The 125,981-nt window shown below is 38.3% G+C and overlaps 3 protein-coding genes across 5 annotated transcripts; 1 reads left to right on the top strand and 2 right to left on the bottom strand.

Moving 5' to 3' along the window:
- Positions 1–32,975: 32,975 nt before the first annotated feature.
- POLL (DNA polymerase lambda) lies at positions 32,976–47,385 on the bottom strand. Of its 3 annotated transcripts, none has more exons than XM_039331184.1 (10): positions 47,335–47,385; positions 43,463–43,614; positions 42,883–43,177; positions 40,942–41,083; positions 39,058–39,366; positions 38,406–38,579; positions 37,637–37,765; positions 36,419–36,475; positions 34,126–34,294; positions 32,976–33,774 (listed from the first exon to the last, which is right to left on the bottom strand). In XM_039331184.1, the coding sequence occupies exons 2-10, from the start codon at positions 43,569–43,571 to the stop codon at positions 33,410–33,412; spliced, it is 1,749 nt and encodes a 582-aa protein (XP_039187118.1). In that variant the 5' UTR covers positions 43,572–43,614; positions 47,335–47,385; the 3' UTR covers positions 32,976–33,409. The 3 variants fall into 3 exon arrangements, with proteins under 3 accessions (XP_039187118.1, XP_039187119.1, XP_039187120.1); XM_039331185.1 differs by lacking the exon at positions 47,335–47,385 and adding an exon at positions 47,241–47,330; XM_039331186.1 differs by lacking the exon at positions 36,419–36,475.
- On the top strand, positions 47,366–62,965 carry DPCD (deleted in primary ciliary dyskinesia homolog (mouse)). The gene is made up of 6 exons (XM_039331187.1): positions 47,366–47,516; positions 48,028–48,108; positions 48,789–48,913; positions 55,613–55,746; positions 61,834–61,936; positions 62,803–62,965. The coding sequence occupies exons 1-6, from the start codon at positions 47,453–47,455 to the stop codon at positions 62,905–62,907; spliced, it is 612 nt and encodes a 203-aa protein (XP_039187121.1). The 5' UTR covers positions 47,366–47,452; the 3' UTR covers positions 62,908–62,965.
- A 3,194-nt stretch (positions 62,966–66,159) lies between these two features.
- On the bottom strand, positions 66,160–91,805 carry LOC120302586 (F-box/WD repeat-containing protein 4-like). The gene is made up of 8 exons (XM_039331217.1): positions 91,745–91,805; positions 91,593–91,651; positions 91,347–91,430; positions 90,537–90,595; positions 87,276–87,341; positions 68,646–68,786; positions 68,124–68,265; positions 66,160–66,915 (listed from the first exon to the last, which is right to left on the bottom strand). The coding sequence occupies exons 1-8, from the start codon at positions 91,803–91,805 to the stop codon at positions 66,799–66,801; spliced, it is 729 nt and encodes a 242-aa protein (XP_039187151.1). The 3' UTR covers positions 66,160–66,798.
- Positions 91,806–125,981: the final 34,176 nt, after the last annotated feature.

Genomic DNA, 125,981 nt, shown 5'->3' with positions numbered 1-125,981 from the left:
AGAATCCACATAATATAAGTGAATTAACTCAGTCAAGTACTTTCAAGTGTTTTAAATTTGGGTTCAAACAGTTTCAGTTACTCACAGGATTACAATTTTTTCCACATTTGTAGGAACATCTAAATCAAGTCAGCGGGCATGTCTGCATACCAGGGAAAACAACAGCTGAAAAAGAAACATCTACATTACAGAACTCTCTGCCAAGGCCTGGCAGCACAGAATACACATTCTAAATACCAACTGGCTAGAGTTGCCAAGCCATGCCTATTTCAGCTTGCCTAGCGAAAGGGAAAGAGGCTAGTGATAAATGAAGGCTTGCCAAAGGTACAAGGGTCACCTGATGCAAGGGTTCATGAAATAATAGGCATTACCTGGAGAAAGCAGATAGTGACTCTATTCAGGCTACTGTATAAGCTGGGCACAAAAATCCAGGTGCTCACTAGATATTAAAAAATATAGGCAACTCTCTTTGCTTCTATCTGGTGATGGTGGTAATGAAGCAATTATGCATTAAACAGATTCTTTGTCTATATACATGTATTGGTCTTTTGGACTGTTATAAAGATTAGTAGGTGTTTTGCCAACCAGAAGGTGACATAAGATGGAAGAAATGGCAGCTGCCAGTGGCTGCTCTGAAATTGTCACTGCTGCCCTGCATTAAATCTGTAAGGACAGCATCACTTGCTGACTTTATTGCTGAGGCTCAGTAAAAACTGTTCAGGAAAACATCACCGTTTATGTTGACATACTTTCCTCCTGAGTCAAGGACAAGGGGAATGCAGACTAATGTGACTATAAGAAAGTGCCCACAGTGATGCAGGAGAATATTAATAATATAAAGTGGTCTCAAGTCTTTGAAGTAGTCATAGACTTGCCATGTAGTTTAAAATATGACTAGGTTTAAACGTGGGTGGAATTATTTGCACCTCTAGAGATTTAAGTCATCAGTCAGGGTTGGATATTTCTAAGCATTTGTTGCTGGTTTTTGCCTTCTTGCAACAAATAGCCATAGGCAGATTAAAAGAGGAATCCTGAACATAAGATTCAGTGGCCAAGATAGTGTAATAGGAAGAGCAACAGGAAGCTCCCTGTACTTGGGAACACAAAACACAAAGATTTTTTATTGTTGTATTCAATGGAATAATTAAAATAAATTCACACATGCAAAGGTCTTGGACAGAAGTCAGTCCATGCTTTATTACTGGTCTGAATGACAAACCCAGAAGGATGAAGTAGAAAATGACAAGACGCCTCCTTGCTACTGGAAGTCTCTTCAATGACAAATGATCCTTTCTCAAAACTAGGCAGTTTGGCCATTGCCGCTGAGCACCTCTGGCTCCATTCTTCTAGTCAGAGCTTTACACACCTCTCACGTAGCCTGGCTTTTGAGGGATACTGCTGATCTAAGCTTGTAAAGTCCAGTCTGTCCTTGGTTTCACCCTGAATTCATCTGAAATTGCCTCCAGCTCTAATAAGTATGAAATGATGTCGGCTAACAGAAAGTGGCTCTATTTTTAGCTACTTCATACAATTGGATCTAACAGTTAGGGGCACCAAGGGTAAAAACAGAGAAAAGAGAAAAGAAAAGCCATTGACCTGGGCAACAGAAACCCAAATTCTTTGCAACCATTTCTCTTCCCCAGTACACACTCACCTTTGGACTACGTTTTTATCAGAATTGTCTTAATATTATCCTATTTAGATTGGTCAGTGAAACGATGCCCTTAGTGAAGCATGAGAAGGGGTCTAGAGTTGCAAGAGAGACTATTGACTGAGATTAATGGGAGAACTATGATTTACCATCAGAAAATAGAATGGTGTTGTTGAAAATATTGTGGGACACTTCTTTGCCACTCACCTCCGCCAAGAAAACTCTGCCCTGTTCCACTCCACTCTTCGGAATGAAATTGCCAGTAGCACTAATTTTAATTTGTGATTTGCAATTCAAATTTGCTCCCAGTTTTGCTGAGAGGCTGCCCTGGTCCTGACCTTTTGGTTCAAAGGTTCTTTTGATTTGTAATGTCCCCAAACTTCCTTTGAACACTTCACTTGGCTTCGCAGAATTGCATAGAGTCTAATCATTGACACCAGGATGTCCATGAATGACCAACAGTAATGTGATAGAGTGGCAAATGCACTCCAAGGGAAGAATGGGTAGCCTCACATGCTCTTGCTTGCTTTCCCTCATCCCTCTCTCCCTTTCTTGCTTATTAACAATGACCTTTTTACTCACCACTCTCTGGATTCCCTAGCCCCAAATAGCTTTTAAATGCACTTCATGATCCAAGCTAGTACCTGTTAATAGGAACTGTGACCATACACTAATACACACTCCCTCAGACTGCATCACACTCACTGGCACACTCAATCTGCACACATCTGCACATCCACCCTAACATTTTAATTAATGACAATGGTGCTTTTTCTCTCCTGTCTTCTCTCAATGCTTTAATGTGTGTCCATGACTTGCCCGGTCCCCACAGCCATGGAAATATTAGCTTGACGGATGTGCTGTGTCGCTGGTGCTCCCTCGACGGGCCTGGCTGTCAGCTCGCCGATGATGACATTAACACAGGCAGAAAGTGATGACAAATGCCTGTTATCAGCGAACGAGGCCTGTGACAAATCGAACGCCGCCTCCCGAGCAGCCCCATTACGCTGTAATAAAAAAAGATGGATGGCTTTGTGTGCTGGGGCTTGGTGCTAATGCGATTTTGCCTGGTCTCGGAGGGTTCCAATTAAAGCAGAAAAGAAAGAGCGAAGAGGAGACCCAAGAAACTCCCAGGCATGCGTGCCCAGCCTTCCTTGCCAACATTGTTCTAATCAAGTCAGATCACCTTGAAGGGGCAGGACCAAGCACTTCCTCATACAAAGGCATCAGCTGGACAGATTCCCAGCTCCAGGTGGGGTTCTCAACCACAGGTGCCCTGGGAGCTGGAGGCAGCGCTTGGACAGGCAAATGGCACAGATGGGCCTGGGACATGTGTTTGTATTCTATCCCCCTGTCTCAGCCTCTTCTGGCAGCTCCCACTGCATCTGGCTGGCTTAGTCTCCATCAGATGAAGGGCTTAATCCAATCATTCTCTGTGCTGTCTCTTGCAGGGGCAGGGAAAGTGGGGGCTGGTATCATGCAGAGGGCGATGCAGTTTCTTCCAGATAAATATCAGTGCCAGGAGGTGCTTTTAGAACACCAAACAAAAAGGTTCCTGTGATGGATCAGTCATGGGGACGTCCATAGGAGATGGACACCAGGGTAAGAAAAGAAGCCATTTAACCCCAGCTGATCCCTGGGAGATTTGACACTTACTGTACTGAAATTAAATGTCTCTAATTCTACCAAAAGAGCAGCAGTGGAAGAATGTACTAGTTATCTCCTTTAAGATCATATCATTCAAGCAGAAAAAAGCACCTCACACTGCACCCATACATTAAGATTTTGAATCCCCCCCCCAAGGAATTAATAATAAATCATTAGTGTTCAAACACATCTGGTAATTTGTTTGAAGTGATGGCAATGGATGATGTTGGTTACTAGCTGTCTGTAGCGTTATTATTGAGTGAGATGTTTTCATTAAGATTGTTGTTGCTGATTTGACTTATTTAATCCTGGGAAAATCTTAGTATTGTGATTTCTTTATGGGGCCAGTGAGGAAATTCTAATGCCTGCAAATAAATGAATACATAAATAAAAACATCACAACTGTGTTTTTCTTTTACTATGTGAAAAGTAAGTTAAATGTGATGAGTGTGGAGTTTGTTGTTTGAATCTGGAGTGCTGTTATCATTGTTGTTTTTTTAAAAAAGGAAAGGAAAAAAAGCCCTGGAGAGCCTGGAGCAGAGAGGAGAGAGGTTTGATGGCAGTATGATGTACGTGTGAGAAATGGTTACCTCTCCTCTCCCCACCATTCTCCTGATTCAAAACATATATCCTCAAAGCTCTTGTTTGCTGTTTTTTTTAAAAAAAAATTCCAAGAATTTCCATGATACAGAACAAGGGTAAAACAAGAAAGAAGACTTGATCCAAGTTGACTTATCAACACTCTGAGGGGTAAGATGGTGGGAAATGTTCATGTGTCTTAGAACAGCTTTTCCCAACCTCCTCCTCTTCCAGATGTATGAACTATCACACCCAGAACTCTCAGCAAGGGCTATACTAGCTAAGAAATTCTAGGAGTTGAAGCCCACATATCTAGAAGATGATGGAGTTATAGAGGAGTTCAATATATCTGAAATTGGAAATGCTGAGCTGGTGAAGAATTAAATCCTCATTCCCACCAATCTTGATTTAGTTCAGTTGCAGATGAGAGGACCTGAAGAACTCCAGCCTAAGTAGGGAAATGGCAGACCTGCTTCTCAATATCAGATTTGAAGCATCCACATGAAACTCTCATCCACAGATGACCACCTAGATCAGTGGTTCTCAACCTTTTTAATGCCGTGACCCCCAACCGGTCGTAAGTCGAGGACTACCCAACCGGTCGTAAGTCGAGGACTACCCAACCAGTTGTAAGTCGAGGACTTTCCCTGCCCAGGAGCGCCACGCATATGTGGTGCCGCCCCCTGCGCTAGCCGAGGTGTAGCTGGCAAGCGGCAGAGACGGCACAGGCCGACCACCGGCTGGGCTACCAGCTGGCCCAGCCCAAGGGAGGTAAGGCACCCGCTGGGCCCCATGTGCGCCAGAAACCCTCCCTGCGCCCGCCGGCCTCCCACCTCCCACCCCTGGCTCTCTTTTACTTACATTTTTAGTAGTTGCTCAGCAGGGAGGGGTGGAAACTTTCAGACAGTTCGCCTTCACCGCAGACAACTTGCAGTACCGTTTGCAGAATGGGACTTTTGATGGGCTTAGCAGGGCAGAGACAGCCTGGACAATTCCTGTTGGCTTTTGAAAGCCAATAGAATTAGACTCTATTCAAAAGAGTCTATTCTATTGGCTTTCAAAAGCCAATAGAATAAAAGAGAGTAGCACAACTAAAGGGGAAAAAATGGCGGACTGGGTTGTTTGGTGACCCCCGTGAAATGGTCGTTCGACCCCAAATGGGGTCCCGACCCGCAGGTTGAGAACCGCTGACCTAGATTATGAGGAAAAGGCCCAAGAAGTGCGGTATATTAAATCCTACCTCCCTGTTCTAAGCACAGAAACTGGAGGTGGAAAAGGAATCCCAGGTCAGGGCTAATGGGGAAAGAGGAGGAGACACCGCTCAGGTTGAGGGAGTGTTTACACAGAGCATTGGCCAAAAGCATTTTTCCATGTGAAGCAGAACACTAGTTCCTCTCTCCCCAAATTTCTTTTGCTCCCCACATATACATTTGTGTTTCTGTGCATATATACACACACATCTTACACATACATGACACACAAAGTTTAAATTTTTATAGCATAATCACTCACTCCTCAGTATCACAAACCCTTTGGGTTTAAGAGGTTATAGTTATAAGGTTCTTAGAAAAGATGGCATTTATAAGAAGGAACAGGTAAAGAAGGCAAATATCTAGGTGACATCTTTGACTTTGCAACAATGCTGTCAAGGCTAAATATACTCCTTCAAAATCTCATGAGACATAATTTCTAGCCTCCTAACCACCTTCGTTAATCTTCTCTCAACTTTTTTCAATTTCTCTGAATCCTTGAAACTGGACAGGATTTCAAGCATGGTCTGATCAATTAGAATACAGTCCATGCCAACTCTTTCAGCACTCTAACAATCTTTCTTTATTCTGAATTATCAACATTCATCTACAACTTTTGTAAAATGCATTTTCCTGGATGGAAGCATGATAATTTAATTAAATAGTATCAAGCCTGCTGTACACACTTGGGTCAAGAGCAGGATGCATTTGTCTCAAAACATGTTGGCCTCCATAATACCTATTAGGCATTTTTGTTTGTTTTCCATTGTCCTGACTAGTGAAAAATAGTGTTATCTCCTATGAACGCTTGAATTTAAATACAAAGAGGCTTCTGGCAAGGATTAGCTTTCCCTCACCTCATGAATGCTGGATATGATCCTTATTCTGGGTCTGTTGATGATTCTAATCATTTAAAGTCAGGAATTTCTAATAATGACTACTGGGATTTTGCCAAGACGGAGGGGGACTGACCACTAATTAGAATGCATAACCAGAGTTTTACCATAGTGGAATTCTCCTATTGTTAGTCTGTATTTGTTTCATTTGTTTTCATTCCACTTTAACTGCTGTTAATTAGCTTACTATTCATAATGAGTGTCTGTAAATATTTACTGCAAGTTGCTTTTATGGGTAATAAACATAAAAATATAATTTCATTCAGAATGCAGCATGTTTTACATGCTTTTATCTTGTGGATGATACATCTTTCATTAAGCAAGCATTCAATTAAAACATATTCTCCGTGCTAAGGATAGTATCTGATCATTTTACATTCTATTCTTCGTATGAATGATATGATGTGGAATAATACATTACTGAAGCTTTTTCCATGTTAACTTTTACACTGAAAATTCCAGCAGAGACTTTAGATGCCAACTGTATTAGGACTGGAACTATTTTGCAGAATTGAAAAATGTCTGAGGAGATATTTTGTCAGGTTTTATTTGTCTCATAAGCCTCTAGTTGGCAGACTATAATAGCTAAGAAATATTGTTCTTGATGTAAGAATTCTGGGATCTTTTTCAAGGAAATTGAGAGAAAGTATGTTTCACTATTTCTGGTTCTTGAAAACTTCAAAATAGCCATCAGCATACTTAACATAGAAAATTAACCCATTTTCAAAATTCACACAATGTATTAAACCACAAATCAAGCACAAGGGCTAATTGACGTAATTTACAAACATCCAAGCTAAATAATATTACAGGATGTATGAATATATCATACAAACATCCAAGCTAAATAATATTACAGGATGTATGAATATACCTACTAGCAATTTATATAAATTGGTTATAAGTATTGTAGACATAAACACAAGTCCTTTGCTCTGCCCCATGCCAGGAAAGAAGGAAGGAAGGAAGGAAGGAAGGAAGGAAGGAAGGAAGGAAGGAAGGAAGGAAGGAAGGAAGGAAGGAAGGAAGGAAGGAAGGAAGGAAGGAGCCACAGAAATCAAATTGGGGATTCCAGTTCTTCTAAGGTGTGACTGTGATTTTGCTTAAGAAGAGATAAGTCTGCTTCCAACTCATCCAAATAAGCATCATCAGCACCTCACTGGCTCAAGAGCTCGGCTTGGAAAGAGAAGCAATTAATGGGTAAAATGTAAAAAGTCAGGAAAGAAATGTAATTACACTTGGAATGGGCTGAGGAAATCAAATTTCTGTCTCACCATTATCTTGTCTTGGTCCAAACTCTAAGGGATCTTTATGAGGAGTGGCACTAAAATCAAAGAAGGTATAGTGGACTCTCTTAATTAGTAACCCAATGTCTAATCTATAATGTTGTTAAGATGTTGACATATGGCTACCTTCAGGAACAAAAGACAAAGAGACCATGGTGGAGTGGGGGGAGAGAAAAAAAAAGAATGAATCAAAAGAATGAAGTGCTTTTTCCTATATTCTACTGCCAGGTCAGTAATACATTAGGGGGATGGTGAGGTTGTGTTATCAGATGGCTTCAGAGATGGCCATGGCCTGAGATTAGGCAACTCTTTACCTGAAAGTAAATTCACTTCCAGGAAGCTCTCTGCTATTCCAGTGAGATTTTTATGGGGCCACAAGGCGTTCCTACAAATAAATATGATGTTAGAACTTTCAGTTTCTTTTTACATTTTAGTTATTAAAAAAATCTTGTTTTTTAAAAAAAATCAAAGATGATAGAGATTGATGGTCACCAGGGAATTATCTGATGTCACATTGGTGTGCACTTTCCTGCTTACTTTTGCCCTAAATAAAGCTAGTATGCAGCTAGTATAAGTAGGTAAAACAATGAAATGAAGATCTGCAACACTGCATGAACATATTTTGATTCTGATAAGAATATATGCTGTGGATGGTGGTGAACTCCAGTTCTCATCAACAGCAGGATAATGGTTTGGGATGAACAAGGTGGGGAATCTACAAGCTACACCACTCAATTATTCCATGTAAGACTAAGAGTTGTGACTTCACTTCTAAAGAATATATCTCCAATGTATTTTGTGTATTAATACAAATTTGTTCTCAGATGATACTGCAAAATAATAATTTGAGTAAGGATCAAGAATATGAGAAATTGGCTTCCAGTTTGCGATCGCAGCTCTGGCGGATGTGTTAAGGGAGTGCTCTCTCTGTTGTCCAGTTTTCCTTCATGAGGAAATCCTTTGGATTGATGGAGAAAAGATTTTATTTATTTATTTATTTATTTTTAAAATTTATAAACCGCCCCACTCCCGAAGGACTCTGGGCGGCTAACAATACAAAACACATAAAATATAATAAAACAACAATACAAAAACAATCATCCAGGGGTAAGGTTTTATAAACCCCAGGCCTGCCGGAAAAGCCAGGTCTTAAGTAGCTTACGGAAGACCAACAGGGTGGGAGCAGTCCTAATCTCCGGGGGGGAGCTGATTCCAAAGCGTGGGCGCCATCACAGAGAAGGCCGTCCTCTGCGGCCCTGCCAAATGGCACTGCTTGGCCGACGGGGCCTGAAGGAGGCCCAGCCTATGGGATCTAACCGGATGTAGGGAACTATGAGGTAGTAGGCGGTCTCGCAAATAGCCTGGCCCTGAGCCATATAGGGCTTTAAAGGTAATGACCAACACCTTGAATTGGACCCGGAGACCAATAGGCAACCAGTGCAGCTCACGGAGGATAGGTGTAACGTGGGTGTATCGAGGAACACCCACTATCACTCGTGCGGCTGCATTCTGGACCAACTGTAGTCTCCGAATACTTTTCAAGGGTAGCCCCATGTAGAGCGCGTTGCAGTAGTCCAAACGTGAGGTGACAAGGGCGTGAGTGACTGTAAGGAGAGCCTCCCGGTCCAGGTAGGGTCGCAACTGGTGCAACAGGCGAACTTGTACAAAGGTCCTCCCAGCCACAGCCGTCAATTGATGTTCCAAATTCAGCTGTGGATCAAGGAGGACACTCAAGTTGCGAACCCGCTCCGAAGGGGTATATTTTCCCCCGCAAGAGTTAACATGGCCGATCACTAAGCCATACCAGCCGAAAGCCAAAATGCCCACCAAGCACAATGAAAGCACTGCGGAGGAATTGGATAAGACCTTACCTTACCTTTTTTGTATCCCAACTACCTTCCTGTAAAAGCCTCTTGAAATTTCATCCCCCCTTTAACATGGTGGTGCCTGCCTACTTGGGAAATTAAAGCTTTGAAAAAAAGAGAGAAAAGAACAACTAAACCAAACAACTAAAAAAACTGGACTTGCACTTTCTGGATATGTGGGGTCCCAAAAAGTTCCCATTTCTATGGGGAGCTTTTCCCTTATCTATTTGTTAAGTTGGGAAAAAATTAAACTGGATAAAAGCCTATCTTGAGTTTGGAATAAGACTTTACATGCTGTGGGGGACATCTTGTGGCAAAGCCTGGTATAGCAAGTGAATGTCTTTGCCTGTGAGACCTGCTAACTGCCTAGATTTGTCCTTGGCACTATCTAAAAAAGATAAGAACTTGAAACAGCTGGGTGGTGAAAACAACTTCTAGGAATAGTGGAGGCGGATATTTACTGACTTTTATCAAAAATAGTCTCCACTAAAGGACTATCTGTAAACACCATAGAAATGGAGGAATACTACCCACAACGTAACTATAAACTTATACTGGAAAAAATCTGTGAAGCTACTGAGCTAATAAATTTCAGATTGAAAGACAAAGGTACCACCCTAAATTTACAAAATGAAGCCCAGATTTCAACTGATGAACTTACAATCCAAAAAGCAACAGAAAAGGAAGAAATTAATATCAAAGTGGACTTTAAAGAGCACCAAGTACAATCCACTAAGAACTTTGATAGTCAAACCGTGATTTCAACTAAAAAAACTGCAATTCAAAAAACAACAGAAACTGAAGAAAGCAACACTAAGATGGAGGGAGCTGAAGATCAACAAACACAGCATATTGAGAACCTAGACAACCTAGACAATCAAACAACAATCACAACATTGGACATGACTTCTTACTTAAGCCAGATGAAACCGGAAGAAAAAGAAGACCAGACCGAGCTGACGACAAATATACTAAACCAAACATGGAGATTTGAACTATTAGGCCAACAACACAATGATTACAAAGGGGCCAGTTCCTTTGAAAAATTGATAACTGGATGGTCTCCCTTGATTCAAATAACATGTGTGGGAATGAAGGGAGATCCACCTGAGGATTTAAAGACACTGATATGGAAGCCTGTTTGGCACAAAAAGAAAGCTAGAATCAGATTTTAAAAATGGGATTTTTTGACTTATAATGGAAGAGTTCAAAATCTTACTTAATGGGCTAAAGAGATTTTAAAAGATATTAATGGAGTTAACATTTAGGACTTAGATTTACAAGGGAAATAAAAAATAGCCATAAGAATAATAATTTTGAATTATAATATGGAACTTGGATTGAAACAATAAAGGATACTTTATTAGTAAGCCAAGTCTCACCCAATCTGTACTTGTACCTTTGATTTTTCCTACCTAAATGTAAAACTTTGCTTTTCTCCACATTAAAACTCATTCTATTGGACAGGGCCCATTGTTCAAGTTTGTCAAGATCTTTTTGGATCCTGAGTTTGTCTTCTGGGGTGTTGGCTACTCCTGCCAGTTGCCATGTTCAAGGAAATAGCAGGGTGGCTGTTTTCTGGTAGCACCCAGCACTAGACAGAAAAATAGGCAAAATGTGCCCACTTAGGTAGAAATTAGAGCCACATAAAACTATTTTTCAGAAGAAGCATGGATAACATGCAGTGCACTTATTTGGGATAGAATCAGCAATGAGCGACTGGCAGAAACTGGCTTACCTGGTTTAAACTTACCTTGTGAACAGTCATTTTCTCCAGGGAGTATTAATTCTTTAACACAAATCTGAAGTCCAACACACAATTGTGTTAAATGTTAACACAAATTTAGTATCCTTCCAAAGAATACTAAAACTTCGTTCAACAAAAATGCTATATCTAGCACACTTTCAAAAGAGGCATTATATCCACATATGTCAAGAGCCCACGTGAGACCAGGCAAATGCTTCAGAAGGTGTCTATCGGGCATTATGCAGATGTGAAACATCTTGCTCTTCCTGCAGCCCAAGCCAGAGTGGCCGCAGAGGGCTGTGCCCACTGATCAGGCAGAGGGAGGGGACGGAATAGAAGAATCTACTGCTCTCTTATTTGTGTGTTTTGCATGGGATGCCAACATAGCACCTGTCTGCAATGTCTTAAGCAAGCTTCTTTTTCTGGGACTGTGCAGCAAAGGAAGGATATGTGTGCATGTATCAGTGTGCCATATTAAGTATGAGGCACATTGAAATAACCTCATCCCTATTTCTGATTCCAAAGAGCCAGCAGATATGTGCCAATTACATAAACACATGTATGTGTACGTTGGGCAGGAGGGTCCTTGTCCTGTTCAGGTACATATAAATAGAAATCAGATTTTCCCTAATTGATGCTTGTATTGCATGCACCAAAATACAGTTCTTGTGTGTACAATTGTATGATATCACTGAATAGATCATTTGACACCTTTCCCTCCCCGTTTCCCCCCCCCCAGCACCTCCTTCCCTGATCCTGTAGAGTACTCTGTTATAGTAAGGTCAAAGCCATTGAGATCAGTGGAATGTAAAGCTTTTCCTGAAGGACACCCTTTTGTACCCTTGTGCCCTCTAGATGTTTTTTTAGCCCCCATCATTTCCAGCTAGCTTAGATACCACCTGGGAGGGTTGCAGTTCTCATAGCTGAAGAGCAACAGCTGGAGCAAACTGGTATAGTATGTACCTATCTTAGTGATTTTCATCCATTGCCTGTTCACTAACCCTAATGCATTTGACCAACAATTTGTGGTTTTTTTTATTACACAACAGCCAAGTTTGCTGCAGATTGGCACCTCCCATAAATCAATGATATGTTCGCAGAGAAAAGGATTTGGGGGTCAGGGAAGGAAGGTCACTTGCAAAGCAGCCCAAAATGTGGGCTCCCTGAAGATGCACCTTCACTGTCAGTGCAAAAGGTGTGCAAGTTGATCGTGATTCATTGCTCAGAACTGTCCTGCGGAAAGAGAAAAGCTTCAAAAGAAGGTTTTTGTGGCTCAATTTTAAAATGTGAAAAAAATGAAAGGTGACAGAATGTTCCTAACAAAATACAAATGCCTCCTCGTTATTTGTTTCTGAAGTCACTCCTCTCCACAAAGAGCTGCTATAATTCTAAGATGGAGCACAAGAAACAAGAAATACCAAATGTATCTAAAAGTCAGTAATAAACTGCCTTAACAATAAATTTCTTCTTCCCAAGAGAAGAACTGTGAGTGAAACCTCCATTCCCCAATGAATAATTTGCAGCTTTCTTGTAAGGTCCACAATTCTTTGTAGCAAGTTACAAAATGTTCACATATGTTTGTAACATAGATATTTCTTTAGCTGAGTGAGGGGATGGAGCAGAATACATTGGCAAGTAATGTCCTTGGATTATCTGCCTTCTGCTTAGTTGGGCGGATAGAAAGAAACCTGGATAGGGTTTATTATACCAATATATTATTTCAATGATCATTTGCTATTTTTGTTATTTTTCTTACAACGCTTGTCCTTCATATTCAACCAGTTTGTTTAGTGGTTAAGGCACCAGGCTAAAAACCAGGAGATGGTGAGTTCTAGTGCCGCTTGAGGCATGAAAACTGGCTGAGTGACTTTGGGCCAGCCATTTTCTCTCAGACCAGCCCACTGCACAGGATTGTTGCTGTGGGGCCAGCAGGAGGAGGGAATATTAGGTACAGTATGTTCACCACCTTGAGTTATTTATAAAAATAATAAAGGCAAGATATAAATAAACAGACATTTACCGGTTCATTTGTTCTTTTGTATTATGCTCACCGGGTTCTTACAGCAAAGCTATCAACCATGATGAGAGTTTTATTTATCAGCCAGCTTGTCACAGAGCCTGATGTAAGTGACCCCTGCAAGCTGAACAATTTACCCAGCCAGTTAAATCTTGGACCACACTAGCTAATTAATTGAAGTAATAATAATAATAATAATAATAATAATAATAATAATAATAATAATAATAATAATAATAATGTTGGAAGGGACCTTGGAGGTCATCAAGTCCAACCCCCTCCTCAGGCAGGTAACCCTATACCATTTCGGACAAATGGCTGTCCTGTCTCTTCTTAAAAACTTCCAGTGTTGGAGCATTCACCGCTTCTGGAGGCAGGTTGTTCCACTGGTTAATTGTTCTCACTGTCAGAAAGTTTCTCCTTAATTCTAGGTTGCTTTTCTCCTTGATTAGTTTCCATCCGTTGCTTCTTGTCCTGCCTTCAGGCGCCTTGGAAAGTAGACATCAAGATCTAGGGAGAGGGGAATGGAGAGGGGAATAAGGAAATAGGTATGAGGAGATCATCATACAAATACCATGACTTATATACTTGTATCAGGTGGGGGAGAAAAGCATATTGTTCTGGCATTGACATGATGTCACTGTGTGTGATTGTTTTGCCATAATTCGGTTCACTGTAGATGCTCCTGGTAGAAGATCTGCAAAACTGAATTCTGCTACCATCTGCAAATAATGACCATATATCAATTCTCTGCATTAAGTTCAAACCATGCAGGAATAGACAATGCAGGAAGAGACATGGTTTGTTTTTTTTCTTTGAATAAAGACAAGAGCGGGGCCTCCCTTTCCTTGTTTGCATCACTCACTGTGCTACCTATATGAGCAAGATACTTTTGTTCTCCTTGAAGCAGGTTGGTAAGAGTCAAAGTCACACTTATATTTCCCAAATTGGCCCAAGAGCAATGGAAGACGCCCATAAACTAGTATGAAAACAGGCTGAGGAAAACAAAACCTAGTTCTTCTTGCAGCACCAATTTTAGAGCATTGATTCTTGAGCTTGCTAAATTATTCGTGTTTTCTTATCTTATATTCCTCAGCTGGAACATGGAGCATTCAGAACAACGTTGCTGATGATAATATAAATCTGCATGTGACTGTTGCAGCCTGATTTTCATCAAAAGGGCTCTAGTGCTTCTATAATAAGCAACATGATACATTGAGAGAAGCCAGTTGTTGATATAGTGCTGACTAGGCACTGCCTTGTCCTCTATTTCCCCCTGGTGGACACCCAAATTGCAAGAAATTTCTCTTTGGCATCACCTTCAACCTTTGGATTTGGTTTTAATCCCCAAGAAAGGTTACAGAGCATACTAAGATTCATTTTTGGATAAAGGTGAAGGAGCAGAAATCTCCTTTTAGCTGAGTGATAGATCTTATCCTTTTACAGACTAGTCAGCAGTCTACAGGTTGATAAAGTAAAGTTGGCTGTGCTTTGAAGACTCTCTACATTAATAATACTCTAAAAACCTCAGTGTGGTTTGCTCCTTTTTTCATTCTGCCAATATGTCTACAATTCATCTAGACATTGGATGAAAGAGAGACTGTTGGATACTTTCCAACACCGAAACCAGTTGGGTCAGTTTTGCAAACAACAAAAACACGATTGCAGTGATTAATGCAAAAGATGTTCACATCAGGACACAACCAGATAGTAAACACTCCAAGTTAGTTTAGGGCTGGAGTTGGATCATAAGGTATCTAAAATAGCCTGATTCCATAATATTATATCATTGCATTTTAAATTTAATCTCTTCCCTTTAATGATATATTCCAATTCTGTAATATGTATATTCCAATTCTCAATTTCCAACCAACATTATGTCAGCTACACACATATAGTAGTTGAGCTGTCTTGAAGGCAGCCCTACACAGAGAGAGCATTAATATATTTTAGTCTGGATGTAACAAGGACAGAAATGACAGAAATGAAGTCCAACAATTCTGGGAATGGCTCCTACTGGAAAACAAGACAAAACTAATAAAACTGTTTTTCCATCTTTGTCTAAAAACACAGGAGATGTGGGGCTATTATCAAACTGCAGATGAGACATGCAGCCTTCAATGTTATCTTTATGAGCACTGATGTGCTTTTATAGAGGGCACCCCCTTCCTCACCCCAGTTTTCTTGTCTCATCGGGCTTTGGATTCTTTTCATTTGAAAAGCTGATACAGGAAACTAGTATTGTGGTGGGGGAAAACATCTTTATTCCCAGGATAAGCAATACTAGTGTTATTTGAAAAGTAAAATTGGTGAGCTGCTATAGCTCAGGACTGAATTTGGATATACCCCCCCCCCAAAAAAAAGTACAGTGGGCCTGACTGCAAGCCTCCTAGAAAGCTAAAGAGCATGTCATCCAGTAATGTTTGTCAGTGGCTAGGCTGCAATGGCAGACTTCTTTTAAAATGAAGGGCAGCCTGTATCATGTTCTCAAGATTCCAGATGCCCCCAAGGACTGGGGATTTCTGGTCTAGCCCATTCAGAACATTGAGCTTATTGACACTCAGCCAGAGTGATATTTCAGATGAAACCTTTAGATAACAAACAACCAATTTCACATCTGTCCTAAATAGCACAAAGGACAGGATGGGTTCTTGGTGTATTATTGAGGTTGAAGACCATATGATGCAACAACAATTGCCCAACACCACTTCATGGGATTGATCCTCCAAAAACAACCAGCACTTTGAAAAATGAGTCCCTCATTCCATGGAGACCCAGAAGAATCACATTGCCAAGATGCCGAAGGTGGCTTAGAGGTTCTCAGAAATCCAGAGAAGCCTGGTTGGTTCCAATACAGGCTATCCAAAACAATAACCAAACTCATTTCAACCCCAAAATTAATAAGTAAGTCAAATGAGAATAAATTCAAATGATTAGTTTTCATGCAGGAGTATAAACATAGAGTACAAATATATATATATAGTAATATAGTATCAACTGTCTATCTGCTCAAATATTTGAGTAAACTTCTTGCAGAAGTCTCTCACTTTATCATGACTTTCTATACCTTTTTGCTTGTTTTTTAAGTTTTTTAAATGCCACTGAAATTTTAAGCCGTAAGAATTTTAGCTATTTTTAAAATACCGTTTTACTAAAAAAAAAAGGCCCCAACAACCTCCCCAATAATTCTGCTCCCATTCTCTCCATTTAAATAATTTTGTTAATACCCTATCTTCTATAATACAGAATTGAAAAAAAATACCAAAAAGGACCACTTTTTTGACAACTTCACTTAAAGAAATCTCTAGCCATAAAAAGACTACCAACATCTACACTACATACTCTTTTAATGTTCCAGGAATTATACTTTTGTTTCATAGAAATTAATCTCCTCTTTAATATTCTTAAATTAAATTTATTTTTTTCAGGAAGAAATGAAATTAAGGTGCCCTACATCAACCGATAGCAGCTATGTTTGATTCAGTTCATGATTTCTTTCAAGGAATCAAATAACTGGGTTTCATTCAATAATCACTCAATCACTTTGATTTGATGTTACTTTTATAAGCAGCCATAAATATGGTGGAATAATGGGACAGAGCTGATATCCATGAACTTTGAATGAATTAATAAAATGAATATTGTTTTATTAAGACCAGTGCTTTTTTTCTAAAAAAAAAAAAAAAAAAGGTGCCGGAACTCACACACGTCATACAGTCCACTTTGCCTACCCTACAAGGTTCCATCCAAAAAAGGTGCCAGAACTCTGTTCTGGGTGTTCTATGAGAAAAAATGCTCTGATTAAGACCATATATTTCTAGCAGCCTATGCTTCTATATACAAACATGACTGTATACACACTCACACACATGAACATGTACAGACCTGCATAATCATACAAAAGTCAGCAAATGCATTAAGCTGCTGAGCTTTATTATTGTGCCATGGCCTAAATAGAAGAATGATACCTGATAGCACATTTGCTTTGAGACGGGGGACCCATCAGAAATATTGCGGCAGCCTTCATCAGCCCCATTTCCTGTGATGACAAAATGCTGAGTTATTGTCTTGCTTGACTAGCAAGGCAACGAGTCTGTAAACTCTGTTATTGTGCCACTTTCCCAACAAATGAAAAATCATTGATCATAAAATAGGCATGCTGTCAGAGCAGGAATGGAAAACAGATAGACAAGAAAGAGAGGGGGAAATTATTGGGCACTGCTGGCCAGGTCAAGTCAGGTTAAGTGGCTAAAAAGGTGCAGGGGTAAAATCTTAAATCCCCTTAATTGTTAAGACAACAAACCTCTAGCCACAGCTCCCAAGTTACTGCTTCTTAGACAATGTGAACGACTTTGCAAGGTTCTTCATAAATTCTTCTGCTGACTGTTGGACCAAGCAAGCTGTGTAAGATTTGACTGGCTTACATGCATCCCACAATTAAGACAAAAGGACTTGAACATCATCACATAGTTGGTTTCTTTTTTTGTTTTTTATCTCTTCAAGTTACTGTTGACTCCTGGCACTACAAGTCCCTTCAGTTTTCTTGGCGAGTTTTTTCAGAAGTGATTTGCTATTGCCTCTTTCTTAGGGCTGAAAGAGAATGACTGGCCTAAAGTCACTCAGCTAGCTTGGTGTCTAAGGAGAGAACTGGCCTGGTGTCTTAACTGGCTCTCTAGTTCCCATCTACTTTACCAGAAACAAAGAAAGGTTTGTGGAATAGGTAGATGGAGAAGGGAACATAAGATATGAATGGCCAACTGGCAACTATAATCTTAACCCATTTCTATAAGCCTATAGCCCCCAGTGATTGATGGGTAATGACCATAGAGTGCCATTTATAAGCAGTCCTATCAGGAAATAGAATAGAGTTCAGCCTGGGGTTCAGACAGTTCATCCTGGTGCCAGACAGAATAGGTTATATTAGGTGAAACATGGTTTTCCAAAATGAAGATTGCACTCTCTTGCAGCAGCATAACAACTTTCGCACTGTCCTGTAAAGACGTCTTTCATGCACATAATAGAGTTTTTAAAGTACATGCATAGTGTACTGCAGTGATATGATAATATCACATGGGATGCAGCCTTTAATTACCCCACTTTCAAGGACTCAGGCTTTGCTCCTGGCTATGTGAAGCTTTGAGAATATCTGTGGCATGGTGAGAACTGTGTTATTCCCAGAGGGCTGGTCCTAGTTACCCTCGGTTTGTTGTATCAAAGGCCCCCATACTGGCTCAGTTTTTAATTACAAATGCTCCGATACAGAGAAGGTATAGTATCCACTGGTTTTGCATGTTAATGAGGGTGCTTAATATTCATGAGTCAATATTTTAAGGTAGCGAATCGCTGTGCAGTAGGTGCACATATGAATGGGAGTTTATCATGATTAGGCAAATCAGGAGGGAGAAGAAGCGGCAGGGGAAGGGAAGATGGATTTCTCCAATAAAATTAACTAAGGCCGCTACGGCATGCTGCTCCCCCTTCTCCTACCCGTGTGCTTTGCTGAGCTCTCTCTTTCCTCAAATTTATGAGGCCAATTACAGAGATGAGCTTGGAAGTTTCTGGGAACTTCACTAAGTGCAAACGGCGCTCCCTGCTGTTCCCATCAAATTAATTAACCAAGCACTATTGATGGCTGTCCAGCTCTGGCGAGAGGATTTAGCTACAGGGAAGCTCTGGCTTTGGATACACAGTGAATGGTGCTGTTTGAAAACAGAAAGATCTGGGCTTCTACTGCTGATGAAAATCTGATTGCAATCACACGCAGAAGCAGAGCTACAGAACCACCAACACTTCTTGGCATTGTGAAGAACATGGGCTGGCCCTCTAGGGCCTGCAGCTGGTTTGAAGGAGAACTGCAGTTTTCCCCACACAGGAAGAAAGCTTGGGTTATGATCCCCACTCTCCTTTTCCATTCAAAGGGCATAGTTGCTGAAGAGGATGGGAACTGTAGCCCACTGTATGTGAAAGAGCAGTGCAAGATGGACTTATTGGATGAATAAAGGAGTCGGATTGCGGCCACAATACCATGTCCACACGACAGCAAAGACATGGAAGAGTTGTAAGAAGAGATGCCTATGTGAGAGAGCCAGTTTGGTGCAGTGATGAAGGTGCTGGCCTAGAAACTAAGAGGTTGTGGGTTCTAGGCCTCCCTTTGGCAGGAAAGCTGGCTGGATGACTTTAGAATAGTCATGTGCACTCTCAGCCCAACCCATTTCACAGGGCTGTTGGTGTGGGAAATAGGATGATTAGATGTATGTATGTATGCATGTATGTATGTATGTATAGAAAATAATAATAATAACAACAACAACACAAACACAACAAAACAAGATTGCCTGCACTGAAGCTTGTTCCAAAGAAACAGCTAGCACAAAATGCCAATACTGTATTATCAAATATAAACACCAGTTCTCTGCAAGAACCAAACCAATTAATGTGCAGCATAGTTGCAATTATAGTTGAATATCATGGATGCAAAGAAGAAAAAGGAAGGGAAGGGAAGGGAAGGGAAGGGAAGGGAAGGGAAGGAAGGAAGGAAGGAAGGAAGGAAGGAAAGAAAGAAAGAAAGAAAGAAAGAAAGAAAGAAAGAAAGAAAGAAAGAAAGAAAGAAAGAAAGAAAGAAAGAAAGAAAGAAAGAAGCCAAATAGTGCACCACCACATGCAAAATTGGAAAATAAGATCAGGATGTTAAGATCAGGTTCAAGCAAGCTAGAACAGATAAAAGGAAAGAAGCTAAAGAACAAGAAGACTAAAGAATACCTGATCTAGAAATATCACCTAGAAACAAGGAAGATTAAGGAAGCCCTGCAAATTATAAGGCAGCAAGTAATAGCCATAGCCAAAAAGGTATTTGCCCCTATCGCAAAAAGATTGCTATAGTCAAATTCTGCAATTTCAGTCAAATCAGAAATGTATTCTACCAATTCATCAATGGAGACAATGCAGTGAACCAGTCAATATCTACACCTAATAAACAAGAAACAGTGCAGTTCTTGGCACAGTTTTGGCACAACCCAAAGAAATACAACAAGAATGCAGCTTTAATAAAGGAGACAGATAAGAATAAAAAAACAAGTTGAAATGATACAATTTGTAATAACAGCCAAAATAATGAAGAAAGAGGCAAGGAAAATCAAGGAATAGTCAGCACCAGGTGAAGATGAACTGCATGGTTTTTGACTGAAGCATCTGACTGATGTACACCCATTCATTGCCAAGTATCTTAACAATATATGCAAGGACGTGAGGTTGAAGATTGCTTAGCACCTGGTAAAATCTACCTGATAATGAAAGATTCAGCAAAAGAGATGGCACCAGACAACTTCAAGTCTTTACCTACTTATCAACAATTGCAAGAGAAGAAAGATCAATCTGAATGCAACTTAGATTGATTACAAGAAGACATTTGATTCCCTGACACATGACTGGATAATCAAGTATCTATAAATAACAGGGCTCAATAGAACATTGGTATCACACTACTACTAGCCATCACTCTTACCATCAACATGGTTAAAAATAGGTCATTGGAAGGATATCTGAAGGACAGTGAAGAAGACACACTGAAGTTAGTATACCAGGAAGGCTTACTGAGTACTAAAAGGATCACACTAGCCTAGAAGAAAGACCAAATAAAGAACAGAAAAAAGAGATAGGAAGACAAAGTATTACATGACCTTAAAAAAATATAAGCAATGTATATAATAACAAGACCTGCCAATGGCTAAGAGCAGGAGCGTTGAAGAAAGAGGCAGAGGACTAATTCTGGCTGCACAAGACAAAGCCTTAAGAACAAATGCATATAAAGCCAGAATTAAGACAGTAACAGATAGCAAATGCCACCACTGCCAAGAAGCTGAAGAAACACTGAACTACCTAGTAGCTACTGCAAGATGATCATACAAGCTGACTACAAACAATGGCATGATAAAGTAGCAACAATGGTCATTTGAATATCTGCAAGAAATACTATTTGCCTGCAAGCAAGAAGTGGTGGGACCACAAAATAGACAAAGTAATAGAAAATGAAAAAGGTAAACTGCTCTGGGACTGTAGAAACCAAACAGACAAGCATCTGCCACATAACACCTCAGACTTAACAATTGTTGACAAGAAAGACAAAAAAAGTCTGGATAATAAAATTTGCAGTACCTGGAGAAAGCAGAATAAAAGAGAAGAAATTGAAGAAAATCACCAACTACAAAGACCTACAAATCGAAATAGAACAACTGTAGTAAAAGAAAGCAAAAATAGTATCTATAGTAAGAGGCACCTTGGGAGCAATACCAAAACATCTGGAGCACCACTTGAACACCATTGGTAAAGGTAAAATTACCATTAGTCAACTGAAAAAAGCAGCTTTACCTGCAATAGCTTACATCCTTTTATGATAACTTTAACACCATTAAACAACATCTGCCTATCCGAGAGCCTTGGAAAGACTCAATAGATGGATGAAAATATCAGATATAATATAAACATCTATCTGACGGTGTAACCAAAAATAATAATAAATAACAGATTCTGCCTATCCCAAGTTCTTGGAAAGGACTTTATAGGAGGACAAAAATGCCAAATCCAAAATAATTTGGGCTATAATATAGGATTAGAAAAATGGCAAATGTTATGGGAGAGAAACTACAAATTAACAAAGTCAACTTCATACAAAGAAAATCTGTATAAAATGTTTTATAGATGGCAACTGCCGCCAGCAAGATTAGCAAAAATGTTTAAAAATATGTCAGATAGATGTTGGAAATGTAAACATAACATAGGCACGTATTATCACATTTGGTGGACATGTGGCAAAGGCCTATTGGAGAAAGATACATATGTGGTTATAAAAAATATTGGGTGAACAAGTGGATTTTAAACCTGAACTTTTTTTACTAGGTATTACGCCTGAAAAGACTAATAAGCAGAAATTATATTTAATCTTACACATCACTACAGCAGCGAGAATAATTTTTGCACAATACTGGAAGAATGAAGGATTGCCATCAGAAGAAGAAATAATCAGGAAAATATTGGAATGTGCAGAGATGGACAGATTAACTATGAGGTTGAAAAATAAAGAAGATACAGACTACTATCAAATTTGGAACCTATTTTATTCTTGGCTAGAGGAAAGAATGAAGGATTAGGAATTGAACATGTATTAGCATAGCAAACTCCAGACAACTTGTTGATTGGAAAAATTAACATATGTTGATGGAAAAAAACCCCAATAAAATCTTTATTTAAAAAAAATGCCAAATCCAATCTAATCATATGGTGACTATATGTTGTTGTTGTTGTTAATTGCGAAGTCATGTCCGACCCATCGCGACCCCATGGACAATGTTCCTCCAGGTCTTCCTGTCCTCTACTATTTTGTGGAGTCCATTTAAGGTGACTATATAATCAACCATAATAATATAAGTGGTAACTGCTGTGCATAAGAGCAAGATCCCAAAGAAGATTAGCATCCACTGAACTTTTGGGTTTTAAAGAAGTAACCTAGCAAAAAGGGGGGAGGGGGAGAGAGGAAATATTTCATTAATAATGTAGTAGATATAACCTTGTAGGTTGAATTTAAATGGACTCCAGAAGATGGTAGAGGACAGGAAGACCTGGAGGAATGTTGTCCATGGGGTCGCGATGGGTCGGACACGACTTCGCAATTAACAACAACAACAACAACAGATATAACCTTATGATCAGTGGTGGGATTCAAATATGTGAACAACCAGTTCTCTGTGTGGATGCTGCTTCCGGAAGTCCATTCTGGGCCTGGGCAACAAAAAATTAGCTACCGGTTCTGCTGAAGTGGAGCGAACTGGCTGAATCCCACCACTGCTTATGATATGTATTGTGTACATAGATACATATACTATAGATATACAGTTAATGTAAAAGTAATAGAGAGTAAGTAACTGATGGATACATAAAGAAAAAAGAGCATCAGTGTTCTTTAGGGCTAGAGCCCTGAAAATTGTTAATCCACCCCAGGAAGCCCCAAATCACATTTCATTTGGCTTCCTCTCCCATTAATCTGCTGCAACATTTAGCTGAATTTTAATTTTCAGGATCATCAGACTCACAGTCTATAAGCAGGAGTAGGAGCTTCCCAGAAAAAGAACAGCCCAGTATCACAGTCTTTCTAATGAGCTCCTTAGCACTCTCTCTCCCCCCCCCTCTCCCTCCCTCACAAATAATACCTTGAGTCTGTTGTTAACTCCAAAGATCTGTGAGCCATGGGCAGAGCTTCCACCAAATTTTCTACCTATTTTTCCGCAGTGGATATTTTTTTAACAATGAAAAGCTTTTAATAATGGTATCCAGATATGCATGGTATGATTCAGAGCCACTCCTAGGTGGAAACTAGACACTGGGGAGACTTCTTGGGCTGCTATAAGCCAAACCTATCCACAACTCCTGGATTTACCATTGGCCCATGCCTGCCACATTAACCAGCCTCCCTCCTCCATATGTACATGTCCATACAGGGGCAGAGGCAGAGCCCAACCTCTTAAACCCTACGATTCTTGCCTACTACAGTGGTTCTCAACCTGCGGGTTGGGGCCCCATTTGGGGTCGAACGACCATTTCACGGGGGTCGCCAAACACCGCAGTCCGCCATTTTTTCCCCTTTTCCTTAGCTGTGCTACTCCCTTTTATTCTATTGGCTTTTGAAAGCCAATAGAATAGACTGTCTTGTATAGAGTCTAATTCTATTGGCTTTCAAAAGCCAATAGGAATTGTCAAGGCTGTCTCTGCCCTGCTGAGCCCGCCAAAAGTCCCATTCTGCAAATGGTGCTGCACCAGTTGAGTAGTCCTCGACGTACGACCGGTTGGGGGTCGCGGCATTAAAAAGGTTGAGAACCACTAGCCTACTATCTTTATCCTTTTCAAATGTCGACCCTCAAGAACAATTTACCTAATCCAAGAGTTTTTTGCTCAAAATCTCAGCTTCTACAGTGCCACCTACTTTGCAGTAATATTCACAATCTGTTTTTAGGTGGATAGCCTCTATTTCTAATTAAGTAGCAATGTATCCCCTCTAAAAATTCGTGAGTATATCAGGACAACTGTATAACTAGAGCCTACACTGGAAGTATTTATTACATGCTTCTCCAGTAAGGAACATGGCTTTTGCCACCAACAAAAGGGGAAAAAATGAAGCATTGAGCTTCGATAGTTATGTTGTGAATAGATATTGACATTTTAGAAATAATTCAGAGGTAAAAGCAATGGAATGCAAGACAAGGAAAAAAACTGAAAGGTCTATTTATTATGAACAAAGATAGATTAAAGTACTTCCAAGCAGTATCCATGGAGAATAAGGGTAAACATAGGTAGAGTGGCAAAGGAAAAGACAGGCTAATGATATATGCAGCAGCAATACAATTTAGGAAACCTCAAATATTAAAGCATTACTGAGTACATCTTAGAGATGTTGTAGAATTTCTTTTTCTCTGGAAAGAAAGTGCTCTCAAGAACGGACTGCTAAAACTCTTACGTATTCCATAAGAACTTCACTAGAATTCTTTGGAAATCTAAACCAGTGGTTCTCAACCTGTGGGTTGGGACCCCATTTGGGGTCGAACGACCATTTCACGGGGGTCGCCAAACAAGGCTGTCCGCCATTTTTTCCCCCTTTTCGTTGGCCACGCCCCTGGTACCCGGTGATGTATAAGTGGTTGGGGGTCACCACAACATGGGGAACTGTATTATGGGGTCACGGCATTAGAAAGGTTGAGAACCACTGATCTAAACAAATGCTTGTGCCTTATGGAGAATCTCAAGTGATTTAAATCTGTTTAGCTGTGAAGATAAGCTTGAGAAGTCATCAGTAATATCCGATTAAATGCCAAATGAAATGCAGGGGTTGAATAAATTGTCCGGTGATGAAGAGCAGTACATCAGAACTTAAGGGACTTCTTTTATATCTTTTCTTGTCTATAAAAGTCAGAACTAATTGTGCAAAAACATTTTTAAAAATTGAAATTTTGCAAAACCAAACAAAACTAAACAAAACACCCTACCAACAATGATAAGTTTTGATCACATATTTTAATGTAGGTTACAGAACACAGCTTTCACTGGCATAGAATTTTTTATAGTTGTAGATCCTTTCATATCCAAGAGGATTTGGGGATATTTCCATATCATGTATATGTAAGAGAATATTTGATTTAATAGCATATTTGCCTATAACTAAATCTTTCACTATAGTTTTAGTATTGGATTTGTCTAATTAAACATTTATATATTCTGAAAACTGTGCAACTTATTAATCATAGTGCCATTTAATTTCCGAAGATGAAACCATAGAGGATGAAAGGATTCATTAAAAGGATATTGAAAAATATACATCCTGAAACCTCTTGAAGATGCTTAAAGATTGGCTATTAAGAAATAACTGACACAAATTTTTAAAAAGCTAAAGTCAGACCTAGATAGAACTTAGTTGAAGACCACAGGAAATCCCAGACTTGTAGAATAGATGAGGACCTTGAAAAATAAATTCCCAGAGAAATGCAACATCAAAACACCTCCATACTGTTGCCAAGAAAACATGTAACTACTGGTATGTACAGGATGGGCCAATTCGCCAAAGGATAGCTTGCCGCAGGACAATTAAACAAATACAAAAATTAAATTAATTTTGATGGAACTGTAACTAATAACAATACAATAAAGTAAATCCAGAAATACAAGTTACAATAATTTTGACAAAAATGTGGTCACCAATAAAAAAAGTACCTGAATGAAATGATTATGTTGAATTGTCCCACAGCGAGCAGGCCACAGTGAGTTGTTCTGCAGCAAGTTGTTCAATGTGAGTTGGCCACAGTGAATTGTTGTGACAAGTTGGCTGCAGCAAATTGTCCTAGACCCATCCATCTATGTAACCACCAAATTAAGTTCAACTTAAGAGGAACTCAACATGATTGAAGTCCACGAGTCATAAAAGAGCCAAGGTTGCCTACCCCTGATGGCCATAATTGCCCCAGCCATGGTTGTCCCAAAGGTGCTTTACAAAAGGCAACTAGACTTTCTCGATTTCTAAGAAAGAAAGTTCAGTTGCCTTTTGAAAATCATCCTTGGGACATAATAAGGAGATAAATCCAATAAAGGCAACAGTACAAAAAATAGAATATAAAGTTAGAATATAAAGCTATCCAGAGATTGCCCAAGATGCTTTAACAGCCAGAGCAAGAGCTCTCTAATTAGACCATCCTATCTTGTGTCAATCCAAAGACAGTACATCTCCATTCATTCCCAACTTGGACAAAATGGAACCATTACTTCTGGAAAGATATTGTTTAAAAATTTCTATTCCTTTTGGGGGTGATTTTTGTGTTGTTGTTTTGGTCCTTTAATTGAGATTCAGGCCCCCCAGCATTTCACCTCCTTAATCTTTTCCCTTCAAGGCAACAGTTCAGTATTTCTCTAGAGCACTGTTTCTCAAGTTTGGCAACTTGAAGATACGTAGACTTCAACTCCCAGAATTCTCCAGCCAGTGCTGGCTTGGGGATTCTGAGAATTGAAATACACACATTTTTAAGTTGCCAAGGTTGCCCCTCTAGAGGAACTCTAAGATGATCAGGAAGCTCAAACACCTTCCATTTGTTTAGCTTAGAGTAAAGCTGCTTATAAGGAAATAGGATTGAGGTTTATGAAATTATGCATAGCAAAAAAGGGACCATCAGAAAAAAATTTCTCCATTTCCCAAAGTGCTAGAACTAAAGATCACTCAGGGAAACTGAACTGTTTAAACGTTTAAAACTGATAAGTGGAAATATTTCTATTTTTTAATAGTAGTTTTATTAAAACTTACATTGATATAAAAATTACTTACAATGACCAAAAGCTAATACAAATTTTAAAAAACTGCAGATGCAGAAAAAAATAGAAAATAGAAAAAATAGGAATGTAGTAACAAAAAAGAAAAATGTATAAACTACTTCCTTCTCCAAACATAAGCAATTATAGCAATATATCATCTTCTGTTAAATTACAACAAATGATCCCTTCTTCCCATATCCAATCTATTATTTATAAACAAATCCTTAACACCTTGTCATTTCAGTCCTGATGTCAGCAAAAGTCTATTAAGAATTACCAGATATAACAATATATCTATTTTTAACCTTGATCAAATAAACCAACTTTATATTCCTTCCTTTTACTTATAGTAATTTTGATCTTTAGTCTGTTTACAAAATTCCACATTATCCAATACAGGAAATTTATCCAGATCATTTGCTTGGTTTATTATTTGCACATCCTTTTCAATTATTGAGACATCAGCCAGTTTGCTTTGTGTATCCAGACTAGCTTCTTTTCCCTTCTCATTCTTGCAGCCTGTCATTTTTTGATTGGGAGAAGGGAGGCTATGTACATGTTTTAAATGAACAAACAAACTTTGAAATCTACTTTCAGATCAGTCTCAGTCTTGCGCAGTAATACTTATTCTTTTTCCACTGCATCTTTTAAAGAGGCAGACACTCTTAATAGTAACTTCTGGATCCATTATTCAAAATTATCCTTCGTATGTTCAATGTTGAAATATTTTATATTTTGCTGCATTCCGTTTTAATAAGTTAAATTTAAGAGTTCTTCGCCATCAATTGTAATCTTTAGTTATTTTAGTTCCCTCTAGTGCCCAACCTTTAAAATCCCATCCTGTCATGCAGTTTTAAAGGAATTCAGAGACCTTAAGCTAGGGTGGATGGCGCTCTTGTCAGATGTGTTTTGTGTATAGTTGCTGGATTGCTATCTTTTGTATTTGCATTACTGTTACACTGTCAGCTGCCGAAAGTTGTCTGGAATCTAGTAGTTTCTGAGGCATTATCCTACTGATAGCCAACCAACTCCCTTTACATACAGTAGTTTCTTTCCAAAATTCCAATGAGTTAGAAACAATAAGATATTCTGACAGTCTTTTATTGTTTTGTATTCTTTTATTATAGATGCTTTATTCTATTTCCATTATTGCATTGAAACTGTCAAATCTTTTTGATTGTATTAGAGCACAAATGCAATGCAATCCATAAGGTAGAAAAGATATGCAAATTCTTTCCAACCCCTTAGTGGGACTTCCATTCTGGGTCATGTGACCAGGAAGAAGAGCTTAAAACAGAGCAATTGGCTATATTCTGAGCCACTGGCCAATTGCTTTTCCCAAAAGGATGCATTCGAGGAAATTTTCAGGATTTTTTCCCCCCTCTGCAATCTCTGGCCCAGATTCAGGACATTTTTATATTAATCTTCTACTTCGCTTCTGTCTCTACCCCAAAGTTGGTCCTGTTCCATTCTGTTTTCAAACAATTATTCTTATGAAAGTCAGACAGGGAGTCCTAAGCCCCCTTATTTAATTTCTTTCCAACTTTCAATTGTGTTAGAAAGAAGAAAAATGACTTACATGACGATTAGATTTGTAGCTTAAATGAATCTATAAGAGTTGTCAGGCTTCTAGGAGAAGCTTTAACTGTATAACAACTTTGATTTAAATACAAAATTTTAGACATGTTATTAGGTTCCATTTGTAATTTCCTTTCTTTTGTATTGTGTCTTTTATCATTCAAAAATCATAATTACTGAGAAAAAGAAAAAAAATCCTTACACAGTGCTGCTTAGAATGATGTGTCTGAACACTCTTTGAATCGGAAAGATTCAGATTCAATTTATTACCACTTGTAATAAATGCAGAAAAATATTTCTGGCTTTGACCATAAGACTACTTTTACATTTATTTAAAATATTTTATACTGATTTGCAATATATTTGAATAAAAATATGAAATATAATTAAAACGGCAGCATGAAATATGTTAGATAATGCCACAATAAAAATATCTAAAAGAGAAGCTGAATATCCATTCATTTAAAAGCACAAGGTTACAAAAATTGTAAAACAACTCTAAAGTCAAAAACCCCAAATGTAATTGGAAACTCTTTTATACTGTAATTCCCTTTCTTTCTCTTCAGATCTCAAAATACTCACTGGCTCATCATCACATTTACCTTCTAAAATTTCTTATTATCTCTCACAAGTCATGAAGACTGCAGGAGAGAGGAAGATCAAAAGATGGTCATAGCACCATCACTCCAGTTGACATGCCTTGTTTGAAATCTCCACAGACTCCATTGGCAGCTTCACACAAGTAAAGGCACTGAGAAAAAAATGTCACATGACAAAAGTAAATTGATGAACAATATTATTTATTTCCTACAAGAATTATTATCTCACAAAATTTTCTAGGTACACAAGAGTGGAACTTTACAATGGCATTAATGAGAATAACCACTGGAACTCACTTGGAGAACAGTTTATGATTAGTGGACTACATTTTTTCGTTGGTCAAAATGGTATACAGTACTGTTAAGAGACCACAAGAGGACGCCTTCACTTTAGAGAACATTCATGATTGGAACTGGATAAGAATGCATAGCATTCCTCCAATTTAATTGTTGCATTTTTTCTTATTTTTCTTTGTGTTAATAAAGCTTTTAAAAGAATACACTTTCAGTTTTCTAGTTAGAAAGCTGGAGTGCTGAACTTCAATTGTCCAAGTTTAAACTGAAGCTCATGGGTGAGCATACTGAGTATTTTTGGATCCTGTACTCTTTCCTCAATCAATCCCAAATAGATACTATTCTAACAATATTGTTTCTACGTTTTTATCTTTTTATTGTTAATATTTAATATTTAGAAATATTTAAATCACAACTTATCTAATGTCAGTGTATTAAATAAGTGTAAGGAAGGGGAGCAGTGAGCGAGCAATTTTTCTTTTGGGAAGTTTTTATAAAATGTCTATTCCACTTTATCATTAAAAGCAATCTCAAAATTGATGGAAGATTTCCCATTTTAAAGGATTAATTAATTAATCTAATTGGAAAACCAACTGAAATTTAATATCCCAATTTTCTTTTTACCCCATTGAAAATTCATGAGAAAGGATCCTGCTTTTGCCTGAACTTTGCTACAGAATTTCAGCAGCATGATCTTGGGAGCCAGAAAGTTTGCAAAAACGGTTTCAGTGACTGGTTTCAGAACTGACTTCCAGTTCTAAAGTAGCTTACACCAAACTTGTTTTACTTGACTCTGTGTGTGTGTGGGTTTGTGCGTGTATGCCTGCCTCCAGATTGTGTTGACTCTTGGCAACTGCAGACAACTCCCTGCAGTTTTCCTGTCAGGATTTCGGAAGTGGTTTGCCATTGCCTGGTTCCTAGAGCTGCAAGAGAGTGACGGGCTAAGGGCACCCAACTGGCTTCATGACTAAAGTCAGACTAGAACTCAAAATATCCTGGTTTCTAGCCTAATGCTTAACCACTACACCAAATTCATAAGGCTCTCCTTATAAATTTAGTGGGCCATAATTCCAAAGACTGAAGTACAAGTTGCACCAACAAAATGCTTAGGGAAATTAAGTGTCAAAGGATTTAGTCTTTCTAAAGATTATGGGTGAAAATAATGGCAGAACAGCCTGCTGGTAAAACAACTTCCAGCTTAAGGAGAAAAAGTTGATGGTACAGTGAAAATGCAACTAGCGGCTAATTACTTGACAACTATCTGTGATCCAGCACTGTGAATTTTCTCACAGAATCCAGGTCAAATCTTTTGCAAACAAGAATCCATTATAAAAGAGGATTACAGCCATCAGAGTTGAATTGAGACCCGCTCATAAAATTGAGGGCTGAGGCTTCACTGAAGTCTACAAAAGCTACAAGCAGGGCCACTGGCCCCAACCCTTCATTTGACTTACCACCTGGTTGCCCAACTGCTGATTCCAGTTATTTGTAAAAATCATTCGCTGTGGGAGTTTTTAAAAGCTTTGATGATTTAGAGCTATTGTTAGTACCTGGGTGTGAATTGTGGCTCCCTGTCATCAGCACAAAAGGTAGGACAAGAGCTATTCCTTCTGAACTCAGATCAAGAAAGAAGGGGTGGCAAAGAGAGAGAAAAAAATCATTACCTTCAATAAGATCATCTAGTCTTATCTTTGGGTGGGTCAAGGATTGTCTTTCAATTCATACAATAACCAACACATTCAACTGAGGTTATCTTCTAAAAAGTATAACTACAATTCAGAGAACAAACCCTTCAAAAGCAGCTACATTTCCAATTATCATCGGTACCATCAGTCCTCAACTGGCTCATGTACAGTATCCAGTTGGAAAGAAATAGTAATTGGAATTAGTGCAACAGTGGCATAAAAGCTATGTTTTTCATCTTCCAAGAGTCTATTGGTTAACCTTGAGATGCATTTTACAAGTAACTCAAACTACCTATCAGTCTTTTTGCCAAACCAAGCAGCATGCACCTGTCAAGTCTCTAAGTCATATGTATCCAATCCACAGCCTGCAGGCCACAGGTGGCCCTAGGCAGCTAGTAAATGTGGCCCCACAAGATTGTAAACTTTTAACATTGTAATATATACACACACACACACACACACACACACACTTACTATATTATATATTTTATACATGGCCCAAGGCACTCAATGCAACCCAGGCAAGCCAAAACGTTGCATACTCATTCTCTAAGCTTTCCCTTCTTTGCACCTGCTTTTTTCAAAATCCTTTCAATGGCAGCAACAATATACAAGGTACTCAGATGTTTATCACTCATAGTCAATATGCAGTTTTTAGTTGATAATCTCCCACTCCTTCTGCATTGATCATTAAATTATCATAAGCTATCACAAAACATTACATTAAACACAAAGAAGAAATTATCTAGCAGTCTCTAAAGTCAAAAGGCTGGACATTATAAAAACAGGATGGCAAGATACTGGAAAATTTAGATTTAGGAAACCAAATCTAAAGCATTTTCAGATAGTTGTTCTACCCCCATTTAACAATCAGAGAAAAATACCTTTAGTGACTGCCTTACACAGTGAATGTTTGAAGTTACGACAGGGATGAAAAAGCAACTTTGCAACCAATCCTTTGCTGAAGTAAGATCATTTCACTTAGTGACTACTTAACATCTGAGTTGTTAGTCCCAACTATGACTGCTAAAAGAAGATTAGTTGTAAATTTCTTCCATTTTTCTTGATGCTAAAAATTTACCTAAGCAGAAAAATAAAAACAAATCTTGCTGCAATGTTTTCACTTCATTTATCTCCTATCTTTGACCTCAGGGAAATTTTGACCAAAGTTCCAACATCTGGTGTCTTTATGGTTAATATGTACTTGCAAATACAGAAATCTATTTCTATGATGCTATTATTATTTGAAGAATATTAAAAATATATTCCTTAAAATGGAACTTTAGCTAATTAATAAGAAATTAATGAAGTGCAAATAATGAATTGCCTTTTCTTTCCATAGATCAAATGCAGCTCCAGAACCATGTATGATTCTTGGCTTAATTTCATTCAATCCTCTGCCTAATTTCAAGCGTCTTCTGCAAATTATCAGATTTCTAGCAGCCTGCAAGAAAGCAAACTTGGTGACAAAAAGAGGAAGCCCTGTCCTTCAGCCCCAGCAATTTTTAAATTAATTATTAGACTTACATCCCATCTTTATTTTGTACAATTCAAGATGTTGTACATTAAGCTCCTGCCTATTTTTCTTATAACAACCCAATGAGATGGATTAGGTTGAGAGTGTAATTAGCTGTCCTCCAGGCAGCTCTGCAATGTACATATAGTCTTCTGAAGTGGTCTTTCCCGTAGGAGATCTCCAAAATATTGTAAGGAGAGTAACTCTGCAATTCATGTTTTTAAAATTAGTTAAATTTTGTAAATTTTCCATTTGTCCTTAGTAAACATTACAGGTAGTCCTCAACTTACAACCACAACTGAGCCCAAAATTTATGTTGCTAGGAGAGAAATTTGTTAAGTGGGCTTTGTCCCATTTTATGACTTTTCTTGCCACATTTGTTAAGTGAATCACTGCAGTTCTTAGTCACATAGCTGTTAAGTGAATCTGGTTTCTCCATTGACTTTGCTTGTCAAAAGGTCGCAAAAGATGATTACATGATCCTGGGACACTGCAACCATCACAAATACGCATCAGTTGCTCCAGCGTCTGAATTTTGATCAGGTGACCATGGGGATGCTGCAATGGTCATAAGTGTGAAAAACGATCATAAGTCACTTTTTTCAATGCCATTGTAACTTTGAACAGTCACTAAAAGAACTGTTGTAAGTCAAGGTCTCCCTGTAATTGCTTTTTTAATGTGCAAAAAAGATTTACAATAGCAGTCTCTCATTCTTGGAATTGCTAACTGAATGAGCTGATTTGTCCATAGTTTTTTCCTCTCACTGAAATCTTTCAAAGCTAATAAAAGACTTTAAAGATCTTGGAATTTTCACAATGAGGAAAAATTATAAGCTGCTCACCAAGTCCTTTGGTTTGCAAATATACCTCAAGGAAAACAAGCAAAGGACATATGGTATGTTTGAAAATCTTATGCAAGTCCCCATATCTCCCTGAAGCTAACTGGGACTACTTCTTTTCTTGTCTTTACCAGTCCCTCTCATGTGGCTCCCGGTAAGGCAACCCCAGATGTGCAAACACATCCTTTTCAGTAGGCGTGGACAGGACAATCCCAGATCCGGTTTTGAGGCCCTCTGGTCCTCGCACTACACCACTGCAGAGGGCGTGCTCTGACAGGCTCATGCCTTTAGTCCTGGCCAGGGCTCGCATGGAGCGGTTGAAGTGGGCTGAGCCTGTGAAATACAACAAAGCACAGGCAAACTCTCTGTAGGGGACCACAATGATGTCAAGGCGTCTGTGGTGCCTGTCTGGGCCTGGCAAACGGCAGACTCCGAGGTACTTCTGCTGGATGCCATTGTCTTCCTGTTTCACCAAGTCATCCGTGAGAAAGCCTGAGCGGAAAGCACAATATGTGAGACAAATACTGTCATATTATTGGAAAAAATCGAGAAGTAAATTGACACCAAGAGCTACCTTCTTACTTATATCTGTCTCAGGTCTTGCCTGAGGACTCAGATCAGTGTCCAAGAAAGAAAGAGAAAAGCTTTTCCCAGTATAGCAGCAATTACAGGTCTACAGTAGTCAGCTTTAGAAAAAAGGGCCAAGATCAACTCAAGCTAACAAAACTAGGCCTCTTCTGTATTCCTACTTATGTTTCTTTAAATAGTTCTCAAGGTGGATACATTCAGGAATATGATTCTGAACACCCACCCCCACCACAGAACCAGCTGATATTCTCATACCACTTTTATGAAGAACGTTGAGCAGTTTGCTGAATACTCCTTGGTGGGAGTGTCCATCAGGATGAGTCACCAGTACATCCACATCTCCACAAGTAGATTTTCCACGCCGGAAAGAGCCACATGCTATACACACTAGTTCAGATATAATAGACTGAGCTGCTTTTCTAACCTTAAAGAGACAGATCAGAGAAATTAACTGCTCTCAAATACCACTTACTGAAATACCAACAATTCTCAACTTATAAAGGAGAGTATTTGAAGCTCAGAGTTGAAATGAGGGGCCCTTAGTGCTTTCTGGGCTTGATTGTTTTCTTGCAGATGTTTCATTTCCTGAACTAGGTAAAATCATCAGTGCTAGTGATGCTAGCTAGCATCACATGCTATCACTAGAAAACAACCAAGCTCAGAAACCACCAAGGATCCCTCAGTCCTCAACTTACAACCACAATTGAGACCAAAGCTTCACTAAGGGAAATAAAGGAGTCACTGACAATTTTATGAATTTTTTGCTGCAGTCATTAAGCAGGTCACATGGTTGTTAAAGGAATCTGGATTCTCCCAATGACTTTGCTTGTTGGAAACTACCTGGGAAAGTCACAAATTGTGATCATGTGACCCCAGGATACATTAACCATTGTAAATACATGCCAGTTGCCAAGTGCCGAAATTTTAATCACACAACCGTGGGGACATGTGATGATAAGTGCAAGGACCAGTAATAAGTCACTTTTTTTAGCACCCTCATAACTTCAAACAGTTGTTAAAGAAATGGTTGTAAGTCAAGGAATACCTGTAATTCAATTGCCTAGCATCTCATTTGCTTGCGATGCATAAGAAATAAAACAAACTGAAAAGTAAGTCTAACCATAATCCAAATATTTTCTAATGAACATTAAAGTAACATCATGGAAATAAAGGGAAATTCCATTAGATTTATTCTGTTTCTCTTAGAATACAGGGAGAGGTAAAGAGTATAGACAGGGCACTGGAGCCCTGCCTCTTAATCATGGAAAATTCTACAGGGGCTCATTCATTCATTATAAATTTTCTATGTGCACAAAATTCAGAAATGACATATAAGTTATGGAATAACAAAACATATACATCTATTACAAAATGTTGCTGTTCTTTAGGTAAACTCACGACAGTCCTTCCATTCCTTAAGAGTTATGCTATATAACTGGGAAAATAAAATTCTATGAAATGCCTATGATGCAAATGAGAATAAAGTTGGAATGGAGGTAGGCATTTTTAAAAGTTATTCTTTGATAGAAGAGCTAGTATGCAAGACATACAGAGAAGGCTCCACACTGAAAAGGATTCAATTTGGCCTTGCCTGAGATGGGCTGATTCTCCTGCTATAGGTCTGCATCTCTTACTTCGATATCATGTATGGGACCTTAATCACAAGAAACTGACTGTTCTTTCAGAACTGCAGTTAAATATCAAGAAGTGGAACTACCAGTCCAATAAGTGTATGCCCAGTGATAAGTTCCCTGTCAGCCACTTTCCTTCACTGTCTTTATTAAAGCATCATTTGAAGGTAATTTCGGTATGCAGGATTATCAGTATTATGATGCCAATCATCCATTTTACCAAACAAAGACATAGCTACGGGTTCAGAACATTGGGAGTGTGTGTGTGGGGGGGGGGGAAATCAGTTTAGAGGATGAGTGCCCCTTGTCAGTCTCTGGGATCATCCTTCATTAGTGAGGAATAAACCCATTAACCTTTGCCCTGCAACATTTGGAATCACCTTCATGGCTTTTCTAATGCAGATCTGCCCCCTCTGCATCCCCAATTAAGTTTTCTTGAAAGCAGCAAACCCCATACTGCACCTTGGATCTTCGACAGACAGCAGCTAATCCCCTCTTTCTCTTGTCTCTTCCCTGAGGTAGGCAAGAGAAGGGTAATCCCATCAATCCACAATAGGCCCATTCCCAAGGGCGGAGGCTCCCCAAAGAACTTTAATCCTATGTAAGGGGTGATGCCCTACCTGGCAACTATGCATTCTTTAGGGGCAGGCACTGTGACTGAGTGACAGCGTCATGCTGCCCAGTGCTGCCATGGCAATTCCACTGTACAAGAGGAACAATGAAAAGGGTTTTTATGTGGCTTAGATCTCTGAATTTAAAGAGCTGCATTAATATATAAACCTGAGGTGTGGTCCAGCCCAAACATATAAAGACAAGGGGGAAAGCATTGGGACTAGAAGAGTGCAAAGCACTGTTTCCTTGCCAAGAGAGCAAAGAGAGAAAGTCACGGATGTTTTTGTCATCATCCTACCACTTACCTGAGAATTATTTAGAGAAGGATTGGCATAACATATTGGGAATCTATTAAAGACTTCCTAAGTGGAAAAATTAAAGCAGAAATGATGTTGGTAAACTAAATTGATTTTAGGCCAGGTACAAAGATTTGCAGAGCATAGAAATAAAAATATATTAACACGGATGGAGGTTTTAATTTTTTACTTAGTCAGTTGTAAGGAACTCCAACTTTCTAAAAAGGAAATCTTCAATTTCTGCAGTAAATGTGCCTAAAAAGGGAAATTGATTTCTGATAGACAGAAGTATGGATGTGATTAGAGCCATGTTTCTTTGCTTTTGTGCAAATATGAAGAGAGAGAGAGAGAGAGAGAGAGAGAGAGAGAGAGAGAGAGAGAGAGAGAGAGAGAGCGCATGGCTTCAAATAAGACGTTTCATTAAGAGTCATGGCTTGGGTGGCTGGTATATAAAAGGAAGTTAAGTTAAGCCAGTCTTCCTCAGCTTGTGCTATTTGAAAGTAGAAAAAAAATGTGCTCTCCAGTTGTGAAAGAACATGAGGTCATAAAGACTTAGGTGGTGCTTTTTTCTATGACAGTCACATTAAATAAGACAAGAGTGAGAAATCAACTCCAAAGGAAGGCTAAAACTACTTTTACTGAGATTAGCTATAATAACTGAGCCTTGAAAGTCTGGGTTGTACATCCTCCCCCTTTGTACACTCCTATGAATCAATGAGGTGCCTGCCTGAGTCACTTCCAAATGTTATCTTACTTTGGATTTAAAAAAAAAAATCACTCCATTTTGCCTTGGTAACAGTTCCTGATATTTTCATCAAAGTCATCTGCCTTATTATCTACACTCTAATAAAGAAGTGTCCATTTTGATAAGCTGCTCTAAGGCAGGTATACTTGGGGTGGCACCTTGCCTCTTTGCAGGGCAAGGTGACTCCCATTTTAGCATCTGAAATAGTAAACTAAAGAGGGGAATGCCCCAAAAATATCTACGCGAAAGATGGGTGGGATCAACATAGAAAATATGTTAGTGTTTAAGTAAATGGTACCTCTAATATGGTATTCTTTTGGAAAATATTTTGGGGGGGGGTTTATTTGGCAAGCTGCCAAATGGAAAAAAAAATATGAGTCATCAACAAAACCAAGACCAAATAGCCTTATGATTAAAATCTGGTGAAAAATAGCATATGATTTTCTGTCAACATCTTGCTATAGTTTAAACAAGGTACCCACAGTCTGTTCAATTTCAGCAGCTTCCTGCCTTGGCATGCGCTCCAAGAAGTCCTCATAATACTTAAGGCCGATAGCTTGCTGGCTGGTGAGAGAGGCCCTAGTGCGGATGTCATGCAGAGTGCGAAAACCCTGGGTAGAACACATAACAGAAATATAGGAATTTTGTTTTCAGTAATCCTTAATAGGTGATATCATAGAAACTAGAACTGATGTGGTGTAATTGGAATGACAACACACAATGTGCTGTTTGCGATATTTCCTAATTTCCCCCTGCAGATCACATACAATGCTGAGAAGGTATCATATTTTTTTCATGAACCGAAACTCAAAATGTGTGAGCATTCATTTACACGGACACACACACACACACCACACACACACACACACACACACACCACACACACACACACACCACACACACACACACACACATACAAAGGTCATGGTGTTGCTACTGGAAAACACCATAGTGATTTCGAATGAATCTGATGCTTTTGCATAAACTGTTGCAACTGGTAATAAAGGAAAAAGATTGATACAAATAAAGTTAACGTATCTTTATATACACTATAAAGTAGGAAGAGAGGACACTAGCATTATGTGTCCAATATAGATAATATAAAATCTCCAGAGGAAGTCCCCTGAATAAATCATAACTAAAAAGTAGCAATACAAATATAAACTCATATGCCTTGCAGCAAAGATTAAACATGAACAAATAGAAGGCAATGACCACAGAATAATTGCTACATAGAGGATAGAGAATTACCTGCTGGTACCACATCTGGCTAGTCTTTACTCCTGCTCCCCATATATTGGAAAATAATTCTAGCACGGAGACACTGTCACTGATGTGGTCAAGTTTTCGAAGGTGCCCACTCTCCAGGATTTCTACAATCTTTTCTGCCATCTGTTTTCCAATTCCAGGAATCTTACAGGCTTCCTGAAAGAACAATGAAACTAGTTCAAAGCAAAGCTCAAACATTGATTTACTCTGAGTATTTTAGGTATGCTGTGTTTCATTATCCCTAGTGCATACCTAACTTGCTAATATGGACCCCATCCTAAAAAACTATGATTAGTATTTAGAAAACTATGCAAGCTTTATAAACACACCCTTGTATCTTTTACTTTTGGCCTACCGATCTGCAGCATAATCATGTTAAAAGTTTACATTGTAGAATTAGTAAAATACTTTCCAAAAAGCAGGATGGAATAATAGAGATATGTAAGTAGGATGCAGGCCTCAGCTGTTTGAAATTACTCGTCTATATAGCATTAAAGAGAACACAAATTGGAACTTTTCCTGCAAAAAACAAACAAATAAACAAAAATACTAAGGCAGAAAGGTACAGATACCTTGGAGAAAGTAGGTATGTGACAGAAAAACAGGCATGCTTAGTAAGCTTTGTCTTATTTACCTGAAATGATGTAACAGGTTTATGATAACTCTTGAGCGCATTAATAGCTTTCGAGTAGCTTAGACCCCTCCACTTGTCTCCTTGGACAGAGTAGGCTTTAGCCAGCACTTCCAGCTTCTCTGTAATGTACTGATTATGATTAGTTTTCTTGCTTTCAGAAGACTGAGCGCAAACCCACTTGCCAGGGAAAATGCCCGCTGATGAGCCTTCTGACGAAGTGTTCAGGTCCTGACCTGACCTCAGTGCCTTCAGTTCTTGCAGAGTGACAACAGCTTTGTCCTCTTCAATTTCTTCATCACCTAACATGCTCTTTGAGATACACAGAACAAGCAGAAGAGGGAGCAATGAAATTGAGTGATCATTTATCCAATCACAGAATATGAGCTCATTCTGCCACAATATATAGACATTGTAAAGTATGGGACACAATTCTTCATTTTCTTTGTTTCTTTTGTAATATTTGTATTGCTTTTATCTTGTTAAAATTTCTTCAATAAAAATTATATTAAAGAAATAAAAATAAAATACAGAGCAGAATTAAGGCCCATGAGAAATAATCACAGAAACCCAGAGTCAAAGCAAATATCAATTGAACTAACAGTTTCATATCTACAATTTATGTTCCTAGTAATGGTGATCAAGAACTAGGAAGTACAGATGGCAAAATATCTGGGATGACCAAAATACAATTGATTGTCACGGTAAATGTGTTCTATATTTAAAGCATGGTAAAAAGTAATAATGAATATTTTGTTCCACGTTTTACAGTTAGTAGGTATTTGCCACCTCCACATTCTATAGCCGTAAGAAGGAACCAAAGTTCCATATACGATACCTAGGAAGCTCAGAACAGAAAAATATTGAACAGTTTTTACTTTTTATTCAGTGAAGTTCAGATACCGTATCAAAGTCTTTAGGAAATTTACAAAATGCAACCAGAATATTCTGAAATTATGTTGTAAGCCACCCAGAGTCATTGGATATGAGATAGGTGACAAATAAATTTCATTCATAAATAAATAAGGCAAAAAAAGGCAAAATGTAAACCAATATACTTTGAATGGAGAACTGCATGATAACAGAATTTACTACATATTATTTTTTCTATTTTCTTATAATTCTCTGAAAAACAAACATAAATAAAAGACACATGCTTTATAAGCCTAGGTTTACTAAGGATGCTTTGATTTTTATTCAGTTTGTTTATTTAAATATTTAAATTTTAAAATGTATAAATAAAAAAAAACACCTTTGGATTTTTTTTTTTAAAGTATAAACTGGGCAATTTGTTTTCACAATTTCAAACAGTAAGGTGTTTCCAAATCTTAGATAAGAGTTTGGCATTGGCTAACTTTAACAGAAAATCTCTGACTTAGCCTAAAAATGTGTAATTAGGCTCACCTGTGTAGCTTCCTGTTGATCCTAGAAATTTACAAGTAGCCCTCATTTAATGACCAAAATTGGGACCAGAATCTCAGCCACTAAGTAAAGTGGTTGTTACGTGAGATGCCTACACAACCACTTCACTCAGTGACCACAATCCTGGCACTCGCAGTGCAATCATTAAGCAATTGCATAGTAGTTACACAAAGGGATTCCCAGGAAACAAGAGGCAGGAAGAGAAGGATTTTAGCACAGAGGAGCTCTTCAGGCACAGAGAGCCCCATGCCTGTGGAGCTCATAGATTGCAAATGGTAATCACAAAATTGCACTGCACTTGATTACTGATCGTAAGTGTAAATAGGTTGCCCAGCACCCAGTTTAGGAGGCACATAACGTTTTATAAGGGCCAGAAGTGCCCTTCTAAAATATTTAAAGCACCCTTTCCAAAACTGTCATAACTTCAAACAATTATTACGCAACTGTTCATAAGTCAAAGACTACCTGTACAGTATCACAGAAAGAGCTGATCTCGGTGTTTGATTCTTCTTTTAGTTCCATAACTGTGTTCTCTGCTTTGGGGTGAACCTTATCCTCATCTTGTAATGGTGACTGTTCCATTGAAAAGCCTGTCTCATCCAGATATCTGCCAAGAATTAACAAACAACAAATAATTGGATTTGGGGCATTTCTCTTATCAGCTAAAGGCAGATGAAGAATAATATAAAACAGGGCTAGGAAATTCATTTGATATATACTCTTCTGAAAGATGTGGGGGGGGGTCAGAGTTTGCTTTAGTGAAGAGTCTATTCTGGTTTCCAAATGTTTGCTGTTTATATTAAACAGGCACATACTGGAACAAAAAGATTATCACATGTACTTACATTCTATTAGTCACACACTGGTTTTACAGAACCAATTCTAAGATTTCTGCTGTATTTTTTGGTCTCCTAAACATACCATTGGCTTCTCTTGCAATGCCACACTGTGTTCATCACTGCAGTCATATATTAGTATGATTCAGTGAAAAGGTTTAGGCATTCTTGTCAAATTATAAAATTCCAATGAATTCAGAAAGTAACAGAAGTGAAACATATTTTCTGAAAATGTGAATATTTACTTATTATTTATGTGCAGTTATTTATAGATTCAAAATAAGAAAACAGTGAATTTGGCCAAAGAAAAAAATAGGTGTCCTTTCTTTTAATATTTTATATCATATCCTTTGGCTAGAATTATAGCTTACAAATATTTTCCTGTAGCTAAGCTGTTTTATTCTCGTTTGGGAATTTTCTTCCCATTCTTTCCTGTAGTTCTAGTTTCTTCTAGTTCAGAAATATTCTTAATCTCTTGCACATGGTGTACATTTGAGATTTCTCACACATATTCAATAATATTCACCTTCGTGGAATATGGAGCCCATTTCCAACAAATCAATAGAGAAATCAAATATGTACTTAATAAGAAAGACATATTTGATTCAGAGCATGTTTTGGACTGCTGTTTTGTTAAAATATCAAATTACACTTCAGCTTAATTTTTTTTTTAAACTCCTGACTGCTTTCAGGTAGATGTTAAACAGCAGAGGAGAAGACAGAATCCCATGGAACACCGCATGTGAATGATCTACATTTGAGCAGCAATGTCCCCACATCATCGTCTGGGTCATTCTAAGAGGAAGAATTGGAATCACTGCAAAACAGTGCTCCCAAGGCTCAGCCTTGCCATATAACCCATTGATATGAAGGATACTATGATCAATGCTATAGAAGCTACTGAGAGGTCCAAGAGAAATAGCAGTTACATTCCATTCCATATGGAGGTAGTTCTCGACTTATGACCACAACTGAGCCCAAAATTTCTGTTGCTGAGCAAGACCTTTGTTAAGTGAGTTTTTCCCCATTTTACAAACTTTCTTGCCAGAGTTATTAAATGAACCACTGCAGTTGTTAAGTTGCTAAGTGAATCTGGCTTCCCCATTGACTTTGCTTCTCCTGGAATACTACAACCATCATAAATATGAGACAGTTGCCAGGTGTCAGAATTTTGATCCTCATGACCATGGGGATGCTACAACGGTTATAAGTGTGAAAAATGGTCATAACTTATTTTTTCAATGCCATTATAACTTCTAATGGTCACTAAACGAACTGTTGTAAGTCGAGAGCTACCTATAGTTTCTTCTTAGCTCATCTACTACAGTAACCAAAATAGGTCCAGTGTTATTTCCCGGATGAAATATCCAGTAAAGTCAGCATCCAAATCATCAAGGCCACCACTTTCACAGACGGTTTATCAAGAAATAGGATATTTGAGACTGTCTGATGGTTTTATTAAAAATATTGAATAAAGTTCTTTTTTCTATTGCATTTTGAAGATGAATTATCAGTTTTGCATAAACCTTCCTCATTCAAATTGGATAAAGAATTTAAAAGAGAGACCTACTTCTCTGGGATGATGAGTCTATAGTCAGTAGTGTTCAAGATCTTCTGTACTGTAATACAAGAACTCAGCCATGATGCCTTAACCAGTTGCAAATCCTGAGGTAACTTTTTGAGTTTAAGGAGCCGAAAAGCCCTATCAAAATCCATGTCTTCATCCACTATTACATGTGTCACATCTGAGGAAAGCTGGCTGCAGATATGTCCTCCGTTGTGAATAATCTGCTTACAGAAGATCTCAGCTCTGGCCTGGCCAATTCCTGCTTGCAACACATAAGCTGTGATTGGCTCCAACCACCCTGGTAAAAATACCATAGAGAAAGATGACCAGCAAAATAAGGTTAGGTAACAAATCTTTTCAGAATGAAGAAAATCTGATCGTTTGGTGAAATATAATGAAAGTTAGTGTTTTATAACATATAGTCATGTTATTATATTACTGCATTGTAGAGACTGAACTTTTTAAGGATTAAGTCATTTCTCTGAAAGGAACCATAAAATTAAACCACAGAAATTAATAGCAGTAAAAGCCACACCATGAGAACTTCACATGACTAAAGTCAGAAAGAAAGAAAAAAAATCACCTTGCTGATTCTTGGTTTCTTCTTTCCAAATCTTTAAAGGCACAGTGTGTACATTTTCTCTCAACTTCTTTCGTTTGCGGAAAGCTTTGACAATTCCTTGAGGCTCCATGGGCCATAGATGTCTCCTTCTCTAACAGGAGGATGCAGATTTGCTGAAGATGTAGGAAGGAAAAGTAAAAATAATACATTCTAATGATAGGTAACTCATAGATATCCTTTTGTCAATGTTCCATCATTCTAGAACAGATTAATAGTTCTAATACATATCCCATTCAGTCACTCACATAAATGACCCTCTTCATCATGCTTAATCTACTACATTTGAAGATTGGTAATATTAGTGTTTCATAATTTATTTATGGTAACTATATATAACTATTTCCTTATATCTCTTTGGCACTGTCCACTTATATTTTTTAGCACTACTGGGAATGTTATTTTGCTGAGGTTTAGAGAAGATAAGGAGATACATTTGGGGAGACAATTGGAAACACAGAGGGAATAGGTCTGGGATGGAAAATTAGAGTTGAATGTCATCTGCATAAGGGTGTACAGAAAATCATGGGATTTTACAAGATCTCCTTAGGATAGCATGTATACTTTTTTTTACTTGAGAGCAAAACTTTAATACATTTAAATATATTATAATATATATTGTAATGTATATCATATACACATTACAAGTAGTAAACTGTATATTGTTTTCCTGTTTAGGAACAGTATCATATATGAAACAGTTCTTATTGTAACTTTCCCTGAAATGTCTAGCTGGCCTTACTTTAGAACAGTGGTTCTCAACCTTCCTAATGCCGCGACCCTTTAATACAGTTCCTCATGTTGTGGTGACCCCCAATCATAAAATTATTTTTGTTGCTACTTCATAACTGTAATTTTGCTACTGTTATGAATCGTAATGTAAACATCTGATATGCAGGATGTATTTTCATTGTTACAAATTAAACATAATTCTATTCTATTCTATTCTATTCTATTCTATTCTTCTATTCTATTCTATTCTATTCTATTCTATTCTATTCTATTCTATTCTATTCTATTCTACTCTACTCTACTCTACTCTACTCTACCCTACCCTACCCTACCCTACCCTACCCTACTCTACTCTATATTCTATTCTATTCTACTCTACTCTATTCTGGTCTATGTTCTGTTCTATTCTATTCTATTCTATTCTACTCTACTCTACTCTACTCTACTCTACTCTACTCCATATTGTCTATTCTATTCTCTCTTCCATATTGTCTACTCTACTCTACTCTACTCTGGTCTATATTCTATTCTATTCTATTCTATTCTATTCTATTCTATTCTATTCTATTCTATTCTATTCATGATTAGACAATTTAGGATCGTCTTCTTCCTGGTTATTCGAAAAAGATTCAGTTATAGAAATGACAACCTTCTGATCATTCTCTACATCTCCCAGAGATTTGGAGTGAAATGAATCCCAAATTGCCCTTAGTACATTTTATTATTTTATTTCAAAACGGTCAGAGAGGAGGGTAATTTCCCTAAGAAGTGCCTGTCGTGGCGCTCGAGGAGCTCCTGTCTCTTAGCCCTGCCCCTTTCGAGGAGGAGAGTTCAGGTGGGGGGGAGCAGAGGGAAAGCGTTCTTTTCTCACAGAGGAAATTGGCCTCGGTGGCTCGCCGTATGCGAAGCCTTAAGCAACGTGAGAGTTGGAAGAGCGCGGGGTACCCCTTTCCATCCCTGCTGCGGCGCTTGCAGCTTTGTGGGTTGGAACTTTCACACTCGCGGGATTCGAAATGTCACAATGGCTCAGAACATTCAGAGTGTTACATTGTCTCTCATGCTGCCCATCACTTGCCACATTTGCCTGGGGGATCGCGCGGAGTGGAACGTGTCCAGCACCGACGCCCCACTCCCTTGCAAAATGTGCATGGGATGCAGGAAAAAGCCCCCTCAGTGGCGGAGAGGAGAAGCGCTTTTCATTCCACGCGTTCTTTCTTCTTTTTCTCTCCCCCCCCTCCACCTATTTCTTGCGCGGCTTTGAATGAACGATTATTTCTGAATTCTAGCTTTGTCCCTAGCTTTGGAAACAGCTCGCTGAAAACTTTCTAAGTGGTGTGTCAAGCCCCTGGGCTTGACATGAACCAGTGGGGGACAGGGAAGGAGCAGCCAGCGGGCAGCCGACGTCCGTATGCCGCCCCGGGGTGCCACCTGACTTCTGAGGACCAGCTGGGAATCGGGGAGGCCACCATGCACCACGGCCGCTTCCCTCCATTGACACGGACGCCAGGGAAGTCCCTACAGCCAGCTGGGCCTCAGAGGCATGCCAGCCGGACACCGGAGGGACTGTCTTTTGCTTCAGCCACTCCTCGCTCTCACTGGATGCAGGGGGAGTCCCGAAAATCAGCTGGGCATTGGCGGCAAGACAGCCAGATGCCGGAGGAACTGCCTCCTGCCGCGGCCGCCTCTCCCTCTTGGGAGAATCCCCAGAAGCCAGCTGGGTGGCAGAGAAGACTGGTTGGATATCGGAGGGTCGTCTCTTGTCACCGCCGCCCCTCCTTTGTTGCCGGTCAGGGGAGGCTGCCGGTTTCCGGGGGGGGGAGCTATGGCCTCGTAGAAGAGCGTGGAGTCTCAGTTCCTAAGACCATCAGAAATAGGTGTTTTCCAATGGTCTTAGGCGACCCCTATGAAAAGGTCATTCGACCCCCAAAGGGGTTGCGACCCACAGGTTGAGAACCACTGCTTTAGAAGAACAGAGTCCTAAAATTAGGAGGAGCAAGGACACTATGATACTTATGATCTATAAATATGGGAATTAAGCTGGGAAGTATTTTATGAATTCAGAACCCACATGAATCAGATCACTAGTCCAGTAATGTCAATACTGTTGGGTTAAAGTTTCCTAGTAAAAGTAAAGGCCACAGAGCCTGAACCAAAGATTTTCTGAACATAAAACATGTGCTCAAACACTATAAGCTATGGTTCTTCTATCCCAGATTCAATGTTCAACCTCTTTCGTTAAAAGAATAATAATGCTATTAGAGACCAGTGTTAAGAGTTGGAATCTGAATTTGTAGGACTTTTGCCCTCTGCAATCTCTATCCTGGAAACTGTGATCAAAGTCTCTGACAAAACCACCAATGAAAAATATAGCAACTAAAAATAATAATAACGTGAATATTGTTACTTTTAAGTATCATGCTATTGTTACATTTTAAATCAAATGGCGTAGTTTTTTATTAAAATTAATGGACAATTTGATCAGGAGCTGAAGCAAAAGGTATCAGCACTACATTAATTTGATTTAAAATAAAAGTGCCTACAAGTAATCTTTCATGGGTTTTTCCCAGGAGCGCCTTCCCCAATTCAGCGTTACTCAGATGCACTTCCCACAAACTCCGGTTTACACGACATGCCAGCCAAAGATTATAGCATTGACTCCGCTCTAGAAGGAGTGGGGAAAAACCAACAGAGTAAAGCCCGAACTGGTTTGCATCTCTTCGGAGCCTGCGCTAATCCGGCTCATCGCGGTCCAGAGACTGCCCATTTAAGAGCGTCTGAATTGGGAGGCGGGATGAGAGCCAGTCGAAGGTTCCTGACAGCCAGGGCCAAATCGCCGCGGCGCTCCTCTAACCCTCAGCTTTCCTGGCTGAGGTATTCTGGGAGTTGAAGTCCACAAGACTTAAAGTTGCCAAGATTGAGGACCCCTGTTCTAGCCAATTGCCACCCGCTGCTGCTTTTCCAGTGACGATTGAGGGGCGCCGCGCCGTTCTGCGACGCTGCCTGAACCCACCTATCCACCTACGTTGCCCCTCTGGCTGGAGTGGGGGGGGGGTTGCTCCAGAGAAAGGCCGAGAAGAACGATATCGATGGTAACGTTCACTTACCGACGGTATTGCTGTGACGCCAGAACGACCTGCGCGCGGCGTCTTCTTCCGTGTCAAGGGACGAAGAGCCGGAAGACCAGGAGGGTTGCCTTGGTAACGTGCCTAGCCGAGCCGCAACATGGCTGGGACCAGCTGGCTGGAGCAGTTGCGGGCGGCTCGCAAGACCGCCCTGCTCGCGGATGGTAACCGGGTGGCGGGAACTGGGATTGTGGTGATTTGGGGAAATGACCCGCCGGTCACGGGCAAGTGGGCAGCGGCTGAAGTTGGGGAGCTTTCTAAGGTGGGAGAATCCAGGCAGTTCCAGTCTCCAGGTGGCGAGGAGGCTGAAGCCTCGTGTTGCCTTCGCTTTTGGGTGCGGCGACCTAGTCGGAATAGACTGAAAATCAAATGTTAAAATCTCCTCTAAGTTGTTTTTTTTTAAAGGAGTAATGGAAAACATTCCCGAGTCTGTTTGTTTCTAATTGAATTGTATTCACCACTGTGGGGAGCATGAGGAAATCAACCCGTTAACATTGGTTCTTACTTCCACCAAAACTTGTCTTTAGAAGAGGAGTAATTTGAATGGAGGGCTGTGAGGCATTTGGAGTCTGTAAACGTCACTCTGGCCAAGTGGGGGAAAGTATGTTGAGTCTGTGGGATGGGATTTCCTCCTATTTCTTCCTTTTAGGTCCACCCATCCTGTGCTCTCTTTAGGTAAACGAAAAATCCACTACTTGTTTGAGGATGGGAAGGAGTTGGCAGAAGAATATGACCTGAAAACACACCAGCTACTCTGTAAGCCAGCCAACTTTTCTTACTTATAGTTAAACATTGGAAATGTGAATGGTATAGGTAGATTTGAAAGACAGGTTTTGCCTTTAATAATCTTGCATATTCTGCAAGTCAGTAAAGCAAATTTTGCAATGAAAGATCCATATTAGGAAAGGGAAGTGAAATCAGTGTTGGCTTGCCACTGAGATTACAGAGCTAAGCTACATGTCTTTATCTGTTTCCTTATCCACAGCATTAACCTTAAGCATTGATGTCTCAGTTATATTACAGTATCTGATGAAACTAAAAATTAATCCACTCATTGTATTGGTATTGCTCCTGAGATTGCATGGCTTTATCATGCTTCTCTTGAGATGCAAGCAGGGATTCAAGGGCACAATGCTGTGATAGGTTTTTTTGTTGTGTGTGTGTGTGTGTTTTTAGAGAATTTGACCACCTACTATCGATCAAATGCAGGCTTTATTTTTAGTGAAATCAGACTTTATATTCTTGCACTTTAAATGAGTGATCATAACCCAGGAACCCACATGTATTCTGTTTCTGCAAAAGGAAAGAGGCATAATTAAAAATAATTTGAAATCAAAAATTGACTTTATTTGCTGTAGTTTCTTAATATCTCACTTGGGAATATTTTCCTGAAAAAATATATCGATTTCTTCTATATCCTTGTCCTTTCTGTGCAGTAAGAAAATGGAGAGAGAAGAATGCTCTGGGCGCATATGGCAATTGGGAGGTTGAAGTGGGAGAACCCACATTGCTTGCAGCAGGAACACTGGACCGTGAGTTCATAAAGGAGAGCAATACCAATGTAAATACAATATTTGTAACTCAGCATTTGATATTAGGGGAAAATATACTTTACCCAATTTCTCTATCTTGATTTTTATTCATTTAGGAAATACAGTAGTATGTAAGGCTTTCTTTGTTTACTAAGCTGCATGAATAATCCAGAAAGTTAGAAACGTCCATTATGCTCTTCATTTCTACTTTGTCTTTTTCCTATATATAACGGTTTATGTGTTAAATGTGTTGTTATGCTGTTCCTCTAGGAGTTCAATACAACTTAGGAAGCATTTGTTTCTTCCAATTTTCCTCACAACATGATAAAAGTTGAACTAAGAGATAGCAACCATCCTTTAAATTTCAATGTAATTTAAACAGAGAAATTACAATTGAAAGCTCACTATGGTCAAAAATAACTGAATTAATGTTGGGTGGAGACATTTTTGTAAATATGAAAAGTTTAATATGGCTCTTATATGAGAGACTCATATTCAAGTCCATTCTTAGCCATAGATGTGACTTAGTCATTAGGTGTCTTTGAGCCAGTCACTTTCTTTCAATCCAAACTCCCCACAAACTTTTGTTTGGGTACAAATGGGATGAAGGAGTGCCAAGTAAACCACTGTCAGCTCCTCAACAAAAGGCAGCATATATTTCTAACAAATAAATGTTTTGAATTTTGTTTATTATACATAGCAGCATGCAATTGTTAAGTTTAACACGGTAGTGATATGTCATTATATGATATTTTATAAATGTTTTTTTTAAAAAAGTAGATGTTAATAAAACCAGCCTTACTTTAAAAACTGGATGAATCTGTACTATACTAATTTGTGCATCTGTTTAAATGTTATGAGGTGAAGGGGTGCACACAACTGAATGTGGCTCAGAGTCTAAATTCCCTACATGTATCATGATGAGGTTGACATTAGGAGAAAGAGGTTTTGGGAGGAGAAGCCTATCTTTTGGAGTATTATCTTCTCTGAGAGTGCTTTTCTGGACAGAAGAAATCCTAGTACAATCCTACTACATAGTGAAAGGAAAGGAACCATCCATTCCTTCCAACCTTTTGCATAGCTTGGAAGGGACTGTCTTTCTCCAGATGAAGACAGTGGGCAGCACAACTTTCAATAAAATACATACAGGGATACAGTAGATAAAATAATCTTGGTACACGAAATACTTAGCAAGCTGAACATTGCAAGAGTGAAAATGTTTTCACTACAAGTAATAGATGTTATCTTCAAAAAGGAACGCCCACGTTTGATCACACAAGTTCTTTAGAACAAGGGTCCCCAATCTCTGGGCTGCAACAATACCGGGCCTTGAGTCGTTCAGAACTGGACCGTGGAAGTGGCAACAAGCACATGTGTACAGGTGCACATCCCCATTTGCCTGAGCGGCGGATGTGCATGCCTGCCACTCGCACAAATGGAGCTGTGCACTTGCCCGCTGCTCACACCGAACCATCCCCTCTCCCCCCCCACCAGGCCGCAAAGCTGGAAAAGTTGAGTAACTCTGCTTTAGAACTAGATTGGCAGCCATTCACTAAACCTTGGGTGCTTCCAGATATAGTGTTGTGTCATGTCATGTAATGTTTCTCAACCTCAGCAGCTTAAAAATGTGTGGCTGGGGAATTCTGGGAGTTGAAGTCCACACATTTTAAAGTTGCTTAAGTTAAGAAACACTGGTGTGGTATATTGATCACTTTAGGGAATGTAAATGCTCTCCCAATCTTTTTATGGCTCTGGGCAATTTGGGTGGCTTCCAAAATACAACAAAGTACCTATAAAAACATTTATAAAGCATAACATATATAAAACACATCAGCTAAAATAGTTACACTATAAGCCCTTGGAAAGTAAATATGTTTCCAGCTCTTTCCTGAATTATAATGAGGAGGCTTGCTTTAATTCCACTGACAATTTAGTCCATGACACAGGCTATAATTTAGTCAAAAATGCCAAAAGCTAAATGATTTTTTTAATAAAAGGTTTATGCTCTGCATTGTGGTTCTGCCTTAAAGTTAGGATCTCTTTCAAATGTTCTTCCTGCATAAACTCAGAAAGTTCAGATTGCCCAGGAGCTGCTGATGCAGTTTTACAGAGGAATTACTGAGTCTGTCATTTGCATTTTTATAACTGTCTGGTTTGGTACAGCAACCAAACAGAACAGGTACAGAGTCCAACAGATAGTCAAGACTGCAGAAAGAATAATTGCAACCAGTCTGCCTTCCATAGATGACCTCTATATTGCGCGGGTCAGAAGGAGGGCTGAGAAAATATTTGCAGACCCTTACATCCTGGACACAAACTGTTTTAACTCCTTCCCTCAGGACGGTGCTATACGGTATTGCATGCCAAGTCATCTAAATATAGGGGCAGTTTTTCCCCTTATGCCATCACTCTGCTGAACACCTAATTCTCGTAGTTTTGTCAAATGTGTATGTGTATCAACTCATAGAGTGTGGCTGTAATATTATTTATTCCTTTTTGATTACCTTCTTTACTTTCTTTTATTGGTATGGTTCACTGCACAGTCAGCCAGATGTTCAGTCTGGATTTAGCCTTTTTGTTCTCCTGTCAGGTCCTTCCCAAGGACCTGGGATAGGCAGATGTGGATGTTTTATGGTTTAGAGGTATCATCGCAGGATTTCTCTGTTGCCTTGTCAAGTACACTGAGTGCTTCTGTACCAGAGACAAATCCCTGGTGTCTAACCACGCTTGGCCAAATAAAGTATTCAATTCAAATTAGAAGACTTAGGGAAATTGTGGATATTCTTTATTGTGTTATTTTTGCTTGACCAGCAGCACGTAATGTCCTAGGAATCCACATGAAGCAGAAAATATGTCTTATTTTGAATTTCCTTCAGCAGCTTCCATTATAACTTATCTGAACTAGTCACCTCTGCCCCTGAGGGAGAAATGGACAGCCACTCTGGAATCAGTTGATCTGACGAAGAATAGTCAGAAGGGTTGGAGACTTTTAAAACATCTGAATAATGATCCAACAAATCTGTGTCAATATAAGAACATTATGGCAAGCCAAATCACTTATCAGCTGTTAAAAAGCAGAGTTAAGGGGAGGGACTTGAGAAATGCAGGCTCCCAAGGACAAGGGAAAGGGAGGCCAGTGTATTGACCTCATCCTTTGATAGAGAAGAAGTGGAAACAGCAATTCAAGATATGAAGAATGGTAAACCAGTGGGATTGGATGATAATCGTGTTGAACAAATAATTTTTGGGGGAGATTTTAGAAGCAATGGTTGTTATCCCTTTTTAATGCTTATGTGGCCCCAAAGTGTATTCTGAAGATCTGGAGGAAAGGTGGGTTATCATACTTTTGAAACCCAGGAAATTACCAAATGATCCAAAGAATTTTCATCCAAGTTCCCTCCTCTGCCATCCCTTTAAATTCTGTGAGAGAGTTCTGTTAAACAAAATGTTTCCTATGATCAGCCAACTCTTATTTCCCAACAAGCTGATTTCCGGCCAAAGAAGTCCTGCACAGGTCAGTTACTTGATCTTGTTCAGCACATAGAGGATGGCTTTCCACCAGGTCTACCATGGAAGCTGCTTTCATGGATTTATCTGTGGCTTATGATATAATATCTCCTGATATTATATACCGTATATAGTATCACTTATGACCTTGCTTTGACTAAATGATTGAGGCAATACTTGAAAAATGGCTCTTTTTCATTAACGTCCAGGGGAAAAAAGAATCAGGGAAGAGCCCAGCAACACGGTATCGTGCAAGGAATCTTCTTGCCCTACTATTATTTAATATATATATATTAATGATCGACCTGTTGGTCTTGATACATTGATACATTGTATTTCATCTACACTGATGGTTTGGCACTTACCACTCAGGAACCAACTTTGAGGAGGTGGAAGAGAAACTTACTCTGGCTCTTTAAGAATACGTTGGAATATTATAATGAGAATGGACTAAAATCTAATCCATCAAAAACTAATGTCTGTGCAGTCTATCTTAAAACAGGCAGGCCAGATATAGGTTTAATATTTGGAATGGAGTGAGTCTGGTAGTGTGAGATACTATGTTATCTTGGTGTTACACTGGACTGAACATTAACCTTTAAAAGATATTATTGCAATTTAAACAAAAGCTGACCACTCTCAATAATCTCCTTAGAAAATTGGCTGGAACCATTGGAGCACATCCTACTATTCTGCAAATGGCTGCCCTTGCATTATGTTATTCGGCAGGAGAGAATGCTTGCCCTGTCTGGGGCTGATTTGCGTACTTTATATAGGCATCAGAAGGAATGTAGGACAAAATGTGGAATATGGAAATATGGAAATGTGTTATATGATTCAGCACACCTATTATTTGGCTAAGTGCCCCCTACAAAAAGATTGAAATTGAGAAGGAGTTTTGTACAATGCACTGAGATTGTTACTATAGTGAGGGAAAAAAGTATTTAATCCCCTGCTGATTTTGTATGTTTGCCCACTGACAAAGAAATGATCAGTCTATAATTTAATGGTAGGTTTATTTTAACAATGAGAGACAGAATAATAACAAAAAAATCCAGAAAAACATATTTCAAAAAAGTCATAAATTGATTTGCATTTTAATGAGTGAAATAAGTATTTGATCTCCTATTAATCAGCAAGATTTCTGGCTCTCAGGTGTCTTTTACACAGGTAACGAGCTGAGATTAGGAGCACTCACTTAAAGAGGGTGCTCCTAATCTCAGCTTGTTATCTGTATAAGACACCTGTCCACGGAAGCAATCAATCAGATTCCACACTCTCCACCATGGCCAAAACCAAAGAGCTGTCCAAGGATGTCAGGGACAAGATTGTAGATCTACACAAGGCTGGAATGAGCTACAAGACTATTGCCAAGCAGCTTGGTGAGAAGGTGACAACAACTGGTGCGATTATTTGCAAATGGAAGAAACAGAAAATAACTGTCAATCTCCCTCGGTCTGGGGCTCCATGCAAAATCTCACCTTATGGCGTTTCAATGATCATGAGAACGGTGAGGAATCAGCCCAGAACTACACAGGAGGATCTTGTCAATGATCTCAAGGCAGCTGGGACCATAGTCACCAAGAAAACAATGGGTTACACGCTACACCGTGAAGGACTGAAATCCTGCAGCGCCCGCAAGGTCCCCCTGCTCAAGAAAGCACATGTACAGGCCCGTTTGTAGTTTGCCAATGAACATCTGAATGATTGAGAGAACTGGGTGAAAGTGTTGTGGTCTGATGAGACCAAAATCGAGCTCTTTGGCATCAACTCAACTCGCCATGTTTGGAGGAGGCATGCTGCCTATGATCCCAAGAACACCGTCCCCACCATCAAACATGGAGGTGGAAACATTATGCTTTGGGAGTGTTTTTCTGCTAAGGGGACAGGACAACTTCGCCGCATCAAAGGGACAATGGACAGGGCCATGTACCATCAAATCCTGGGTGAGAACCTCCTTTCCTCAGCTAGGGCATTGAAAATAGGCTGTGGATGGGTATTTCAGCACGGCAATGACCCAAAACACACGGCCAAAGCAACAAAGGAGTGGCTCAAGAAGAAGCACATTACAGTCCTGGAGTAGTTTAGCTAGTCTCCAGACCTTAATCCCATAGAAAATCTGTGGAGGGAGCTGAAGGTTCGAGTTGCCAAACATCAGCCTCGAAATCTTAATGACTTGGAGAGGAACTGCAAAGAGGAGTGGGACAAAATCTTTCCTGAGATGTATGCAAGCCTGGTGGGCCAACTACAAGAAACGTCTGACTTCTGTGATTGCCAACAAGGGTTTTGCCACCAAGTACTGTCATATTTTGTGAAGAGGTCAAATACTTATTTCACACATTAAAATGCAAATCAATTTATAACTTTTTTGAAATGTGTTTTTCTGGATTTTTTTGTTGTTATTCTGCCTCTCATTGTTAAAATAAACCTACCATTAAAATTATAGACCAATCATTTCTTTGTCAGTGAGCAAACATACAAAATCAGCAGGGGATCAAATACTTTTTTCTCTCACTGTATACGAGAATAGAATGATAACAAAGATGAGACTCTGAAGTAAAACACCATAATTGGACAGAACTACTTCAGAAGCTGCCTAGATGTGCAGAGAAATAATGGAAAATTTTAAACAGACTGGGCAGACTGCTTGGCTGAAACTAAAGTTTACATAGGAAAATAGGGGTTTCTCCCCGATGAGGCTATTCAGTTTCAAAGATAGTTCAATTTCATTCAATATCCAGTTGAAATGTATATGTTTCATGTATGTACAAACACCTAAACTATCTCATATATGTGTATGAAGGGTGTTCTGTGCCTTGAATGTAATTATTGAATGGATTTTTGCTTGATTGCATTTTTTTTAATGAATTGGACTTTTTTTCCTCTTGTGAGAGACTATTGTTCCTTAACCATCTTTTACTTCAGTCTATATTTTTCCAAAAATCTAATAGCACTTTACTTCACATTCCTCAGTTTAAAACACAATTTGTGTATTAAATGTATCCCACAAAAGAATGTGTTATGCAAATTGAGAAAAGCTCATGGGGAAATGTACTGAACTTAAAAATGCTGGCATCAGTGTTGCTTCAATTTAGATAAGAATTCAGCAGTTGCACGCATAATTTTGGCAATTCCTATTTATGTTGTTGTAGTAAAGTTACAGCTACTGTCTAGTTGAACTGAACAAAATTGGGCTGAATTCCATTTTTTTTTTTTTTTAGCCTGTCTTTATGCGAAAAGACACCAAAAGCAGTTTCCAGTGGCGGATCCGAAACCTGCCATACCCTAAAGATGTCTACAGTGTTTCAGTAGAAAAGGATCAGCGCTGCTGTGTGGTCCACACAACAAATAAGAAGTCAGTAAACAGAGTCACTCACTGTGGGATGAATTTGGGTGTATTTGCAGGTAGTTTGTAGAATGTGGAAATGATTTTAGTTCTCTGTTGTAATATTCTGAATTTTTCTTTTCCTAACAGTTATATTGTTAAAAGTTTTAGCAAAATAATCTGACCTTTTTATAATATTCACACTATGAAGAGTATGTTTTTGAACAAGCTATGGTACTGTATTTTGCACATACCCCTAATGGATAGGTTTGAATGCTATGCTAAATTAAAAAAAAAAAACATTGACAGGACTTAATTTTATGTATGAATCAGGCTATAGTCCTGGAACAAAGAGCATTTGTTTTTCCTACCCTTTCCATTTTTATGCAATCCCTAATATTTACCCAGAGGTGGTGCTATTGGCAAGAGCTTCTATTTTCTGTTTGACATTTATATTAGGCTAAAGTTCTTCTGAGGGCAAAGAGTATAATTAATCAATGACAATAAAAAACTAGGGACATGGTCAGGACTTGTCAAACATTTCACAATAAAGGCCAGACTACATTAACCTTATGGGACATTCTACTTAGCATCTTTGTTATCTCACTGGAACTGGCAGGTACAGAATCAGGTTCCTGAAGTTCAGTGGATTTCCTCTTGAAAGGTAGGAATATTATTTAGTATTTGTTGATTTGAGCAGTCATTAAATATGCTCAGCCTTCTGCAGTCTCATTTTAAATCAGAATCACCTATGAATTTGACTTGTGGTAGATTAAGACAGAGTACTCTTGCATACAAAATACAAGCTTTACTGTAATGACATAGACTGGCATTTACTAAGAAGATGCCTTTCAGAAAGAACTAGACACATTTATGACAAATAAGTCTGTTAGATATGATATTTAAATAAAAACTCAGGGTATAGTATTAAGTAGCTCTAAATCAGTGGTTCTCAACCTTTTTATACCAGCGACCCCGGTCGTAAGCATGCATAGCCGGCAAGGGGCGGCAGCAGGCAGGCCCGGACGCTCCCAGGCGGCCACGGCAGGCAGGGCGACCACCGGCTGGGCCACCAGCTGGCCTAGCCCAAGGCAGGTAAGGCACCCGCTGGGCCCCACACGTGCCAGCAACCCTCCCTGCGCCCGCCGCTGCCCCGCTAGGCTTACCTTGGCCGCCGGCCGTTCGGGGCGGTGGCAGGCAGGCTCAGGTGCTCCCGGGCGGCAGCGGCGGCGCAGGGCGACCACCGGCTGGGCCACCAGCTGGCCCAGCCCAAGGCAGGTAAGGCACCCGCTGGGCCCCACGCGTGCCAGCAGCCCTCCCTGCATCCACCGGCCTCCCACCCCCGGCCCTCTTTTACTTACTTTTTAGTTGCTCAGCAGGGAGGGAAGCTCTGCAGACTGTTCCCCTTGCAGCACCGTTTGCAGACTGGGGCTTTTGGTGGGCTCAGCAGGGCAGAAACAGCCCTGGACAATTCCTATTGGCTTTTGAAAGCCAATGGAATTAGACTCTGTTCAAGAGAGTCTATTCTATTGGCTTTCGAAAGCCAATAGAATAAGAGGGAGTAGCAGAGCTACGGAAAAGGGGAAAAAAATGGCGGAAAAAATGGCGGATCGCGTTGTTTGGCAACCCCCGTGAAATGGTCGATCGACCCCAAATGGGGTCGCGACCCACAGGTTGAGAACCGCTGCTCTAAATTTTAGTTGCAGATAGGCAAAGAATAGGAGAAACCTGTTTCTTTCATATCCCCCTTGAGGCTGTCAGCTAATACTAAAAAGAAGATGCAGTGTTAACCATGTGGCAGATCCAGTAAAAAATTATTTACTGCTTAGTAGCCGAATATAGACAGTGCAACATGTTTTGGACAATTCAGAAGCAATATTGCCATTGCTCCTAGCATATAAAATACAAACCATTATATAGATTTTTGGGGGGGGGGCGGGGTAGGTACCTTAATTCGCATAGACATTTTACATTGCTTGCCTTGCTTGTTGGAAATTCCAGACATGATTGAGTAAAAATTCTAAACTAAATCTCAATTATTCTGTCTACTAAAGGAACCAGGAAAAGTTGGATGAATGCTACAAGAAACAGAGCTTTTACATGATTTGTTCTGACTGGTTGGTGGTGGAACAAAAGACTAGTTCAATCATTCTATTATATATCATTATTCATTGTAACTTGTTCTTTATTGTGAGGAAGGCAGAAGATAAAATAACTTCGATTCAGATACCTTGTCCTTTTTGCTAAAGCAACAGAAGCAGTGCATGTATGTCTGCATTTTATTCATTCTTCCATACATTATTCTACTGTTTTATCGAAACTGGGATTTTTATGAAGTCTACATTGGAACTTGGGGATTTCTACCTATTGCTAAACTGGTAGCCAGGTTCTCCTTTTTCCAGATATGTCTAACAGTATTAAAAAAAATTTCCCTGTGTTGGGCTGCTGATGGATGCAACCTCTTCCCACTTCCACCCGGGACCAGCTCACAGGTTCCCAATCCCCATATTACATAATTTTCAATTCATGTTAGTGCTTGCAGCCTGATCATGTGAGAGATTCTAGTTAGTCCTTTATGGCAGGAATGGGCAGCCCACAGGCTGCATGTACTACCCCCAGCCTCCTGAGATATATTACTAAAATGGTTACCAAAAGTTTCAATTTTCAGTAACGTTTGTTTCTATTTTGTTCCTTTTGGATAAAGATGAAAATGAGAGGGGAAATTCTAGGTAACAAATCACCCAAATGTCCCACTTTTAAATTCCTCCCAAACCCATTTAAAATTGTGAATGGTGAAGAAGCTTCTTGGATGAAAAGCGTAACATCTTCAAAGAAAAACAAAGTTCAGTTGCCTTGTGATAATTTCAGTTGCCTTTTGGGATGTTGTTGTTCGTCCATTGATTTCGATGAAGACCTTGACATCTTGTGGGTTGTGGGCCATCAATGATGTGTCTGTAGGTGGCTAATAAGACCAATGTTAGCACAGAATGTTCTGCCACATACTGAACAAAGAAATGTAGACACTGTTAATTCAGCATTTGCAACTCTGGCTTTGCGGAGTGCTCGCTTTTCTTGTGCCAAGATTGTCCTTCTGTGTTCATATGTCTGGCAACCCTGGTACACCAATGTGCGCCATGTCGGTCAATCATGTGCCAGAAGTTCCCAAGAGATGGTGTTAATATCCAGGGACTTAAAAGAAGCTTTTAACATGTCTTTGTATTGCTTCTTTTGTCCCCCGTGTGATTGCTTTCCTTGAGACAGCTCACCATAGAAGAGCTGTTTAGGGATGCGATGATCTGGCATCCTTACAACATGGCTCGCCCAGCGCATCTGGGCTTTCATCAACAGAGTGTAAACTGATGATAGACCTGCTTTGGAGAGGACTTCTGTGTCTGGTATCTTATCCTGCCACCGGATCCTCAGAATTCTACGAAGGCAAGTCATGTGGAAGTAGTTCAGTTGTCTAACATGCCTCCTGTACACTGTCCAGGTCTCACTAGCATACAATAGGGTAGTTAGCACTGCTGCCTGGTAAACTTTAAGCTTGGTAGCAAGACTTATTCCACGGCGGTCCCACACGTTAGTCCGCAATCTACCAAATGCAGAACTTGCCTTGGCAATTCTACAGTTGACCTTGATGTCAATTGTCACTGCACGGGAGAGGGTACTACCAAGATACGTAAATTGGTCCACTGCTTGCAGCTTTTGTCCCTTTAGTGTGATGGTAGGCTCTTGATATTGGGCTTTTGGAGCTGGCTGGTATATCACTTCAGTTTTCTTCGTGTTGATGAAGAGGCCAAAGTTGTCACAAGTGGCTGCGAATTTGTCCATGCTGGCTTGCATTTCCTGCTCCAATCCTGCATTAAGGGCACAGTCATCAGCAAAGAGGAGATCTCGTAGCACAGTCTCCTTTACCTTGGTGACAGCCTGAAGTCTTCGCAGGTTGAACAGTTTCCCATCGGTTCTGTACCTCAGATTAACTCCCACTGAGCTGTTCTGAAAGGCGTCTGACAGCATGGCTGAGAACATCATGCTGAACAGGGTTGGTGCCAGCACGCAGCCTTGCTTAACGCCATTAGTAACAGGGAAGGCCTCTGAGGCTCCACCATTACTCAGAACACGAGCCACCATGCCATCATGGAACTGTCGTACCATCAGAATAAACCTGTCAGGGCACCCAAACTTCGACATAATGCGTCACGACTAACTGTGTCAAAAGCCTTGGTGAGATCCACGAAGGTGGTGTATAGTTCACGATTCTGCTCCTGACATTTCTCCTGGAGCTGTCGAGCTGCAAATATCATGTCCACTGTCCACTGCCTTTTGGGATAATTATGACTTGGATGACTGAGAATCTCCACAGACATTCAAAATTGTATCACTTAATTCAGCCATTTACTGTCAAATTTAAGCAGTAGTAGTTTAGGGTAGGGTCAGGGATTCAGGATAGAAATAAGGTATAGGCTGAAAAATTGATTCAGTCCCTTCTTCTGATGTCATTTTCAGCTGGTAGAAAACAATTGGGGCCTATAATCACGAGAAAGCTGTCTACCTTTGCTTTAGGAAAAGGGAGGACAATGTCATAATCTTATGACAATTAGAATTTTAGCAGATGCAGGTTTTCCCATAAGATATAACAGGAGAAACCTAGAGTTACTCAATGGTTACTCTGCAATTGTAAAGGTGAAAGAGAAGATAATTTCCCAAAGGACCTTAAAAAGAAAATATTGCCACTTGCTTCTACTCATTCAACAATGCCCCCTCTAGCCTCAGCAAAAGGCTGCTGAAGTGGAATTTGATTCAGTCCTCTTGCTGTAAAACAAACCCATTGAAGCAAACTTCCAAACAAACAGTCAAAGCGTCCTTGGCCACAGCAGATTCAATTATTGCAGGACAAGGTAGCAGTTAACATTACGCTGGAAGAGGCAAAACAGCAGATCTATTTTCCTTTGATCTTTCACAGATTTTAGTTGGAGCTCAGACCAGGTATTTTTCCCACTGCCTCAGCCCTATTGGTGGTGGTGGTGGGGGATAAAGTTAGTGTTCTCAGTGTGGGCTTCATAGGCTCTTTGAAACACCGGGCTACTTTTGGGAGTTGCTTTTTTATTGTCTCAATCAGTAAGAAGTTAACACTTCCTTAACTTGTCTTTTGTGTTTATCTAATCTTTGCTGTTTAACCTTTGACATCTCCATTATTATCCATGTCTGCCACCTTTCCCAAATATAAGCAAAAGACTCCAAGCCCTGGGGTAACATTCCTCTTTAGCAGGCAGTTAGCCCTGGCTGGTTGGCCTTTGTATGCATTTTCAGTAGGATTTGGAAAATAAAAGGTTTATGGTTTGTGTAGCACTAGTTCAACCAGTCAACCTCTGGACAAAACTAACTTAATGGAGAAGGATTGTTCATTTTAGGGCACCAAATATGCATCAATAAGTCAGCATAATTCATAAAGGAAAAGTTCCAGCCCCCAAAGGAACTAAATGGCAGTCATATTTCATGAGAAGAAAGCATACTGGCCTTCCATCTTAAACTAAAAATAGCAGAAGATGATCATTCTAAGTACCTGATAGGTATGAGGGTGTAGGTGCCATACATAATCAAGGTGATCAAACTAAACGAACATTCAAACTCTTACAGTATCCTATCTAATTCTAATTCTTATGAGCGATAATGATCTGTTTAGTAAGTATCCCACAATAAAGTTTGGGAAGCACACTTTTTGTGCCTTTAATTCCTGGTAACTGGATTAGTTTTCTTGGCAAGATTTTTGGAAATGGTTGCCACTGCTTTTTTGGCTTCCTCTGTTTTCTAAAAAGAATGGTGCTAGCTATTGTAGTTCTTATATGGCTGTATTTAAAAATAAAATCTACTGGTCAAATTAATAGTGACATAGTCAGATTTTTAAATATAACTCAATTAGTTTATGTATTTATATATTTTACTATATTAAAAATAATTCTAAGTGGAATCTTGCAGCCTGAATGGAAGATGCTCAGCTTCTAACTCTTGGAGCAATCCTGAAATTTCTTTCATGTAAAAATATAATTTAGATATTATTTATCTTCTACTAGTGAAAAAATGAATAGTCTTTATTTTCATGTCCACATTTACTTTCAGATACTACAAGAAATTCACTATTCCTGATTTGGACAGATTCCAACTACCTTTGGACAGCACTGCTTTGACTTTTACTCATGCCAACAATACATTGATCATCACAGTAAGTTCTCATAAAGCTAATCTGACACCATTAGCATATTATTGTTTTCAGCCCTCTTTTGCTATGCTGCCTTTACAGGTAGTCTTCATCTTAAAACCATTCAGTTAATGACTTCTCAAAATTACAATGGCACTGAAAGAAGTGATTTATGACTGGGTTTCACATTTGCAACCATTACAGCATCCCCATGGTCACGTGATCAAAATTCAGGGGCTTGACAACTGATATGTATTTATGGCAACTGCACTGTCCCAAGGTCAATGTGATCACCACTTGTAACCTTCCCAGCTGGCTTCCAATAAGCAAAGTCAAAGGGGGAAGCCTGATTCACTTAACAACTGCAGTGATTTGCTTAACAACTGTGGCAAAAAAAGTCACAAAATGAGGCACAACTCACTTAACAATTGACTCGCTTAGCAGTGGAAATTTTGGGTTCCATTCAGTACTACCTGAATAAAACTTGAGTAAATATACATGAAGAACAATGGCCTTTGGATGCAAATTAAGAATCAAAGCTATCCCGGTTAGGCTTATGACAAAAAAAAAAAATCATGCTGCTATTTCTGCTTCAAAAGATAACTAAATATTTTTCTTTCTAACTTGAAACAATTGTTGTTTTTTTCAATGATATTTACAATGATGCAGATTTTAAACCTGAACTAAAATGTGCATTAAAAGGAATATGTTTGAGATACAGCCTTATGTTCTAGGTATTATATCTTAAATGGCTGAAAAATGAATCTGAGAGCATGACATTCCAATCATTTTTATTTTTTTCAATGCTCCTTCTCTTTTCAAATGAGGCACTTCATTATAGCAATTCTGTTTGCGCTAACAAGAGATTCAGGCTATTTTCTTTCCTATAGTATCAAAAGCCAACAGAAATACTGGCTGCAGAAGAGGAGCTGCAAAAAGAGCTAAAGAAGATCAAAGCTTCTAATAATGGGGAAGGAGACTGCAAGACACAGTAGTCGACAGTTGTGAAATGCATTGTCTGTACTTTTATTAAATAAATGTGCTGAACGGGGATCATTCATTCCATTTATACCCTACCACAATTCTAGAGAACTCTTGGCGGATTACAAACATTAAAAACTGCAACTGAATAGTATCTAAAAACCTAAACTGGAAAATGCAAAAATCCAAAAAGGGCCTCTTAAGGGGTGGGCAATATATCACAATCTCTTTATGGCTCCCAGCACCACCTATTCTGGTAAGAAGGCATTGGCAATCTTCCAGATCCAGGGAATAAGGCCCACCCACCCCTAACTATCCTCAGTATGCCCATGTGGTACCCATGCTTTCCAAGCTGCATTGGTTACCAGTTTGTTTCTAGGTGCAATTCAATTTGCTTGTTACTGGAGGGACTGTGATGTCAACCCAGCTGATTCAGTCTGGCAAAGGTAATGTACTACATGTTCCTTTGATCAACCAATGGAAGCCTTCATTAATCATATTGGAACTTTATGATCTTTCTCTGTCATGGTGCATTCCAGAATATGATTCCTCTTTAGATCCAGAGGGCTCTCATCCTGATGGCATTCTGGCAGGCCTTAATGACTTGGCTGTGCTCCCAGGCTTTGGGCTAGGGCAGGGATGTCAAACTGCTGGCCCGCAGGCCAGATACATCATAGCAAAACCGCACCCATCCCAGTACTGGCAACGGCAAAAAAGTTGTGATATATCACGACACGCCACGTGACATTGCGAGTTTGACACCCCTGGACTAGGGTGATTGGATCCCCTTACTAGGTGTCTGATACATATTGTTGACCAGAGGTGCTATCTTCTGTATTGCTATGTCTCTTTTTGCATTATATATTTGTTGCATTGTTTTATCCTTGAGGAGCCCTGAATCAATTGGAGACTACATTGATTAAAATAAATATCTAAAGCAACTGTGAGAGACAGAGATCCAGACCATAGGTAACAGAGGGCATCTTAGAGAGCACATAAAAAGTTCCAGTTAACCTGGCAAGACATTCCAGTCAAAACTCTAAACAATACCAAAGCACTGGTGCAGGCTCAAATCTGAGCACATAATTGTGCTCAATTTCATTCTTCATACTCCTCCACTTACTCTCTGGGCACTGCTGTCTCAACTCCCACTGACAATCCAAAACCCATCAGCCACCAAGGATAGGCCCAATATTGAGTAGCTGCTTAGAAGCAGTTTCACTGAGGGCTCATGAGGGCTTGTTGCCTACGTTGAGAGCAGCGAACCAGGCACTCGGTAGACTCACACGTCACATCTTTGGGAAAAATCAAGTGCCCACCAGAAACTACTCAGATCCAAAAGTGGCTGGGGTGGATCCTCTGAATGGGCATCACCTTGGAAGTCATGGGTAGTCATCAATTTATGCTAGACCAGGAAGTATCTAATCATGACAAAGGAGTAATAATACTGTCCATATCCAGATCTAAAGTGGTCTGAAGCAAAAACTAGGTGCAATATGAGGACAAGCCCATGTTATCATGAAATGGTCAGCTTGGTATCTGCCATATTACCCTTGGCACAGAATTGCCACAATATAGCAGTTACACTCCGATTCCACACAGATTGCTCACCTCATGTAAGATCTGGTATGAATCCAACTCCCAAACTTAAACTTCACCTGTTAACAAATTTATCCATGGAATCAGCAGCCTGGCAAACCACTAGGCCAAATCCCTAATCACTTAGATCACTTAAAATTAGTGACCACTTTCTTTAAAACAAGATTGCTGATTCCAGTTGTGGTTGCTAAATGAGGACTATCTATAATCTAGTATACCAATAAGAGGGGAGATAAACGTAGTACACAGACTTTCTTCCACTATGCTAGATACTACCTCCTTATCTCTCTGATCCTTCCCCTTACTGGGAATCAGTATTTCTTCATTTCTCTTGGCTCTCACCTGAGGGACTGCCCGTTCTAGTTACTGGAGAACAAATCACACATACACAACAGCAGCAGCATATCACCAAAACATTGCTAGCATAGGAGTCCCCCAGGAAACTACACTCACCATCTTAGGCCTAGCAAAACTGCATTACTATTAGGTGTGATGCCAAGACTCCTTGCCCAACTGCCAGCAATCTGAATGCATCACATTCTGCTCTCTATCAGCTGGCCATTCTTAGGTACCACAATGGCTGCTTTGGGTAAATAATCAGAGACTAAAATCCCCACCTTCTGACAGTTCATCAAAGCCCTTCAATCTGGCCACTTAATGGAGAAGGGCCTTCCTGGAAGTTTCAAATCTAGTCCTATCAAAGTAGTTTCCTTCCAGTATGGTACCGCTATCCTCCCTGTTGTAGTAAGACTGGGAGATCAAGAATAATAGTTCTGTTCCATTTCTGTCACTGTCAGCACTGCCATACATGGAAATCCCTAAGTTAAATCTCAGTACCACCTCCTAATATCTGCTTTTAAGGTCTGTTTGCACAATTACATAACCCCTTTTTATACCATGGTATGTGGCTTGTCTTACATTTTTATTACTGATACTGAGGCCCTACTAAGTTTATCTGTTACAGCATATCAGAATTTGAATCATAGACAGTGATGACCATATCCAACTATTTTGTTTTAAAATAGATTTTCATGATATTGTCCTTGTTTCCCAATCCCTCATGTATGGAAGAATATTCAGAGTTTATAATCCAGTTTGTTCATCTCTCATTCTACTAAAAACTATTTCCCTTTTGCCTCAATTACACCGATTTATATATCAGACATTAATGAAATGAATGTGTTTCAGACACTGCTTTTTCACTCAATTCTACAAAAAGAACATATTTCTGTCTTACATTGTATTAAATTGTTTAACAATTTAATCATTGCAATTAGAATAAAAAGTAATGTGAGGCATTCCTGTTGGCTGTTTTGGCCAGCCAATACCTATTCTATTCCCATATTTTCATACTGGTTTCTTATTTTTAATGTCTGCAAACTTTTGAGTCCCCTAATAATTTCTTATTTGATGATATTCCTACCTTAAACGGTATCTTATTTAAACTCATATGTACAAGAAGGGGAGTGCATTGTTCAGAAACACTCTAGTGTTTAGAGAACACTGTCTTTAGAGTATTAGTATTCAGGGTATTTCATTTATAAATACAGATGTTTGATGAGAGTGGCCAGAATACCACCCCATGTTTTTGCATCTTCTCTCAGAATTATGCAGATGTTTTTTCAAGTATTAAAAAAAATCCTCCTTTATCTTCACAATTGTGGTAATTTTTCAGGAATATTTATTCTCAGCTTGCTGTGTACATCTTAGATAAGTTAAGTAAATCATGGTACTGAATAAAAGTCAAATGTGACTATTCAGTTACTTTTTGCAATCAAAGATACATTTTGTGTGCTACTTTAATAATTTACTCAATACCAGGCCTGTCAGCATTGATCCAATAAAGCAGTTCTTATATGGTGCCAAACAATAATATTTATACTTGATTTAATTTACAGAGAGTCAACCAAGTTTCCAATCTTATGGCCCAATATTTATTCATGAAAAAAACTGGATGTCAGTAAAGCAGAAATAAAATATTTTCTTCTACTTCACTGTCCAGATACAGTTCCTTCCTCTTTAATTAAATTACCACAATGAAATATATGAACATGCAATATTCAGAAGCCCAAACTATGCTGGTACCAAAGAATATGCACACACTAAGAGTTACTGAACTTCTAGGCATAAGAAAAGTAACCAAAATCAAAAGTGTACAAAATATTGGGTTGGAAAGATACATTAGATTTTACTAACACCAGAAGGCAGAAATGGGATGTTCTTTACCAACTGCTGTTTTATTGTCTTAAAGATGTTATTATTATTATTTTTTGTGCTCCCTGAGTCTGAAGTCCGAGCATATCATGTCAGGAGGTAGTGAAATCAAGGACATATAGTGCTGATGCCAGTGTTGCATAGAGATGAGTGGTGCTGAAACGTAGACAGTATACAGGACTGCTGATAGGGGATGACAAGGAGAAACTCTGCAAAGTAGTAAGAAAAATACTTCTAGATAAGTTATTTTAAAATTAAAATTTTAACAAAGTGACAAAATGACAATCATGTAGCATCTTCACAATTCAATTTTGTAAACCTGCATCTATTGTAAATTTGTAATTCTTTTCTACTGTACTGCAAAGAAGTATTAGAACTGGGCTAAGGCAATATATATATACAGCAATCATAACTATAACTATCTTCAGTAATTATTTCTGGAGCTACACTGAATAAGAATACACTGTTCATAGGCAGTCTTTGGCCTGATACTATTAGTTCAGCAACTGTTCAAAGTTATGATGGTGCTGAACAGTTGTGGCTATGACTGGTTCTCAGAGTTTTGGGCATCCTAGCACCCCCACAGTCATTTGATCTTGATTTGGGCACTTGGCAACTGGCTCACAGGACTGGCTGCAGCACCTGCAATCACAGAAACACTATTTGCAATCTTTTCTGCTGGCTTCTCTAGAAAGTTAGTGAGGAAGCTGGCATGGAAGGTTGCAAGATGTTGGAGTAAGTCTCTCCCACCCATGTACTCAGTCCTTTTGGGCTTGTGCTGCACTCCTTCCCTAAGCTCTAACACACCTCCCTTGCAGCCTCAAGCATCCCTGCAGACCCTTCCCAGACCCCCCCCCGTGAAGTCTCCCTAGGCCTTACCATGCCTCCCTTGCACCCTCACCTTCTTCAGACCCTCACATACTCTCCACTCAAGCCTTGCTACACCCCTCACACCATTGTGCGTCCTTGCCAAGACTCGCCTGCCTGACAGCCTGCTTGCGAGCCACCTCTAGCTTCCAACTCCTTGCCAACTTCATCACTGCCTTGATTGTGGGAAGCCGGCAGGAAGTTTCCTCACTTAACGACCATGGGATTCAGTTAATGACAGCTGACACTGCAGGGATTGCCATTGCTAATCAATGGAATTGAAGTTTATGACTCTATTTTTTAGCAATGGAAATTCCAATCCCAGTTGCCACTGCAAGTCAAGTCTACTTGTTATTATCCCAATGCCACATACATGAGTTTCATTATTCATGCCACATCTTCTCTCCCCAAATCTACCATTCTATCATGTTTATTTGAAAAGCATTAGGAATAAGCAAAAGAACACATTATCCCACTTAGTCACTGTAAGGCAATTTAAATATAGTTCTCTTTATAATCAACTTTTGGGAACATTGTGATGATGCCTCACCTGCAAGCATCTCGTTTGTCGTTTGTCCCAAAGACGTACCACTCCATAATAAGAGGAGCCACTTGCAATCATATGACTTCCATTGCTTCTAATGCAATATAGGGCACTGTCATGTGGTTCTTCCCATTTCTTCACACATTCCCTGGGAAGTCGATGGTAAACAAAATACTGTGAGATAATGTTAGAATATTTTTCACTAAATACTATTTGTCAGTTCTTGTGACAAGGGCCAGTTTGCAGTGGTTAAGGCATCAGGCTAGAAACAGGGAACTGAATTCTAGTCTCACCTTAATCACAAAGCAGTTGGGTAACTTATCCCTAGGAAGGGGGCAATGGGAAAACACTTTTGAAAATATCACCTAGAAAACTGCAGGGGCTTGACCAGGCAGTTACCAGAAGTCTATTTTGTCTTGAAGGTAACAAATTTGTGACTAGTGTGGATTGTTAACAAGTCATCTTGAAACAGCTATCAAATAAGTATTTCCCCCCCAAAAAAATTTTAAAGCAAGATTCCAAACTAACTTTGTGCTTGTTCTTAAATCCCAGTATCTTATGTAGGTATCATATCCACAAGAGAGCAAAGTTGAAGGTGTTTCATAGAAAACATCCAAGACTCCAGCTCCTCTGTGGAAATCTGTTCCAAGACAGGTGATCAGCTGCCCACTGAGGAGAGAAACAAAAATTAAACTCCAGTGCTTACTAACTATGTATCATGGGTATTACCCGAGTTTTTATCTTCACATAGATTTTCAGTAACAATAAAGAAGTGGAGTAAGGCCAAATAAGTGCAGATTAGGAAAAAAATATCAATCATTAGTTGTACAAAAGTGTATCAGATTAAACAAGTATTAGCCACTTTCAGTTTAAAATTATAAAAGCCATTACTCAGTTCTGTTTCTAGCACTATTCAGGCTTTAAGCATCTTTTATGAAGAGCAAGCACAAGTACTATTTATACAGCTATACTGATTTATTAAATTTAGAAAATACAGTAGACAGAGAATTAAGGGAAAGTATTATTTATTGTAACTGATAGTCCACATGTGAGAAGTGCAATTCTTTTGGATATTTATATTATGTTCCAAGTTCTCTGGAACTATCTATCCATGACAATATGCTGCCTCTGGATCAGGGAGAACATTTATCCAGTGAATGAATAGTACTTACTAAGAATAATAATTTTCAACAAATAATGGCTCATTTTAAAAAATTCCCTGGTAGATTGAAGGAATATTTATTTGCTATATAAAATCTCACACATGCTGAAGATATCTAGATTCTCCAAGACCTCTATCTATTTTTATTTTTCTGTTAATAGTCCTAAGAACAAGGCATAAATGCAAGCAACTGTCCCCTTTTATCTATCAATACCAACACAAATCGAATTACTATATATTATAACTGGAAGCCAACGATAATCTATATACTAAGAGTTTAAAACTGAAAAGAAATCTTATTTTGAAGGTCTACTTTCTTCAAACTTTTCTCCTTCCCATGCATTTTTTAAATATATGTATTCTGCTCAAAGACAGATATATAGTCTGTTCACTCTAAATATCCTATATTCTCAAAAAAACCCCACCTTTTTCTTCAGCCTACTTTTTACATATAATATGGACAACAGAAATGACAGTATTTGGGGTTTTTTTCCTCCCAATTCCTCAAATTGGACATTCCTAAGGAAACTATGCAGACCCTTACAATACTTGAATTTGAAGGATCTAAACAACCTTCTCTCGCTTATAATCCTGCATGAGTATTGATTTTAGAATGGTTGCAGGAAATAATGCAGCTGAAATTGGAAGGAACAAAGTCACCAATAATATTAATTCCCTTCCATTGTCCTCCCGCGGTATATAATGGAAAAGATCATTGAGGATTAAAAATAATTCACTGAAAGGCTATTTTGGCACAAATAACCAATTTCACAATCACTGCTCAAGTTTGCAGAATTTTTTAGAGCTTTTTTCCCCACAGTGTTACAGGTAGTCCTTGAGTTAATAGCAATTGGGACCAGGATTGGCATTGCTAAACAATGCAATGTAAAATGTAGGTCCTGGTTGTTCTGTGTGAGTCACTAAGTGGGAAGCAGCAGGAGTCCCAGGTAAAGAATGCAGGAGTGCCACAGGTAGATGGGGAGGCCCAGGGAGGCCTGGCACAGGCCACATGTGAGTTGAGGGAGGAGATGCTGTTGTGTGGTGCAAGCACAGGGAGATTAGGGAAGGGGGCACAGGTTTAGGCAGGCCTGGGAAGGAAGGTGGAGGATGCATGAGAGCTAAGAAAGGCCTAAGGAGAACGTTAGTATAGAGAAGTCCGGGGAACAAGAATGCTGGTTGATTTGTGCAGGTGAGCAAAGGTGTGTATGTGCAAGCAAAGAAAGGCTAGGAGGCAGGGAAGTCTTACCCAGTTGGCTTGTGGACTTCTCTGCTGGCTTTCCCATTGACTTTTCTTGCTGGAAGCTGGCAGAGAATGTCACAAATGGCAGTGACTCAACCACGGGATGCAAGAGCGAACTGATTGCCAAGTGCCCAAATTTTGTTCATGTGACCACAAGGGCACAGCAATAGCCAGGACTCTGGGGACTAGTCATACGTTCCTTCGTTCAGCAACGCTGTAACTTCAAGTGGTCACTGAACAAATGGTTGTAACTCAAGGATTACTTGTACAATTAAAAAAAAGCATAGTGTTAATTGCAGAACCTGAGGATGTATTTAAAATGTTTAATCTTAATTTTATTATTGCCACCGATCATAATACATGTAATCACGTCACAATTGCCAGTCCTTTAGCTAGTGTTCTTCCCTAGAACATGGGATTATTATTATTATTTTAATCTGGAAAAGTCATACATAGGATACATTTTAGGTTTTACATGCCCCGGGACAAATCAAGAATGCAACACTATAAAAAGTTAAGGTAGACCAAAAGAATATGCAAAACAAAATAACAGAAGGACAGCTGAGTAAGGTCCTTAAAAGGTCTGTCTGGCACAAGGTTCTCTGATTAATTAATGCATATTCCTAATTGAGAACCAACATGTCCCATCTGTCCTCCCCCTCCCCAAATCTCCTTTACAAGAGAAAGCCAGGCTGCCACAATTCTCACTAACATTCAGACAACGGCATCCAATGAAGCTCATTCAGCCACTAAAGACTCCCATGTTCCCAGCCCTTCTCCTCCTCCTCCCTAACAGTCTAATCAGAACTGGACACAAAGCACTGAACGCCTTTTCAGACTAGCGCACTGGCTCTCGGTTCATGGGACAATACAGCCTCCACTCCCTAAAGCAACTACTCCCCCCCACCCCTAGTTATTTTGTTACTTTCTGCTCCTTGATCCCATATCAGTCTTTCTGGGGCACCCGAGCCAGAGGCCTAATTCCATCTGTAATCTGGGCTAAAGCTCCATGGGGGTGGGGGGTGGGGATAAAGACCACACAATAGGTGAAATAGAGTCCCAGGAGATGTTCAAACAAGTAAACACCGTTGTGTCAGAGAAGCAAAACTGCTGAGAAAGCAGATTAGTACCAGCAGCACTGGTATCCCCCAGATCAGAAGGTGACCCTACCCGTTCACTAGAGCCAACACGCTTCTGTGATCACAGTACCGACAACATGCTGGGACCAGTCCATCTCCCCCAGTCACTCTCCAAAGAGCAGATTACAGAGAATAACAATTTCTTTGTGGCTGTGTAATTCCCTCCGTGACCGTGACTATGGGCCACTCCATTGGACCTCAATGCCAGGGCCTTAGCAACCATTTAGCAAGACCAGTCGGCCCTAGCAATGCTCCCCCCAAAGCAAACCTCTCGGACAAGCTTTAACATCAAGTATAGGAATTAATCCTCATCTCTTTCCCCCATTCTGAAACCTGAATCCAGGGGTGCTGTGTTATTACTTTGTATTTCTCAAGGCAGGAATTGCTGGACAAGCTGTTAAGATATTAACTCTTGGAGGGAAGAAGTATAGCCAGTTTGCTTTACAAACCTATGTCAAGAAGTAATGACATCTATAGTTCAAAAAGGAAGTAAGTAGAATTCCATCATCTTAGAAAAAAAAGCGGACCCGAAGAAGAAATTTTTACAAATCGGTTAGAAACTGTAAAACTGAGGTTTGATAGGCTTGATACTAGGCACCATGCCTAGTAATCATGGCCAGGTATACAGCCTCACAGAGCCATCCATGTTAGTGCAGCCTGGATTCCTTCCTCTGCCTAGTGCTAGAAATGCTGAGCCTTGCTTTCCTGTATTCCCTTAAAATGGGGAACAACTAATAGGGATGCTTCTTTACCTATAGGGGAAAAGCATCTTGATGAACTGAAAACATTTTTCTATCTGTTTAAATAAACCCAAGTGAATCAATCAGATGGGAAATGTGGTAGTGAAAGTTATCAGATATGTTCTCCAGATTTTAGCTGCAAAATCTGGAAAAATTTCACTTTGTAAAAAAAAAAAAAAAGTCTAAAATGCCATGCACATGATTGCTCATAAAGCAGACAGATGCCCCTTTGTCTAGTATGAGGAACATGTGACCCTCTGTTGGATTCCTAAGCCCATTAGCCTTAGCCAATTGCACCTATAGTTAGGGATGATGAGAACTATAGTTCATCTCAGGAGGGCAACAGGGATCCTTTAATTTCTCTTTAATTTCAATTGGCACTGTTCCTCAGCTGGATATGCTTAAAGAATATCACTCTTTACTTTTTCAGTATTCAACAGAACGGATATAAAGAAAAAATAAAATAGAAAATAGAATAAAATAGGGGGGTTTTTTTAGTTTAAGTTACCAAAAGGTTTAAAAGCAAGAATTGGTATAATAGACGATCCACAAATGCAGAAATGTGGGCTGCTTCTGTAAATTGTATTATATAGGATACGGATTTTGAATTCTTGTTTTGCCTGGTTAATTCTAATATGAGAGAAATAGCTAAACACTTTTAACATTTAGGATTAATATCACTATCATCACAATTTTTGATATTACACTAATCAACATTAGAAGCAAGATGCAGAGGATTCATAATAGTGCTGAATAAATAACTGCCCCTTCTCATTCACCAAATTTTGTTAGAGTTCCAGACATTATCCTCCATTAATAACCTCCCTATTTTTACTGTTTATTCTTTTTTCTTTCAAAGAAAAAGAAGCGGGGGAAGGAAAACAGCATTTTTAAAACCCTGTGATTGACAGCCTCAGAAAGTCTTTTTCATTTTCAGACAAGACAGGCAGATGCTGACTGAGGTTCATCCGATATGATAGAGGCCTTGCCTCTGATACAGAGATGGCATTTCAGTATGGAAGCATAACATTGGTATGTTCTACATCTCCATTTATGAGATCCCATTACTGTGAGGCCTATACTGTAACTATTCCACAGGAACTTGCTTTATCCTGGCAAGAGATATTCAGCATTTACAAGTGCCCATTTTCTCTTTTGTCCCAGACTTGGCTTCCCATCAGCATGCTCCTCACCTATATTCCAGGCCACAAAAGAATAAAATTTAAAGCTGATGGCAGATGGAACAGTTTAACTTTAAGAGTTAATCCTGAGACCTCTCATTTATATATAAAAATATTTCAGAAAAGTTAGCTATAATATCTGCAAATGCAATAATCTTCCTAATAACAGGATTATTGTATCATAAATTGTTATTAAGATGGAGCATATTTCATCAAACATATGTAAAATGTACTAGGGGAGAGATAAAATAAGCAGACCAAAATCATAGTTATATGCAATAGAGCCACAGAAAAAAATAAAACCAGAATGCATGGTTACAAGGTAGAATTCAGCCTCAAGAGATTTTTTTGCAAAATTAAATCTGCAAGAAAGTGGGAATTAGAGAGCAACAGAACTGGAGAAATCATTGCTCTGGATATAGTGGGATGGATGAAAGACAGAAAGCAGTTTGCCATTTCTTCCATCTTTTTAATGCCGCGACCCCCAACCGGTCATAAGTCGAGGACAACTCAACCGGTCGTAAGTCGAGGACTACTCAACTGGTGCAGCACCGTTTGCAGAATGGGACTTTTGGCGGGCTCAGCAGGGCAGAGACAGCCTGGACAATTCCTATTGGCTTTTGAAAGCCAATAGAATTAGACTCTATTCAAGAGAGTCTATTCTATTGGCTTTCAAAAGCCAATAGAATAAAAGGGAGTAGCACAGCTAAGGAAAAGGGGAAAAAAAAGGCGGACTGCGTTGTTTGGCGACCCCCGTGAAATGGTCGTTCGACCCCAAATGGGGTACCGACCCACAGGTTGAGAACCACTGATCTATCTCTTCAAAGTATTGTTTCTGGACACTTGTTCATTTATCTTTTGAGCTATTATGGTATTCTGTAGCAAAAGTAAACCTTGGGAATAAGATCCAGTTGACAAATTGATTTAACCACTCAAATAAGTACTTATAACTGCTTGTGTGGGTCATCTGGCAGAAACAATCACCCCCTTCAGTTCCATAGATCAGAGAGGTAAATCATAATCCCATTTTATCCTATATTAGTTGAATATCATCTGACTAGTTTATGGAAGAGAAAGTTCTTAAATTATCTTAAATCAATACTTAAAGTATTTTTTTCTGTTCATAAATACTACAGAAATATCGGAATTCCTACTAATAATGTCTTTTTTCAGTTGATAAGAAGCTCTTGTATCTATCACTACCACCCAAGTTCTTTTCAAGTAGCATAGTTATCATCTTAACAAAGTCAAAGGTTGCCTGCTCAATAGCTGGAGTGCTGAATACACAGTCATCTGGAGGAGGAATCAGTTTGTTTTAATTTGCCACAATAGTATTCTTCTTGAAATGGTGCTCAAACAGCAAATTTCACTAACTAAAAAAATAAATCGCATACGATTAATAAGCCAGAACAGAATCAAATAAGTTGGTAAGTTGTTACTGGATTTCTTATCTTTGCTGCTGAATACACTTCATTTTGTAAAGGTAAGCTCTAGTCATTTTCTGAAACATCAATAGAGTATCTTATACCATAGTATTTAATGATCAATCACAGACAGACATGTATTTTCACAGACAAAAATCTATTTTAATACACAGTTGCTTTTAAATTCCACATCTCTAGATAGCCCACAGTGGTTAGTTAAGTAAAATAGCAATGGGTTATTTGTGAGATGTCTATACACCTTGTACAGTTTTTGTGTACTTATTCTTGAGGAGCAAATATTACAATTTTGCAAACATGAAAGAATATCCTTTTCTCCTTTCCAAGCTTTGGGAGTATCACCTGCATTTTCTCCCTTTTGATTCTTTCAATTGGAAAACAAATGTGCTTCTCTGAATATATAGAAGTGTTTTTTTGTCCTGTTCTTTATTTTTATTATCAGGATGTACTAACCCAATGATATGGTTTTGATTTAAATTCACTATTAATGTGTGAATACCTAAGAATAGTAATTTTGATATAAATAAGTCAACATTAACAATGTATTTCTTTTACAACATTTCAAAAATCAAAAATAAGTTTTGAACCAAAAACCTGTCTTATATGAGCACTAAGACAGCAACACTTTTCCAACAATTATTTTTAATAATTGTAAGTTTCCTAAAAGATAAAGCACTACCAAGCTAATTCTGTGTGGTCATACCCAAAATTCACATCTTAAATATTCTCAATCATGTAATCATATAATTCATCCATTTTCAGTCATGTAATCATATAGTTCATTCATATGCACTAATATAAATAATGTATATTTTTAATATAGACTTTTTTTTTAATCGGACATTTACTTTTTAGTAATGATTCCTATTCTTTCATTGAAGAAAGAAAAATTGAAAATATAGTTAAAGAGAGCAGGAACCATTTAGTTAAAGTACATGAAATATAGAAAACACTGTATTTTCTCCATCAGATACAACAGTGAACAGGAGCCAGGATCTATCATGTTCCAGGAGCGTGTGTCTGTGTTTATATAAATAAATAAAACACTTTATATATGGCCATGTTTTGCCATTTTTATATATGGCCATGATGTGCCATTTTTTAAAACCAGATATCTCTCCTGGCACATGTTAATAATGGGAAAAAGTCTTTTTTGTTTGCTTTTATTTGCAATTTGCATTTCTAATAAACTTTTTGGCTGTACAAGACATTCATTCATGAGAAACAATCAATCAGAAGAAAAGCAATTTATTCCTTTGATGAACTCCTAGCTAAAAGTTTATTAATACATTAACAAGTTTCCAAGACTGTTTATAAAAAGAATAAACATAAAAAGCACTCTGGGGCACAACAATAACAATAGTTTTCTAAGCAGTCTCCTCTCCTGAAAAAAGTTAACTCCAGACAATACCTAATTTATAATGCTTCCTTTAGCCAGCTGGAGGCATACATGTCTTTAGTTTGGCTAGGATCGTAATGATAGCTGCACTGATGGAGACAGAGAAAGCTTTTGCCCTCTTTTCTTCTGGTGACTCTGAATTAGCCCACACACACTTTAAAGGATCCAATAAAGAGATACAATTTCTTTACCTTTCCTAGCTCTGAGACCCTGGACGTTTTTGTTGTCCTGGTTGTCGTAAGGTTAAGTTCAGAGGATAAATTGACAAGCTAGCGATGGGAAAAAGGCAGTTTCCTCAAATAAAGCCAAAATGATGCAAAAGAGACCCCTCTGGGGCTTTTATTTGGGAAAACAAACAGAAATGGCACTAAGTCCTTCTGCTTTACAGGCCAATTTAACTATCAAACCAATTCTCTCCCTCCCAGAAGCAAAGAGGGAAGAGAGACACGGCAATATGACAATGGCAAGAAACATTCAGGAGAGAAAGGACAAAGCAAACTGTCTGTCTCCTTGCCTTTCTTACCCAAGGTCCTTTTTTTAAGCACACGTGTGTTCTTGTAAAAACTATTAGATTGCAATTTGTATAACATGGTGACCCCCAAATTCAGACGTTTAACCCTTTTTCTCTGCAAAGAATGTGAAGAATGTCTTGAAGGTGGGGGAATTCTCTGAAATGGGGTGAATGTAGTATGGAGAATTGGTAGGGAGTTGTGTGAGAATAAGCCACTGTATAGCTTCTTTCTGAACAGTCAGCACTTTGGGGGTCTCAGAGAAGAAAGAAAGAAAGAAAGAAAGAAAGAAAGAAAGAAAGAAAGAAAGAAAGAAAGAAAGAAAGAAAGAAAGAAAGAAAGAAAGAAAGAAAGAATTAGGTAGGTAGGTAGGTAGGTACAGGATTGAGCTAAACCCAGGAATAAAATATGTTCCTGTACCATATTTAGATGCTGTTTATGATTTATTCTCTTGTCATCTAAAGAAATAGCAAAAATGCCTTATAAACATGAATCTGCTCAGAATCAAAGAATCTCATCTCATATATAATGGAAGATAATTTATTTAGGGTGTTATAGAAATGCTCTGTAGGCAAGGCAATGGGAGCCAAAAAAAGAATGGAGAAGGTCAAAAGTCATTAATTCAAGGGAAACTCAAGGGTGTTCTAGTGTGCAGAAAAAGAATTCTCCAAGCTACAAAGAGCAGCTAAAAAAAAGAAAGTTCAAGTCTCCCCAGAACACATTAAAGCTGTGATGGTAGTACATGTTTACTTGAAAACATGTTTCATTGAAATCAATGAAATTCCATTTAAGGATTGGGAGTGAGGTACAAATGTTTCTCTTTTGTTTAGGGTATATGTGTGTATGAAAGAGACACACTAGTAATAGTCAAGTTAGGAATTTTCCTACGTTTTGATGCACCGAGCCCAAAAAATTTGCCATCACTGGGTGTAGGATAACAATTATTGAATCAAAATAACTAACTGGACTAACTTACAAAATGCTGGGATCCATGACTCCTGTGGGAATGAAATTTGGGAAGTTATAACTGCTTCAGTGCTACTCCATCTTCCAACTACATTTCCCAGAAACCCATAGGATAAGTGGCACAAGGGAAGGTGGGAGGGACATATCCCCATCCCTCTTCCCGCTTCTCTCTAGCCCCTGCACCCAACTGACTGGCAGAAACAGGGAAGCAATGATTGGCTGCTTTGAAACCAAGGGCTGCTTTGAAACCAAGGCTGAAATTTGAAATCCTTTAAGAGGAGTGGGCAGCAAGCAAACAATGAGATAATGACTCAGATGCCTGTTGGCAAGATAAGGCTGGCTGGGAGATGTTGCCAGTCCATAGGTCAGCCCTCTTCCACCCTGAAGGGAGGCAGACCTTAGGGATATGCCGGAATGGGGAGTGGGGTGGAATTTACATCACAAACTGAGGTTCCCTGTATTTGCCCTCTTCCCAAGAAAATGGTAGGCAGTTCCATGGATCAATTAAAGAACAGGAATGATTTCCCATGCTCCCTGCAAGTTTCCCACAAACAAAGTCAATAGAGAAGCTGGCAGGAAGTCCAATTCCCTCTTACTCTCGCTGTTGTGCTCAGTTGACTGGCTGCAAGGGTCTGATGGGTGAGCAAGAATGGGCTGCTTTGGAACAGAGGCTGAAATCTGCTCCTGGTGCACCTGATTCTAATTTTAGGTATTTGAGGTAGTATAAATGTAGGGGTTTATTTTTTCCACATGTGAAATTTATATTCATCTAAATTGCACAATAGATTTCAAAGTGTAAATGGTGCGTATTTATTATATCACCTTTGTCAGTCAATCAACAATATTGATCATAATGATCAAATATCTGTATGTTGAAACATATTGAGAGTCAAACATTTCATTGAGGTGCATTTATTTTTTTTACAAAACTGTACATAAAAGGCAATTTGGTTATCTTGATCAATACTGAGATGCAAATTCCAAATTTGTGTGGAGCTTATCCATTTCTCCAAAGGGGAGATGCAAAAAACCATTATAAGAGAATGTCAAATTATGCATGTGCAGCTTTGCTGTGCTTCTATAACACACAAAAATCAACTGCAGAACAATTCCTCATGGCTTTTACATTCAACTCAGGTTTCGATTTTATATATGATATGTTGAACTTTCCTATTAAAACATTTGGAAGATGTTTAAACCTGGCTCTGTACAGATCAGGTGTGTCTAGAAATCAGTCATGACTCCTAATAACTGCCAATCCAAGCAGTTTTCTTGGCAGCATATTTGGAAATGGTTTCCCTCTGCCTTCCTCCTAGAGTTGGGATAAAGTTAGTGCTTCAAAATTATCCAGTTAACTAAAGCGTTAAAACTCACAGTGTTCTGTTTCTGGCCTAGCGTCCTTAATCTCAATCTCATTGTATGAATTCCCTAAAGCTAACATGCATGTAGATCAGGGGTGTCAAACTGCCGGCCCGCAGGTTGGATGCATCGTGAAACCACGCCCACCCTATTGCCGACAATGGAAAAACAGTCACGATACATCACGACACATCACATGACGTTGCGAGTTTGACACACTGTGTTGATGCATCTGCAAGCAAGTTTGCACAAATTCATATGCATATGTAGGCTGTAGTCAACTTATAACTGTTATGGTACCTGCTCATTAAGGTCCTAATTGTGATAGTTGTAAAGCAACTTACCCACATAACCGACCCCTATTTTACAACCATGTGCAAATCACCATGGTTGTTAAGCAAATTCAAGGCTGTTAAGCAAATGGTCATTAAGCAAACCCATTGTTTGTTGTGGAATGTTTTTGCTGAAAACCGGAAATAAACATTGGTCTTTAGCAAATATACTGTAAATTGCAATCAAGTGAGCATGGGATATTGCAAATGGCTGTAAATGCAGACTGATTGCTGAGGGCCCAAAATGTGGTCATGTCACTATGTGGAGAGGACAGTGGCTGTCAGAACTTTGGAACCAGTTTGTAATACCTTTGGGAGGGGGGGATCAGTGGCAACTTCAAACGGTTGCTATCAGTTGTACGTCACGGCTACTTCTACATGTACAAATACATATATAAGCATTTAAACTAAATGTAGCATACCAGCTACCTCAATATATCCCTATCTGAAGAAAGAAGAAAAAGCACCAAAAAGATGAAAAAGAACAAATCCAAGAGCCTGAAAGGTAAAGACTTATGTCTTTCTCTTCACACAGGCTCTCCCTCATTCCATTTCCTTTTTTCCTTCTTCTTCCATTGGGAAAAAGAACTGCAATCTTTATCTTTCTCTCCACTGCTATTACCTGGGGGTGGGGTGGAACCACAGGCCAAAAGCAACCACATGTGCTTACTCATAATGATTCAAAAAGTAGAGTAGGTAGCAGGCCAGCCCACTTTACACGGCTAATAAGAAAAACTAATTACCGAAAGAGGTTAAAGAGGGACAGATAAAAGGGATACAAAATTTCAATATGCTAGGAGACAATTTGGGTTAGAAATGTAAAATTTACTCAAGCGCAAAATTTAAGAGAAAATTTTTATAAAATGTTTTATAGATGGCATTTGGACCCCCAAAAGTTGTCCCGCATGTATCCTAATTTACAGCCCAAATGTTGAGATGTGGAAGCTCAGATGCAACTTATTTTCATATTTGGTGGACTTGTAGAGATATAAAAGCTTTTTGGATTAAGATTTGGTGGAATATTCAAAAAATTTTTAAGAGAAAGATAAAGTTTACTCCACAATTATTTTTGTTGGGTATTACGGTTGATTTTGATGTTAAAGAAATTAATTTGATGCAAGATTATTGGTGGGGCAAAATTGGAAGAAAAACTCTTTGCCTACTATGGAAGAATGGATAGTTAAGGTGTCTAACTTAGCAGAAATGGTGAAAATTTCCGCTTATCTGAAGGACCATTCACAAGAAAAATATATTTCGGTCTGGAGAAGATGGATTGATTATATTCAAAAGAAATATGAGACTGAAAAGTATTATCTTGCTTATGAGTAGATTTTAGGTTATTGTTAATAGCTTAATATGATTGAATTTATACTATTTTTAGTGTTATGGTTTAACTGTATTATTATTTTTATTTTTAATTTGTTAATATTTGTTTTGAAAAAGGAGTTAAAGTATGTTATGGATTTGATTGTTAGTAGAGTTGGGTAATGTTAGTTAGATTATGATTATTTATTTGTAACCCCGTTATCAGCTCTGGGAAGTGGGGGAGGGAGGGAGGGGTGGGAGGGTTTTAAGTTACATATTGTAAAAAATTTTTAAAACTTTTAATAAAAAAAATTCAATATGCTAAAAAGGGTTAAGAAGTAGGGCAATGCAACAATATTGATTAGGTGTCAGAGATAGCATGAAACCAGTTTCAGTGCATTAAAGAAATTGAGAACTGAAACATAAAAATTACATGGTTCCTTTTTTAAGGAAAGAAAAAGCAGTCACAATTACTTTTTAAAAAAGAGTATTTATAGGAATGGGAAAGAGAACAAATGTTTTTAAATATATCATTTTTTAATATATTTAAATATGATGGATGTGCAGTATTTCAAACCTGGAAAAGGAAACTTGGACTGTGCATGGCCACAATCACAGCACTCATTCACTATTCCTTAAACCAAGCACATCTCTTCCCAGGATCATGCTTCAGCCTGTAATGGCACCTGTGCAATCCAAGAAGAGATGCAACCACACATGCTCTGAAGCATACTTCCTTTAAGCATTGCACAGCCCTATGACACTGAGCTATGGTATCAAGAGTATATATTAGAGCAGAGATCCCCAACCTTTTGGGCACCAGGGACTAGTTCCGTCAGGAGAGGGGTTTTTTTGCAGACTGGAGGGGGTGTGGTTTGCGTGCTGCCTGCATCCTGGGGATGGGGCTTCGCTTGTTTGCACGGACCGGTTTCTGGCATGCCACAGACCGGTGCTGGTCCTCGGACCGGGGGTTGGGGACCTCTGTATCACAGTATGAAGAAAAGACTCCTTGATCAGATGATCATTTCTCCTGGCTTAGCATTCACTAGCAGCCAGTTTTACTGCCACAGATATTTAAAGAAGAAAGCACGTATATTCAAGTGTTTACACTTATTTAGCAACACACAGATTCATAGTGCGTTTGGTCACTTCCAGCTTGTCTTTTTGAGGTTTTTCTGTTTCTAAAGTTTCTGCAGAAACCACAATAGTTGTGATCATTAGGAGATTCAGCAGTGATTAGTAACACTAACTTTTAATGGTTGTGAATGCCTGTATGTGAACCTGGGCTATCTAGGTAACGTTGGGTTGGTGTACCAGCTGGGCCATTGTGCAATAGCAGCATTTCACAAGTGATGCTCAAATCCCTGAGACTATTGGTATTAAGGAACTAAAACATACATACTTTGAGCAAGGAATTTGAGTTGATGTTACAAAATTCAGGGCGGCAAGGACAACCAGAAGCTTGTTCTGAGTCATTCTGCCCCCAAATCATATTGGTGGATATATGCTTGATGTGGATGATATAATCTGAACATAAAAAATCACAATGTCTTATTTTTGCCAATGGTCAGAGCACATGAGGACAGCAAGGATGAAGCAATTAGGATGGTCTATTCCAGACACTCAATAGAGTCTGAGGATTTTCTGAGAGGACTTGGGGACTTTCTGGTAGGCTGCTCCATGTCACATTGGTCAACCTCTGAAAGGAGGAGAGGATAAGAGTATTGAACAATATTGCTCCTGTGAAGACTCTTCCCAGTTCCTGACTGTGAGATCCTTGGATTTGCAAAGCCCAAGTTCAAACTGTCAAAGTAACATATTTCTTCACTCTTATTTAGTCTTCAGATTCTCACCCAAAGTAACTCAGAAACTCTTAAGAAAGGACAAACAGGGTAATGTTTCTGCAGGCCAAGTGAATATATTTGAAGGCTTCTCTGATAGTAAAGTTGCTTGTATTTATTCGGGTTCCCGATATCATTTGAATAGAATCATGTAAGATAAGAGGGGCAGTATCTTGCATTGTTACCTGGGATTCTTTTGAGTGAACAGAGAAGAAATCTACTAACAAAGTGGACAGAAGCTCTGCAGTATGAGCATTGCCACTTGGTGACTAGACCCATGCTGTCTCTCTCCTTTTAGGCAATTGTGATGTAATTAATGCTTCTCTAAGGGATGACCCAATGCCACCTACCTTGAAAATGATGGTGTTGGTCCTTTTTTTAAAGAGGCTTTCAACTGAACTGGACAGGTTTTAACTCTTCCTATTTAGAGGAAGATTGTTAAACAGATTTTATAAGTAAATTGGGATAAAGTATCATTTGTTTGCTGATGGACTAGAAATATTGTAGAAATCTTGGAAAATATTAATGGTTGTAAGGGAATAGATGGGGAAAAAAGAAATAAGACTAAGCCCTAGCAGTGATGGTAAACCTTTTAGAGATCGAGTGCCCAAAACCTGGCCCCATCCCCTGCCCCCATCCCACCCATCCACAGGGACACTCACTGTCTCCATGGCCTGCTGCAGATTGCCCAGGCAGCCCAGCAGTGCCATGATGGCCACACCATCCACCCGTGCCCCACAGCATCAACTGTGTGCGATGGGGCGCGAGGGCAGAATCTTGTCCCCGCTGCCCGGCTGCCATGTCCTTGGCTGCATTGCTCCGCGTGGGCTGCATTCGGGGGTGACTCTCCTCCGGGGGGGACTGCTGGTAAGGAGGGGCCGTGGGGAGAGGTGGGGCTGGGGCGACGGCACACATGCCCACAGAGAGGGCTCTGAGTACCGCCTCTGGCACCCGTGCCATAGGTTCGCCACCACTGCCCTAGCAATATGACAATGATATTTATCAATAAATATCTGAATCTTCTGGGAAGATTATTTCTGGTGGTTGCTCCATTTCTACTCCCCTGAAAGCAGATGTCCTTCCCTTGTGGCTCGTGGCTCTTGCTGAAATAGGAGATGAAAGTTGCAGCCAGGGGAGCCTTTGCTATTGTGGCCCAACTTTTAAGTTAGAAAAATATGAGCATGATAACTTATACCCTTATTACCATGTAACTAGATTATTATCATGCACTCTTAATGGAGCTACCTTTGAAGATGACTTATATGGTACAGTTGAAGAGTCTGCCTTATGCTATATGCAGTGGTGGGATTCAAATATCTGAACAACTGGTTCTCTGTGTGGACACCACTTCCGGAAGTCTGTTCTGAACCAGGGAGGCCTCCCCAGCTCAGAATGGATTTCCGGAAGTAGTGTCCATGCACTTCCAGCAGTCTGTTCTGAGCCTTGCAAAAAAGGGCTAGGGCATCAGCTGGTTCGACGAAGTCAACAAAAACTGAACCGGCTGAATCCCACCATTGGCTATATAATTTTGCCCTTACTATATGAATATTCAGATAAAGTGACCCAAGATTCTGCCTTTATAAGAGATCTATATACTGGAATGCTGGTTTTCTCAGTGGTAACCCTTATTCTAGAATACACTGAAATTTTGTAAAGCCATGAAAACTGTACATTTAAAACAGACACTTGATATCTAGTAATCAGCAATGATTATGTGCCATTAAGTTGGTGCTGATTTTCAGCTACCACACAGATAAATATTCTCCAGGACATCTGTCTCCAGTCTGATCCTTTATATTTAATTTTTTTCAATGTTGTAAAAATATACAGAACAAATAAAAACAAAAATATAAAATAAGAACTAGAAAAAAAGAAATAAGAAAAAGTAAAGCACAACTATGCCTTCTACCCTCTATCGAATATCCTCTTAACTTTTTCCCCAACCTCTTCTTAATCTGCAAATCCTGAGATTATCAATTCAATTTCTTGTTCTTTCAATAAAAAGTCCATATAAGATTTTCAGTCTTTGAGAAGAGTATTACTTTTTCTCTGACCAAGCTTGTCAGCTTCACCATTTCTGCAAATTTGGTTAATTTTACAATCCAATATCCAATCTGATCCTTTACCTGATCTGTTCAATAGTGCCATAGTAACTGAGTCCATCCTCCTTGCTGCTGGTCTTCCTCTTTTTTCTTCCATCTTTCCCAATATTATAGACTTCTACAGAGAACTAGGTTTTCTATAATATGTCTAAAATATGATAATCTAAGACTGGTCTTTGTGCTTTGAATGAGAGCTCTGTATCGATTTATTTTATGATCCATTGATTTGTTTTTTTGATTGAATTATTAACTTGGGGCAACTGAGTTTTATGAATTAATGGATTTTATACAGATTTTGTGAGAAGGATATTAATGGATTTTATATTGCTGGTATTTTGGAATATAACAATGTGTCTAATGAGAGAGCGGTATAAAAATGTAAAAAATAGATCTGTATCTGGCATATATCAAGGAGAAACAAGTAAGATATTATATGAGGGTTACAGAAAAAGGAGAAAAATAAACAAAAAAATCTGATGGCATACTGACAAATTGAACCAATTTGATATAGTTAGTGGTTAAGGTGCTGGCCTAGAAACCAGGAGATTGCTTACTGGTGTACACCGCTTAGAGAGTGCTTGCACTTAAAGCGGTATATAAATCTCATAAATAAATAAATAAATAAATAAATGTGAGTTCTAGTCCTGCCTTAAGCATGAATGTTGATTAACTGACTGGGCTGGTCACTCTCTCAGCCCAACCTGCCTCACAGGGTTCTTCTTGTGGAGAAAACAGGAGGAGGAGAAGGAAGGTATGTTGCTGCCTTGAATTACTTATAAAGTAATAAAGATGGGATTAAAAAAATCTAAAAATCCACATTCTTTTTGAATAACAAGGATGAAAAATGAGGTAGCACTATCACCAAGGACCAAGACTACTGTAAAGAAATAATATTCAGTGCTCTAAATTATACCACAAATAATGCATTATGATCGGAATGTCCCAAAATGAGAATATTCCTAAAACATTTGAGATTGAAAAGTCAATTTGAATGTAGTTTTATTTTATTTATATTGTACAATAAATTGCAGAAAAAGACACAATTACAGTTACCTCATACCAGTGTATGTTTTTTAGAGTAAGAAGCAAAATGTAGTGAATGTTGCATTATTCTGAATGCTTGAAGCTACTCATAACAACAGAGAAAGAGATGGACATAGTTTTCTCTATAATATAAGATCAACGGTCCTCTAAAAAGAAACACCCCCAAATAAAAATAGTCCTTGTTTAAAAAAGAATAATGTAGTAACAAATAAAAAAAAAAGACAAAAGGATGGCATAGAGAGCTATAGACACACCTATTTGATCCTTTTTCTCTAAAGGCCCCGTTTTCACCAGTAATCATTCCTCATGTGAGGATGTCTGACCAACTATAGATTATATCTAAATTATGCAATGTCCACTCCTCCCCATTTGAGAGGCCCAAGAGGAGCTGCCCATTGGTATACTACATTCCATTACAACAACTGAAAAGGGAGGGATCCATGAATTTGCACCCACTGTAAGAAGAATCTTATTGGCTAGTCTCCCAGGCTTTAGCTTTGCCTGTCAGTCAGGCTTTTGCCTTATTGAAAGATCAAACTCCATCCTGCCTGTTCATTACCGTAATCCTGTTTTCTACATAGCTTTATTATCTGTGGAAGCTTCCTTGGGAAAGGCAGAAAAGGTGACATAGTCACTCCCTATTTGCTTTTAAGAGTTGTTTCTATGTGCAGTAACCCAGAAAAAGTTCATGGGCAAGGAGACTGGATATATGAAGTAAACTGAACATCATCTTCCCATAGTCTAAATGCAATACTTAGATTAAGCCTTCTTAATGCAAAGAAACCATGATATTATTCTGTATCACAGTATTATAGTCAATTAATTTTATAAGCATACTGCTCTGCAAAAAGATTTCTGTGTACAGAATGTTTTTCTGTGAATCGTACTTATGTCTCAGGAATGAGACATCATTCCCTGAAAACATGTCATGTATTTATTCCTTATATTTAAATGGCAAACAATCCACAGTAAGTTACCAAATATGATAGCAAGAACAAATTTAGGGGCATAAGTCACTTCTTGATGTAGGTTCAACAATGCCAATAAAATGGATTATTGGCTATGAAATGTATCCTAATAATTTAATCATTTGACAGAAAAGGGAAGACAAGCCAACTCTTAGCAAAAAGCAGAATAGACAAAAGAAGACCCTGTAGATTTACATTGCCAATAACTAGGGAAACAAGACACAAAGCATAGATAAGGTTACTATTTTATATTAGGATGGATGGAAGGTTGAGCCAACCTTGAGCCCATCAGGATCAAACTCCAGGCAGGCTGGGGCAGAGTTTGCTTGCAATACTGCATTCTAATCACTGCACCACTAGGGCTCCTAGTTCTTCTTCTATTTAGAAGAACTAAATGATTTCATTAGTTCCTATTCATGCCATTCTTACCTCCCTAAGTCCCAGATTCTCAAAGGTGAATTATGTCCACAGCATGCTGTTCCAGTCACAAATGAACTATTAAAGAAGAAAACAAGGAATATTAGATTTGTATCACTATTAAATATTTGTGCTATAAGTAAATGAATATGCCAAAGACTTGTGAATTGCAATGCACAGAGTTTCCATGCCTGACAGTTCAACAGACAAAGAAAGAATAGTACAAATCTCAAGAAGTCCATGTCTAGTCATTGAAGTAGGACAATTTGTATATTCCCTCATGCTAGCTGAGTTTATTGGATTGAAATCCAATATCACTGGAGAGCAGCAGATTAGGGAGAACTAGAATAAGGAATATGGGAAACTGTTCTTTTAATACCAGTTCTGATATGCAGAACATTAATATAGGCAAAATCATAACTGTGCCATAATGATCATATGATATCCATTTCCTAAAACAAGGGAAGCATCTGTCAGCAAACTATTTCAAGATGCTTTGATAACACTGGACAGCCAAACACATACCTGAATCATCCTAATATCTGTAACATGGTTCCATTTGGGACATTCTTCCCCAGAAGTGAGAAGGACCCCCAGTCTCCTGGCCTTTCAAAACTGTCTAAAAAACTGGCTCTTTCATGCTGCTTGGGGCTAAAAGAGGAGCACCCTGAAGGACCTCCCCTGCCTTTTAATTTATATTTAATAATGAATTTTGGCAATTCTTGCCTCTATTTTAAATGTTTTATATTCAGTTTTGATGCTTTAACCTTTTTGTTTGTACATCATTCAGAGATGGGTAGTTTCTAAATAAAAAAATAAAACAATATTGGTACTGGTGGGGAGAATTACATAGGAATTCAGCGAAGGCTTGGAATGGAAAGATCAAATGCAATGTTGCACTTCATTTATACTCTCTAAATCTAATCTATTAGTAAAATTATCTTTGTTCCTTTTCCAGTTAAGAAAACTTTATTTAACAATATTAAAGAGCATATAGATGATACTGTATATAAAACTATAGCATTTCTGACTTTTAAGAAGTGCATTAACTATGCTTTTATAATTATTGTTTTTAGTCTTATAATCCTTATATTTTATTTATTAAAAACATTTGTATAGTATTTATAACATTTAAAACAAAGATATATTTTCAAAAGAGGTATTTATGAATGAACAGATCTTGACTGGGATTGCACAATTATTACTCAATGTAACATTAATACAAATTTCATGCAGAGTATACTGAAATGTTTATTATATAAAGTATAAATTTTAATGTCAACATCTCCACTATATTATTGTTTATAAATGTCAAAAAAGAAGACAAAGAAAAAAAAATCCCTAAAAATAATACAGGTAGTCCTCCACTACTCTTGAGCCCAAAATTTCTGTTGCTTAGTGAAAAAGTTAAGTGAGTTTTGCCCCATTTTACAACCTTTCTTAACACAGTTGTTAAGTGAATCACTGACACTGTGAAGTTAGTAACACTGTTGCTAAGTGAAACTGGCTTCCCCATTGACTCTGTTAGAAAATTACAAAAGGGGATCACGTAACCCCAGGACACTGCAACCATCATAAATACATGCTAGTTGCCAACTTCCGAGGCCTGACAAAAAGTGACTGACCCAAAATTATCAATCTTGTGGATGTGGAAGCACTAGAACTCACTGCATCCAGGCTTCTAGTCTAATGCCTTAATCACTATATCAAACAGGCTCTCATTCATGAATTACTTTTTTAAAAAGTGGTTTCATTTCAACGTTGATTCCTCAAATTCTCCGAGTAGTGCTGTGAATATTTTTCCAATATTTGGGGGGGGGTTGTTACATGTCCACCACGTTATAATAGAATATTTTTCTTCTTTTCTTCTTTTCTTTTGTGGCACTTCCAACATTTATCGCTGCATGATTTATCTATTTTAGCTATTATTGATAGAATTTTACATCATCAGTAAAACATTTTATACCAGTTCTTTCTCAAAACATAATTTGGATGGAATTTTATAGATATGTTCTATATTACTGATCTTTGCATACAAGTGCCCTTCTCTCTAAAATACAAATATAAAATAAAATAAAATAAAATAAAAAGTGACTACATTATATAGCACTATATCAGTGGTTCTCAACCTTTTTATACGGCGACCCCCGGTCACATGGACGTGCTGCGCATGCGCGGCGTGCGTGCCCGGCGGCGCCCCCATGTGTGGCGCGCGTGCGCGGCGGCGCCCCCTGAGGGGGAAAAATGGCGGATCGCGTTGTTTGGCGACCCCCGTAAAATGGTTGTTCGACCCCAAATGGGGTCGCGACCCATAGGTTGAGAACCGCTGCACTATATGGATCAGAACTGACCATCCATTTTACTGGCTATGTAATGTATACACAGGAAAGAAGTTAAAAATTATATTCACAACTATTTATGAAGAAACTGTGGCTCCTTCTATCTAAGAGATCAATTCAAAGAAATCAAAATATTTGTTAATCTGGAAATTCTGATAAAATATAATCAGTTCACACATTAAACTACTTATCCCTAAGACGCTGTGCTTAGATGTACTGTAGTACAATTCTCATATTCTTGGAAGCTAAGCTACTCAGGCATATTTCTAGAATTTATAAATCCTCCATCACATTTTGAGGACATAAACGTATTAACTTTTTGGATTTTGTTTTGTTAAGATCTACACTGAGAATGCCAAGAACCTGAGCTAACAAACTGCTTTTTATGCATCAACCAGCAGCATATTCTTTTCACCAAAATATCCGAACACAAGAATTCATTCCACACCTCATGGGTTACCCAAGATAAGTCTTTAGAACATCTGCAAGCTCTTAAATATAGGGCGGCACATCAATTGATCCCCCAAGTCAGCAAGCAGTCTTGTACTCAATGGAGCCCAGAACTAAAAAAAAAAAATCCTGAATTTTGTCTCTTTTTGTCTCTTTAGCATAAGCCATTAATAAATGGTAAAGCCAATTACCGTGGTTAGAAACATAATAGCAGCTTGGAAATCACTGAAGTGGGCAATTCAGTTTTTAAGATTTCTGTCTTGCTTTTTCTCTCTCTCCCTTGCTCAACACAGACACACAGGTCTTTCAGAAGAAGGTATGCAACATCCTTCCAGTGGCTGCACAGGTCTAAATTAGCATCAAGGTATGTCAATAGGACTGAAGAGAGGGGTGGAGACCATCAACACTAATCCCCGCTATTCTGCTTGTATAGCCTGTTGTGATTGGGATTAGAAATTTCTTGGTGGGTTGGCTTGCAAATTGCACCACTTCCCGCAAACTACACAGAATCTGAACCACAAATTCATCCCATTCTAGAAGAATCTGAAAGTTTTCATAATTCAAATAAAAATAATTTCTAATATTGAGGCAAATATAAGGTCCTAACATCGCATTTCACTTCCACAACTGTAACTTTTGTTGTTAGCACAAATAATTTATTTTTTAAATGTCTGAATTGTAATTACTAGGAAGAAAATGTTATTTGCTCCTCTAATATTTTATACTTTGTTTTATTATGAAGAAGTAGAATTGGGATTAAAAACTTTCAGAATAATAGCAATAGAATTATATGCCCTGGATATATTTAGATACATATAATCTTTTTATAATTGTGCATTCTAATTTTCTCTAAATAAATTTGTTTTCTTCATGCAAAGGATATCTACAATCACTTCACCTATTCCTTCCTAAAAACATTGATAATAAAGATGTCAATATCAGGTCAGCTATTCCCACTCATCTCTTGCAAACTGATTTTGAGAAAATGTAGGTATCTCAAATATTTTCATCTTTGCTCAACCCTAAATTGATTTAATTTAACCTTCCATATTAGAAAAGCCGTTTATTCTTCATCTATTATTTTTTGAGTCTTTAAGAAGGAACACCATCTTCCAAACAAATTCTTTCCAGGTACAATAATAATCTTCTCTATTAGAAATATCCCTCAATCTCCATCTATTATTTTATTGGACAAATCTTCCGGAACTAACAAGGAAATTTGGTTGGGAAAAAGTAATTTCTATCTCCTACAAAAAGTAGAACAGAAGATTCTGAGAGAACTTCTAACACTTACATTTTGTTCAGCAACTCTTTCCATTCCACGGTTTCCCGTTAAGGATGGGTAGGGGATATGCAGAGGAGAATTGTCTCTGTCCCCCTAAGAACAAAGAGCCAGCAGGGAGAAACTTCAATGTTGCATCTTCTTCATTTATCTCCCATTTTTCAAAGCTCTTCCCATAACTTTGGGCATAGGGTGCTATATTTCTCTGTTGGTAGTAACCCTACCAGTTGCCTTATTACCAAATCAGGATCCCTTTACTTCAGACTCCAAAGAATCAGTAGATTCAGGCTGGGCTTGTGCAGCTATTGCCAATGAACCTGTTGTAATAGATTGGAAACATGAGCATCATTAGCTGATTTCTACACTCTTTCTACGCTTGAATAGCCTTTTCAATTAATTAGATATTTTACTCTGCATCTCTTCACCAGGAATCCAAACAATAATTCCCGTCTCAAATTTTTCCTCTCCCATCATCGAGATAGGTATGTGACAGAAGTGCACATGAGGCAAGAAATTTTAGGACCCAAAAGGAACACTTTGAAATCAGATTACAGAAACTGCAGATGAAAAATGACAACCTTTATTAGTACTGCCATGAGAAAATGACCAATAATTGTCATCTAGCATCTTGAGTGATCATCTAGAGCAGAGGTCCCCAACCCCCAGTCCGTGGACTAGTACTGGGCCTCGGCATGCCAGCAACCAGTCCGTACAAACAAGCAAAGCCCCATCCGCAGGATGCAGGCAGCACACAACCTCCGGCCCGTGGAAAAATCTCTTTCCATGGAATCGGTCCTTGGTGCTCAAAAGGATGGGGGACCTCTGATCTAGAGGAAAAGTATGCTGATAGAAAGTCATATGTAGTTCCAAAAGCACTTGGTGGGACTTCTTGACAATGTTAGTTACCATTCATTTGTAGAAAGCCTTGGCAAATCTAGTTATTCTATGCTGCTTGGAGTTCCTACAGAAAACCCGAAGCCTTCAGAACAGAGAAGGGTGGGAAGGCATTAGGCAACAGGTGTGGATGGTAATTATATGAGATCTGAGGCAGTGACATGTGAGTGGAAGAATGAACTGAAGTATTACTAGAGATAAAGTCAGCCACAGGCAACAGACTGGGCCAGCTGTCTGGCTTATATAACAACAATGGTACTGTTCCAATGGTACTGTTTTCCCACTGAATGTGGATGATCATCAAAAGAAAAATGGAGTTTAAGGGCTGAAAAGATCTTGACTATTAGAAATCAGATTATTCAGCAGTATTAGGTAACATGGAAACTAAACTAGCCATCTCAGAAGTGGAGGTGAGGCCTTAACAGGGGAAGTATTCAAGCCTTCATGATAGAGAATCTTATGTTTCATAAATTAGGAGCATAGATATGAAAGACGAAATTAGAAATGTGCCCACCTCATGTAAGATATAGGCAGTCTTAATGCCCAACTTAACAGCAACTCTGACCACACTACAGAGTTATGTGATGATATAATCCAAAACACCACAGTTATTAGGTTATCTATCTGTATGTTATTTTGCTGTATAGCTTACATGAATATACTTTTCCTTGCATGTAGGAAAAAGAAAACTGCTCAGGAAGTGTATGGAACCCAACAAAATAAAATACTGTTCTAAAGAAGCAATTACAAACAATTCCCAAAAGGCAAAATTGACAATTGAAGACACAATTGATTGTTCCCAGCGAGTGCTCATTGATGCTTCCACTTCAGCATGAAGAGAAGTTATTAAGTAGAGTTCAATGGAGCTCTGTTCTAGGCCTATACTGCTCAACATTTTTTATCAATGACTTGGACAAAAGTGTTGAGTGAATGCTTATCATGTCTGCAGGTGATATAAAGTTAGAATGGGTAGTTAACACTTTAAATCTGACATGAAATGAAATGAATAAACTGAATTTAATAAGAAGAAATGTTACATCTAGGTCCATCAAAAAAAAATGAAAGGCACAAGTATAGCATGAATGAGATCTGGCTTGCTACCAAATATATAGCTAAGGAGAGATATGATATTAGTCTTCAAACATCTGAAGAGTTGTCACGTAGAAGAGGGAGTGGATTAATTCTATATTATCCAGAGACAGGACCAGAATCAGTGAGTTAAAGCTATAGGGAAATATATCAGGCTAGGTATCAGAAAGAATTTCCTGATAATATAAACAGTCTGCTAGCATAACAGGTGATTGCCACATTAAGTGCTGGGTTCTCTTTTCTGGAGTTTCAAGCAGAAGCTGGATGGTAATCTCTTAAAAAAGGTCTAGTGGACCCTGACTGAGTAGCAGGTTGGAGTAGATAAAATCTAAGGTTCTCCTTATATCTTTTTAAAAAATATTTAATTTTTGTCTCATCATAAGTCAATAATTTTATCTGAGAACTTTTTACATACTGGACTACTAATCCAGTATATAGTATCTGGATTACACATGCAGGTTTTAATCTGAGTCCTTGCTCTCATCTGCATATATTTTAAATTAGTTCTAATTGTCCCATTCTGAAAACTACTGTATATAAAGAATCACTGACGCAAGAGAAAGCTATTTCTTAGGAACAGATCTGGTATATGACAAAGTAGGTTAACAACATCTTGTTTGGATAAAGAGTTTAGATATGGGGAAGGAATGAACCTAAGTGTCAAAAAAGAAACAGAGGGACAGAGCATGCTGACAAGAGAGCCTCTTCCAACCACAGAACTGTATTATCCACACAGTCGTAAACTTATGCAGCCTTTGAGTCTGCACCAACACGTTAGTGCGAGAGCAACCACCAAAGCTGTCAGATCCTTCACCAATGTGCCCATCAACTGCATTCAGCTTTTCCCAACACACATTGGCATCTTAATTACTGTTGGGTAAACTAATTTGTCCAAATGAAGGCAACTCAGTCTCATAGAATATGCAGGCTCCATGACCTCTGACAGGCAATGACACAAGATACAAAAGGAGGCAAAGGAAAGCTTTTTTTAAATCAGAGCCTTATTACTCTCTATTACTCCAATTAGTCAAGCTTCAATACTTTGAATTGGGGGGAAAATTGCAATTAAATCAATTTTTGATGGTCTGGAAGTGGGTTACCAAACCGCCTGGCCTGTGAAATACTGATATTATAGCAACAAAGGTTAAAATCTTTGTCAGCACCTGTGGACCCTCTGTCTTTCCTGTATCTTCCTCCATGCTGCTTCTGTGTCCCTGCTAAAATAAGTCATTAGAGCATGTCATGTCTTATTGTAGCTGCCATCAACCTGCTAACCTAATCAGTTGACATCATTATGAAAAGTAATTCCTACAGTTATATTTAGTGCTAAGGTCACACAAACTTACAGCACCCCCTCCTCTGGAAAATGACAGAAGGAAGGCCCTAACATTAGAAACATAGTCAAGAGTAGGAAAGAAGTAAGCATTGCACAGCAAATTGTCTCAAGCTGTGTCTGCATTGAGAAGCATTTCCACATGTCTGCCTATTCTCATGAGATGGCTGGACTTCGAAAAAATGTTCTTCTCTCCAGAGAAACCTCACACAAACAGAGCAAATAAACAATCAGCAGATTAGTGTTATAGAGCAGTCTCTAGTTTTCATATAGTTATGAATGGAAGCAGAAAGAAACACCATCAGCAGTTACTGCAACAAGAATACTTGAGAGATACTCTGAAAAATCGGAATGCAACAGAATAGAAAAACATTTCCATTGTATTATCTGTGATTTGGTCTTAGTGCTAAGTATTGTAGGCTGTTTATATACAACAATTATGTATTTTTTATTTTCAACAGTACTCTCTTTTTAAATAGCATATATTTTTATTATATTCTACTACTTATCTACTACTAGTTATTGACTTGTATAAGATTAGTACATCATTTAATATTAATACTATTCACAATGTATATTCTACATCTCTTTTATAATTATTTTACAGCTCTATGCAATTAATCTTTTATCTACTTTCTTGATAGGCTGTATACATAAATTGCTATGACTCTGGTTTATTTTTAAAAAGTAGTTTATTTTTCCTTTTACAATGTCAGGGAGCTGCATTAGTGTTAACATCTCTGGGGGATTAAAAACCTATAGTTTGAAACATTTTTATGCTGTTCTTGGACTGAAATAAATTTGTTTCAAAAATAAAAATATATTTAGCTAAAGGAGAAGAGTTAGACAAGAATGTATATTGGCCCAGTTTTATTTAATTATTAAATAAATGCTCTGGTACCTCATTTGCTTTTCACCTTTCAATGCTAGCCCACAGGAGCATCAGTGGTTTATTAAACACTAATGAAGCAGTAATTTTGCCTTTGATCCTTAAAAGAGGATCAGTTAAATCAGTTAAAAGAGTGTTGAGATCACTCTTTTGCAATTGCAATAAGGAAAAATTAATAACAGACTTTGCCAAGACAAGATCCATGTATCTCATTACCCAAAACAGTGAATCTGGCAGTTAGGTGGATATACCATCAAGTAGGTCAAGATATTTAAATAGTAATTTTACTAGCCTCTGGCAGTCAAAATGTTCATCTGGATTCTGTGGCTTAATTGCATAGAAATCAGCTTCAGCAATTTAAACTTATTAATTTTGCCTAACATACAGAGTTTATACCTGCTTCAATCACGTTATTTGACTCACGACTGAATAGCAACAAGGCTATCCTATGCAATTTTTAAGAACTGTCTTCCCCCATTTACTTGGCTAAAAGTAGTCCATAACCATTTGGATTGGTCCTTTTAATTTTGGCAGACATCTTAATATCCTCATGGGAAAAAATAACACTAATGAAATTGAATTATTATGGGATTTCCAGTGATGCTATCTTATCACTAAGCCCAGATTGCTGTTCTTCTACAGGATATATTCACTTTGAAAAATCATATTTTAGATTCTAAACCAGCTTCTTATCTACAACATTTCAATTCCCTAATTTAGAGCTAGTTCAATGTCCATCACAAAGCATTGTAGGAGGGGAAATATAGAAATACTTTTGAAGCACAGCACTGCCCTATGGCACAGGTGCCATATAAAATACAGCCCATGTCCTCCTTGACTGCCATTCTAACAGGAACTTTAGGGTCTGGTTACCCCTCATTTGTCCAAATTTCTTAAATACTGATAAATTTTATTTATTTTAATTACCATATTTTCATAATAACTTTACTTCTCTAAATGTATTAAAACTCTGTTATATTATATGAAAACTCCACCCACAGATGGTTAGTAACCACTAATGATATAGTTTAGAGCACGGGTATCAAATTGCCGGCCTCCAGGCCGGATGCGTCATACTGAAACCGCGCCCACCCATTGCCAGCAATGGAAAAAGAGTTGCGATACATTGCAACACGTCACGTGACGTTGCGAGTTTGACACCCCTGGTTTAGGTGCTTTTCTATGACATATGGAGCATGATTACACTAATATACATCACTTACCCATAATCATTAGATCCATCAGGCTGACATAACTATGCCCATAAATCTGTATATTAGTGGGGGGGGGGGTTTACCATTTTTAGCTCTTCAGCCTTTTTAGTTACTGTCATTCCTTTGTATACTATTTTAACCACATTACTATATTTTTATATTTACAATATTAATTAGTTTGCTTGCAGATTTTATATTTCACGTTAGCTATTTTTATTTTAGTTATTATCCCATAGTTTTATCCAAATTACATAAATCTATTCTGTATTCACTTTTGTTTTTGATGGCATACCATCTTTATAATCTTAATCTTAAAATGTTGATGTTTAACTTGTGCTGGTAATTTAAATTTTAATCATTTCTTATACTGATTAGATTATTACAACAGGAGGACTATAATTTTATTCTTGAATGTTATATTATGGCTGTTGATGCCCAGAATAAAGATACTACTACTATTATGAATTATTATTGTTGTTGTTGTTGTTTCTAAGTTACTATCTCAGGTAAGACATTGTCTACATATCCAGAGGACTCAGTTACCGGTGGGATTTAGTTACAGCAGCATTTTTGGAATATTATTAGGAACGTTCACTAATCTTCCTTTGTATAGTCTCCCCGCCTCTCACTAGACACATAGAGTTCAACTCTGCTGAAAATGTTACCTAGCCTGGTAACGAAATGTTCAGAAACCAACTCACAAGCTTGGAGAACAAACCTTTACCCTCAACATAGAGTACAAGCAAAAAAAAAAAAAAAAATCCTTCAGGGACCCAAGTTATACTCTATTCTGTTTCTTATAGGCTGTATTCCTATTTGCATGGCTTACTTTCTTTTTAAGATAAAAACATTCAAAGATATAATCTCAACCTGAATTACTTCCAGATGGACTTTTAATGTGCATTGACAACAGTTCATTGCCCCATTTTTCCAGACATCATTATATTTTGGTCATCAGCCCCTTTGCCATTTTTTCTCTATAAATATGGAAAAACAGTTACTGTATCTGGTAATAAATGGAAGTATGGCTTTCCAAAAGGGAGGATGTTCTTTTGGAAAGGAAATGAGAAATTTGATAGCTGCGGTAATATTCACTGTCTATATTTCTCATCCTTTAATCTCCTAAATATACTAATTAATATGAAGGTGCACATAGATAATTAAAATCAATTGGAGAATTTACTAATGTACTAATTAATATGCATGCAGTTTTTTAATACTTATCTAAGTATTCCATTTTGCAACTTATTGGATGACTTGTCTCCATCTATCCATTTTGCCCACTGCAAAAAAAGTTTGTTTTCTTGTCACAGAAGACAGAAATACAAATATGATAGGAAGTCAGCAAAGACAAATAAATAGCTGGAGTTTTTTGAAATGAAATTACTTTTTTCCCAAAATAGTCTTCAAAAAGAAAGTGTGTGCAGATGCAACTAATGCTTGCAGGTATACTCAAAACTACCAACGTGCTTGAAGGAATAAAGAATGATGTTAAGAGAGAGGTTCAGGTACAGCTTCAGGTTCAGAACAAATATGCAGAAGTCCAAGAACATACAACTGTGATTTCAATTTGATATGAAAGATGGGAAGATAACAGCGTTCCATGTGCCTTGGTATATAGTCATGCTGGCCACGTGACCACGTAAATGTTTTTAGACAATCCTGGCTCTCCCAGGTAAGAAACAGAGATAAGCACTGCCTCCTAGATTCAGACATGATTGTACAGGGGAAACCTTTACCTTTACATTTATGAAAAATATAGAATGGATTCCTCTGAAATTCAGCACTCAACATTTATAAGCTGTATAGATATTAAGTTGTTGTTCTATAAAGAATAAGACAAAACCCAGGAATGTGTGAGAGAAAATTCATATCTGGGCACAGATCCAGTTTTTATCCAGAACTGATATTATTTTAGTTTAACAAAACCTACTATTAATTTAGTTGCTTCGGAAATATTTCTAAGAATTAACGTACAGTAGCTGTTAGAAGAAAATTAGAAAAAGAAATTAGGTTCTTTTTAATTTTACTAATACATGGGGAATACTGCTAAAGTTATCTGGCAGACTTACAGAGGAATGCTTAGAATTTTCCCAGCCACTGATTCTGTTCTGAAGACGCATCATTTTTATTTGAATTCCTTCTTCTAGTCCAAATGCTTAGTGGGTGATTCTGGGTTGACTTTCTGCATCTGCCCTACAATCTCCCAGGATATACCTTGCATTCTCAAGCAAACGTGTTCCAAATGGACATTAAATTATACCACAGTGGATCATTCCATACCTGCTTTGATTATGGAAAACTGTTCCTTCTCCTACAGAGGTCTCTAACCTTTCTCGGTTGGCAGATCAGAGGGAAAGGAAGGGGGAAGCATTTTACGCACGTGCACGTTCACACACCCAAACGGAGCCCCGTGCATGCATGATGCAAACGGGATGATGCTAGTGGCTGTGTGACACTCACTAGCACCACCCCATTTTCACCACGCAGCACCCCGTTTTCGTCACACGGTACCCCGTTTTTGCCATGTGGTGTGCTATTTTAACTGCACGGTAGCGGTACTAGCACAAGTGGGGGTGAGCACAAGCACACACGTGCACCCTGGCCAGCCCTGTTCCGTGGCCTGCTGGCTACAGCCCAGTAGAGGGCCGCGGCCCACAGGTTGGGGACCCCGTTCTACTACATGAGACACCAAGAACTGCTGACATACAAGAACATCTATCTAGCATCTATCTACCATAAAAGATACAACTCTTGGTAGCTAAACAGAATAAGCGAGCAACTTTTTTAGGCCGAAAGCCACATTCAGTCTTGTAGCAGTCTTGTGGCTGAATGTATTAAAGACAATAAAGTTTGATCAGGAAAAGATTGGTGAGAACAGAGCAAAATAGATGGGAAAACATATTACAAAAATATCTGCTATATTAAATAAATGAGCAAATTATCTGGAAGCAGCCAAAAGTTCAACTGAATCAAAAGTTGGAAAAATCTGATTAGGAGAAATAGTCTAATTTGGTCAGTGTAGATGATACCTGTTCAACCTCTGATTGTACATACCGGTGGAAGGGAGCCTACTGCCTCTCATGATTAACGATTCTACTTCTCAAACTGGTCTTACTATTAGGATGGTTTTCCATTATTTAAAATAGACCCTGCCTTCTTCTAACATAATACCTCAGTTTATTTTATCATGACTTTTAGATGGACTAGTTTATCTTTTGTGAGAGCCTGATTGGTCTAGAAGTTAAGGCACCATGTTAGAAACTGGGAGAGTGCAAATTCTAGACCAACCTTAGGCATGAAAGCAGGCTGGATGATTTGGGGCCAATCACTTTCTCTCACCCCAACCCACCTCATAGGGTTGTTGCTGTGAGGAAATTAGGAAAGAGTATTAGGTATGTTTGCTGCCTTAAGCTATTTATACAAATAATAAATGTGGTATGTAAATAAATGTTCACACATATGTATGCATATGCATGTATGTGAATATATGTCGGTGTATACATATATAATGTGTATTATATATATATTCTAAATAAAACAAATAAAATCATTCTAAAAATTATATAGAAGAATTTAAGAACCTATTAGAGTTATTAAATTGATACTGTATTATCTACCAAAGTGAAAGAGCTAAAAAGAACTAAAATTGTAAGCTACTCCCATGGAGACAACATCATCTGGGCTAAATCAACAGAGGAATAATATCAAGATCAAGGAAAGTGATAGTAGTGCTCTATACTGATAGGCCACATTTAGAATATTATGCCCAATTCTGGTTACCACATTGCAAAAAAAAAAAAAATGCTAAGGCCCTAGAAAGAGTGCAGAGAAGAGCAACTAAGATAATAAGGATCTGGAGGCTAAATCCTATGAAGAACAGTTAAAGAAACTAAGTGCTTTAGCTTAACAAAGAGAAGACTGAGGGGAGATATGATAGCAGTATTCCAATACTTGAAAGCTGCCATAGGAAAGAAGACATTAATTTATTCTCCATAGCACCTGAGGGTATGTCCTATGGGTGGAAACTTGTTACAGAAAGATGCAATCTGGAAATAAGGAGGAATTTCCTGACAGTAAGAACTATTAAGCATTGGAACAGATTGCCTTCAAGAGTTGTGGGTGTTCCATTGCTGGAGGTTTTAAGAAAACATTGGATAATCATTTGTCTGATGAAGACTCCTGCCTTGGGTGGGGTGGGCTAGTTCCCTTCCAACCCTATGATTCTATGAGCTATGCCAATTATGAAACAGTCTATGAATTATCCAAACAATATGAAGATTAGTTCCTGAAGAGGCCTGCAAAATTTAAGTGAGATTCCTGATTTTTATGTTCACAAAGTTACTTAGATCAGGAATTGACACCCATTCATGGGTACTGTTGTTGTTGTTGTTAATTGTGAAGTTGTGTCCGACCCATCACGACCCCATGGATAACGTTCCTCTAGGTCTTCCTGTCCTCTACCATTTTCTGGAGTCCATTTAAGTTCACACCTACTGCTTCAGTGACTCCATCCAGCCACCTCATTCTCTGTTGTCCCCTTCTTCTATTGCCCTCAATCTTTCCCAGCATTAGGCCCTTCTCCAGTGAGTCCTTCCTTCTCATTAGGTGGGCCAAAGTATTTGAGTTTCAATTTCAGGATCTGGCCTTCTAAAGAGCAGTCGGGGTTGATCTCTTCTAGGACTGACCGGTTTGAATGCCTTGCAGTACCCATAATCTAGAAACGTACCCATAATCTAGAAACGTACCCATAATCTAGAAAACTGCATTTATTTCCCTCTCCAAATAAATTACGTTATTAAAAAATAAATAAAAATAAAAAACAAAGAAAAGGGGATCAGCCTACTTCTCAAAAAACTAAAAGGCAAGATAAGAAACAATGGGTGGAAACTAATCATGGAGAGAAGCAACCTTAGAACTAAGGAGAAATTTCCTAACAGTGAGAACAATTAACCAGGGCAACGGCTTGCCTTCAGAAGTTGTGGGTGTTCCATCACTGGAGGCTTTTAAGAGGAGAGTGGATGTCCACTTGTCTGGAATGCTTGAGCAGGGGGTTGGACTAGAAGATTTCAAAAGTCCCTTCCAATTCTGTTATTCTGTCTGTTAAAAATAACAAGCTTTTCCATGATGTCATATGCACCAGCTGTTCTTCAACTGTCATACAGACAGCAACTATGATGCCAAACCATCCGTGGACATAATGTAAAGTACATTTACCCAAGGCCCAGTATCAACAAATAGTCCAGAAAAAAAACAAACAAAAAAAATCTCAAACTATATTGTGTCCAGTTAAAACAGATCTAATTAACACCCTCTAGATGTATGTGATATTAATATGTAGCTACTACTTTCTCAATCTTGTTGGCCAAAGATGATATGACCTATAATTGCACTATTCTCTTGAGTCAAGAGAAGGTATAAACACTCTTCTTTCAGCATTCTGTTGAATCAAGGTTCTGATGCTCATACACAATGCTATCAAGTCTCTAAACCAGGGGTGTCAAACTTGCAATGTCATGTGACGTGTCGCAATGTATCGCAACTTTTTTCCCATTGCCGGCAATGGGGTGGGCGCAGTTTCGGCATGATGCATCCAGCCCGCAGGCCAGCAGTTTGACACCCCTGCTCTAAACTGTTCCTATGGAATGGCCAAGGTTCAGTAATATCATTGATAGCTGAGGGAGGAAAATCTCTAATTGCGTTAAGGAAAATATTAAGATCTATCAGACATTGTATATTGTTATCTCCTATTTACTTAACTTTCTAATTTTTTTCACAGTAAAACAGCCTCAAGATAATACAATAATTTAAACTGTAATTTATCTTTGATCTATGAATATATAAAAATTAGTACTTGAAAGTATCTCTAAACACAGCTGATGGAAATTTGAGTTCTTTTATTGTTTCAAAATACTATTCGTGCATATTCCTGCTTCCTAAAATTTGGGAAAAATATGGCATTCCTATTTTCAGTAAAGGAGAAAGTACTGTAATCCTAACTGTGAAGTTTCTTTGTTATTTGTTTCCCAAATGTATGGTCAAAAACAATATGAAGGTTTCTATTTAAAAAAAAAAAAGGATAGAATTGCCCAGAAAATCAAGGGAGGGTATTAAATGGTCCCTGCTCAGTGATAGACTACATAAACAAGTTCTGTTTATTTTCTTATGTGTCATCTTCTGCCCCTTTTCCTTCACTCCTCTGCAGGTTTCTAACAGCTGAGAGGAATGTGGATTGTTCTATATCTTCCCTACACTGAGGAAAAAGAGCACCATTCCCGTTTCTTTGCTGAGATGATTCTTATGCCCACTTACACCCATATCTAACAACAGGTTGTGAATGGCATTGTCAAAATCTTCAAAGCCTGCTCAGGTGTAAAGCTCCAGTGATTCCTTTTTGTGCTTTATTTGTTCTCTCCCTCCTCTGTTCCCCACTAGGTACATTCAAGCCACTTAACAACCAGGGAAATTGGGGTATATATGTGGGAATCATTCCTTCCTCCTTGTTTCCTCAAGCAATGACAAACAAGGGCAAAGGGGGGAAAAAGACTCACAATTTCTAAGCCGCTTGCTAACCCTTCACTGGGTGAAATTATTTCCCCTTAATTGCCTGGTGGGAATCATTTATTTAGGGAATGGGAATTCTGCCCTCTTTCCCCCCCCCCCAATACCAGCTACATGGAACTATTGAAGTTCAGAGGGGCTTTCACCTGGAGACACTGGTAATTATCCCCTTTATTTTAAAGCTTCTACCTGTAGCTTCATACTTAGGACTGAACCCGCTCTGCAGGATGGCTTTGTTCCCACTAAATACAGCCCCTGAATAAACAGCCTCAGCAGCAGGAGTGCACAGCAAAGTGGTAATTTCCAGTCCAGCATAATTAGCCAAAGTTCTTTCAGCCATCATCTCTGAATAGTGCAACTTTGCCAAGGGAGGGTGCCCCATGTGGGAATAGCAACGCCAGACATGCATGCAGGATGCAGACAAAAGCTTCTTGGGGGATCAACATGTTGAGGGAGTGAAGAGAAATGGCACCTCTAACCAGAGAGTTCTCTATGCAAAGGCTAAAGCACAGGTACCATCACAAAAGACAGGCTCTCCTATCTTTAGCTACACAACTTCTCCCAAACTCAAAAACAGAATGAAAAAGAAAACAGGGTTGTATTAGAAAAATTTATTTTCCTATGAAGATGCCTTAATTACAGTACTTTGATATCCCAAGGCAGAATTTATAATAAAGCGATACTAGACCAAATGATTGAAAAACAGCATATTTCACTTACAAATTAAGAGGAACTATTTGTTTGTTTGGAATTTTCTCCTTAGAAACATGTTCATGTGCTAGGATATTATGACAGTTGGAAACTTTAAAAAAAATCATCAATTTTATTCTTGAGCTCTGTCCCATGAAAGAGTCAAACAAGATACCACTATAAGTCCCAGCATGTGAAAGATCTATAAGAACAATCTAACTCAGACACCTACCATTATCTGTGACACATACAGAAGATATTTATTTAAAGAAAAGAGAAATGCAGGCAAAAAAAAGGAAAGAAATAAAATATCCTGGCAGCTCCAGTTTTTATTGGACTTATTTTCAGTGCTATACTGAACAACATGAGGACAATTCTTGAAGAAAACGCATAAAGTAAGTGGAATGTCAAGTGTCCTTCACAGCTTGGTCTCTCTCTTTCATCATTTTAAACTTTTCTGCTCCTTATGTTTTCATAGCCATCTAGCCATCAACTGGAACCTCGACTGCCTCACTGCCTTTTATTTTGCTATCCAAATTCTTGGAAACTTTAAGCACTGATGCAATGCACACACATACATATAACGTGTGTGTGCACATACATGTACACATATACTGCACATATACATGTATACGCGTATACATACATACATACATACATACATACATACATACATATACATATACAATTTTGTTTGTATTTTCCATAGTAAAAATGTACATACTCCTGTATAAAACTGGCTAAGGAACGAAGACAAATCCCAATTCCCGCTGATAAAATCAGCTATAAATAGTGTTCAGCTCATAATTTCTGTTCAATTTGGAGATGTTCCTTTACTGTGAAGATTTAACAGTTATGCAGCAATTAAAAGCATACGGGAAACCATGTTAACAAAATTTGATGGCAGAGGCTGTATTGTCGAATTAGGAAAATCATCCACATATGTAAAAGGAGCAGACTATGTTACAGACTTAAAAATGATGTCTCTATATGTTATTAAAAAAATCCTTATTGCTGGTTACACATTACAGTGAATTTCAATTTCTTATATACAGAGGAGGGGGAAATCAGTGTGTGAAGTGACCTTCAATAAGGCATACATCTTCTCTATACTGTATTAAGACTGCAAAGAGTAGGTACACTCTGTAATTTAAAAAGTGTGTCTATTTTGTTTTTCCACAGCAAATAAAGGCACCACCAGAAATCAAATGGACCCCCAAAATAAGGCTTCTTATGTTGCCCTATTTCAAACATTCAAAAGTCACAAATATTATTTCAGCCTCCAAGAGCAAATACAATATAGCAGGCATGTCAAACTCGCAATGTCACGTGACATTGCAAACGTATTGGGCCAATTTTGCCATTGCCGGCAATGGGGTGAGCGTGGCTTCCACATGACGCATCCGGCCCACGGGCCGGCAGTTTGACACCCCTGCAATACAGTATACTTAGCTATTAGCTACAGCTGCCACACAATCAGAAACACTCTTCTACACCAGGACATCTACAGTGCTGGAATTTCTATCACCCTGGTGGTGCCCACCATTTTGATATTGTTAATCATCTTCTGTGCATGCCCATCTCCCACAAATAACTGTAAGGAAGCTAAATCGAAGTCTTCCCATTTAATTTCGCCTAGGACATTATCTAATTCATTAAGAATTTTTATTGAAATAGCTGGAAATATGACACCAATCATAATCCCACTAAATACTTAACAAACTACCATCAATATTACATATTTAGTCAGGCTGAAGAAGAAAATGATGTCATTTTAATCCAAGGAACTTTTGGACTGAACAGATTGTTTTGACTTTTCTAGTCTTGATTTAGACCTAGTTTTGACACAAAGTCAGCTTCAGAAATGCAGCATGTTACTCATGGATTTTTTGGTGGCATAATTGATTATAATGTTGCTAAAGCACTCCACTATGGTTCCACTTTTATCTCTCAATCACTAGACTCTGGCAGTATTTAGATGAAGATAAGGTGAAAGGCAAAGCAAGCATCAGGATGGTTCTTCTCAACCACTTGTCCTAAGGATCCTGCCAGATTTGAAGTACATATGGAAAAGGCCCAGCATCAACAAGCAGTCTAGAAAGAGAGCAGAACATTCTCTAACCCTATTATGGTAGAAAGTACAACTAAAGCAGATTCAAATAATCAATATAGTTCAGGTTTATGTGATTTTGTTTATTTATTTAAACAACTTACAGCTCCCCGTTTCACAACAGTAACTGAGTGATGCACAGGTAAACAAGCCAGAAACAAAAACATACTAAGTCAAGGAGAGAAGCAACCTAGAACTAAGGAGAAACTTCCTGACAGTTAGAACAATTAACCAGTGGAACAACCTGCCTCCAGAAGTGGTGAATGCTCCAACACTGGAAGTTTTTAAGAAGAGACTGGACAGCCATTTGTCCGAAATGGTATAGGGCTTCCTGCCTGAGCAGGGGATTGGACTAGATGACCTCCAAGGTCCCTTCCAACTTTATTATTATTATTATTATTATTATTATTATTATTATTATATAAACATATACCAATAGAAGAGAATATTTATAGCTGAGGGTTGAACAGTGGGGTCGCTGTTTTCTTGAATCTAGCATAAACTAGATGAATTGTTATCTAGTTGGGTAATGAAACATCTGCAATAAACAACCAAGCTCAGAAAGCACCAAGGACCCCACATAAACATATTTGTGGATATAAAGCATTCCATTTTCAACCCATAAAAGACCAAGCAAACAATTTCACCAGTAGAGTTGACTTAATCTCCATGCCACATGTCTGAAGGAGTATTATTTAAGGCAAAAATTGGGTATGTTTAGTTTAATGAAGAGAAGGACGAGAGGGGAGATGATAGCAGTGTTCCAATATCTCAGGGGCTGCCACAAAGAAGAGGGAGTCAAGCTCTTTTCCAAAGCACCTGAAGGCAGGACAAGAAGCAATGGATGGAAACTAACCAAAGAGAGAAGCAGCCTAGAACTAAGGAGAAACTTCCTGACAGTTAGAACAATTAACCAGTGGAACAACCTGCCTCCAGAAGTTGTGAATGCTCCAACACTGGAAGTCTTTAAGAAGAAATTGGACAGCCATTTGTCTGAAATGGTATAGGATTTCCTGCCTGAGCAGGGGATTGGACTAGATGACCTCCAAGGTCCCTTACATCATCATCATCATTATTAAAAGGATCGGTCCATCTAGTTCTGTTAGGGAATGCTGTTCCATAAGGCAAGTGCTGCAACAGATAAAGAACAATTCCTAGGCTTCTTTGGATGACAGTTCCTAGTAGTGAAAGGGACTGGAGCATTCCAGCCCTGACAGTTCTGATGGGACAAAAATCAATAGATTGGCATGGTTTATACTTTCTCAAGTTCCTTAACCAGAGTTGGTATGGTTTATAACTGCCCCATTATCATGGAACAAGGAAAAGTATACATGGCCTTTTTTTCAGCATAAACAAAAAACCCATTTTACAAAAAGGCATTAACACTTCCTTCAACCATAAAGTCAGTTCCATTTTTCCAATTAATTCAGATGCTTTGCAGGTTATAGATCTTATGGATGTGCCCAAGATACGTAGAGAGATGGCTTGCTCCTTGTTCATACCAATTTATTATATATGCCACAAAACCTGAGCACATCCACAAGATCTATAACCTGAAAAATTTCTGAATTAATTGAAAACATTGACTTGCCCCAACATTGGAGTCCAAACTGAAGCAGTTATGACTTCATCAGCAATTCAAATTATTCACAACCATTGACTCATTCCACATCTTGCTGAAGAAGTCTTTAAAGTGCATGGGACAGCATTACTGGTACATTCTGAATTATAGAACAGCAACGAGAGAGCAACTATTACTTCACAGGCACAGAATATATATATCCAAGTGGATTCTAGTCTGTATCCAGTATTAATCCTGAATACTTAAGAAATTATAATTATCATTTAATTGTGGTAACATCCTGTTGAACTTCTGAAAGGCGAGAGATAAAAATCTCCAATTACATTAAGGAAAATGGTAAGATACATTGCATGTCGGGCTGACTATTTTAACTGCTCAGGCACACTTGTGGATGTTCATAATAGCAACTAGTCTAAAACTAAGCAAAGTACCTTGGCCATGAAAACAGTCATAGGTAACCCCACCATTTCTGATCACTACACTAAGTTCAACAGAATACATGAATGATAATAAGAGTGCTGGCAGTTGATAGCAATTTTATCTTCCCATCCTCCAGTCCTCAACTGCTGTACTATAAAGTAATCTAACAAAAACTGATCTTTGCCTCAGTGAAGCATTTGTGATTTAGCATAAATCAGCATTTTCATCCATAAAAAATATATTTTCCCATAACTGACTTGGTATTTAGAAATATCTTTAGACTAAAGAATTTATTTTGTTGTCACCAAGACTTCATTTAGATGGCATCCAAAAGGAAGAAAGTGAAAGTCTGACCTCTTCAAAAAGGTTGGCATCTCCTTCCATCCTCTTTCTCCTACTGGTAGAAATCATTTAACAGTTGCTTCTAAACCACTCTCCATTCTACAAGACATATTGTTCGAAAAGCTCCATTAAATTATTCAAAAGGTCCAGTAGCCTGAATCAAAGGCTGCTCGAAAATACTATTGATATTAACTTAAGTTCCTTAGTGAAAGAAAAGTCAGTATAAACATCATATTACAATTAATTATTTTGTTTTCCTAGAACATTTTGAACAAATAGTTCCTTTCCCCAAAAGGGAAAAGCTTAACAAAAAAATGAAGCAGAAGAAAAATTTAATGCCAATTAAATACCACTTTTAAGGGTACCAAAATAATATTTGTGGATACATTTAATGGGAAAAGAATGGAAAAGTTTAAGCACAAAGAAAACAAAGTCGATGTGCCAAAGTAAAGCATATGCGATACTTTCCATTCTAATCCTGAAAAAATGACTATTCTATTTTATTTAATTACTAAATTCACAAGTATAAATTTAACACAGAACTAGACCTAACTATTGATTTAGATTTGGAGCTATATGTCTAAATTATAAGCAAATTCTAGAAGACACCCAAGGCTCCCCACCTATTATATATTGGTCAGTTCAGAAACACAGATATAGCAGAATGGAAGAAATGCTTGCATCTTCCAATGATGCTACATGGTTGGGCTCTAAGAAGCAAGGATTCAGGCAACAGGTGTGCTATCAAACAGCTGCCCCCCACTTTGAAATTTCAGAATCAATCTAAAAAGAGACAAAAAACGAAAAGCAGCCTTGTGGTTATCTTCAAACAAACTGTTCCTTCCAATTATCCTTTTTTTTTCTTCTTCATCTTTCTGGAGTGGGGAAAAGCAACAAGCACAGACTCCTGATTCCTTTTCTGAAGGAAATAATCTGCTGGTGCTGGTTTTAAGCACCAAGCATTTGCTAATAAATCTTTAAACCATCCATCACTTCTATGCAGTCTGCATTCCACAGAGGAAATGGGCTTCTCCTTCCAATTAGCCAACCATGGAGCAACCTTCATTTAACTTTTTTCAACAGGTGAAAAAGGTGTTCAAAGCAAGCAGTGCACTTTGAGGTGGGGATAAAGAAAACTGAATTAAATGTAATATAAGAAATATTTTCATATATACATATCCAAATAATCTGCACAATAATGCCTGCTCTTTCAAAATTTATGAAAACATTACTTAGAAACAGATTGAAATGAACCAGAGTGAAAATACTATTTTTCCAAAACCTCTTTTCAAACTATCTCTTGCACCAATCTATATCAGCATTAGTAACTATTTCAAAATGATCAAAACTTTTCTGAGTTTACATTTCTCTCTGTTTGCCATAATCTCTTCCAAAGTTTCCCAGCAGAATTTAAAAGGCCCATCATCCAATTTATTCTTTTTCTAATGAATAATAGTTAATATTTACATATTGTATCATAAGTTTAAAAACACCTGTACAGTAGGTTTGCTTATTTATTGCTTATTTGTTTATACCACTTCAATAAAAAGGACTCTAAACAGTTGACAAGCAGCAAAATACCAAATGCTATACAAAATAAATCATAACCAACATCAACATACATAATAATTTATCAATATAGTCACAAAACGTAGCCCCATACATTATCAGAAACAATCTTCCTACTCCTCAAGTAACTGATTGTCATGAATCAGTGTCAAAATGCACCCTGGTAAAGCCACATTTTCAAAAACCAAACTCTTCTGGATGCCAACAATAACTGTGCAGTTCTTCTATCAGGAAAAAAGGATATTTCATAGGAGGAGAGTTCCTGCAAAAATGCTGAGTCCCCTCTTCTTACACTTTGCAGCAAGTGTAAGAGAATTTCATCAAACACTTTCTGCAGGCAGGCCTTGGGTGAACAGATTATTTATTATCCTCAATAAAAAATTAAAGAACAGAAATTTTTTTAAATATACCTAGAAACTTCACAGCTGAGAAGTTGAACTTCCTGTACCAGGCATCAAACTCTTAATCATTTATGCTGAATCACATCTAACTCAGAATCAATTATATGAATCGATTAGGGAAGAAAGTCTCTCTCCTTAATTTTACTGGAATTATAATGCATAGGTAAGAAACAGGAACAGTATACAATACTTTATTAAAGTTTTTTTTAACACATGGCTCTCAACCATCAAATATTTAATTACTTTGTAAGTGATTTTAATTGGAAAAAATCATTATGATGGCCTGCATCACTTCAGACCTACAATTCTGGATTGTTGTGTTCACTTTCTGCATTTGAACTGCTTCTCAAACTGGATCTCAAAAAAAAATAGAAAGATTATTAAATGTTCTATTATTCTATGAGTTCAATGTTGTATTTAAAAACTGAGTTCCATGCAAAAGACATGACAGTAATTTTTTTGTACTCTTTTCAGTTTTCTCTTCTTTTTTTGTTTTGTCTGTCTCCTTGCTTTATACTTTTATTTCTTTTCATTTTCTGTGTAAATTCTCCAGTTTTCTTGGAGAAGGAGGAGAGGAAATTTAATTCTGAGGTTCACTGTTGCTGTTCTTGTCATGCTAAATTTTTTTTAACATAATCCCTAATCACTGTGTGCCTTTTATTGTATATAACTCGTGAAAGATAATTCTGATGAAATAGCTCATACATGTACAAGATGAATATGAATATGAATCCCATTCTTAACTTGATACATTTTTCCATTCTCCAAAACACTATACAGGGATTCAAATACATGCCAATTACAAGCACAAGATCTAAGCTATTCTCATATATATTGTAGTTTGTCAACAGGTAGTTTCATTCTTATTATTTGTGATATATTAAAATCCCTTTTGAAGGTTTAGAGAGGGTGGACGCAGCCTGGGGGGAATGGGCAGGCGGTATCTATGGTTAGGAATTTATTTTAATTGAATTGTATTTTGTATGAATAAATGGAAAATAAAAACTTTTTAATAATAAAAAAAGAAAATCCCTTTTATCTTATTTCATTTCTCAAGGTGTGAGAAATGCTGAAATAAAGATTATGGATGCTGAATATTTTGTTCAGATTTTTAAGCATTTTCTTCAGCATTATCATAATCTGATGGAAATCTTAGTATTTAGAACTTTAGAAAGCAGTACAGATAATGCACTTCTTCAAATGTAGCCCTACAGCTCCAAAACTGGATGTAGAATCAAATGTATAAACTGTAAACATAAAATATTGTGTATCTGTGTATATTAATCTATAAGCATTGATAGTTCAAGACTAGGTTTCTTTGTCTACTATTTTTAAATATTTATAAATGTATAAAATTAGATGAGGTATTTTTCTTTAAGAAACCATTCTGTGAAGAGGCCCGGCACCCTCTTCCCCTAGTAATGAATCCTTGAAATGGAATGCCCTGCACACCAATTAGGAAGAAATGCTAATTTTCTCCAGTTGAGCACTCCCTATAGATGTATCTAATTTGTTTCAATGCTTTCATCTCTCCCCTCCATTGCATTTTCATTTAAAGGTTATGATCTGTTTGTGCCCTTCATGCTGCGCCCTGACAAGACACCCCTATGAGAGGGCTATGTGCCCCCTGCAACCTTTCTAACCTCTGTCTTGAACAAAAATCAAAGCTTTTCCCCCTGCCCAACAGAGGGGCACAAGGGAGAACAAGCAGGAAAATTTGAAGAAAAATAATCATTAATATAATCACAACTTTGCCACTTTCAATGGACTGTTCTCTGTTCTGGAACCAATGCAAGTTCTTCAAATGTCACTGATGCTTACTTCTGCTTTCAGACGAAATCAGACTATTTTCTTGCGGTATAAATGTGTCAGTGCGAAAAATTGTTTAAACAATCCTCATGAACACATCATTCCAGGAACTGAAATACACCAGAGGATAAATGAAATATGCATTCTTCTAAAAATAATTGAATGGGATTGGGAGGGGGGGAGAGGCAGAGAAATTCAATTTCATAATCAAAGTAAATTATATTAATTTGCTTAATCAAATTCAATTTCCTTTCAGGACATGAAGTTTATACAAACGTTGTGTTGCACCGGAGAAGGACCCCTCCCTCCCAGAATTCTGTTCCCATAGTATTGAGACAAGACCTATGGTAGGTCAAAAAATGTGTACATTAACATTAATAACATTTTTTTCACTCAAATTTTCCAAAATGTACTGAGATGCACATTGTCTCCAATTCTGTCATCCTGACTAGTAGCTGTTCATAGAATTATTCACTATGATTTTTTTTCTAAGCCCTTATAAAGCTAGTAAAGTTAATAGCCATTACTGTGGCTATTAGCTTTGCTGGCTTTATAAGAGCTTAGAAAAAAAATCATAGTGAATACAGTGAACTACTGTATCTATGCTTAATTATATATTGGCCATGTGTCCAAGAACTGGAGTATGAAGCAATAAATTGTCAATCAGAATAAAAAGAGGAAACTTGCATGATATACAGTAAGCCATGGTGCTGCATTTAAAATCCATTTCTAAATCTCCAAAAGCCCTACCCAGATCATCTTGTAAGCTTTTAAAGGAACTGCCAACACATATATACTGTTTTCATTGTACAATGATTACAGACTAACACAGTAGCACTACAGCCTTGTAACAAAATAATTAAAAAGGTCTGATAAATAAGAGACTGAGATGAAAAGCCCTCATTGGATATATTTATACACATCAGGAAAAATGTTTTAATTAAAATCCCGTTTTACTTTTTGCAGAAGTGCTTTTATTCAAGATCTGAAGATAATAAAATATGATCTATGCCAAGAGCCATACTTCTCTCTTTCTTTTTTCTAGAAAAATAGCAGAAGCCTTTTGGTTTCCACATTTAATACTCAAAGGTTCAGATAAGGATCTATCCTACACTACTTCTCTATACAAACAGCAACATGAACAATTGCTCTGTACAATATCTTATTCTGAAAGAGTTTTCTTCATTGCAAAGTTTGAAGATTTTTTTCTACTGAAGCTGAATTATGTATAATTATATTTATTTATTTGTATCAGCCTTTATTTCTACAAACAGTATTACAAATTACTTAAGGCAGTGAACATATCCAACACACTTTCCTTCTCCTATTTTCCACACAACAATCTACATATGTATGTATATGACAGGGATGGATATAATTGGGCCAGATTAGACTCCTCCTGGGACTGGTAAAAGCCAAAAAGTTGCTTTTTTATCTATTTAACAGATTTCTATCCCATATTTTCTCCCAGAGTTTAAAGCAAGTTGCATGAGCTTTTCCTTATGTCCCCAGTAACAAAGGATCCTGAAGTAGACTGGGCTAAGAGAAAGCGTCTCAAAATCACCAATGAGCTTCCATAGCTGAAAGTGGATTTGAACTGATCTCAACACTGTAACCAATCATTTAACGTGAAAAAGAAAACATTCCTACAATTAGATGAATTAGATATGACAAATTCAGAAACTAAATGCAAATCATTTCAATGCTGTTCAGCTTTATTTTCATTATAGAAATTGTTCCTCATATTTCTCCCATTTGGTTGAAAGATCCACTTGTTTTGCACTGCAGTCCATTTACTACACTTATAGCAAAACATTTTATTTTTTAGCTAGCTAATGGTAGACCCTAATGGTGATTAGGGCTGACAAAATGATCTAGCTGAGTTCCATCCATGCTTAAGGAAAGACAAAAACCTGGATCTCTATATTCATAATCCATAATCCAACTCCTGAATCACAACACCATCCTGGCTCTCTTTCATTGTAGAAATATTCTTTGGTTCTTCTATATGGCTGCCTTTTCCACCACAAGCACCCTAAAATGTACAGACTTCAACTACCAGGATTTCCAGTCCAGCATGGCCATTGCTACAAGGTCTCAAAACAGATGTCCATGCATCTGTAGGGCATTTAAGTTCAGGAAGGCAATATAGAAGACTGATTTTGAAAACAGAGTGAATAAAAACTTGTATTTTAAATATAAATTATTTTGTGGGCAAAAATAATAAAAGATAAATGTAGTAGTTGCAACATACACATTTTAATTACTCTAACAACCTATTAATGCATTTTTGTTTGCACACTTACAGGTAGTCCTCAATTTACGACCACAATTGGGACCAGAATTTCCTTCAGAAGCCATTGTGGTCATCAGCTGAGATCACGTGACCAGGGGACACTGCAACCAGTTATAAATGTGAGCTAGTTGCCAAGCACTCTAACTGTGATCATGGGACCACTGAGGTGGGCCAACAATCATAAGTTTGAATCTAGGTCATAACTGACGTTTTCAGAACTTGTCGTTAATTTGAACAGTGATTAAGCAAGCAGCTGTAAATTGAGGACTACTTGTACACCGAAAACAGAAATATACTCTTGGCACCAGCAATTCAAGCCCACAAAATTAGTTTACTGAATTGTGGAATTAAGTATGATTCACTAGAGAAAACTCTTGCCATAATAACATTGAAATAATTCCATGCCCAAATTCCCATATAATATTCCCTCTCCCATTAATTTACATAAATACACCCTTTTCTCTTTTCTCCCTGCTTTCTGACGAGTTTGTAAACAAACATTTGAGTAGGAACAATACTTCCAGCTGATCTTACTGTCTTTTATTCATATATCTTTCCCCTAAAAAATACATTCTGTGAAAATACACAAACATACACAAAAACATACACGTGTTCTTGTTTCTTCCTATACACAGAAGATGCCAGCTTGAGAGATATTTAAGAATGTCATCAGTTCTCTTAGGTGCTGGCTAACATAAAAAAGTGAGAATATATTGGATGGATACTTTGGGCTTATTCTACTCCAGGAAATTCTTTGATTACTTCTGCAAAATGCAAAGTTGCATGCCTGTTCCCTCCATTATCAACCCTCTTTAACAAAGCAAGAGAAAAAGGGGGCAGAGATAGTAAAGGGATAGAAAGAGAAAGCAAAGGATGTATTTCAAAGTTTCTCCAAGAACTGAAAAGGAAAAGAAAAGCTGGGTCTGATGTGAAATCATAGAGGTCAAAGGTGGGCCTCCCTCTCTTGTGAGAAAGCGGCAAATAAGGCCGGTTTATCAAACGATCATTTTCTTTTGAAACTGGGAGGCAGCAGCTGGGACAATTCTGCAGATGTGCTTGATGAGTTTGGGACAAAAATGGGCCACTCCTCTCCCCCTCCTCTTCTGAGGAGTTCCCAACAGGGTCTGCTTCTCCCTTCACTGCCTTCAGGACCCTCCCCTCCTTTCTTTGGCGGGTCAGCTGAGGCCCCCACCCACTGATCTCTTTTGTATTCTTGGCCTTTAGACACACTGGCAAAGCCCTTTATGAGACCCCAATCAAGACCCCCGTGTCACAGGTACCTAGTAGAGATACCAGGCCCTTTTCAAAGGAGGAACAACAAGGAAAATATGCTGAGCCTATTGTCTCCAAGCTACACTACAAAAGATGAAAGGGACTGACCACTCTTTCGGCCAAGATTGTCTGCCAATCATTTCCACTTATTAAGGTCACAGTATAAAAAAATTGACAACATCTAATAAAAGATTCATTGGACCTTTATAAGCCGCTGGTCAAGGATGATATTGCAAGATACCATGGAATAGATTTACTTCTTTTCCCAGCAACAGAGAGGTTTCCAAGGTTAAAAGAGTCCTGAGGAACAGGATGGGGCATCTCCTATGATAGTGAGTCACATAAATATCTGACAACAACACCTTCGGTTTTATTTATTTATGTATCATTTGCTAGCTCTCATGTTATTGGCTTCATAGGCCTTAAAAACTTTGGGCTGGCAAACAAATTCCAAAATACAATACATTAATGCAATAAATATTAAACCATCTATCATAGCTGCCCAAATTCAAGTAAGGGCCAAATGTCTACTAGAGTAGTACCAGTATAATTTGCTTCTAGAAAATGAGAATTGGAGGCCAGAGAGTGGGGGTCACCATGCAGGACTGTTTACTTGACGTATACATGTACCGTACAAGCAGAGTGGACCCTCTTTACATAATTATACTAGGAAGCAGATTCTATTTTGACAGAAATTTAAAACAGTGGTTCACTGCTAATGTACTGATTGGCCCTTGCTAAATACCATTCAAAGGGTGATCAACTTCTTATTATAAGTAACCAAAATTTTCCATCAAGAGAAAACAGAAAGACAAAAATAGAAACAAACAAAGCCTCATAACATGTACCTCACATACATACCTACAAACATCCCTTATTCCAAGTATTACTGACTCCTTCAATACCTAGATAAGATAGTGATTTCCATCAAATATACAGATCAATAAATCCCTGGATCCATTTACATTCCTAAAGTTTTAAGAGGCAGCTTTAATTTGTCACACAACACCAAGCCAGGCCCTTTAGACTTCTGTTTATCATAAATAAAGAATTCCTTCTACCTGTTTTTTTTTACCAACATAAGCACCTGAGCAATCTTGAATGCCACATGTTTTTTAAAGTTAGGTATAGATCAGTATTCCTGTTTTGTCTTTTCCAGATAAATCAGGAATCAGAATCAGAGCTTCAGATCCTGGTTTCTATAAGGATTAGAGAGATTCTCCCACAGAATTCTTTATGCACCAGAAAATAAATTACTGCATGGAAAATGTAGCATGCCAATTCCTCCATATTGTTCAGCAACAGTGTGCCACTGAAGATATAATAGAAAAAAAATACAACTAAAATGTATAATCAAGGAAAAAGATACTCAATAAGAGCTGCTCAAAGTAAACAGATGAAAATATTATTTGGAGCATTAACTTTCAGAGAAAGTTATCACCACGGCAGAATAAGAATGCGTATTCCCTGCATCCTACATTAATCATCAGGCTGGGTAGCTTTAATAGCAGTCCTGCAATTCAATACAGCCAGCACCTGGAGAGACAGAGGCTGGCAGCTTTCACCTCCTTGTTACTGTAAGCGCTTGCAATACTGATCGGGTTTCCTGGAACTGATGCAACATGTAAGCTACTAAAGTAATTTGGTCACATAGCACAACTAACTAACCTTCTTTGGAGGGCAAGTGCTATCACATCTCAGTCAAGGGGGGGGAGATAAAAAAGGTATAATGTATATACTTAACATCACACTGTGTCTTCAAAGTCTCTTCACAGTTTACACCTGACTCAGCTATAACTTCAGAATTCAGTATATATCAATTCTTAATATATGCTATAAATAAGTAACAAAAGGTGTGTAGAATCCATTTTTCCTATTACTTAAATAAGCTGCTGTTTGTACTACAACATTTACTTGATGGACAGATAAAACAGACTACATTTTTATTCTTCAAAAAAAATGATGTAATTCTTCTTTCGGGTCTCAGACACAAAGCATATATGACAATAAGTCGGATTTTTAGAAAGAAAGAACTACATGCGATAGGCTGTCACTTAAATCTTTGGACTAGTTTTGCCCCCCCACACACACCTCCATATTTCCATTGACCACACAATGTCCTGCTTTCAAAAAAGATGGAGTGCTTTGTATGACATAATCTGCTACAGTACTCTATACTGAATATCATCTGAAGATGATCAAAATTCTTGAGCAAATTTAACACATCAATACCCAATTCTTTCATTCCATTAACTCCCTTTAATATATATTCCCACTCACCTAGCCATATACCCTCTCAGAAGCTCACCTCCCTCCAGAGTCTTAACATAAGAATTCAAAAGTAAAGGCAGTGGTAAAGAGAAATAGGACATACAGTGCTATTAGGAATACTCCATACCCCATACTTGTTTTCCATTTCCCTTATAGATTCTTTGCCCCCATAAGTTCTTGTTTAAAGCATGAAAGTTGTCCAATGTTCATGCACCCAAGGCGATCACAAATCAAATGCGCCTCAAAAGAGTCTTTGAAGACCAGAGAGAAGAGGAGGAAGGCAAGAAACATGGAAAACTTTAATTATAAGAAAGTAGCTATCATCCAGCTGCCTTGGTACCTGGGCAGATTTGTTGTGGATTATCTTTGTACACACATTGTAGTCTCTTGGAAAATATAACATCACCATATATTAAATCAGTGGTTCTCAACCTTTTTAATGCCGCGACCCCCAACCAGTCATAAGTCGAGGACTACTCAACCGGTCGTAAGTCGAGGACTACTCAACTGGTGCAGCACCATTTGCAGAATGGGACTTTTGGCGGGCTCAGCAGGGCAGAGACAGTCTGGACAATTCCTATTGGCTTTCGAAAGCCAATAGAATTAGACTCTATTCAAGAGAGTCTATTCTATTGGCTTTCAAAAGCCAATAGAATAAAAGGGAGTAGCACAGCTAAGGAAAAGAGGGAAATAATGGCGGACTGCGTTTGGCGACCCCCGTGAAATGGTCGTTCGACCCCAAATGGGGTCCTGACCCACAGGTTGAGAACCACTGTATTAAATAAATAAAAAATGAACACTTGTCAGGTCTCTGTCCTCCTCACGGAGTTTTAAACAAACAAACTATGATTGCTATTGTACTTGACTAGAAAAACAGCTTTGCATGACTTAGGCCATAAAAGGCCTGGTTGCTGAAAAACAAACCCTTAATTTAAATGTTAATGAAAGTGCTGTGGAGACATCAGAAGGTTTTATTTTTGCAACAGCTACACGAGTAATAGAATTTATGGCCTCTATTGCCTCCTCTCTTGTAATCCCTGCTTCTTCAACCAGTAAAGTTTTATTTTTTTTTTGTTTTTTTTTTTAAGGAAAGCTAATTTTAACATTAACTTCACAGTTCCATTCTGGGATGCTATTGCTAAATTATCTGCTGGCAGGGCACTGATCAAAGGTGGAAAAACAAAGGCATGGTGCACAGTCAAGCAAAAGTAAACAGCGACCATGGCCCAGGAAAATTACCTTCTTCATTCTTCCCCTTGGATGTTTGAAAAATGAAGGGAAAAGTTCAGTGACTGGAAATGGAAACCTGCAGTCCTATGACCGAAATGTAATCAAGGTGACAAGAAAAATTAATACGGGCATTTTGTCCTTATGGTACAAGATATAAGTTTGTCTCCTAACCTTTCAGGAAGCGCCTCTGCCCTTGGAAGTAATTAAAATCTTACAAACTACAATACCAGAAAAAAACAGGAGAATCAAAATAAAAGAAGAATTATGCATTTCCATTAAGTTATATTTCTCATCTACTTTTTATGTAGGAAATCTATTAAATTATGTAACTATTCTGACACAACAAAAGTTCAAGTTATTTTTCTCCTATTTACTAGCATAATGAAAAAAGTTGATTATATTGAAAAATCATGAATCAATATGCCCTCCAAATATTCAGAATCAAATTATTTAATGTTCAGTACGATAACTGGGCATGAAAAACATAAAAAAACAGCTGCTTTAAACAAATTAGTTAACAAAGTCCCACCTATTTTTTATATTTTATGGCAAAATTATTAGCATCCAAGGAAATAGTCTGACTGGTCCGAAAGGAAAGGCCTCAGGGTAAATAGAATCTGTAGGGCCATGATATTTTGCTATGTAAAGATAAATAAAGTGAATTCTTGAATCCTGGATTCAAGAATTCAAAGCTACCACATACAAGTAGTCCTTGACTTACAACAGTTCATTTAGTGACCGTTCAAAGTTACAACGGCATTGAAAAATGAGACTTATGACTGTTTTTCAGTTACAACCTTTGCAACATCCCCTGATCATGTGATCAAAATTCAGTTGCTTAGCAACTGGTTTATATTTTTGACCATTGCTGTGTCCCAAGGTCATGTGATCACCTTTTGCTATCTTCCGACAAGCAAAGTCAAAGGGCAAGCCATATTCACTTAACAACGGAGTTATTATCAGTTGCAGGAATTTATTTAACAACTGTAGCAAGAAAGGGCATAAAATGGGGCTAAGCTCGCTTAATAAGTGTCTCACTTAACAACAGAAATTTTGGGCTGAATTGTGGTCATAAGTAGAGTTTTACCTGTAATAAAACATGAGCAGTAGATTCAATAGCACCTATGTCACAAGGTCATAATTAAATAGCATAAGGTACTCTTTTTTATACCTGCCATCTAGTACAACAGATAGCAGAACATTAAGCTGAACTAATATTAAAATCCTACTGAGCTTGGAAACTGTTAGCATTTAAGTATCCTACATGTTTTAGAGAGGAAAATCAACTACTTAAGAAAACATATTTGGGTGGCTAAGATTGATCCAATTGTCTTTCTGTGTTCAGCACATACTGTGTCAGTACATTTTTGGTCTGTTGATACCTAGAAAAAAAGAGAGCCTCTCTGGAGAACCCACAGAAATGTAGCTACTCAGGTAGGTATCTCCTCCATCTAGCACTAAAATTATCTGCTAGCATCAGAAGGGTCAGTTTATTGGCAGAAATTTTGACTTTAATAAGAAGGAAAATTAATCAAAACTTTATTTCAATCTTAATTACATGGACCCCATAGCAGAGGATGTGTTTGAGCCACAGTGTGGAATTTGAAAGATACTTCATAGAAAATTAGATTGTACAGTTTCCAATTCTGGATAATTACCAGAGGGCCTTAACTGAGCATCAATTCAGGAACTGAAAGAATACTTTTCAGAAAATAACTTTAATGCAGTAGGATTGATTGATTGATTGAATAATTGATAGAATGCTTGATCAACAGAAAGTTCTGATTGCCAAGACTGATTTTTGGCTATTCTGGGTTACCTAGTCTGAGTGAATACTTCTCCCACTGGAAAAACAATTCCAAAATATTTGAAAGTCTTGATTTGCTCAGTATTGCGACAGTTTAATTGGTACTTGTGGATTCTGGATATTCAGTAAATATGAGGACTTTTGTGCTCCTTTCATAATTTAATATTAATTATTCATCCTTGCAAGAATTTAGTCTAATTGAGATCTGGGACAGAAGAACATAATTAGCATTCAAAATCATGGATAAGTGTCTGTGGACTAATTTGGGGAGAGGGAAGTTGGGTTGTTCTGATGGTCAACCAAAGAATTTGTGTAAAAATTGTATGATACAGGTAGTCCTCGATTTATGACCAAAATTGAACTCAAAATTTCTGTTGTTAAACAAGACAGTTATTAAATGAATTTTGCCTCATTTATGACCTTCCTTGCCACAGTTGTTAAGTGAATCACTGCAATTGTTAACTTAGTAACACAGTTGTTTAAGTGAATCTGGCTTCCCCACTGACTTTGCTTTTCTAAAGTTGCAAAAGGTGATCACAAGACTCTGGGACACTGCAGCTGTCATAAATATGAGTCAATTGCCAAGCGTCTGAATATTGATCACATGACAATGGAGATACTGCAATGGTTGTGTGAAAAATTGTGTCATAAATCACTTTTTTTAGGGCTGTTGTAACTTCTAACGGTCACTAAATGAATTATAGGAGATGACCAGGCTGAGCCCAAAGGAGGGGGTCAAATGTATCATCAGTCATGAGTCCCTTCCTGCATATAAGAGATCTAATTCCAGACCATCTTGTATTCCTTTCACTCTTATCTACCACCAATTTGCTTGACAGTCTAGTTCAGATTCTTGTAGAAAATTTATTTGAACTGCCTGGATTTTTTGATTTCCCTGGCACTTGACATGAATTGTTGTAACTCAAGGACTACCTGTATTGTGATGGTGCTAGTGTACAGCCTTGTCTACTCCCCTTATTGAGTTGATTGCTTTAATTAAACGCCTTGTGGGGTAAAATAAACAGACCTATATATCAGATATCTCAGGACATTGGTACCCATCTACGGTAGAATTAGCAAGTTTGTTCCATAGGCTAACTCTCAATATTGAATCTAAGGTGGACCTAAAGTCAATAAAACAGAATAGTGCATTCTCTTATTAAATTGGTTAACAGTTAATAAAACTGCAGACATAACCAAAGGCAAGCCTTAATATTGTAGGGCGTGATGAAAATTAAATACAAGTAGCCCTAGTAAACCCAAAAGCTAGATCTTTAGTCTTTTCTTGCCTCTTTCCATCTGCCCCATAGATACCAAAGAGGCAACCAAGCTTAACTTGTATGATAGTGTACATTTTGGTATTCAAGATGCTTCTGACTTCAACCCTCCAAACTGATATACCCGTTTCTACTATAAAAAAGTTAGGTTATTGAAGTGCTTGAAGTGCTATCACAAATCCTTAGAATTCTAAAATATTGTAAGGAAAAAATAATCAGTCACAACACATGTCAGCAATTTTGAATTAATGCAAATTTATGTTCCATTATACAGGCAATAATTCATCGTTTTAAATATGTACATGTTCAGAGCAAAAAAGTTTGGGAATCTAAAACCAGACTAGGATACTTAGCCATCTTGAAATTATTTTTATTCAAAGCCCTAAGTTGGATGAAGAAAAACCTACCCTGTATCAGTCTTGCTCCCCACCCCACAGTTTGTTCTTTTTAGGATAGCAGCAATAGGTTTTGTTTTGTTTTGGGTTTTTTTGAACTGACAGGTTTATAGGTTAACTGACACCTTCTCTCTGTGGAATTTTAATTAACTTCTCCCATCATTAATATGTTAAGGAGCTAAGGTTCTATTATATAGGGTCAGCAGTGTGTTTCAGGCCTTGCTATATCAGCCATCAAATTGAAGAATTAATGACGTGGCTAATCGTCTCTAATACTGGGGGTGGGAAGGAAAAAGAAATGTGATGTGATCAGCAGTCTCATAAAACAAGCAAGTGATCCAAACCTGGTGGCTGATGGAGAAGCCACTCTGCAAGCTTCCATTTATCACCCAGTGGGGGGGAAAACACACTAGGTAAATATTGTGACAGAGAGTGTGTGTTCACTCCAGGGAGAGACGTTAGTGTTCTGACAAGAGGCCAGCCCTGCAGGTCATCACTTAGGAAGATAAAACAGTGTGCAGTACAAGAGCATGCCCAGTAATAGCAATTCACTCAGTGCTTAGCACCTGAAACTCTAGAAGCTCTGAACAAGCAGCTCAAAGATTCTTAATATTGGTGCAACTAATAAAAAAAATCTTCAACGGCTATATTCACTGTTGGTGCTGGAAATATTGAGCTGCTCTGATAGTTTCTAACTCCATATTCAAACAAAATGTCAAACAGTGCTCAGTTAGTAGAATGGAAAGAAACTGGTCTCCCTTACATGCTCATTAATTCAAACTACTAAAGTGAATTAGGAGCAAATTATTCAATAAAGATACCATCTGACTCCAAATTTACATTAGGCAATGTAGAATAAAATCAACAGAATAAATATAAAATGTTATAATTACCGAAGAAGAAGAAGAAGAAGAAGAAGAAGAAGAAGAAGAAGAAGAAGAAGAAGAAGAAGAAGAAGAAGAAGAGGAGGAGGAGGAGGAGGAGGAGGAGGAGGAGGAGGAGGAGGAGGAGGAGGAGGAGGAGGGGGGGGGGGGAGGAGGAGAAATAGACAACCATCCTAACCCAAGAACTGGGAGAAAAACCTGGTCTTTAAGCCTTTTCAGAATGCCAGCAGGGTGGAAGTCACATAGATTTCAGGAGGAATCTCATTCCAGAGTGCAGGCAGGCAACACTGAAGGCATGTTTCTAACTGAAGAGACCCAGAACACATCAACTACGTCTGACTGAACTGGTCAGACTTTTTGCTAGTCAGCTAACTAAGGTATGTAGGAAGCACATCAAAATAGTAATGGGAGACTTTAACTACCCTGACATCAACTGGGAGACAAACTCTGCACCAAGTGGAAGATCAAACAGATTCCTGACAAACCTAGCAGACAATTTTGTCTCCCAAAAAGTAGAGAAGGGGAGCTAGGAGATTAGCCATTTTGGACCTAATTCTCACTAACAGAGATGAAATGATAGAAGGTGTTGAAGCCATAGGAACCTTGGGAGGAAGTGATCATGCAATATTGGAATTCAACATTATGGAAGCACAAGCAATAGAACACAGTCAAACTAGAGTCTTGGACTTCAAGAGAGCTAATTTCAATAAACTTAGAGAGGGCTTGGGAAGGATTCCATGGATGAGAATCCTCCAGGGGAAAACAACTCAAGAGGCTTGGGAAATTTTGAAAAGTGAGATAATAAAGGCCCAGTCTAGCACAATACCAACAAAGAGGAAAAATAACAGCTCTCAAAAGAAACCAGCATGGTTGCATAAAGAACTCTCTGATCAATTGAAAGATAAAAAGGACAAGTATAGAAAGTGAAAAGAGGGACACATAACTAAGTCAAAATATCAGCAAACAGCCTGAGCCTGCAAAGATGAAGTGAGGAAATCCAAGGCTCAAAATGAACTAAGGCTTGCAACCAAAGTCAAAAATAACAAAAAAAGCTTCTTTCAACATGTAAAAAACAAGAAAAAAGTGAAGGGAACAATTGGTCCATTAATGGGTGAAAGTGGCAAGAAGGTGACAAGCAACAGGGAGAAAGCATAACTATTTAACTTGTTTTTCGCATCTGTCTTTACACAAAGGGAAAAAACAGACCAACCTATCAAAAATAGTACCATAAAAAACAGAATAGAAACACAAGTTAAGATAGGCAAGAAAATGGTAAGTGAGCACCTGTCCAACCTAAATGAGTTCAAATCGCCAGGACCAGATGGATTACACCCCAAGGTTCTCAAGGAACTGGCAGATGTGATCTCAGAACCACTGAACTATATTTTTCAAAGATCCTGGAGCACTGGGGAACTACCAGAGGACTGGAAAAGAGCTGATGTAGTTCCCATTTTAAAAAAGGGGGGAAAAAGGACCCAGGAAATTACAGACCTATCAGTCTGACCTCAATACCTGGGAAGATTCTGGAAAAGATAATCAAACAACAAATCAGCGAACACCTAGAGGCAAACAAAGTAATTACTAAAAGCCAACATGGGTTTGCCAAAAACAGATCATGACAAATCTTATTGCATTCTTTGACCAAGTGACAAAATTAGTGGACCAGAGGAATGCTGTGGATATAATTTACTTGGACTTCAGTAAGGCATTTGACAAAGTAGACCACAACCTACTACTTGAGAAGATAGAAAAATGTAGGTTAGACAGCATCACCACCAGATGGATCCGTAGCTGGCTGACTGGCTGTAATCAGCATGTGGTCCTCAATGGAACCGCATCTACATGGAGGGAAGTGTGTAGTGGGGTGCCCCATGGCTCTGCTCTGGGCCCAGAGCTCTTCAACAACTTCATCAACGATCTGTACGAGGGGATAGATGGGGAACTCATCAAATTTGCAGACAACACCAAGCTAGCAGGAATAGCCAACACTCCAGAAGACAGGCTCAGGATACAGGAGGATCTGGACAGACTTGAACACTGGGCGCTATCTAACAAAATGAAATTCAGTGGTGAAAAAAGCAAGGTTCTACATTTAGGCAAGAAAAAACAAATGTACAGGTATAGTATAGGGGTTACCTTGCTCAATAGTAGTAACTGTGAGAGGGATTTCGGAGTCCTAGTGGACAATCATTTAAATATGAGCCAACAGTGTGGTGCAGCTGCCAAAAAAGCCAACACAGTGCTAGGCTGCATTAACAGAGAGATAGAATCAAGATCACGTGAAGTATTAATACCACTTTACAATGCCTTGG

The sequence above is a fragment of the Crotalus tigris genome, unplaced genomic scaffold (genome assembly GCF_016545835.1).
Source record: "Crotalus tigris isolate CLP2741 ecotype Arizona unplaced genomic scaffold, ASM1654583v1 scf7180000024434.2432810, whole genome shotgun sequence".
NCBI lineage: Eukaryota > Metazoa > Chordata > Lepidosauria > Squamata > Viperidae > Crotalus > Crotalus tigris.
The sequence above is the reverse complement of the archived record's forward strand: the minus strand, read 5'-3'. Positions and strand labels throughout refer to the sequence as shown.

Coding starts and splice junctions, on each gene's coding strand:
- DPCD (XM_039331187.1), top strand. CDS start 47,453: ATGGCTGGGACCAGCTGGCTGGAGCAGTTGCGGGCGGCTCGCAAGACC. Junction 48,914..55,612: donor TAAAGGAGAGCAATACCAAT/GTAAATACAATA, acceptor TTTTTTTTTTAG/CCTGTCTTTATGCGAAAAGA. Junction 61,937..62,802: donor ACAATACATTGATCATCACA/GTAAGTTCTCAT, acceptor TCTTTCCTATAG/TATCAAAAGCCAACAGAAAT.
- LOC120302586 (XM_039331217.1), bottom strand. CDS start 91,805: ATGGGAGAGGAAAAATTTGAGACGGGAATTATTGTTTGGATTCCTGGT. Junction 87,342..90,536: donor TGTAGTTTGCGGGAAGTGGT/GCAATTTGCAAG, acceptor CTTCTTTAATAG/TTCATTTGTGACTGGAACAG. Junction 68,266..68,645: donor GATTTAAGAACAAGCACAAA/GTTAGTTTGGAA, acceptor TCGACTTCCCAG/GGAATGTGTGAAGAAATGGG.
- POLL (XM_039331184.1), bottom strand. CDS start 43,571: ATGGAGCCTCAAGGAATTGTCAAAGCTTTCCGCAAACGAAAGAAGTTG. Junction 41,084..42,882: donor AGACTCATCATCCCAGAGAA/GTAGGTCTCTCT, acceptor AATTCTTGGCAG/ATATCTGGATGAGACAGGCT. Junction 37,766..38,405: donor GCCAGATGTGGTACCAGCAG/GTAATTCTCTAT, acceptor TGTTCTACCCAG/GGTTTTCGCACTCTGCATGA.